The following is a 113,651-nucleotide window of genomic DNA, read 5'->3' as shown; positions in this document are numbered from 1 at the left end:
ATAGACACAGGCCTTGCTCCCAGGGAGCTTAGAGATCGGTGGGGAAAACGGGCATGTAGCAAGTAATCATATAAACAAACATAATTACAAAAGGATGGAGTCAAGGGTGAACAAACCACCCAGCACATACACATAGTTGTGAAATGAAATAAAAATAAAAGACTTTAGTTCAGGGAAGCATGATATTTAAGCCAAATTCTGAAGGAGGGTAGAAGGATTTAAGACAAAGACTGGCACTGTCCAATAGAAATGTGCGAACCAGGCTTGGCACCCATAGCACAGTGGTTACAGCACCAGCCATGTATACCAAAGTTGGCATGTTCGAACCCAGCCTGGGCCAGCTAACCAACAATGACAACTACAGCAACAACAAAAAAATAGGCAGGTGCCATGGCGGGCTCCTGTAGTCACAGCTACTTGGGAGGCTGCAACAAGAGAATCGCTTGAGCCCAAGAGTTTGAGGTTGCTGTGAGCTGTGACACTACAGCACTCTACCGAGGGCAACATAGTGAGACTCTGTCTCAAAAAAAAAAAAAGAAAGAAAAAAGAAAAAAATGTATGAACCACACATATAATTTAAATTTTTCTAGTAGCCACATTTTAAAAAGTAGAAAGAAAGCGGTGACGTTAACTTTAATTACATCTATCACTTAACAAATATATGCACAATATTATCTTTTTAAAATGGTATCAGTATAAAACTTATCAGTGAGATCTTATATGTTCCTCAAGCTAAATCTTCAGCATTCTGTATGATTTTTACATTTACAGCATATTTTCATTTGAATGCCGAATCTTCACCAGAAATTATCTGATCTGTATTTAGAGTTAATAAGAATTGAAGTTGAAAAAGAAGATTCCAATATTGAAATTGTTTTAAGAATATTCAGTTTTCGGTGGGTGCGGTGGCTCATGCCTGTAATCCCAGCACTCTGGAGGGCCGAGGTGGGTGGGTTGCTTGAGCTCACAGTTCCGCACCAGCCTGAGCAAGAGGGAGACCCTATCTCTAAAAACTAGCCGGGCCTGGTGGTGCTCACCTGTAGTCCCAGTTACTTGGAAGGCTGAGGCAAGAGGATCACTTGAGCCCAGGAGTTTGAGGTTGCTGTGAGCTATGATGCTACTGCCCTCTACCCAGTGTGACAAAGTAAAACTCACTCTCTCAAAAAAATTTTTTTTTCAGTTTTCCAGTAATTGAATGGAATATGTTTTTAAATTTTAGATTTAGTTAATTAAAATTTAATAACATTAGCAATTCAATTTTTCAGTTGCACTAGCCATGTTTCAAGTGCTCAATAGCCACACATGGTTAGCACCTACTGCATTGGGTAGCACATTTCTGCACAGCAGGAACAACACATGCAAATGTCCTGGGGCAGAAGGTAGCTGGGCCAAAGAACTGAAAGAAAGCCAGTATAACTGGAAGGCCCAGAGGGCAAGTGAGGGGAGATGATTCCAGAAGGGCCACCTGGAATTGGGGCATTTATTCTCAGGGCCAAGGGGGGTTGCTGAAGAGTGTTAAGCAACAAGCCAGCTTGCACTCTGTCTATAGAGTGGAAGACAGATTGGGGAGGGGCTGCTTAGGAGGCTGTCACTGTCATCTGGGTGAGAGATGCTGAAGGCTTGGATTTTGGGTGATGGTGGTGGAAAATGGAGAGAAGTAGACAAGTCAAAAGGCATCTGGACAATAAAGTTGACAGAGTTTGGGGATGCACTGGATGTGGAAGAGGGAGAGAAGGAGAGAAAGGTATCAAGACCAAAGTCCCCATTTCTGGCTGAAACAGCCAGACACATGACAGTGCTATGTACTGAGATGGGAAACCTGTGAGGAGGACCAGTTTGGGGAAAGAAGGAAGAATGTAAATTTGGTTTTGACTATGTTGAAGTTGCAGTACCTGTAAGACATCTTGGTGGAGGGGCTGAGATAACATTGCACAGATGTAAATACCAAGGACGGTTGAGGCTATGGGTTTGAAAGGGGTCAACTCAAAAGCCAGCACTGGGTGAAGAGAGGGCTCAGGACTCAGCTCTGTGTCCCTCCAAACATCAAGACCAAATGATGGAGAATGGGTTGGCAAAGTGAAGAGGGAGGGAGGAGGTAAGAGGAAGATCAGGGGGTATCGGGTCCCAGAAGCCAGCAAGAAGGAGGGAGAGATCAAGCAAAAGAGGACTGGGAGACAGCCCCTGGATTTAACCACACGTGTGCCAATAGCAACTTAGCAAGGGCTGTTTGGGGAGGGTGATGGAAACAGTTCCTTTGGGATGTTAAGCTGAGAAAAGGGGAGTAGAGATAGGACAAGGGCTAGAAAGAGATGTGAATCAAGAGAATTTTTTTTCTTAGGTAGAAAAAACTTGAACATGTTTGAAACCTCTGTGAAGGGTGCAGTTAAGAGAAAGAGGCTGAGTACATGGGATAGAGAAGTGGAAGTTGGCAGTGGAAGGTTCCAGGGGAAGTAACAGCTCTGCAGGATCGAGGAGCAGCTCATGCAGGTGTGGGAGGCTGGTAGGCAAGGAAGGCGGGGGCCTCGGGTCTGTGCACCCGCCTCTCTGTTGGCCTCACCCCACCTCCCTTCTGATCCCCGTCACTGATGCTTAGGATCTGGAGTCAGAGCCGGAGCCTGCGTGGCCACAGGCTGCTTATGGCCAGCATCAGCCCCTCTCTGCTTGTTCTTTACTTCGTCTCCTTTCCCTGACTTGGCCTCTAATTCTGCCGCCTTTTTGTTCCTTTTTTTTTTTTTTTGTAGACAGAGTCTCTGTCATCCTGGGTAGAGTGCTGTGGCGTCATAGCTCATAGCAACCTCAAACTCCTGGGCTCAAGTGATCCTCTTACCTCAGTCTCCGAAGTAGCTAGGACTACAGGCATGCACTACCGTGCACAGTTAATTTTTCTTTTTTCTTTCTTTTTTTTTTTTTGAGACAGAGTCTCAAGCTATCGCCCTGGCAGAGTGCCATGGCGTCACAGCTCACAGCAACCTCAGACTCTTGGGCTTAAGTGATTCTGTTGCCTCAGCCTCCCAGGTAGCTGGGACTACAGGTGCTCACCACAACACTCGACTATTTTTTGTTGTTGTTGCTGTTGTCATTGTTGTTTACCTGGCCTGGGCCAGGTTCAAACCCCCCAGCCTTGGTGTATGTGGCTGGTGCTTTAACCACTGTGCTACGGGCACCAAGGCTAATTTTTCTATTTTTAATAAAGATGCATCTTGCTCTTGCTCAGGCTGGTCCTGAACTCCTGAGCTCAAGGGTTCCTCCCATGCGGCCTCCAGGAGTGCTAGGATTACAGCATGAGCCACTGCACCTGGCCTTGGTCCTGCTCTTCGTTACTCTTTTTCTCTGTTCCCATCTTAGCCTCTGACTGTATTTGTGTGCACTTTTGTTTCTCTTTCTGTCTCTCACTTCTGAGTATCAATCCTCAATCCCTGTATGTCTCAGCTATCTCTCAAATCCTTAAGTCCTTGCTACTCAAAGTGTGGCTGTGGACCAGTAACCTTGGTTTCATCTTGGTGCTTGCCAAAAAATGCAGAATCTCAGGCCACACCCACACATGAGCATCTGAATCTGCCTTGTAATAAGATCCTGCAGGTAATTTGTATGTATATTCAATGTTTGAGAAGGACCGTGATGAGCTAGTCGAAAACAACATCAAAACAGAAATCCAGAACCTTGGCAACATCAAAGAATAAGCTGGATCCTCCTGTGTCACTTCAGTGATGCTCTGAGACATTCAGCTTCTCTGTGTCACCTCCCTGAAACCTCTAAAAAGCTGCTCCCAAAGCTCTAGGCCACTAAGGGAAGAAACATAATACAGGCCGAGCGCCGTGGTTCACACCTGTAATGCCAGCATTCTGGCAGGCTGAGGCTGGTGGATCGCCTGCACTCAAGAGTTCAAGACCGGGCAGCCCCTGTGGCTCAGTGGGTAGGGTGCCAGCACTATATACCCAGGGTGGCGGGTTCGAACCCGGTCCCGGCCGAACTGCGACAAAAGAACAGCCAGGCATTGTGGTGGGCGCCTGTGGTCCCAGCTACTCGGGAGGCTGAGGCAAGAGAATCACCTAAGCCAGTGCTTCTCAACCTTCCAAATGCCTCCTAATGCTGCAACCCTTTAATACAGTTCCTTATGCGTGGTGACCCCCAACCATAAAATCATTTTCATTGCTACTTCATAACTTTAATTTTGCTACTGTTATGAATGGCAATGTAAATATCTGATATACAGGATGTATTTTCATTGTTACAAAGGGGTCCTGACCCACAGGTTGAGAACCGCTGCCCTAAGCCCAAGAGCTGGAGGTTGCTGTGAGCCGTGATGCCATGACATTCTACCGAGCGCAACGAAGTGAGACTCTGTCTCGAAAAAAAAAATTGAATTCAAGACAAGCCTGAGCAACAGTGAGACCCGTGTCTCTACTAAAAATAGAAAAACTATCCAGGTATTGTGGTGGGCGCCTGTAATCCCAGCTACTCTGGAGGCTGAGGTAAGAGGATTGCTTGAGCCCAGAAGTTTGAGGTTGCTGTGAAGGAAGATGCCACAGCACTCTGCCCAGGGTGACTAAATGAGACTGTCTCAAAAAACAAACTAACAAAAAATACGGATTTCTGGCTCAGTGCCTGTAGCTCAGGCGGCTAGGGCACCAGCCACATACACTGGAGCTGGCGGGTTCACATCCAGCCTGGGCCTGCCAAACAACAATGACAGCTACAACCAAAAAATAGCCAGGGGTTGTGGCAGGCGCCTGTAGTCCCACCTACTTGGGAGGCTGAGGCAAGAGAATGGGTTAAGCCCAAGAGTTTGAAGTTGCTGACTCCAGGGCACTCTACCCAGGGCGACAGCTTGAGACTCTGCCTCAAAAAAACAAAAAAATAAAAAAACACAGGTTTCTGAAAATGCCGAGTCTACTGCTGTATGCCTCACACCTCAGCACTACTGGAGAGAGGATATTCTAATACTGATCTGCTGGGTGCTCTTGAATATGAAAGAATTAGCCCCACCCAGAGCTACTCCTGTCTGTCTCACTCTGTCCTTTTTGAGCTGGATGGGGGTATGGATTCCAAAATGGGCAGTTACCTGCTCACACCCTAGAAGCATCCCGCCTACAGCAGAGACAGTAAGGACCGAAAGCAGACCAGAGTTAGATTACAATTCACCCCTGGTACTTTTTGGGATGAACGAATGCTGGAGAGAGGCATCTGTGTCAAGATGTAACCCTAATGTAACCAATGCCCAACCCTACTCCCAGTTTTAGACAACAGCACATGAGTGTATGTGGTTCTTATCTGCCCACATTGTTATTTGGAAAATGTTAGCTTTTTCTTCTACAGGGTTGCAGACTTGCCCAAACTAACACATTTCTGGCCACCTTACCCAGTTCCTGCTCTGGTATGTTTCAGATCAAGTCTCCAGAGTATGGATGTGTTTTCCATTTCAGTATTTTGGGTGATGGGGTTATGTTTTCTGGATTTCCTTTTTAAGTGGGGATATTTTTCTTCTGGTTTGTTTGGTTTGGTGTAGGAAGACTGAGAGGGAATTTAGGAAAAGGGTCAGTTTCTTGGGCCTTGTCACAAGTCCCCCATGCAGGGCCAGCAACCCAGGTGCTGGCTTTTTGCCTTGTCGCTCCTCCAGCTGTGGTCCAGACCAGATTTAAATGGGCAACAGGCAGAAACCCTAGTGAACGGTATTAAGATAGGAGAAAAATAACCAAAGGGAACTTTGGAAGGACTAAGTGGATTTGTTGCAAAAGAGCTGGAGTACTGTCTAGTAGCGCTAGTAAAACTGAGCCAGAACAAAAGCCTAGTTATAGGGGAGTGGAGAAGATCATTAGACGCCTCAGGCACTGCTGAGCTGAGCATACCAGAGTCGGGTGCACCTGCTTTGGTGTGGCAAACATCCTGGCTCTCCCAAGGGGAAGAGCCAACACAGGGTGAAGAATAAACAGGTCTTGGGCTAGAGGCTTGCTTGAGGCTCCTTTGGTGTCAAGAGAGTGACTTGCATTCAGTAGAGGCTTGGATGACTGGGACTAATGGAGATGGTGGGAGACTTAGTGATTCTGAGGCCCTGTCTTTCTCTCGCACCACTAACTCACCACACTGGTGGTGATAAGAGACCCAGGCCAGTGGCTGGAAAAGGTGGTGTTCTGCCCTAGAGCCTTCCAGGACTTAAGTGGGAAATTGCGAAACGGCTACATTTTGAAAGAGAAAGTATGTGAAAAATGGTTCCTCCCTCACCCATTTGTTCTCCCGGAGCTCGGTGCAGGGAGGTGGGTGAGATGGATTCCTGGCTGAACTCAGTCTAGTGTGGGAAAGAGGGTAGTGCCAAGCCCCCAAGGGCCCATCGGGTCAGGCCACAGCAGCTGTCAGCCTTTGATTATTGACTATTGTTATTGGGATGCACTCTTTCCATCTGTTGAGTATCAGCCTGGTTCATGAAGGAGGCCAGCTCCTTCCTCTGGCTGACTTTTGTCTCCTGAAAGGGGTAGCTTCTGAGGGCTCCTTCTGCAACCCAATATGTACCATGAGCTGCTGATTAAATACTTGGAATAATAATGTCTTCAGGGTGAGCCAGTCCTGTCCATAAAATGGAGGCATTTTGGCAGTTCCAAGGCCCCTGGCACCCAGTCTTGGCCCTGGTCTGGCTGTCTTCTTCAAGGAGCTGGGGTGGGCCTCCCGCCAGTGTGCTTCCCTGGGAAACATCGAAGTGAGTTAAAGTCAACAATGAGTTCATCTCTAAAAGGAATAAGCCGGCAGCCTTTAGGGGAGGGAAACAGGAGAGGGGGGCAGGGACTGGGGGACAGAGGAGGGGTTGAGGTGATGCTGCAATGGCCAGACCAGATCCAAGCCTGTCCAACGAGCTAGCAGCTCAAGGAACAAAGAAAAGTGCTTTTCCAGGCCAGTCCTGGAAGGCTCACTTGGCAAAGGTGGTGACAGCAAGGGTGTCACAATCTCAGGGACCATGGGAAGTGTTCTCTTAAGGATTGAGAGCTAGAGCAAGGCACGGAAATGGAAAGAGGCGGGGACAGTGAGCTGCAGCTCTGCTGGCCCCAGGGTGGCCTCATGGGTCCATGGGGATGGACATCCAGGCAGTTAAACTCCACCATATCATCTGATGGGGGACCTGATGCCAAGGCCAAGTGACAAAGCAGGCCAATGACTGTAGAAGCCATCATTTTAATCTGAACATCGCTCCCATTAGATTTAGCTCTGAGAGCTTTCCACGTGGACCGTGGTTCCTGAAGTGAGCCAGTGTCTCACCTCTGCGCTCTTTGTGCTACCTCCAGCATGAGGAATCCACATCCTGAAGGGGCTTGGGCAGCTCCTGACTCACTTGGTCTGACAACCGTGAGCCTCAGGAGCCAATGGCATGACAAGCCCAAAGTGAATATCACTCTGGGGCAGGCTGAGGCTGGAGCCACCTCTCGGCAGGCACCAGAGTAGAATCCCGGGCTGCCCAGGCACCATGAGAGGCTGGGCTCAGAGCAGAGGAATCCTCCCTACTTTGGGCAAAAAAGCCTGATAAAGCTGCCTGTGCCAAGCTGAGCTATACATACCCACTTGGCTCAGACCTCAGATATGCCCCAGGGGGCTTACAGAATCTGGCAACAACTACCTTGAGTGTATACTTGGCCTTTCTCTGGAGAGCGGGGCCATCACTGATAGACTCTGCTTGATTTCTCTCCTGCCCTCACATCATTCTCACGAGGTATTCTATTGTACGAGGTATTCGCCTGCCATGCATAGTTATAATTCTTTTCCCACCACCAAACTAACAAAATGTCCATAGATATTGCATCTCAATTTCTCACAAACACATTTCATTGCGCGCCATGGTTTACCCTTCTTCCATTTCTCTCTCTCTCTTTTTTTTCTTTACTTTTCCCAGATCTCCTCCTGATCTTTCTAAACCCTCTCCATGCTGGCTGACTTCAGCTTTTCTGCTCCTGGAGAGTATCTACCCTCTTTCACCACCATCCTTTGTCTTCCTTCTTTTTTTTTTTTTGGTCCATATTTCTCCTCTATATCAGACCAATTACATTTGTCTCTTGATATCACAGGCTAGATGTTTGCTGAATAAATGAAAAAAAGTGAATAAATGAAAAAGTCCTTGAATTTTTTTTTCTAATCTGGAGAAGATGTCCTTTTTCCTTCTGGGAGGAAACAACATCAAAGTTCAATGGGACACTGAGTCAAAAGCAATGTGACCTCAGCTACTCCCAAAGTTGCCCAAGAAATGCCTTACAACCACTGTCCTTACTGTGTGTGCACCAGAGTCGTGCACAGGGAATGCCTTGGAATTCTCCTATGGCTGCCCACCCTGGGGGCAGCCCCGGAAGACCCCTGTGCAACCGAACAACTCAGGGCAAAGTGGGTGGTCTCCTTTATTTTGTGTTATACTTTGCTTCAAGATCAACAAAGCTGCAGTCACAAAGACTCTGAACCACACTCTGGGGTGCTGTTCAACTCAGCAGCCAAGGTAGATAGATGGCCTGAGCTCAGTAGTTTGAGATCAGCCTGAGCAAGAGTGAGACCCCATCTCTAAAAATAATCCGGGCATTGTGATGGTCACCTGTAATCCTAGCTACTTGGGAGGCTGAGGCAAGAAGATTGCTTGACCCCAAGAGTTTGAGGTTGCTGTGAGCTATAATGCCACAGCACTCTATCCAGGGTGGTAAGGTGAGACTCTGTCTCAAATAAATACATACATACATGACAAAGACTCTGAACAAAGGGGCTCTTTGGATTTCTTCCTGAAGCTCCCTTCTTCTTTGGATTCAGGGGAAAAAAAAAATTCCTGAAGAGTGACAGGTCAGTGCCACTGCCCGTAGGACCCCTTTCGTCCTCCAACACACTCTCTGAGACATTTAAACCTCTGCAGAGAGCCCCCTGCTGGCCCACTAAAGCAGCAGCTACACTCAGACAGAGTGGACCCCCTCATTTGAATCCCAAGGGCAGAAAAAAATGAAACTACGTCTGCTTTGGGATAAGCAACATTCACTCTCAGCAATGGAAAATGGACAGTCATTTAATAATCAGTTAACATGTCTAACCAAGGCTCAGAACACACACCAGTCCCCTAGGACAGAGGTTGTGGGCAGATTTTTTTTTTTTTTTGTCAAGGCCAAGGTGTCATAGGCTTTGCAGGCCATATGTTGTCTATCACAGCTACCCATCTCTGCCATTTGTTTACATATGGTGGCTTTTGCATTGGACTGTATTCCAATAAAACTTTATTTATGGTTCAGTGCCTGTAGCTCAAGTGCCTAAGGCTCCAGCCACATACACCAGAGCTGGCAGGTTCGAATCCAGCCCAGCCTGCCACACAACAATGACAACTACAACCAAAAAATAGCTGGGCATTGTGGCAGGCGCCTGTGGTCCCAGCTACTTGGGAGGCTGAGGCAAGAGAATTGCTTAAGCCCAGGAGTTGGAGGTTGCTGTGAGCTGTGGTGCCACGCACTCTACCCAGGGTGGCAGCTTGAGGCTCTGTCTCAAAAAAACAACAAAAAAATTATTCATGAGCCCTGACTTTTGAATTTCATATGAGTTTCATGTCACAAGATGTTACTCTTACCTTGAATTTTCTCAATCATTTAAAAACATAAAGACCATTCTCAGATTGTGGGCCATATAAAAACAGGCAGCTGGTGAGATTTGGCTGGGGGTCTGTAGTTTGCCTACCTCTGTGATGAGAGATAAGCTACTCGGTTTGACTCATGCCTCTTCCCGTGCACTGGGGATGTAGGGGACAGGGAAGGACAGAGGAGAAGCATGAGTCCCCAGATCCTGAACACAGTGGTTGTGCATCCTGGGGATTTTCCCAGCTCCAGCTAGAAGCAAAGCTGGCAACTCCAAAGTCTCTCTAATAGACATTTAAAGCATCTAGAAGATTCCTCCAACCTGGGGTACACAGTGAGTTGGAAGGATTGCCTTTTCCAAAGAAGAGAGAGTGATGGACTTATCTTTTTCTAATCAGGGCTCTAAAAAGTTACATAACTAAACATTTTGACCAGTAATTCTTCTGCTCCTTGAGGAGGTATTCACTCTGCCTTTCTTCTGCACTTTAGCCTAGATCTCTATTGTTCCCAGTCTAGACTGGATCAGACAAAAGAGCAAAAGGGATGAAGCAAGAAGGATTCTGTCTGGCTAGGCAGAGGCTGCCCTTAAGGTAAGAATGACCTTCTGACAGACAGAGCTTCCCCCGACCCACTGGTTTTAGGAGTTGACTTTTCAGCCTCTTTCACAGGACATGATTCTTCTGGAAACAATCCAAGGGACTGGGTCAAATTTTTTCAAAAGTGTTTTCTAAAGAAAAAGAGTGAGGAAGGTAGGAGATGAAGAGGTAAAGAATTATACAAAGATTTAGTCAAACGGCTTCAAAATCAGAAGGATCACTGGACAGATAGATATCCAGTATAATAGAAAACACATTGCTCTTGGGAAGGTGACTTAATATGGGCCCTCCAGCCTCCTTGGAGCTTAAACAATTATCTACAATTTGGGATTATACTTTAAATTCCCACATCAATGTGTGTTCTGGATTCATTTCTTAGGACACGGCCAGCAATCTTGAGTTATCTAAACCAGGCTGAAAATTAGAGGCCATTAATAGTATCTCAGAAAAGCGCTTCTCAGATTTTCTTACGCTGAATATGCTGAGGACCACAAGGATTCAGTGATAAGAGGGAGAAAAATGCTTCTAGTTACTTTGCCAATGCTTAATCTCAGGATCTTTTTGAAGAGCTCCTACCCAGCGATGAGAGGAATGCCAAAACTAACACAGACTATGTTTTTCTCACAAAGAAGTGGTGACCATGACGAGAAGTTTCTTGGGGTTCCCAGAGGTGAGTCTCTCAGCCATTTTTCATAACCCATCAGCCCATCAGCTTGCTATAAATCCTTGCCTAAGAATTTCCCAGGCATCGTAGGCTGAAAACTGAGGATCATTTGGCCCATGAAGCCGCACCTTATTTTTCTTATATTTGTAAACTGCTGAAGTGGTAAAATCAAGAACTCACCTTTCTGTTTTCTTTCTTTCTTTTTTTTTTTTACCTTTCTGTTTTCTACAAATGAAACAAGACAATGAAATCCTGAAAACATATGCTGAGTACTTCTCTGTTTTTCCAGGGTCCCAGAGCTTCCTGTTTGGGGACCAGGACTGTTTCACTTTGAGCAGCAGCCACTCCAGAGACCCAACTCTTGGGCCGAGGAGACAGGAGTCAGTGTATCATGGACTCACCAGAGGAGAGACACGAGGGGACTGGATAGAACAGACTCTGCGCACAGCTCAGCTGGGAAGCATAAAGCAACAAGCTGGCACTAATTAAGAGCTAATGGCCTTACAATGGAGCATTGCCAAAGGATAACGACCCCTCTGGCTGCAGCATAAATATCAAGGCATTTGGGGCAGAGCCAAGACATATATTTTCAGAGTGCGTTAGACACTGCTGCAGCCTTCTTCACCCTGCTGTGAAACACGAAGAGGATTTAAGATATAGATGGAAAGAAGCTGGACCTTCCAGAGCTGCTTTTGGTTAGTTGGACAGGGAGCTGCAAGGTGGCTTTTGTGAAAGACTATGCGCCCATGGCTCACAGAGGTAGAGCGCTGGCCCCATATACCAGAGGTGGTGGGTTCAAACCCAGCTCCAGCAAAAAAAATAAATAAATAAAAAGACTGCTTTTCAAATCTGAAACTTTTATGTATGCAAGACTCACTTGAGGAGCTTGCTAAAATGTACATTCTCTGGGCCCCAACTCCAAGGGTCTGATTTTGGAAGGTCTGAGATGAAGTCCAGGAGGCTTCATTTGTAACCAGATCCTCCAAGTGATTTTGATGCTGGTGGTCCTCAGACCACACTTTGAAAAATGATACTTGAGAAGTTTATGCTATTTACTCATTAGACCCCAATAACAAAGTCTTTTATGGCATGAAAGCGAAAGTGGGGTCAAGATTCTCTGCTTCCCAGGAAAGTACCAGTCTAGAACATGGCACAGGGCTGTTTCAGAATGGTGGCATTTCCAACCAGTCCATTTCATGGTCTTCTCATTCACACAAATCTGTGGTTACTAGGAGTAAGATTCCAGGAGATGAAGAGCTAACTGTGGGTCTACAAGAAAGAAAGCATCTCATCTACACCGTGTACCATATCCGCGATGTTTTCATATACTATAACTCATATGATCACATTGCAATCTTTCAAGGTAAATTGTTAAGTCTATTTCAAAGCTAAGGAACTATAGGCCTGTAGGTGTGTCTTGCCTCCCCTGGTCACCATAACATCAGAAAGGAGAGTGAAAAATCATCCTTGTATTATAATTGCAGTAAGCAGAACAAACCAAACCAGTAATTTAAGCTTCACTTACCTTGATCAGGCTTATTTTAATATCTGCTGATAGAACTGAAGTTGATTGTTGGGATCAGCAAATGGTGTTGTAAAAGGATTGATGGGTCAGATTGTAAAAATAGATGGAGAGTTTGTATGATAAACACAAGCAGAGTATGAGAACAGGAGAGAAACAACCCACCATATCATCTGGGAAAATGAAACTCTTTGGCAAGACTTCACAACAGCCTGATTCAAAATTTCATAATGAAATTATGTCTCTGATCAAAGCCTGAATGAGCTCATGCACTGATTTTTGCCATTCGTGTTTATTCTAGTTTGCACCAAGTTGAGGCATCAGAAACACATTAACCTAATCTTTCTGGGAAGAGGCAATTGCACCCTTGTTTTGGGGATCAAAGGGACAGTGTGGGGTGCAAGGGGACATCTGAGCATGAAGATTTTTCCAACTAGCTTTCAGATATTCCTTCAGGTACCTGTCAGCATCAGAGCCTACCTAGCTAAATTGTGCTTAAGCTCATGATACTTGCCCTTAGGGCAAGCTCAAGGGAAAGAAGGTATTTCCAGTGTCATCTGGGACATGGCCTGCTTTTGCTCTAGAAAGAATGTTTTTGGGTTTGTTTGTTCAAACTGAGAGAAATAAAGACTCAATTATCTCTCCGTCAATTAGAGTACTTATTTTATAACAAGTTATTCTTACTGAACGCGCTACAATGCCTGAACACACCCTTCCTGGTCTATCCAGTGATGGACACTTGTGACTGCTTGAGGTACCAAAAAAGAGGGAGGGCTTCTTGGTTGAAATACTAGCTTTTAGAGACATTATTTTAATAGGCTTTATTGCCATTCTTCACCCTCAGGGTAAGAAGAATTTCCATCTATTCATTCTTTAATTTGATGAATATTTGTTGAGTTCTTACTTTACTCAAGCCTTGAGGACACAGCAGCTCCTCTCCCTTCCCCCATTCTAAAAATGATAAGCCTTGGGCAGCGCCTGTGGCTCAAAGGGGTAGGGCGCTGGCCCCATATGCCAGAGGTGGCGGGTTCAAACCCAGCCCTGGCCAAAAAAACTTCAAAAAAAAAAAAATGATAAGCCTTTGAGGTTTTAAGGATGACACGCTCTGATTGATATTCGGCTGCAGTGTGATCGCTTTTGGAAGACCTTAGAGGACAAACTCAGAAGATAATTCAATGAAAGCCTGTGCCATTGGCCTGGGAAGAGGCTTCTTTTTTTTTTTGGTGGTGGACCCAAGTAGGAGCTCTGGGCTGCGCGTTCAGGGTAACTAGGCGGTTGCTATGGAGGGGCAGCTTGGCGGTTGCTAGGGCACGAGCGGGAGTGGTCTTGGCGTAGGGTGTGTCCAAGTGTCAGGGACGGGGAGGGGCCAGAAAGGGGGCGGTGCGCGCCGCCCGTTCGTAGGAAGTTGCGCAGGCGCAAACCTGGGCGCGAACGGAAGTGACGTAGTTCTTGCACACGTGGTACGGCGTGGTTCACGCGGGTCGCTTCAGCCCGGCCTGGGAAGTTTTGGGCTCGTTTGTCCGACGTTAGCCGGACCTAGCACTCCGGTGCCCGTCTCGTCGCCAAGATGGTGAAGCCCAAGTACAAGGGACGGAGCACGCTCAACCCCTCTAAGGCCAGCACAAACCCGGGTACGGGCGGCGGGGTTGGTCGCGGGTGGGAGCTCGGAGGGCGGAGCTCTGAGGAGACAAGAGGAGAGGGGCACCCAGTGGCCTTGCTTGGCGGGTGACCTCGAGAAAAGTCACTATTGGGGATGAGAAAGGGGAAGAAAATCTGTTTGTGGCGGTTTCCTCACTGGGGGGCACGACTGGCAGGCCGAGGTGTAGTCACTTGGTCACGTGAACACTCAGGCCCGGCAGCCGTAGGCCCTCCACGGTTGAGAGGTTCAGAGAACGATTAAAAGTGGTGTCCGGCCGAGCCAGTGGGCCTTTTACACTTAACTACCCTGTCTGGCACTTTAACTTTGACTATTTAAGTGAGAAAGGAACTGTAGATTTGGCTATTGAAATCATCCCATTCCTGTAAAGGGCATAGAACATTATTCAGATAAATCAGTATGAGCACGTCTGTGAAGGTATTTTTGGAGATATGTATAACTTCTGGCTAGGTTCCGCCTGCAGGTTGAACAAGTTAGCCTTTGGGGGAGTTCCTTCTATTCCGGCTTAGTTAATACAACTTTTGTTTTTAAACATGATTTTTAAACATTAGCTTTTTTGACGACTTTAATGCATGTTGAATGATTTCTCTGGGTTGATAATAAATCATTCAGTTTGGGTAGACTGGAATCTCAGAATGTTAGGCCCCCAAAGGCCCTTAGAGATCACGATTTTATAGGTGAAGAGAATGAATCAAAACAGGGGAGGTGGCTTGTCATAACTGGCACAATTAATGAGTAGTAGAACCTCCAATTCTGTGATTTTGGCCTCTCTTATACTGCATCCCTTTAGTTGTAGACAGATAGTTTGAAGGGCTCCTAAAATGAAAAGTTAGGCTAGTATTACCTTGCTCATTTGTCCCTCTTTGAGATGTAAAGCAAGAATTGCCACCTAGTTAGCTGTTGATTAAGCTAAAGTCAAACAAGTTAGTAGTTAACAAGTTAAGTTAGTTTCTTAACTTCCTAAAGTCAATTAGGAAGTTAAGAAACTAACACTTTCAGAATACTTGTGTGTACATATTTTGTGTGTATGATATCAAAGTTGTCTCACGTCTTCTATTTAGCAGGCACTCAGTATTTGTTAAACTGAGACACAGAGGCAGCTGTCTTCATGAGTTAAGAGTACAGATGGTGATCGAATGCTTGTGTTCAAATTCTCGCTGTGTCATTCTGTAGCTGTGTGACCACTGTGCCTCTGTTTCTCAGTCTGCAGCATTGGGAAAAGTTATCTCTATAGAATTATTGTATGACTTAAATGAGACAATGCCTGTAATGTGGCTAGCACAGTGCTGTTACATACAGTGTTCAAAATTATTAGTTATTATCATTCTTTTTTTTTTTTAAACATGATTCGTTTTTTCTTTTTTTTTTTTTTTTTGCAGTTTTTGGCTGGTGCCGGGTTTGAACCCGCCACCTCTTGTATATGGGGCCGGCGCCCTACTCCTTGAGCCACAGGTGCCAACCACCCAGTTATTATCATTGTTAAACACAGTCCTAGTGAAAATCAAAGATGGGGTCTACTTTGTCACATCATGTAGTTTTGAATAATAATTTTGTTGGAGCAACATAGGTAGAGATTTTGTGGTGAGGTGGCAGCTTGTCTAGCTTGGGTGAGCTACTTGGTGTATTGTAAGCAATGACCTTGCTTGTACTTCTTGTTTATCAAATAGTGTTCTGTCTCCTTCTGCCTTTTGTAGATCGAGTGCAGGGAGCAGGAGGCCAAAACATGAGGGACCGGGCCACAATCCGGCGCCTGAATATGTATAGGCAAAAGGAGCGCAGGTGAGCGCTGGGTGCTGTCATCCTCTCCCCTGTGTGTCATGCCCTTGACTTGTAGCTGAAACTAATTAAGCCTTTGATGTTCGCATCCCCACTTTCTCCAAATAGTAGTGTATTTTCAAATATCATCTTATATGAATGTTGCTATGATACACTGATCATTTTTGGCTAAGGGTATGAGTAGTGGGTGGTGCAATAGTGATTGTTTTACAGTACTTCACAAATAGAGGTTGTGTTCCCTACGTCTTCGACTTACATGAATGTGCCATTAGATTTTGCAGCTAAAGGTTTGTCAGGTGGGAATACAAAGCACTTAGGACTATAGTTAAAGCCACTAGAAAATTTATTTTATGATGCCAGACTTTAGATGACAACATTGTGGCACTCGGCCACTCATCACAACTCTGAGTTCTGAGGCAGCCTCTAGCACAGGAGCTTGCTTGGTGTGGCATTTTGCTTGCTGTTCTTAATTTGGATTCTTCATCTGTTCTAAAAGATGTGTATGAAACCAACCATCAGTAAACTTAATCTGCCTTAGTCACTTTGCAGTTTATTTTAGAATTTTGAGTTCCATCATAAATCACCCTCTCCTTAAAAATTCATGTAAACCATCCTTCAAATGATTACCAAAGAGACTCAAATATGCGATTTTTTTTAAAATATGCGATTTTTTAAAGAAGTAAACAAACAGTAAACGGATTTTTAAACATAGCATTATTTGTTATTCCTCTAGCAGAAATCATTACGTGCTCTGTTGCAAGAGGTTAAATGACTTTGGAGCAATCTGTTTCAAATGTAGAAATACTTTTTTGTTTACTGGAATCTGTATTTCATGATCATTAAAAACCAGAATACAGGCTCGGTGCCTGTGGCTCAAGTGTCTAAGGCACCAGCCACATACACCTGAGCTGGCAGGTTCGAATCCAGACCGGGCCCACCAAACAACAATGATGGCTGCAACCAAAAAAGAGCCGGGCATTGTGATTGTGGCAGGTGCCTGTGATCCCAGCTACTTGGGAGGCAGAGGCAGGAGAATCGCTTGAGTCCAGAGTTGGAGGTTGCTGTGAGCTGTGATGCCACGGCACTCTACCCAGGGCGACAACTTGAGGCTCTGTCTCAAAAAAAAAACAAGCAAACCAGAATAAAAGTCCTTTTGATGGAAAGTGTATTCTGTAAACCAAACTTTGCTGTTGCCTTTCTACTGTTGTCAACCAAAATGTTATTTCCTCAATTTAGGAACAGTCGTGGAAAAGTAATTAAGCCCCTGCAATATCAGTCAACCATGGCTTCTGGCACAGTGGCAAGAGTAGAGCCAAATATTAAATGGTTTGGTGAGTATTATCCCTTGTTACTTTGCTCTACAAAATGTATGCTATGTGAGAAAGGCTAAAATGTTTAAATGTCTAAAAGACAAGAGTTGGGGGGAGTGGAATTGTTAAGGATTCTATTGAAAACAGGATAAGAAATACTCTTAGTGGAAAAAGTGCTGAGAAAAGTAGTGGTGGTAGATGTCATAAAAAATTTCTTTTTTTCCCCCCCAAACTCATTTTGAAGTGCTAATAAATTACTTTTGTGTGAAGAGCGCTAATCATCAGTAGTTGTACAAGTGAACCCTTTTACTCAGGTAAAAGCATCCTTGATGACTAGCCTTCACAGATCTTGAGACTCTCATCTTAATCTCTGGTTGCCTGTAGAGATTACTGTTGGAGAGGTGGCCTTGCACGTGTTTGTGTGTTTAGCTTGCAGGGTAAGTGCATTCACCTGAAGTTCCTCTGAAATAACTTTTTCTTAATGGGGTTGTATTTGAACTTGAATAACAATGAAAGGATTATTGGTCCTTCTAGGAGTGAATAGAGCAGTGGTTCTCAACCTCTGGGTTGCGACCCATAGCAACTGTATTAAAGGACCATGGCATTAGGAAGGTTCAGAACCACTGGAATAAAGTATCTCTAATCACAGAGGGATCTGAGCTTCTTCCTTTGGATACTCCCTATTTTTTTCTGTTTGGCCACCAGTAGTTGTGTGGACACTTCAAATGGTCAGTCCCATTGTTTTTCCTTTGGCCACCAGTCCCATTGTCTTTCCTTTGGCCACCAGTAGTTGTGTAGACACTTCAAATGGTCAGTCCCATTGTTTGTCTGGTATTTGAACTCTGTTCATGGGGGCAGATGAGAACTACCATTGAGTATCTTATACCTTTTGGTAGGATAGTCCCTAAGAACTGTGCTGTGGAGAGGCATTTACCATGGTGGCTGGGTATTGTGATTGCAGACCAGACTGCCTTGGTTTGAATCCTAATTATGTAATTGGCAGTGGGCAGTTATTAAGTCTGTTTGTCTATTTTCTCATCTCTAATATGAGAATAAAAATAGAACATATCCCACGGGATGTTGTGTTAATCAATGAGAAAATGCATATAAATTGTGTTGAATAGTACCTAGCAAATAGTGAATGTAAACAGTAATTGCTACCCATCATCACCGCTTTGATGTTCTACATTTGTGCTGCAACATGCTGTTTAAATGATTGTTTTTTTCCAAAATCACTCACCTATAAGGTCTTGTGGTGGTGTAGGCCTTCATCTTGCATGATTCATCTGTTAATTTAACCCTCATAGTACTAAAAATGGTGACTATGACTTGAGTTTCTGTGCTTCGAGATTCTCTATTTGTACTGACTAATGAGCTGTGATTGGCTCCAAATTTCTCTACCAAATCTAGCAGGAAGTAGGACATTTGTCAGATCTCAGTTCCATTCCGTGCTGTTTATTTTTCAGTTGGGAAATTGTTGAAAACCTTTGTGTGTCTAGAGTCGTAGAATAATTCATAGTTTATGAGTGCAGAAGAGGCAATTTTGGTTTTTCCCTGTCTTAAGTTTGCAGATAGCTACAAGGGGTAGGTGTAGCAGGTGCTTGGGTGTGTGAGGTAATACAAAATCTTGTCTGTTGCTTGGTGCCCATAGGTCAACGGTGAAGGCACCGGCCACATGCACTGGGGCTGGTGGGTTCAAACCCAACCCGGGCCTGCTAAATAACAATGAGAACTATAATTACAAAATAGCCAGATGCTGTGGCAGGCACCTGTAGTCCCAGCTACTTGGGAGGCTGAGGCAAGAGAATCGCTTAAGCCCAAGAGTTTGAGGTTGCTGTGAGCTGTGACTCCATGACACTCTACCAAGGGTGACATAGACTCTGTCTCAAAAAATAAATAAGTAAATAAAATCTTTCATTTTGTCAGCAGAAGTATTTACTAAATGGTAACATTCTTTATTTATAAAACAGGAAACACACGTGTGGTTAAGCAGTCATCATTACAAAAATTTCAAGAGGAAATGCATGCAGTTATGAAGGATCCATACAAAGTTGTCATGAAACAAAGCAAATTACCAATGTCTCTTCTCCATGATCGAATCCGGCCTCATGTAAGATGTAGGATATCATTGGTGATAGAATTTCTTGAGCAAACTCCATGCAGATCCCTTTCTAACATATTTGTCTGTTGTTTTTCTTAGAAAATAGTGACTTTAATGTAGCCATGATGAACTCTGGGATGCCTGTATTCACCTTTGTTAGAGGCCTCACCTTTAATATGAATCACATTTTATCAGGGAGGTGCAGGAGTAGAGTGGATCAAAGCACAGATTTTGGAGTGTGACCTGAATTTTAATCCTTGCTTTACCCTTTCTTGCGCTGTTAGATAGGTTTCTCTATGAACTTTACCGGTATAGATAACCCACCTCCTTGAGTGATTGGATACAGATGAAATGTCTGTGAAGCAGTTGGCCCATAGTGAACACATAGCATAATAAGAGCTAAATCAGTAATAGCTATTAGTAATATTATTATTATTATTTTATTTTTATTTTTTATTTTTTGCAGTTTTGTCTGAGGCCGGGCTTGAACCTGCCATCCCTGGCATATGGGGCCGGCACCCTTCTTCTAGAGCCACAGGCGCCGCCCATAATTTTTATTATTTATTTTGGTAGGCAAACTTGTTTAAGTGGTAATTTCATCAGTGGTAATTTCTACATTTGGGGAAATGTAGAATTTGGATTGAATTGGTAGATCTTTGGTGTTAAGTACTTAAGCTTTTTGTTTGATCCTTGCAGATTTCTCGGCTAATGTAAAGGGTGCTCTTCACATTGGTTATTGGTTGCTGAAATTTGAAGTGCAGTAAGGATTCAGTCTGGCTTGAGTGGAATGAATTTCACACAGAACAAAGAAGTGGCCTAATGTTTGCCTGCACGCTTTTACTTGCATTGAATAATAATTCCCAGAAATGTAGCCAGGACATAAGCTTCAGTTCCAGTATGAGTGGGGGAGGGAAACACTGACATGTATACATGGATTAAGCAGTTCAAAGAAGCGTGTTTACTTGGAGAACAAAATAAAAACCAAGGCTTGCTTATTGCCTCAGGTTTTGTCAATTATGTTTTGTTTTGCGATGGACTAGAAGAATGGCACCTATTAGTGGAATGACTGTTTTCTTTCAGGGAAACACATGAGTGTAATTCATGAACCACAGACAAGTTGCTTATTTCCCTTGTTCTCTTTGTCAGTTCTCCCTAAAGCCATCTTTTAACCAACTATTGAATCCTGCTTATGAGAAGAACAGAGAGGTTCTATTATGGATTTATTGCTTTGTTGTCTGTTCTAGTTGTTCACTGCTTCTAAAATTCACTGTTTTAAGTATCTGATACATAGAATGAAGGATCTGGAGTTGCGGGCAGTCAGCTTCTATTTTCATGCAGAAAGATACTCAGAGCAATTGATTTTTCTGCTTTAGTCTTGAAAAACCTTATCATTTTATTTTATTGTGATAGCTACTACTTGTTAAAATCTAATTCTGAGATCATTCTCCATAGTGGAGTCAAATCATATATGCGTTTAACTTTTGCACATTCAGCTATGTATGTGTTTCTCACACATTCATATATCTCTCTAGCGATGCAGTAAAAATACTGTGACTTACTTTGCATGTACTTTATTATATACTGCATTATACTTACTATTAAGGTGTGGCTTTATAGACATAAAACCTAGTATACTCCACTTTATAGATTATTTGTGAGATTTTCAGGAGCAGTTTTGGTCACATTTGATTTTGGCTTTAGTTTTGACTAAAACTAAACTAAGTGATGGGTTAGAGAATCCGAGAAAATGGTATTAGTTTAAGGGTCTTTAGAAGTTGGAAGCAGGGATCTTTAGGGGGTTGCCCCACAGCTTTTAGTAGCTAGGACTTACTGGGAAGCTTGTACTGAGGGGAGAAGGAAGTTGTTTTGTTTTGTTTTTTAAGGATATTTCTGCTGCCTGTTAACATTCTTGTTAAGTGATAGATCCTAACTCAAGCTTTGACTTTTATCCTGCTTCAAAAATTCCTGACTATAACTCCTTTATAGGCACATCAAGTTCTAGTTAGTATCAGGTTCCTTTTTATCACATCTAAACTATTATTTTGGACTTTGCTAGATGTTTTTCATCTGAAGACTTTCCATGTGTGTTTAATAAAAATGTTACCTAAATTAGAGAAAATGTTATCTGAAACTAAAATGCATCTTACAAAACAAGCAATTCCTTTTAGCCATGAAAGAAATTAACTTCCAAGAAAAAGCTGGCATTTATAGTTGGTTTAAAACACACACACACAAATTTAAGTATGATTGTCCTTGACAAAATATGAATTTGGCGAATTTTTTGCACTTGTTTCAAAGCTCAAAAAAATGGCAGAAAAGATAAGTTAATTTTCATCATTGTAGCCTTAAATACATTTGACTAAAGGGTATGATAAAGAGTTTTTGGCAAGTCTTAACACAGCTATTCATATTTGCTTTGATTATTTGTATTACTTTTGTATTCTCCAAGGAAGCTTACAGAACTTCAGCATAGGGGAGCAAGTGCTTGTTGTGCTATTTAAACAAGCACTGCTCATTTGAAACCAGGCTGAATCCACGTTCTTATAGATCTTGGTGTGGGCTGAGCTTAAAATCAGGTCTTTCCCAGGTATATTTTTAACTGTGCTTTTTCTCTGTGCTTTCCTTAGTTTTACCTGTAATTTTCCTTTTTCTTTAGAACTCGAAGGTGCACATTCTTGACACTGAAAGTTTTGAAACTACATTCGGCCCTAAGTCACAGAGAAAGCGACCAAACTTATTTGCGAGTGATATGCAGTCTCTACTAGAAAATGCTGAAATGTCCACTGAGAGCTATGACTGTGGCAAAGATCGAGATTTGGTCACTGAAGACACTGGCGTGAGGTATAGTTTTGAGGTGCATGTAGATCTCATCATTTGCTCCTCTACAACACAACGTTGTCTTTAAACTTACTTTGCCTATATGAAGCTCAGTATCTTTTAATCATAGATGGAGAGTTATCTATCCTTTCAGCCTAGAAATGTTGATGAAATTGGGGCCAGACTGAAATTAGTTTAAGGTAACTTGATTGCCACAAGTCTCTCTCCAAACCCCAAGTAAAAATAAATGAGACGTTTCCTTCTTCAGTGTGATAGCGGTATATCCTATCAGAACATAGAATTTGTCATTTTCATAGACTAATTAAAAAATATAGTTAAGTTGGAAAATGCAACAAAAAGAAAATAACTCATCTCATGACATATGTGGTTTTTTCTTTCTTTTTTTTTTTTTTTTTTTTTATAGTAGTCTCACTGTGTCGCCCTCAGAGTGCCCTCGTGTCACAGCTCACAGCAACCTCTAACTCTTGGGCTTAAGTGATTCTCTTGCCTTAGCCTCCCAGGTAGCTGGAACTACAGGCACCTGCCACAATGCCAGCTATTTTTTGATTATAGTTGTCGTTTGGCAGGCCTGGGCTGGGTTCAAACCCGCCAGCTCTAGTGAATGTGGCTGACGCCCTAGCCACTAAGCTACAGGCGCTGAGCCCTGTGACATATGTTAAGCATTTTAATACCTCAGTGACTATCAGGGCTTCCTTAGCCAGATATCTCTGGACTACTGGGGAGTTCATTCATGGATGGCCTTTGAAGTTTCTGTGCCCCTCTGAGGATAATATGGGAAATTTCTGAACATGCATGAAGGTGGTGGGGTTTTGTTGCTCTCTTATTTTTGTTTGTGTGTTTTGTTTTAGGGAGGAAGAGAGAAAGAATGCTTAACTTTCATCCTATTCTCATAGAGATATAGCTCTAGATTTCTTTCTTTTTTTTAAGAGACAGAGCCTTGATCTTCTGCCTAGGCTAGAGTGTAGTGGTGCAATTACAGCTTGTGTAACCTGGAACTCCTGGGCTTAGGCATTCCTCCCCCCATCAGCCTCTGGAGCTAGGATGCCAGCATACTGGGCTAATTAAAAAAAAAAAAAATTATGGATATGAAGTCTTGCTATATTGCCACCACTTTAGGAGGGCAAGGTGAGAGGATCTTTTGAGGCCAGAAGTTCAAGACCAGTCTGGGCAATGTAGTAAGAGCCCTTCTCTACAAAAAATTTAAAAATAAGTAATTGAATCTGGTAGTGCATCCCTGTCGTCCCAGTTACTTGGGAGGCCGAGGCAAGAGGATTGCTTGAGCCCAGGAATTTGAGGCTTTAGTAAGCTGTGATCACTAAAGCCTCTGTCACTCTAGCCTGAGTGATAGAATGAGACCTTGTCTCCAAAAAAGATCTTCTAATTAAAAAGAAAAAGCCAGGGCCAGGCATGGTGGCTCACACCTGTAATCCTAACACTCTGTGAGCTGAGGTGAGTGGATCACTTGAGCTCAGGAGTTCGAGACCAGCCTGAGCAAGGATGACACCCTGTCTTTAAAACTAGCTGGGTGTTGTGGTGGGCGCCTTAGTCCCAGCTACTAAGGAGACTGAGGCAAGAGGATTGCTTGAGCCCGAGAGTTTGAGGTTGCTGTGAGCTGTGATGCCCAGAGTGACAAAATGAGACTGTATCTCGAAAAAAAAAAAAAAAGAAGCTGCCTTACCAGAAAACATCACTTGGCAGCGCCCATGCTCAGTGGGTAGGGCACTGGCCACATACACTGAGGCTGGCGGTTCGAACCAGGCTAGCTAAAACAACAGTGAAAACTGCAACACCAAAAAAATAGCCGGCATTGTTGGAGGCACCTGTAGTCCCAGCTGCTTGGGAGGCTGAGGCAAGAGAATCACTTAAGCCCAAGAGTTTGAGGTTGCTGTGAGCTGTGACAGTATGGCACTCTACTGAGGGTGACATAGTGAGACTCTTGTCTCTTTTAAAATAAAAAAAAAAAAAAAGATTAAGGACATCACTTACTTTATATGAGAGCTGTGGAGTGTAGATTGTAGTTCAGGTCCTAGCAATTCCATTTCATAATTCTGTGTGAAGATTGTCTAATTACAGTCATGCTTTAAAAAATTTTTTTTTATTTACATACATAAATTTACAATTGTAATTTTTTTTTTTTTGAGACAAAGAGTCTCACTTTGTCACCCTCAGTAGTGTGTCGTGGCATCACAGCTCACAGCAACCTTAAACTTTTGGGCCTAAGTGAGTCTCTTGCCTCAACCTCCTGAGTAGCTGGCACTACAGGTGCCTGCCACAATGCCTGGCTGTTTTCAGAGATATGGTCTCACTCTTGCTCAGGCTGGTCTCGAACCTGTGAACTCAAACAGTCCACTCATATCGGCCTCCAAGAGTGCTAGGATTATAGGCGCGAGCCACAACACTCGGCCGACTATAACCATTTTTAAGTGTACAGTTCAGTGGTACTAAGTGCATTTACATTGTTGTGCAACCATCACCACTATCCATCAGAACTTTTTCACCCCACACTGAAACTCTGCACCTGTTTAATACTAACCCTCCATTCCCCCTTTCCCCAGCCCCTGGTAACAACTATTCTACTTTATGTCTCTTATGGGTGTGACTGGTCTAGGTCCCTCACTTTAAGTGGAATCAAATAGTAATTGTCCTTTTGTGTCTGGTTATTCTACTTAGCATAATGTCCTTGGGTTCATCCATGTTATAGCATGTGTCAGAATTTCTTTATTTTTCCCTAAAGCAGCCTTGTCAGTGTTTCAGTTGCTCATTTTGGGTGCTTTCTTACTTAGAAATGAAGCCCAAGAAGAGATATATAAAAAGGGACAATCAAAAAGAATATGGGGTGAGCTCTATAAGGTAAGACTTTTAAATTCTCTCTCATTGAGTGGTTCTTTTGTCTTTCATGATTTTATTTAAGAATATTGGGGGGGTTTTGGAGACAAGAATCTCAGTTGCCCTGGGTGTAAAGCTGTGGCATCATAGCTCATAGCAACCTCACACTCTTGGGCTCAAGTAATTCTCTTGCCTCAGCCTCCCAGTAGCTGGGACTACAGGCGGCTGCCACAATGCCCAGCTAGTTTTTTTATTTTTAGTAGAGAAGGGGTTGAGCTCTTGCTCAGGCTGTTCTCAAGCTCCTGATCCCAAGCAACCACCTGCCTCAATATCCCTAGAATCCTAGGATTACAGGCATGAGCCACCATGCCCAGCCAAAAATACTGGTACTGGTTTTGGTATACTGAAGCTTTGTTGGGTAAAGTACAGACTCCCCTGCCCGTTTCATTTTCGTCCATTCCCCCCAATGAATTTGGGATAGATGTAGCCATGCATGATTGTTTCAGGTAACTGAATTTAAAAAATTACTTACATAAAAATAACACTACCTTTTATACACTTATACATTGCCTGTCAATATTTCCTTAGGTTGGCTCAGTGCCCGTAGCTCAGTGGTTGGGGTGCCGGCCACATACATTGAGGCTGGCCAGTTCAAACCTGGCCTGGGCCAGCTAAACAACAATGAAAACTGCAAAAAAAAAAAAAAAAAAAATAGCCAGCACTCTACTGAAGGCAACATAGTGAGACTCTGTCTCAAAAAAAATAAAAAAATAGCCAGGCGTTGTGGTGGGCGCCTGTAGTTCCAGCTACTTGGGAAGCTGAGGCAAGAGTATCGTTTAAGCCCAAGAGTTTGAGGTTGCTGTGAGCTGTGGCGTCATGGCACTCCCCTGAGGGTGAGGTAATGAGACTTTTTTTTTTTTTTTTTTTAGGTTACCTGCTAAAATGTTATTTCTATTTAGATTTATCAAACCTGGGTAGAGCCACAAGCGAAGTTTTTTTTTGCAGTTTTTGGCCAGGGCTGGGTTTGAACCCGCACCTTCGGCATATAGAGCTGGGCCCTACTCCTTTGAGCCACAGGCACCACCCAAAGTTATTTTTTTTTTTTTTAAAGAGCAGATATTTTATTTTATTTATTTATTCATTTTTTTTGCAGTTTCTGGCCGGGGCTGGGTTTGAACCTGCCACCTCCGGCATATGGGGCCGGCGCCCTACCCCTTTGAGCCACAGGTGTCGCCCCCTTTTTTTTTTTTTTTTTAAGACAGTGTCTCAGTATGTTGCCCTCAGTTGGGCTTAATTGATTCTCTTGCCTTACCCTCCCAGCCGGGACTACAGGTGCCTGCCTCAACGCCTGGCTATTTTTTGTTGCAGTTGTCATTGTTATTTAGTTGGCCCAGGCTGGGTTCTAACCCGCCACTTTCGGTGTATGTGGCTGGCACTATAACCACTGCTACAGTCGCCAAGCCCACATGTGAAGTTTTAAGTTATTTAGTCTACTCATGTCCTCTTTTAGGCGAGAACACATGTCTAGAAAGTTTTAATACCTTACCTAACTTACCCACCTCATTCATTAGTGAAAGAGGTTTTGCATACTCTGATTACTGATCCAGTGCTCTTTTAACTGGCCAGTTTTAGGTGCACATACTAATAATAATCTTGGGAAAAGAGACCTTCAAACCTAGTCACATAATCAGCAATAGAGCTGGAAATTCTACTATGAAGTAGTATGGTACTCTACCATGAAGTACCATGAAGGCAAGCTACATTTCTAAGTTTTCCATAAAATACACAAAATCTATAACAGTAGAAACTTAAGGAAATCTAATTCTGTTCAGTAATCCATGGTAGTCATGGAATAAAATGGGTTTCATCTAAACTACCTTTTCTGCTTAAAATTGGACAAATTCACATACTCAACTGGTTGATGAAAAATCTTTTCTATTCTGATCTCTGGGCATTGAGATTGATTACAGCCTACTCCACACACTGTTCTGAAGTCATCTCCAAGTATTTTTACTTTTCCCAAATTTCCTTTTTTTTGAGACACAGTCTCACTATGTCGCCCTTGGTAGAGTGCCATGGTGTCACAGCTCACAGCAATCTCAAACTCTTGGACTTACGTGATTCTCTTAGCCTCCCAAGTAGCTGGAACTACAGGCACCTGCCATAACACCTGGCTATTTTTTGGTTGTCAGTGTTGTTTGGCAGGTCCGGGCTCGGTCAAACCCGCCAGCTCTGGTGTATGTGGCTGGTGCCTTAGCTGCTGAGCTATAGGCACCGAGCCCCAAATTTCCTTAAATGTCGTCCCTCTTGTATTTGTCGTGTAGCAAATTATTTTTGCCTGTTTACATTTGCAGGTGATAGATTCATCAGATGTTGTAGTTCAAGTTCTTGATGCTAGAGATCCAATGGGTACTCGTTCCCCTCACATTGAGACTTACTTGAAAAAGGAAAAACCCTGGAAACACCTCATTTTTGTTCTTAACAAATGTGACCTTGTTCCAACCTGGGCAACAGTAAGTATAGCTATTAATCTAAAACAGTCTATGAAGGCCACTCAACTTGTGTAGACTTTGAAGTATCTGTTCACAAATCAGTTTTATGGGTTTTTGGATAAAGTTGCACTCTTGAGATTGTTGTCATCAGAGTGTTCTCATTGAAAACAAAACTAAATTGCTTTATTGCTGATGGGCAGAGGTACTTTTTATTCTCTGGCAGTTTGTAATCCTCTGATGGGACAGCTGCAGTGTCCCCACACAATGAAGATTACGTGCCCCTTCAGAAGGCGACAGTTGCCGCCACAACTGGCCTGCTTCATATTATGTTCCATTAACTGTGCTTAGTAGCAATGAAGGCATTTGGGGAATATTGTTTTGCACTTATAAGACATAAAAAGACAAAGCATTAACTGTCATACTTGAAAAAAACATTTCAAAGAAATGTAGCTAAAATTTTCCTAAGACAACAATGTATTTGGAACACAATCCTGTAATTCAAGCTCTGATTCTTCCATATATTGTAAATAAGCAAGGTACAATTTATGAGCATCTCTCTTCTTCCTTTAGAAACGATGGGTTGCGGTTCTCTCCCAGGAATATCCAACACTTGCTTTCCATGCAAGTCTTACAAACCCCTTTGGAAAAGGAGCATTCATTCAGCTTTTGCGGCAGTTTGGAAAGGTACTGAGACCTGATCATTTCTCCTGAAATTGTGTAACTGAGTTTGTGTAAGAATCTTACTTGCCACGGTATGGCAGAAAGTTACCAGCTTCACTTCTCTCATCTTGGTGTGTTTTACAGTGACATAACAGTCATAGGACCTGTGGATTATAGGGGATGCTGAAGTGTTTTCTTGCTCAAACTTTGCCCCCATCCCTGGCCAGTGTTACTTCCCTTTCTGCCACATCCCTGGCATCTTACAGTGCAGATTCTGCTTGAGGACCTCCTCCCACGTTCATTGTCCTCTACCCCGGGCTTTCAGGGCTTGCCCTGCTTCCTCGGTCTTCAGGGCCTGTGCAGTTTTTGTCTCCTCTGCAAAGGGCCTTGGCAAAACTCAAGCTTCAGATCCCTGGTCAGGTGTCAGTTCCTCAGGGAATCCCTGAAACCAGATCACCTTGTCAAACATTCTCCTGCAGCTTCATGCTCTGACCCTGTTATTTTGAATTTGTGTATTTGATTAATGCTACCTACCTTCTAACAAAAGACACACATCTTCTCTCCCACGTTTCCCCACCTCCCAGAAGCAAACACTTCCAATCATTAGCTGGTATTTCTGTTCTTTTCCTCCATGTTTTAGTATATGCTTATGATTTTACTTCTTGACCTGTTCCCCCCTACCCCAGTTTTATGTGCCTGTTTACTTCCTACTATGGAAAATGAGGATCTGGTTTCTTATGGCCATCCTCCCTTCCTCTGTTTTCCCTGTATTGTTAGATGACAGTGTTGGGTTATATTATTATTTATTCAGTGTTTACATTATTGTGACTGTAAAGTATTAATCACTGCTGGTCTGCATGGTGTGCTGTGACTATAATTCCTTTCTGACAGAAGCCTTTCTTTCTATTTTCTCTTGTGTTGCTTGTTTCTTTTCTTTCTCTTTCTTTTTTTTGAGACAGAATCTAACTTTGTTGCCCTTGGTAGAGTGCCGTGTTATCACAGCTCACAGCAACCTCCAACTCCTAGGCTTAAGCGATTCTCTTGCCTCAGCCTCCCAAGTAGCTGGGACTATAGGCGCCCGCTACGACGCCTGGCTAATTTTTAGGTGTAGTTTGGCAGGCTGGGGCTGGATTCAAACCTGCCAGTTCTGGTGTATGAGGCTGGCACCCTAGCTGCTGAGCTACAGGTGCCGAGCCTGCTTGCTTCTATCGCTAATGTGTCACCTGGTAGAGCCTATGGATGCACTGTCTTTGTCTCACTGGAACTTTCAGGATGTCCAGGCACAACAGGTCATTGCCTTCAGGGCTAGCTTTTTCCGTCCTGTCCTCCCAGCTGGGACTGACGGCTCTCTAGGCCTCCTGCAATGTCGTCTTTCTAGGATTTTCCTTTACCATCTTGAGAGTTCTAAGGGCTGTTTTCCTACATTGGAGTTCCTGTTTATTCTATTGTTTTTCTTCTTTTATTTTTTTTTCTAGTTTACTCCATTTATTTATTTATTTATGTATTTAGACAGAGTCTCGCTTTGTGGCCCTTGGTAGAGTGCCATGGCATCATAGCTTATAGCAACTTCCAACTCTTGGGCTCAAGCAATTCTCTTGCCTCAGCCTTCCCAGTAGCTGGAACTACCGGTGCCCACCACAATGCCGGGCTTTTTGATTGTTGTGGTAGAGACAGTCTCACTCTGGCTCAGGCTGGTCTCTAACTCCTGAGCTCAGGGCAATGCCCCTCGGCCTCCCAGAGTGTTAGGATTACAGGCTTGAGCCACCGTGCAGGCCGCCTCCTTTTTGATGGAAGATATTTTCCAAAAGTTTCTTGAGAAGGGATGCCTAGAATGTTTTTTGAGATACCTTGCAAAAATATCTTTATCCTACCCTCATACCTTTTCTTCTCAGAGTGTTGATGGTACCACTGCATTGTCTGCTGACTTCTGAGAGATCCGAGGCAATTCTGAGACCCCTCATTCTTTGCAGTTAGGATGTTTTGCTAAAATTCCTCATGTTCTAAATGTCACAGAGATGTGCGTGGGGTCTTTTATTGTTTAGCCAGGTAGGCCTTTCTTGGGACTTTTAGTCTGATAATTGTCTTTTATTTCTTTGGCATTTCCTATCCTCTTCTATTGTCTTCATTCTTATTTAAATATTTGCTTTTACCTCCTCCTTGAATTCTTGAATTTTCTTATCTTTATTTTGGTATACATGACATTTTGCTCTATTTTGGGGGGAGTTCCCTTGACTTGACCAACCAGTTGTTCTATCACAAAATTTATTTTGCCTATTACTTTAATTTTTAATTTCTGAGAACTCTTGTTTAACTCTTGATTTGCCCCACCATCTTTGATGTCTTACTTTACAGACACAATGTCTCTGTCTTTCTGAGAATGTTAATAATGGTGATGTCTCGGAATTTTCCTCTCTGCCTATGATAGTTCTGTTCCCTCCAAGTTTCTGTTAGAGACATGCTCAAATGTCTGGTTATTCTTGGTTCTCCATAGATAAAGCACTTAACAGCAATAGAATTTTTTGTTGCGTGGGACTTTTACCAGTAGTCTAACTTTCAAGGTCACTCTTTTTCATTCATTTATTTTTGGTAGTAAAAATGCAAAACACATTGTGGAAAGAAAAGGAGGGTTAGGACACAGAACTTGTTGGTTGGTGAATCTGTTAAAATTTTCTTTCCTGAAGACATTTTGTCAGTGAATTGTTCTAAATTGATGACTAATGTGCTACGTCATGTGCTTCTTCCATGTTTTTTGACATACTTACTTTTAACCCTAAAATCTTCAAGGATAATTTCACATAGATGACTGAGGAAATGACTCACCTCTGGTTTATTAATAAGCATATGTATCCACTTTGCTCAGATTGTGTAGGTTGGGTGGGAGTCTAGACTTCAGATCAAGTTGTATCAAGAGTTTTACTGTTACTTTCACAAAGTAGCACAGCCGGCCTGTCCAAAGTGATACTTAATGACTGCATGTATGTGTGTGTATTTTTTTGAACAGTTACACACTGACAAGAAACAGATCAGTGTGGGGTTCATTGGCTATCCAAATGTTGGCAAGAGCTCTGTGATAAACACATTAAGATCCAAGAAAGTTTGCAGTGTGGCTCCCATTGCAGGTGAAACAAAGGTATGTCTGGCTCAGGGGGTGTTGCTTCTGTGTATTTTATTTCCACCGAGGGTGATTGTTTAGGACATGGAGATTTCTGTCTGATGCTCTTGAATGCAGACCACCATTGAGAGTTTTAAGTCTTCACACAATAGTTTGGAATATACCAGAGTTGTTTTGCCCACTTTGATAAAGCTGAGAATACTTTGTATGCCACTGTATGGCTTTGGAGTGATTTGGGTAATGTGATTCATATGTAAGTGTTTTAAGTTGTCACTTCAGCCTTTTACTTTGATAAACAAAATTAACCCAATAGAATTTGAAGGCTGAGCTAAGAAGGAAAACTCAGGACTGACTTGGTGTCTCATGCCTGTAATCCTAGCACTCTGGGACCAGAGGAAGGAGGATCCCTGAGGTCAGGAGTTCAAGATCAACCTGAGCAAGAGCAAGACTCTGTCTCTACTAAAAGTAGAAAACTTAGCTGGGTATCGTGGTGTGCACCAGCAGTTCCAGTTGCTCAGGAGGCTAAGGCAGGAGGATTGCTTGAGCCCAGGAGTTGAGATTGCTATGAGCTTTGGCTGATACCACAGCATTCTAGCTTGGGCAGCAGAATGAGACTCTGTCTCAAAAAAAAAAAAATAAATAAATAAAGGGAGGCTTGGTGCCCATGGCTCAGTGGTTATGGCACCAGCCACATACACTAGGCGTGGTGGGTTTGAACTTGGCCTGGGCCTGCTAAACAACAGTGACAACTGCAACAACAAAAATAGGTGGGCATTGTGGCAGGTGCCTGTAGTCCCAGCTACTTGAGAGGCTGAGGCAAGAGAATCTTAAGCCAAATGTTTGAGGTTGCTGTGTGCTGTGACTCCATGGCACTTTACCAGCGGCCATTAAGTGAGACTCTGTCTCAAAAAAAAAAAGTGGGGGGGACTCAACCTTAGGGTAGATTCTGAGAGTTGGGGGTCATATCCTAGAATACAGAGGCTTTACGAAACAGCATGGTTCTGCTTAAAAGCAAAGAGGGTAAGCAGTACTAACTTTCCAGGAGTATGCAAGGAAAGGTTCCTTGGGTATTATTGCACAATTCTAGGTAGAAATCCTGTCTCCGCATTATTTTTAGAGTTTTAGGTTACTATAGTTTATATTTAGTGGAAGTGTCTGGTGCATGGCACAAATATTGGAGAGAGAAGCTTAATTACTCAGCAGGTTACTTTTCTTTGACTCCCCCTTTCCTGCTTTCTAACGTTATACATGAACATCAGAGGTTTATGAAATTAGATCCTGGTGTTTGATGTGGGATGTCTCTGACTTTTTTCTGTCTTCAGGTCTGGCAGTATATTACCTTGATGCGTCGGATATTCTTGATTGACTGTCCAGGTGTGGTTTACCCCTCTGAGGACTCGGAGACAGACATTGTGCTAAAAGGAGTTGTGAGTACTTAGTCCTGATAGGCTGTTTGTGTTTTCGGGAAAGCGTTCTCTAGGGAACCCTGGATACCTCTGCTTTTTACTCATTCAGAAGACAGTTTGAGGTCAGTCAGTGTGACCAGACTTTAGGAACATGATGCTAAACAGGGCATCCTCTCAGTGAAGGCTGTTTGAGGGGTTAGTGGAACCATGGGCAAATCTGGTCAATATCATCCCACAAAGGAGTTTGTAGTTTACACATAGGATCCAGAGGGAAGCAGAGCCTGTTTATGTTTAGTGATAATTCATCTTCGTGGGTTTATGAGTTGAGTCATTTTGGAACCCGGTCATTTCCTACTTACTTCTGAATGTGCCTAAGAACGCTAAATGGTTCCACTTAACCTTAACCATGCTGTGGGCTATACATCCTCTGCACATTCCTCTTCTCCTTTCTTAAGCTATTCCAGTCTTTTTGTGTCCTGGGATTGGCAGCCTTTTAACCTTTTCTGCAAGTGAGTAACATGAAGCAGTCCAAGTTTAAACTGTTTGTGGAAGCCACACAGTTCATTTGTGGTGAGCTGTGATTAAAGCTGAGTTCTGGGCTTCATGGCTGTGGTCAGCCTTCTCTGGTGCTTCTTGCAGCTGACCGTGTCTAGCCACCTTGGAGACAGGCTCCTGCCAGGCTCCACTTGCCTTGTGATGTTGAAATCTGTTTTCAAATAGCGTTATGTAGAACACAGGGAACTTCACTACTTCGGCAACAATCAAGTTTGTAAGCGGGAGATTTCCTATTAATATTTAGGTTCAAGTGGAAAAAATTAAGACTGCAGAAGACCACATTGGTGCTGTACTTGAACGAGCAAAAGCAGAATATATCAGCAAGACATACAAGATTGATTCTTGGGAGAATGCTGAGGACTTTCTTGAAAAGCTAGCTCTCCGGACTGGGAAGTTATTAAAGGTGAGCTAGAATTCGTGAGAATTTAGACTGGTACATATGGCAGGCATGTGTGTATATGATGGGGACTTTTTTTCTGTATATTGTGTGAGTGGTGTGAAACTTGGCTCATAGTGGGTGTGGAACCGGGTGGGACAAGTGAAATGCTCCCAAAGCGGTAAGTGGTTTTGTTCATTGAATTTAATTGGGACTCTTACTCTGATGTTTCAGGGTGGAGAGCCCGACTTGCAGACTGTGGGTAAGATGGTTCTCAATGACTGGCAGAGGGGCCGCATTCCCTTCTTTGTCAAGCCACCCACCGCAGAGCCACCTGCAGTTCCCCAGGTAAAAACAGAATGGACCCACCTTTTGGAAAGCATGGTTTCTCTAGATGTGGTGTAACTTTTGATTGTCTCCCCTTTTGAGCATCTTTTCCTAAGTGGTAGGTATTTTGACTATAGTGCCTCATTTCAGTGTGCCAGCGCCATGGCCTTGTATGTGTTTTCTTATGCTTCAGGGACAGAATCATTGCTGAAGTTAATAAACATTTATTGGCACCAGCCATGTGCCAAGCATAGGGAACTTAAAAGCCTTGTTCCTCAAGAAGCTCGTGATCCAGTGGGAGAGGAGAGTTATACGGTTGATACTCGGGGAAAGAAGTGCTAGGTTTGGGGCCTCTGGCTGTGTTAAGAAGCTTCCCTACCATGTGGTGTGGTTTCCCTGACCTCTGCAGTGGACTGCCACAAGGCTCAACATCTGTGCTTTGCTTTTATGTTTCTAGGGCCTTTTTCAGAACTCAGCCAATTATCTTGAAGTGGTAGCCTCACATTTTGCCTCTATGTTGATCTTGTTTGGTCCATACAGCTCTAGCTTCTTGTTACTTGTGCTCCATGCCCAGCGATGCCTTTGTAGCTCAGTATTCCCAGTTGAATACATTCTTCAGCATTTAAGTTAGCATGCCTGCCACTAACATTAACCAACCTTCTCCCCTCTCCCTGCTAAAACCACCAAACAACCAAACAGAACAGCTCCTCTCCCTCTTATTTATATTAATTTATTCATTTATTGATACATTCACATATTGAGTGCTGAACGAATTCACACTTCCTATGTGCCAGGTACTACTCTGGGTACAGGGTGCTTCAGTGAGAAGCAGACAAGGCCCTGCCTGCCACATGCATTTACATTCCAATGGGGGAGTGTGTTTTTTTTCTGACAGCAAATATGTGTCTTTTGCCCACACCATTTCTGTAACACTTTGACACCAATTGAGTGTCTTAACAATTATATTTGACCCTGACACTAACTCCAGACATAGTGCAGACCCTTCAGGTGAGGGCCTCAGTGCCACAAGACTGCCCTCATTTTTTTTTTTTTTTTTTGTAGAGACAGAGTCTCACTTTATGGCCCTTGGTAGAGTGCCGTGGCCTCACACAGCTCACAGCAACCTCCAACTCCTGGGCTTAAGCGATTCTCTTGCCTCAGCCTCCCGAGTAGCTGGGACTACAGGCACCCGCCACAACGCCCGGCTATTTTTTGGTTGCAGTTTGGCCGGGGCCGGGCTTGAACCCGCCACCCTCGGTATATGGGGCCGGCGCCCTACCGACCGAGCCACAGGCGCCGCCCTAGACTGCCCTCATTTTAGATACCAGCTGCAGGCTATCTTCACTGAGGCCCAGCAAGACAATAAATTTAGGAGTTCTGAGGTTTGATAATTTGCTGAAATGACTCATAGAACATGGGGAAGTACATTACTTGCAATTACAGCTTTTTAATTTTTTTTGTTTTTGACCCGGCTGGGCTTGAACTCACCACCTCCAGTATATGGGGCCGCCCTACTCCTTTGAGCCACAGGCGCCCCAATTATAGTTTTTTATAAAGGATAAAGCTCAGGAACAGTCAAAGGGAGAGATGCCCAGAGGCAGAGAGGTGGGTGCGGCTCACACCTGTAATCCTAGCACTTTGGGAGGCCAAGGCCAGTGGATTGCCTGAGCTCCGGAGTTTGCCTGAACAAAAGTAAGACCCTGTCTCTAAAATTTCTTGGCTGTTGTGGCTGGTGCCTGTAGTCCCATTTACTTGGGAGGCTGAGGCAAGAGGATTGCTTGAGCCCAAGAGTTTGAGCTTGCTGTGAGCTGTGATGTCACTGCACTCTACCTAGGGTGACTCTACCCAGAGCAACATAGTGAGACTGTCTCAAAGGAAAAAAAAAAAGAGAGAGAGAGAGGCACAGAGTTTCCATGCTTTCTTAGGGCACCCCACCCTCCCAGCACCTTGGTGGGTTTCCCAACTCAGAAGGTCTTGGAATGCCATCTTGCAGGGTTCTTACAGAGGTTTCATTACATAGGCATGACTTGACTGTGCTCACTTAAGCTCCTGGTGCCTCCCCAGAGGTCATAGTGGGGCTAAAAGCCCCAACTCTATAAACAAGTGCTTGGTCTTTGTGGTGACCCATCCTCTATCCTGAAGTTACCAGGGACTCCACCTTGAGCTGCTGTGAGTCACCACCTTAGCATAAACTATGGTGTGATGCTCAGGGCTTCTTATGTATAACAAAAGACATCCATCACTCAGGAAATTCCTAAGGTTTTAGGAGCTCTGCCAGGAACTGGGGGCAAAGACCAAATACAGGGGGTGCCCAAAAATGTATGTACAATTTAAGAAAGGAAAAAATAATTAGAATTGTGATAGTTTGACTTATGCAATTTCAAGAGATGCAAGATATAATATACAATGTAACAAACAGGTATATAGCGAGTATTACTACTTTAACACAGTTTTTTCCTTTCTTAAAACGTGTATTCTTGTTTTTGCACAGTGGGTCACTATCAGTAAGAAAAATAAAGATCAAAAATACGCCTTTCTGTAATTAATCATAGGGAAACATAATTATGTAATAACAGGGAGTATTGTGTGCTGTGAAGGAAACTGAAGCAGGTGAGGGGTTTGAGGCAGACACAGGGGTACCTACCTTTGCGTGAGAGGTGAACAAAGAAGGGCTCTGAGGAAGTGGCATTTTAGCAGAATGAAAGGAGGCAGGAGCCATAGAAGTGTCTTGGGAGAACATTCCAGGCAAAGGAGCAGCACATCCACATCCAAAGCACCTGAGGCAAGAGTGTGCTTGGCATGTGCAGAGGATGGGAGGAGGTATAGTGGCTTGAATGGGTGGGCAAGGGGAGGGTCGTGTGATGGGAAGCTGTTGGAGGGTTTTTCTTTGGAGAGCCATCTGTCCCGGAGGATCATTCTGGATGTTTGTATGTCTCTATCACTGCCATCTTGTGACCTTGTGTGAAAACACTTGAATTATCTTTACCCCTTCATCCATATCTAGTCGATATGTTTTTTTCTTTTTTGTTTTTATATGAGCAGTCTTTGTTCTGATCTGCTTAATAAGTTTAAATAATCAGTTCAGAAAATTCCCCAAAACTATTATGTCCCCTAAATCCTATGATTCTCTTTTTTCTTTCTTTTTTTTTTTTTTGTGAGAATCCTGAAAACTAAAAATTGCCTCACTAAACAAAATTTACAGATGTACATATAAATTTTGTGTACGGTTTCCTGAATTTTGTAGATCTCTGACATTATTTAGCACTTTGACTGACTACTGTTGACTTTGGAAAATCACTTAAGTTCTGTGAGTCTCATTTGCAGGGATAAAATGATACTATATATGTGAAGCAACAGTAGAAAGCTTGGCACATGCTTATCTTTGCACTGCTGCCTAAAACAGGCCAGTCATTTTAGATGTTAGTGTCCCCAAGCTCAGTACTTATTGTGAACTTTCCTCACTCACAAAATGCCCCTCCTTGAGTTATGGTATTTCTTCAAGTTGCCTCCCGTCTGAGTCTGCTTTGGGCTGCCACAACATTACCACAGACCGGGTAGTTTATAAGGAACAGAAATTTATTTGGCTCATAGTTATAGAGGCTGGGACATCCAAGAGTATGGCATCAGCATGTGACAGGGGCCTTCACACTGTGTCATCCCATGGCAGAGGGTGAAAGGGCTTGCTTTTTATAACACACTCACTCTTGCAGCAACTAACCCACTTCCAGATAGCATTAATCCATTCATGAGAGCTCACCATCTAATCTCCTCTTACTAGGCCCTACTTTCTAACATTGCATTGAAGATTAAGTTTCCAGCACATGAATTTTGGGGACATGTTCACACCATAAGACCTCAAATGCCTCTCCCGAGTACCTTACACCTTGTAAGCTAGTGCTGTTCTGGTACTTACCATTCAGCATGGCTTTCATTTTTCTGTTATGTGCGTTAATTTTATATGTGCTTGTCTCAACAGCTCCTATTCCTAACACTATTCAAGGAAGATTAGGGAATCTTACTTGTATGGTAAATTGTTGATTGGTTTTAGCAGTGAAATCCTTTTTAGTTGGCTCATCCTTTGGAACTACAGGTATATATTCTCTTGATCCTTTAATATTAGTTTCTGGGTTTAATGTATATTGGCTTAAAATAGTAATGATGTGATTCACATTTGGGTGTTTTTAGTACTTTGCTTAGTCCTGAAAGAGTGTTACCTCATTTGAGAGCAAGGTATAAGTTGAGAAATTCAGTTTTGTTTTCTTTTTTTTTTTTAGAGACAGAGTCTCACTTTATCACCCTTGGTAGAGTGCTGTGGTGTCACAGCTCACAGCAACCTCCCTCCCAAGTAGCTGGGACCACAGCCCAGATATTTTTTTTTGTTTTGCAATTTGGCCTGGGCCAGGTTCAAACCTGCCACTCTCGGTATATGGGGCCAGTGCCCTACCCACTGAGCCATAGGCGCTGCCCAGAAATTCAGTTTTCATTTTTCTTTTTTTTTTTTGTAGAGACAGTCTCTCACTTTATGGCCCTCGGTAGAGTGCCGTGGCATCACACGGCTCACAGCAACCTCTAACTCTTGGGCTTACGCGATTCTCTTGTCTCAGCCTCCTGAGTAGCTGGGACTACAGGCGCCCGCCACAACGCCCGGCTATTTTTTGGTTGCAGTTTGGCTGGGGCCGGGTTTGAACCTGCCACCCTCGGTATATGGGGCCGGCGCCTTACCGACTGAGCCACAGGCGCCGCCCCAGTTTTCATTTTTCTGATTCTTTTTTTCTCTCCTACTTCCACCTCTTTTGGTCTCAATAGCATCCACCCACTGCATCTTCAGAAGTTACCCCAGAAACAACCCAGAAAACTCCAGAAGAGGAAGTTGTGGACACTGTGGGTGAAGGGTCAGAATCTGTCATTGAGAAAGAAAAACAAGAAGACAGTCAATGTGATGCCAACTCCGAGATGCAGCAGATTATTGCGCGGGTTCGGCAGAACTTTGGCAAAATCAATGTGGTGCCTCAGTTCTCTGGGGATGACCTGGTTCCTGTGGAGATGTCAGATCTTGAGGAAGAGCTCGAAAGCTTTTCCGCTGAAGAGGAGGAGGAGGAACAAGGGCAACGGTTAGGAGATAGTGAGGAAGAGCCTTTCCAGGAGTCCCAGGAGGAGCATGTGGAGAACAACACCAAAGCAGTTATTAAAGTGCTGGATGAAAAGATTGCTAAATATCAGAAGTTTTTAGACAAAGCCAAAGCTAAAAGGTTTTCAGCAATCAGGTAATATTTTCATCTTCTAATGAATCGCATTATACTTTGTTTATTCCCAGAAACTTGCCGTGAGTGTTAGAGCCGTTTATTTACGGGCGATGAGGGGTGTTATTGCCATTTTATTGTGGGCTTATTCTGTTCTGTTCTGTATTGTTTTGTTTTGTTTTTCTTTGGTTTTTCTGAGATGGGGTCATTCTGTGTTGCCCAGGCTGGACTTAAACTCCAGGGCTTAAGTGATCCTGCCTAAGCTTGCTGCGTCCTGGACTACAGGCACACAACATCATACCCTATTGTTATTGCTGTTTTTAAAAAGTGATTTGTGAGGCCCAGCATGGTGGCTCATGCCTGTAATCCCAGCACTGTGGGAGGCTAAAGTGGGTGGATTGCCTAAGCTCACAGGTTTGAGACCTGCCTGTGCTAGGGTGAGACCCCATCTCTAAAAAAAAATAATAATAATAACTGGGTGTTGTGGTGGGTGCCTGTAGTTCCACCTACTTGGGAGGCTGAGGCAAGAGAATTGCTTCAGCCCGAGAGTCTGAGGTTGCTGTATCTATGATGCCACAGCACTCTACTGAGAGCAACAAAGTGAGACTCTGTCTGAAAAAAAAGACTTGTAAATTTTGTAAAATTCGGCTACTTAAAGCTTATTTGTCCAGTCTTTTAAAAATGTCAAGGGAGCTACAAAAACTTGGATGTTCACTGCTTCCCCTGGTGATAAGTAGATAAACAGGCGTGGGGGTTCTTTTAATCTGTGAGTTCGTTGCAGGTCTCTACGTCATGTGATCTGGACAGTTGAGAGGAATGTTGGACAGCTTCATTATTTTGTTTCAGAATTTCCAAGGGGCTGAGTGAAAAGGTATTTGCAGAATGTGAAGAACAAAGAAAAACATCTGAAGAAGATGTAGATGATACAGGTGAAGATAAATAATTTAAATCATTTAGATGGGATTTGCATCTTTAGAATTTTGGAAACCTAAGTTTAATTTCCACATTATCTCTCATATAGCCATCCACACAGGTATTCGTCATCTCTGGCATGTTACAGATTACCTTGCTACCACATACTATTTATCATACAGATTGGATTATCCACTTTGCATTCTGCACATCTTTTTATTTATTTATTTATTTTTTATTAAATCATAGCTGTGTACATTAATGCGATCATGGGGCACCATACACTGATTTTATAGACCGTTTGACACATTTTCATCACACTGGTTAACATAGCCTTCCTGGCATTTTCTTAGTAATTGTGTTAAGACATTTATATTCTACATTGAGTTTCACATGTACCCTTGTAAGATGCACCGCAGGTGTAATCCCACTATTCTGCACATTTCTTAGGATGAAATTGGCAATTCGGGAAACTGCTTCTTTAAAAGGGTACATAATTAACCTTAGAATCCAAGGAGCAGTCTGTAGACAGATGGGGGGTCAGTGTGGGTCACACACTTATTCTTTATTACTTTTTGCTGTCCACGTCTGTATTGAGTGTGTTTAGAGGCTTCTGAGGGCCTTCCTAACCTGGACCATCCTGCCTCTGCACTCTGCTCACCTGCTCCATCTACAGTAGCCTTTGCCCCCCTCCTTCCAACACATCAAGCTTGTTCCCATCATGTTGGGTTCACAAATTTTGAATAGAAAATTTCTGTTTTTCTGTATGTGTGTTTGTGTATTGTTTGTATCCAGCACCTGCCAAAAAGGGAAGAAAGCGGAAGGCACAGAGGGAAGAGGAGCATTCAGATAAAACCCCCAGGACGCTGACATCGAAGGAGGTAAGTGAGGGGGGGGTCTTAAATGTGACTCAGAGAAAGTAGAGAGCAGTCCATTTAACCTCCAAGACCCACTCTCTGAAACAAATGGTCTAGAGCCTAATGCCCCAGTCCTCAATGACCTAGTTGAGGTCAGAAATACAGAGAAGATAGGGCGGCGCCTGTGGCTCATCGGAGTAGGGCGCCAGCCCCATATGCCGGACATGGTGGGTTCAAACATAGCCCCAGCCAAAAACTGCAAAAAAAAAAAAAAAAAATGAAATATGGAGAAGATAGCTGGACATTGTGGTAGGCGCCTGTAGTCCCAGCTACTTGGGAGGCTGAGGCAAGAGAATCGCTTAACCCGAAGAGTTTGAGGTTGCTGTGACGCCACGGCACTCTACCCCGGGCAACAGCTTTGTCTCAAAAAAAAAAAAAAGTAAAAAAGAAATACCGTGAAGAGGTGGTGGCCTGTTTGGTCAAGGTCCATGAGTGCTTGATCACTGTCTTCAAGTCTATGGCTTATTAGAAGAGTGGCTTGTTTTATGTGGCCCTGGGATAGTGACACATGATAAGCAGAGCAGGTTAGGAAGATAGATCTCAGCCTCCGGGATGGATACTTTTGGAGCTGAGGTGTTCAGAGCTAGAGCGGGCCCTCTGGGCAGAGGCATAGTTATCAGCAGTGTTCAGCCTTACTGCAGGGGACCACTTGCACAGAAAGGATTCAGGGCACTGGATGAGAGTGGGCCCAAATGAGAATCTGTAAGTGGGAGTTACCAGAAGTCGATCTGTGAGATTAGCTGTCTTCCTCGATAACTGTGCTTCCAGTGGTTGTGGAGGTGGCTTGGGCAGTGGAGCACAGTGAAGCTCCTGTCATACGACTTTCAGCGACTGATTTCTTTTTTTTTATTATTTCTTTTTTTTTTTTTTATTAAATCATAACTGTATACATTGATATGATCATGGGGCATCATATACTCGCTTCATAAACCATTTGACACATTTTTATCACAGTGGTTAACATAGCCTTTCTGGCGTTATCTCAGTTACTGTGCCAAAACATTAACATTCTACATTTACCAAGTTTCGCAAATACCCCTGTAAGATGCACCACAGGTGTGATCCCACCGATCCTCCTCCCTCTACCCACCCCCCCCTTCCCCACTTCCCCCTAATGTTAAGTTGTAACTGGGTTATAGCTTTCATGTGAGAGTTCCAAATTAGTTTCATAGTAGGGCTGTGTACATTGGGTACTTTTTCTTCCATTCTTGGGATACTTTACTAAGAAGAATATGTTCCAGCTCCATCCATGTAAACATGAAAGAGGTAAAGTCTCCATCAGCGACTGATTTCATAGTCTCTCTCCCTCACCCCTTTTTTTTCCTGCCATCTTTTACAGCGGAGGCGAGCAGCACGGCAACAGCAATCCAAAAAAGTTGGTGTGCGTTACTACGAAACACACAATGTGAAGAATAGGAATAGGAACAAAAAGAAGACCAATGACTCAGAGGGACAGAAACACAAACACAAAAAGTTCAGACATAAGCAGTAACATTTAAAAAGTTTATTAAATTATACAAAAGTATGCAATTAAAAATTGTGTTTTCTTTGCTGAGTTTGCATTTCTCAGACCATTATGCGTTTGTTCTGAGGTTTGACAGTTGAAGCCATTCTCCAGTGCTAGTGAAAGTAGAGATCAAAGCTCCTCACCCTTAAAGATTTCACTGATTGAGTCCATTGGTACTTCAGGTGGTTGGATTAGCGCTCATAGTCCCTCCAGAGAGTAACCTTGTGAAAATATCTGACAAAAATAGGGGATGAAGTCTACAAAATGGAAAGTCGTATTTCTTCTGTGCTGGTAATTAGCAAATTGGAACAGAAGCATATAAAACTAAAAAGAAGAAATCTCAAGGGTGGTAGTATACATAGCCTGGGCTTTAAAATTTGAAGAAAAGGCAACAGCAGCTAATGTTGCTCATTGAGTCTGAAGTGGAGGACACAGGTGCTTTATTGTCTTAGAGTCCTGGAACTAGCAGATCTCAGTGGACAGAGTTCTCTCCCAAGGAAGTGGCAGCATGGACAGGTCATTTTAATGAAACTTAAAAATTCCTCAGGACACTAGCAGCATGAAAGCTGTGACTTCAGACTGGAGACTAGAGCATACAAGGCACATGTGGCTCTGGGAAACAGTGCTTCCTTGGCCACTAGTTCTTCCAGTGAGCCTCCAAGTCCTACCAGGGTGGACGGCAGGCCAAAGCTCTGCTAAGAAGTGAGTCTCTAATCACACCTCTTCAGGGGAATACTGAGCATGTTAGTGCCTTTAGGTAATTTTACTTCTGCACCTTCACTGAATGATGGAAGACACACATCATGCTACTTTAGCTAGGTTTATACCACTAACTCAATTTTCTGGACCTACAAAACCAGAAGAGTTTCATAAAAGAAATAGTAAACTGTAGTTCTCCACACTATAGTCTGATTATTAGTAATGAGAAGTACAAGTGAGATTTGGTTACCTCTCCAGTTGATAATTAAATATAACTAACAGATGGGAAGTAGACTCGGGGTAGAATAAAGTGAACAAATCACATCTGGCGGTGGTAGAGCTGAGTTGTAAGCTGACTTGTATTCTTTTCCAGCAAACATTACTTTCTGCAAAGCCATGGGTTTGACTCTGCCATTGTTTCCTAACCTAGGCAGTCTGACACTAAGGAGGAAGGGGTCCGGTTGACTTAGTAAGTGGGAATAAAACAGTATAAAACCAAAGCTCCAAAATGAGTAACTAGAAATCCGTTCTAGTAGAAATGAAGAATCATGAAATAGGGACTGAGGCCAGAGAAGCCCAAGTTAAGGTACAAGATGAATTGTGAATTAAAAGTTTGAGGGGCAGAGAAGCAGCTTCATTTGGCCAGAAAAAAGCGATGCAGAGTGATGATGAGAAAGCTGGTGCTTTCTCAGTTACTATTTGAGTTGGCGGATCCCAAGTTTGGCTAATAAGCCATGTACTGAGACTGTCAGGGCTCCACCACCTTCAGGAGCCTGAAGTCCACTGCACAGTCAGGAGCCTGACTGGCAGATCTTAAGTGTTGATGACACTGGGCAATAGTGTGACTTCTGGAAAACACATAGGTGGTGATGAGGGGAGGATATGGCTTGTTCACTCACGAAACTAGCGTTTTATTACAAAAGTCTTATGATGGGATAGTAGTATTTGCTGAGACCCATATGGAAATTATCACTTCTTTGGTGCAATAATGCCTTCCAGTTGGGCCTGAAAAACAAAAACAAAATTAATACTTGAAACTTGCAGCCTGACACAAATAGCTAAGAGGTGATAAAAGTCTCAGGGAAGAACAATACAAATGTGGCCACTCCAAGTGATCCCTTGTTCCTTCATTCCCAACTACGTATTTTCTAGATTAACTAGTTTCTGGCTCGGCATACAGTTGCTGCATTAGAAGAAACCAGAGCTGGGCGGCGCCTGTGGCTCAAGGAGTAGGGCGCCGATCCCATATGCCGGAGGTGGTGGGTTCAAACCCAGCCCTGGCCAAAAAATCACAAAAAAAAAAAAAAAGAAACCAGAGCTTTTGTGGTTTCCATATAATAATGGCTCAGTGTATAAAGCATTGAAAAGAAAATTGAATAAGTTGAAATAGTGGTTTTTCATGGCTCATTCCAGGCCTGAATATGTCTGTTAAGTTAAACATTTGGCTCTCTGGTTTAGGAGCTCTGCTGAGACTAGAGTTTGGTAAACAGCAAATATTTGGCTACCTAGACAACTTGACACTCAATTAGAGAAAATTGCTACTAGTGAATAGAAAGCTGTCCATCTTGAATGCAAAGCTTAAGATGCTTGGGAATTATTTACCATGTTCCTCTGACAGCCAGTAAATAATTTACTGTCATAGTGTATAGTTCTGTTCTCAGGAAGGCAAAGCTGTTTTATTTGCAGTGCAACTTTGAGCCAATAAAAATCTCACTTCTGTTCATGCTAGCTCACAGGTGATTACAAAAAACCCCCTTGCTTCTGGGCAGCGCCCGTAGCTTAGTGATTAGGGCGCCAGCCACATACAAGGGGGCTGGCAGGTTTGAACGCGGCCTGGGCCTGCTAAACAATAATGGCAACTGCAACAACAACAACAACAACAAAAAGCCAGGCATTGTGGTGGGTGCCTGTAGTCTCAGCTACTTGGGAGGCTAAGGCAAGAGAATTGCCTAAGCCCAAGAGTTTGAGGTTGCTGTAAGCTTGATGCCACTGCACCAAGGGCGACATAAAGAAACTGTCTCAAAAAAAAAAAAGGCTCAGCGCCTGTAGCACAGTGGTTATGGCACCAGCTACATACACTGAGGCTGGCAGGTTCAAACCTGGCCTGGGCCTGCTAAACAACAACTGCAACAACAAAAAAAACAGCTGGGCATTGTGGCAGGCGCCTATAGTCCCAGCTACTTGGGAGGCTAAGGCAAGATAATCACTTAAGCCCAAGGGTTTGAGCTTGCTGTGAGCTGTGATGCGACAGCACTCTACCAAGGGTGACATAGTGAGACTGTCTCAAAAAAAAAAAAAAGATGCTAAGGTATTTGGTTTCCTCTTATTGCTAATACTATGAGAAGAACTGAGGAACTCCAGCTTATGACAAAGGATATGGCAGATAAGGGAGGCAGCTAAGCATACAGATTCACCTTGAGCTATGAAAATTTCTAGCTTTTGAACTTTTTAGCAAGAAGAAATCTGTTACTCTTCCAGTAGTGGCTCCTGGAAAGCTGCCTTTATTACAAATGGCTGGTCTTTAGGTTTGTAGACCTAACGAGCCTGCCCATGTCAAGAACATAAGCTTTCAGGCTGGGTGAGGTGACTCACACCTGTAATCCTAGCACTCTGGGAGGCTGAGTCAGATGGATTGCCTGAGCTCACAGGTTGGAGACCAGCCTGAGCCACAGCGAGACCTCATCTCTAAAAAATAGCCCGGTGGGGAGGCGCCTGTGGCTCAAAGGAGTAGGGCGCCAGCCCCATATGCCAGAGGTGGCGGGTTCAAACTCAACCCCGGCCAAAAACAGAAAAAAAAAAAAGATTTAAAAAAAAGCCAGGTGTGTGGCAGGTGCCTGTAGTCCCAGCTACTCGGGAGGCTGAGGCAAGAGAATCGCTTGAGCCTAGGAATTTGAGGTTGCTGTGAGCTGTGATGCCATAGCACTCTACCAAGGACAACAAGGTGAGTCTCTGTCTAAATAAATAAATAAATGCAAGGGATTAGTGCAGTGGTTCTCAACCTGTGGGTCGCGATCCCTTTGTAACAACGAACATACATCGCAGCATTAGGAAGGTTGAGAACCACTGCATTAGTGGGAAGCCCCTCACATGTACCTTCAGTTGCTGGTTTGTCCGCTTTAGGAACTGAATCTCCTCGTTGTGCTTCTTCTCCTCCACCTGTCGCCTCTCATTCTCCCGCTTCTCTGTGGCCTCACATTTTGCTTTCTGCTCGTTCACTTGCCTCTCTAAGTCTCTCCTTTCCGTCTCCAATTCTGCAATCTGAGGACAGAATGCCCAGTCATCATGGGATGTTAACAGGTGGACGGGTGGTGGTAAAGTCTGGGAGGACGGGATGGGGGCCACAGCTGTTCATCTCAAGACATTGTCAGGGGGGTGGTGCCTGTGGCTCGGTGAGTAGGGCGCCAGCCCCATATACCGAGGGTGGCGGGTTCAAACCCAGCCCCGGCTGAACTGCAACCAAAAAATAGCCGGGCGTTGTGGCGGGCGCCTGTAATCCCAGCTGCATGGGAGGCTGAGGCAGGAGAATCGCGGAAGCCCAAGAGCTAAAGGTTGCTGTGAGTCCTGTGTACATCATGGCACTCTACTGAAGGCGGTAAGGTGAGACTCTGTCTCTACAAAAAAAAAAAAAAAAAAAAAAAGACATTGTCAGGGGGCGGCGCCTGTGGCTCAGTGAGTAGGGCGCCAGCCCCATATGCCGAGGGTGGCGGGTTCAAACCCGGCCCCGGCCAAACTGCAACCAAAAAATAGCCGGGCGTTGTGGCGGGCGCCTGTAGTCCCAGCTGCAGCTGCTCGGGAGGCTGAGGCAAGAGAATCGCGTAAGCCCAAGAGTTAAGAGGTTGCTGTGAGCCGTGTGACGCCACGGCACTCTACCTGAGGGCGGTACAGTGAGACTCGGTCTTTACAAAAAAAAAAAAAAAAGACATTGTCAGGGTGTGTACTGCCACCCAGTGGGAGGTCAGTGACCAGCATGGAACATCCACAGAGGAGATGATCCTGGCCGGGAATACCAGGCTGGCCGTTACACTCAACTAAGTAAGAGTCCTCTCTGAGATTACGCAGGTCCAGCAGTGGTGAATATTAGAAGAGTGCCTTAAGGGGCCAGAATTTAGTGCTGGAATGACAACCACGTGGCCCTGAGGTTGACAGATGAGTCACAAAGGGCCAAAGGTCATGGTAAACCCCACTCACTTTCCTCTCCATGTCTGACTTCCCCTGTTCAGCCTGCAGGGCCTTCCTCATGCCGAACGCCACACTGCTCTCGTACAGGGTCTGGTAGGCAGCGATAGTCATGCGGATCTCATCCCGGACTCGCAGCAACAACAGCCCCCTCTCTGCACAGTTGATGGTGACCTCCCGGATCAGCTCATCTTCCAATGCACACACACCAGGAGATCAGAGAAGGTGGGGAGGGGGATGCATGTCTATTGCAAACTACCTTTCCTCTTGGGAAAGACTCTAGCGTGTGCTCTCCTGAGACAAGCTCTCAGAGAAGGTAGTCAGGGAGGGTATCCTCAGTGGCCCACAGAGCCTTGCTATGCGGACACTACTTGGGACTTGGCCCTTTTGGAGTAGCACACAGTCAGTAAGCCTAGGTTAGCCAGGGCAGAGGGAGACAAGAACTTCCAGTTCGTTTACAGCAGGGGGCATCCCCCTTTCCATCCTCAGGCAGAAACTCGGTACCAACTATTCAAAGAAATATGACTTTTTCTGTTGACTGTTTTAATACATCTGGGAAATCTTGTGCACCCCCTTGGCTGGACTGGTTTGGGCTCTAAACAGCAGAGACGACTAGCCCACCTAACTCCTCCATAAATGCTGACCGGAAAGGAAAGCATAGTTACACTTAAGACAGGGGAATGTGCCAGACCCTGCAGCTGCCTGAGCATTTGGAGGTGGTTTGCAGATCAGAGTCCATGAGGGCCAGTGAGACTGGGCTGGGGGACAGCCATTTGACACCAGCACTCAAGGTAGATCTTAAATCTTTTCTGTCTGTTGGTTAACAACAAATTGCCCTGCAATATTTTTCTGGATCAAGGACTAAATGTTGATAGATGGATATAAATATAGAATAATAACTTTTTTGATTAAAAAAATTAGCATATGGCTGGGTGTAGTGTTTCATGCCTGTAATCCTAGTACTTTAGGAGGCCAAGGCAGGAGGATCATTTGAGGCCAGGAGTTTGAGACCAGCCTGTACAACATATCGAAACCCTGTCTCTACAAAAAAAATTAAAAAATTAGAAGTTGGGTGCAGTGGCTCATGCCTGTAATCCTAGCACTCTGGGAGGCCAAGGCAGGAGGATCACTTGAGGACAAGAGTGTGAGACCAGCTTGAGGAACAGCGTGACCCCCATCTCTACTAAAAATTGAAAAATTAGGGCGGCACCCCTAGCTCAGTGGGTAGGGCACCAGCCATATACACCGAGGCTGGTGGGTTCAAACCTGGCTTGGGCCAGCTAAAACAACAATGACAACTGCAACAACAACAACAAAAAAAAATAGCCCGGCGTTGTGGCAGGTGCCTATAGTTCCAGCTACTTGGGAGTCTGAGACAAGAGAATCACTTAGGTTGCTGTGAGCTGTGATGCCACGACACTCTACCCAGGGCAGCAGCTTGAGACTCTGTCTCAAAAAAAAAAAAGAAAGAAAGAAAAGAAAAATTAGCTGGGCGTGATGGTGTATGCCTGTAGTCCTAGCTACTTGGGAGGCTGAGGCAGGTGGCTCACCTGAGCCCAGGAGTTTGAGGTTGCTATGAGTTATGATGATACCACTACACTCCAGCCGGGCAGACAGAGTGAAATCTTATCTCCGAATAAATAACCATAAGGTTATTATAGAAATCTTTGAACAAGATTCCAAATGGATGTTCTTATCTTACTCCAAACATCTGCTAAAGGGATGAGGAGCCCAGGGTGTCAGGAACACAGTGACTAGCAGCCGTGGGACTGGCAAGGGGAGGATGGGACATTTAGCAAGTGCTAGGTGGGGCAGGCAGGGGGAGAAGAGATGATTCCAGCACAGGATGAGCTTCAGCTCAGGTGTGCTCAGGGCTTGGATCTGTGCTGGAGGGATGAGAAGAAGGCAGTAGCACCCACCCCCTGCCCAGCCCACTCACCAAAACACTGTGAGTAGAGCTCCCTGCGCACAGGACAGATGCCAGTCTCCCTGGCCTGTCGCTGCTGGAGCTTCAGGTCTAACTGCTCCTGCAGGTGCACCACGTCCATCCTGGTACTGGGGGTGCTGGACACCTGCTGGATCCATAGCTGCGTGTCTTCCACCCACTCCCTGCAGCACAGACACAGCCAGGCTGAGCAAAACCCCTTGACTTATGAGCAGAAGTAAGACAGCTTTGCCCAACCCACCAGAATCCTCCAGCCCTCCCTCGGAGTGTGAGGCTCCAAAGCCACACTGCTCTGCTGCCTCTAGGGGACCCTACTTTGGGACTGGGGAGGTGGGCAACTCCCAGTCTAAGGGTCCTCTGTGAAATCATCACCCACTGTTCCTTACCCTCCTACCAGCCTTACGACAGATTTATGGTCATTGTAGCTTGATCTGAACAGAAAGCCGAGTGGGAATTCCCCACTGGCTTATGGGGAGGGAGACACAGGAGAACATAAACCTTGTGCAAACCAAAAGAAGGTAAATGTATGTAATGGGGTTGGGGGAGTTCTTGAACGTGTATGCTTGTATGGGTCTCCCATAATGAACCTTGCACCAGAGGGGGCCAGGTTTTGGAGTTACAGGGAGATTGAGGGCAAACTCCACGCGGGAAAGGACCTCTATGCTGCTGGTGGGAGGGAATCAATTTAAAAATCACCTCCAGATGGAGGGAAGAGGGTGGGGCCTTGGTGTGTGTCACACTTTATGGGGGCAAGACATGATTGCAAGAGGGACTTTACCTAACAATTGCAATCAGTGTAACCTGGCTTATTGTACCCTCAATGAATCCCCAACAATAAAAAGAAAAGAAAAAAAAATAAATAAAAATCACCTCCCTCCCTTGACCTCCATCTAGGAGGAGATCACAGTCTGTCTTTGACTGTTACACCTTTTCATCATTGTTTTAATAACTGTGCTGTTAGCTTATTACATGGAAACAGTTGAAAAGACATGAAGGAAAAAGCAGAAGAAAAAAGCAGGGAAAGGGGATTGTGCTGGGGAGAGGTGCTCCTTTATACAGGACTCAAGTGAAGAAATGAGGGAACCAGGGAGCTATCCAGGGAAAAGCACCCTTGGCAGTGAAAACAGCCACTGCAAAGGTATCCAAGGTGGGAGAGTGATTGAGATGCTTCAGAAACAGCAAACCGGGTGGTGCCTGTGGCTCAAGGAGTAGGGCGCCGGTCCCATATGCCCGAGGTGGCAGGTTCAAACCCAGCCCCGGCCAAAAAAAAAAAAAAAAGAAACAGCAAACCAGGCCCCCGTGAGTTCAGCATAGTGAACAAAGAGGAGAATAAGAGAAGATAAGTTTGGAGATATATCATGGGCCAGATGATGCCACATCTTCCAGGCCATTGCAAAGACTTTGGGTTTGAGTCTGAGTCAGATGGGAAGCCATTAAAAGGTTTTTGGCAGGCCAGGTGCAGTGGCTCATGCCTGTAATCCTAGCACTTTGGAAGGCTGAGGTGGGTGGATTGCCTGAACTCAGTTTGAGACCAGCCTGAGCAATAACAAGACCCCATCTCTACTAAAAATAGAAAAATTAGCCAGGCATTGTGGTGGGTGCCCATAGTCCCAGCTACTCAGAAGGCTGAGGCAAGAAGATCCCTTGAGCAGGGGATCTGTGGATCCAGCAGGTGTCACGGCAACCCTTAAACCTTGGGTTTAAGTTATGATGGTGCCATGGCACTCTACTCAGGGCAATACAGTGAGAGTCTGTCTCAAAAAAAGGTTTTCTGTCAGAAGATTGCATGATCTGACTTATGATTTAGAGGCTCTGTGGAGAATAGATTGTAGGACCAGAGTGGAAGCAGGATTTTCTGCCAAGAGGCCACCATAAGTGTATAGTGGCCAACAGTGACTAGGAATGAGATGGTGGAAGTAAGAGTTGTGAAAAGTGGTTGGATTGGGGATTCAATTTAAAGGTAAAACCAAAAGAATTTGATGAAGAATAGACACATGATATGAGAGACCAAAGGCAAGGAAAAGTTGCTTGTGTCCCTAATAGAAAGGAGAAGACTGGGGATAAGCAGTTAGGGAAGGAAGAACTATGATTTTGTTTGGAGAGTTTGCCATATCTATTGGATATCTTCCTGGAAGGTAGTGAGGAATTAGAAGACTGGGGTTTAGGGGAGAAAATGCATACTTGGGAGCCATCAGCATAAGGGTGGTGTGTAAAGTCCTGAGATTAGGTAAGAACATCAGGAGATGAGGGTTTCCCATCACCTTCCCAGGATCCAGCTGTCACTAAGCTCTAGCTCTGTCTGGGATGCTGGGAGGAAACTTCAGCCAGGATTAGAGGCAGAGTGCCTCCCCCTACAGTCCCAATTCTGGAATGCAGAAGCCTAAGCCTTCTCCCAGCCACTCTTCTTCTTTTTTTTTTTTTTTTTTTTTGCATTTTTTTTTTGGCTGGGGCTGGGTTTGAACCCACCACCTCCAGCATATGGGGCCAGTGCCCTACTTCTTTGAGCCACAGGCGCTGCCCCCAGCCACTCTTCTTACTTTACCTTGGGGGTAGAATGGCATTCAAGATTTCTTCTGCCTGTTTTGTAGGATCTGTGACACAGGAAGTTGAGGGGAGCTTGGTTTTGGGTGGCTGTGGGACTGCACCTGAGGGTCCAGGCTGCTGGGGGCTGACTTTCAATGGCCGAGCCTGAGAAGAGACAGGCAAGGGCAGGGAATGATTCAGGCTCTCAGCCCAACACATCCTGCCCTTGGGGACTGCTTCAGGTCCCCTGTCCACCCAAACCTTCCCTATTCCCGGCTTACTTTCTCTGTTTTCTCGGCAGAAATCATGTCTCAGAGCTGAAGAAGGCCATGGCTCTAACTCAATGCTTGAACGGGAGTTTCTGGCACACGAGCTCAGGCCTCTGGTTTCCCATCTCTAGTGATGGAGAAATCACTACCTGATCTGTTCTTGGACCCAGCTACCATGAAGAAGAGGGAGTTCCATCCACTTCCCTGTGACTTCCTTTCTCCTAAATCTTTCCTCTTACATCTCCTTTTTTCCTCCTCCATCTGCTGTCTGGGATGACACCCCACATCTTGGGATTCTTGTACCCCTCTCCCACCCTCCTTTCCTGTTTCAGCTCCCTTACTCCTAGTAGCTGCAATCCCTGTCCCTTGAGATTCCCAGCCCTCAACGCAGGGATCTGTCTTTCCCTATTGAAGTTTCCAGGCTTCCTCAACTCTTGAGCTCCTTCCTCACCTTGGGGCTCCGTTTCTCCGTGTTCCGGCTCACTAGAACCGGGGTGTCGTACTTGAGCAGAGAGTCCGCAGGGGGGATCATGGCGGTGGCGGCAGGGGTAGCAGCCCAGCAGCTGCGGCCCCTCCAAGCTGGGCCTTGTTTACCGTCACCATGGAAACGTCCCCCCCCATCCTCATGGCCTGGGCGGGGCTTCAGAGTGGGGGCGGGGCTCCGTCCATAGCACCCGAGTTTCCTTCTTAGGCATCGGCTTCCGGGAAAGCGCTTATGTTCAGCTTCTTAGGCCGCTGGACTTCACCAACCTTCCCCGGTCCTTGGGTAAGCAGAGAAATCGGGGGTTCGAGTTGTAGTGTGCAGATCATCTTTGGTGAGCCCCAATTTTATCATCTGAAAAACAGGAATCATCAGACTCCTCAAAGAAAAGTTGGAGATGATTCTCAGAGGATGGCATCTGGAGTTCCCAGGGGATATTTTGGCAGGGAAGAACCAGGTTTGGTGGCTCAGCCTTGTAATCCTAGCACTCTGGGAGGCCGAAGGGGAGGATAGCTTGAGCTCAGGAGTCCTAGATTAGCCTGAGCGAGACCCTATCTCTACTAAAAATAGAAAAATTAGCCGGGCATTGTATCGGGCTCCGGTAGTCCCAACTACTTGGGAGGCTGAGGCTGCTGGATCGCTTGAGTGAGCTCAGGAGTTTGAGGTTGCAGTGACCTAGGCTGAAGCCACTGCACTCCAGTCTGGCAAAACAGTGACACTCTGTCTCACTTTGTCGCCCTTGGGAGAGTGCCACGGCATCATAGTCACAGGAACCTCAAACTCTTGGGCTCCAGCGATTCTCTTGCCTCAACCTCCCAAGTAGCTGGGACTACAGGCACCTGTCACAATACTGGCTATTTTTTATTGTTGTTGTTGTTGTTGCAGTTGTCATTGTTGGTTAGCTGGCCCGGGCTGGGTTCGAACCTGCCAACTTTCGATGTATATGGCTGGCGCTGTAACCACTGTGCTACTGACTCAGAGCCAGGATTTTTTTTTTAATTGTTAAATGACAATGTAGCAGAAAGTTCAGGAAATAGCAGGAGAAATACTAACGATTTGCCCAAGGTTTTCTTTTCTTTTCTTTTTTGAGACAGTCTCACTGTGTCACCCTTGGTAGTGCCGTGGCGTCACAACTCACAGCAACCTCAAACTCTTGGGCTTAAGCGATTCACTTGCTCAGCCTCCCAAGTAGCTGGTGCCCGCCACAACGCCCAGCTATTTTTTTGTTGCAGTTGTCATTGTTGTTTAGTCGTCCCTGGCTGGGTTTGAAGCTGCCAGCCTGGTGTGGCTAGAGCCCTACCCACTAAGCACGGGTGCCTCCTGCCCATGGTTTTCTATCTCTGATTGCATTTCCGTCTCTTCCCTTTGTACTTTATATATATAAATAATATATAATTATTATATAATTATATTATATAACTATAATCACAGTTTGGGGTACAAGTTTAGTTACTAAGTTGGGTTTTTTTCCATTCGCCATAGAGATTTTGTTAATAGCTTTACTAATGACCATTTAATACTGCTAACTGGCTAAACAGTCCCCTACTGCTAGGCATACAGGTCATCTTATGTTTTTCTTATTACTAATAACTGGCGTAGGAACCAATGGAAACCCCTTTCATCCTCTGAAGGATTGCTGAAAAATCAACTCACAAATGGCAAATTGGAGAAAAGGCATACAAATTTATTTAACGCAGAGACACGGAAAGAATCACAGTGATTGCCCAGCTCCCAAAGGAAAGCCATACTCCATCTTTTCTTTTCTTTTTCTTTTTTTTTTTTGACTGGAGCCAGGTTTGAACCTGCTACCCCCAGTGTATGGGGCTGGTGCCCTACTCTTTGAGCCACAGGCGCCATATTCCATCTTGGCAAAACAGGTTATAGAAGGGAAAAGAGGCTCAGCACCTGTGGCTCAAGCGGCTAAGGCACCAGCCACATACACCTGAGCTGGCGGGTTTGAATCCAGCCCGAGCCCACCAAACAACAATGACGGCTGCAAACAAACAAACAAACAAACAAAAAAATAGCCAGGCATTGTGGTGGGCACCTGTGGTCCCAGCTACTTGGGAGGCGGAGGCAGGAGAATTGCTTGAGCCCAGGAGTTGGAGATTGCTGTGAGCTGTGATGCTACAGCACTCTACCCAGGGCGACAGCTTGAGGCTCTGTCTCAGGAAAAAAAAAAAAAGAAGGGAAAAGAGGAATTCTGTTGAGGGGCAGTCAAGGATCACTGGGGAAAATGATTGGATCAGGGAAGAGGTTTAACTTGTAAATTAGTTTTCTCTGATAGTGAAAGGGTCTGTTCACTGGCGTTTAGGTTCTTGGTCTTACAGGGAAGGGAAGAAAAAAAATTGTTTCTTTTGGTGGGGCTGAATCTAGGCAAATAAGGAACTTTAGCTTCATCCTGTACTTTGAGAGAGCTGGTGTGTGTGTAGTGGGGGAGGGCAAGAGAGACCTTCAGGCTTCTTCAGGTCAGAATGTCAAGCCACCTTAATTTGGTTCCAGCAATGGCAATAAACAACCTTGAGAGGTGGTGGTTTATTGTTTTGTTTGGTTTTGCTGAAAAATTATCTTTATTATAAGGAAAATACACAGAAAAACAGAGGTAGAAGATGGTAGGCAGATAGGGACAATATAATCACAGAGAGGCGGCCCCAAATCTGGCTTCTTATTATAGAGAATTATTAGGCCCTTACCTTATCTGTCATTCATGATTGAAAGAAACTTGCCCTAGCAGGACTGGAGTCCCCTTTTCCAATCTCTTCTCTTCCTGGAAGCTTGATAAAGGTTGTATAGCTCTCAGGCTATCAAGATACAGAAGTATGGAGAAGTATGTTATAGCCCCTTATTCCAGTGCTTTCCTCATGCCTCTGGAACCATCCCCAGCCCCATCCCTCAATATTTGTTCATAGCAAAGGCACGAACCACAATGGAATTGAGGCAACTTAGGCAGTAGTACACTGAGCAATGAGACTGTGTTGATGAGGAAGCGAGTAGCATCATACTTGGTGTAAAGCTACTGTGTAGAGCACAATAGGAGAGATGCTGAAGAACTTGAGGGAAGAAGTAAACTAGAGCCTGTAGTCCATCTGCTCCCAATGTGACACAACCCAGTCCTTGGTGAGGGGTCTGAAAAGGCGTCCCTTTTGCCGTATGTAAGAAGATATACATTGGTAAGTTATGGATGACGGTGGTCAGGATACAGACAAAAGGAATGCTGAAGAAGGGGATCCTGAGTAGGACCACATGCAGCAGTCCCACCAAGATGATGTAGGCCAGCCAGATGCCCCGACTAGTCATCACTTGAGTGTTGAGGTTTACTTCGCTGTGTGCCACCCACATTCATCCGAAAGCCGGCTGCAGAAGCCGGTCCGGCTAGGGGCGTGGAGCTCGCTTCTACTGAACGGCTTGCTTTTCCCCAGAAGTTTGCCTTCTGAAACTCAAAACTCCCGCCACCTGAGCTGCTCACTGCGGCCCCGCCCACTACAGAGTCGTCACGTAGTCAATTCCTCGCCGCAAGGATTTCTGGGAGAGCAAGCACCCCGGAAGCGGAAGTCCAGCAGTCAAATCGTCATTTCCTTCGGCGATAGGCGCTCAACGGACCTCTTTTCTCTTACTCAGACGTATCGCGGAATGGAGGCGGTGAAGAAGGAGCGGGGGAGCCGGCGAAGGCACCGGAACGAGGACGTGGTGGTGGCGGCGGCGGCGGTGGTGGTGAAGCAGGAGCGTCTCAGCCCAGAAGCCGCGCCTCCCGCCCACCGCCGTTCCGACTTCTCTGGTAGCTCGTCCTCGCCGGCCGGAGAGTCGGGCCGCCTCAGCCACCGCGGGAGCCGAGCCCGGGGAGTTAGCCGGTGAGTCGGAAACGTCCCAGTGTGGACTTTGGGTCAGGTTCATCCGAAAGGAGGTCAGGATCAGCGTCAGAAGCAGGTTTTGAATACCGAGCGCAGCGTCTCGGACTCAATACTGAACTGGTGGGGCTGACCCCGTTGTGCTTATGATAAAAGAATGTTTACTCCGGTACCCGCCACTTGCTTTTATATCTGGATGTTAAGAGCCTTGTGTCCCCAGCACTTTGCACAGTGTGGCCCAGCAGATAGCGCTGATCATCTGTTAAGTTAGAATGAGATTTTCCCTGTCTGCCTACAAATGGAGTGCGGGTGTTGTCTTTACAGTTATCTGCCCCAAGGGTTTCCACATCGAGGTCTAGGCGAGATACATGTTAGAAACTCTGGGGAAAAATTTTTTTGTTTCTTGCTAGACTTACTTATGCATTCATTCAGCATAGTTTTATAGAGTGCTGTTACATGCTAAAGACTGTCCCAGGTACTGTGGCTGTAAGAGTGAACAACGTAGACGGTCTTTACCTTATGATCGATAAGAAATCGGTCATACTCTTATCCCCGAGACAAACAATAACAAACATAAATAAGTGATAGGGATTAGGAGAAGTGGGTGAAGGCCTGTATAAAGAGGCATCATTTGAGCCGAGACCTGAATGATAGGATTCAACTTTTATTTATTTATTTTTTTTGAGACAGAGTCTCACTCAGTCTCTCTGCGGTTGAGTGCTGTGTTATCATAGCTCACAGCAACCTCAAATTCTTGGGCTCAAGTGATTCTCTTGCCTCAGCCTTCCGAGTAGCTGGGACTACAGGCGCCTGCCACAGCACCAGGCTATCTTTAGAGACTGGGTCTGGCTGTTGCTCAGGCTGGTCTGGAACTCCTGAGCTCAAGCAATCCACCCCCGACTCCTGCCTCAGCCTCCTACAGTGCTGGCACTACAGGCATGAGCTACCGTGCCTGGCATTAAGTTTCCACTTTTGAGAGTAAGAGGCTGAATGACCTAGCTTTTTAAAGATCCAGGCAGAGGAAATGTGCAAAGAATGTGAAATAGAGGGCGGCGCCTGTGGCTCAGTGGGTAGGGCAGTGGACCCATATACTGAGGGTGGTGGGTTCAAACCTGGCCCTAGCCAAACTGCAACAAAAAAATAGCCAGGTGTTCTGGCGGGCGCCTGTAGTCCCAGCTACTTGGGAGGCTGAGGCAAGAGAATCGCCTAAGCCCAGGAGTTGGAGGTTGCTGTGAGCTGTGACTTCACAACACTCTACTGAGGGCATTAAAGTGAGACTCTGTCTCTACAAAAAAAAAAAAAAAAAAAAAAGAATGTGAAATAGAATTAAGTGTGATTGAAATTGGAAAAAACAACAGTGTAGTGGTAGGAATGAGATGGGATAGAGAGGAAGTAGAGCCATAGGATGAAAGGATTAGGGTGAGGGGTTGGTGGTGGTAACTTCTGGGTGGTGGTGTCAGTTAGCAAGATGTCATGGGAGAGGAAGGGTTTTTTTTTTTTTGCAGTTTTTGGCCGGGGCTGGGTTTGAACCCGCCACCTCTGGTATATGGGCCCTGAGAGGAAGGGTTGTTGAGGGGTTGGGAATCAAGAGTTATCTAAGAAAGAAAGTGCAATAGGCAGTTGTATATGTGGGTCTGGGACTTAAGGGAGACTTCAAGGGTAGGAAAGTAAGCTCCTGCCAATAGAAAGACTGCTCCTGGTCAGTAGACATCTTCACAATTGTGATTTTTGAGTTAGTTAGTAAGCCTGATACTTGAAGCTGATTTATATGGGGGAAGGGAAATTGAGATAAAAATCCTGTGTGTACCATGCTCTGAATAAGGTCCCCAGCCAAAAAGAAAAACAAGTCCTCAGGGAGAAGAAGCAAGTCTCCTCGGAGTAAGAGAAGCCGAAGTCCTCATCACTCGACAGTCAAAGTGAAGCAGGTAAATGGAATTTGGATGTTTTGATGCTGGGTACAAATAGAGAGGCACTTCCCATCATAGTTGAAGAGCATAAGTGAGTGTGTGTATGTGTATGTTGACCTGTATCTGAAATGGTTCCTAAAAACTGAGTGCATCTTTTTTATGCTTGTTTGCTTTTTTGGGGGGGGGAGGGGGGAAGGGGCAGAGTCTCATTTTGTCGCCCTTGGTAGAGTGCCATGGCACATAGCTCACAGCAATCTCAAACTCTTGGGCTCAAGCAATTCTCTTGCTTCAGCCTCCCAAGTAGCTGGGCTATAGGAGCCTACCACAATGCCTGGCTATTTTTAGAGGCAGGGTCTCACTTTAGCTCAGGCTGGTCTCCAACCCGTGAGCTCAGGCAATCCACCTGCCTAGGCCTCTCAGAGTGCTTGGATTATAGGTGTGAGCCACAGCCCCCCCCCCGCCCCCCCTCCCCCGCTTGTTTTCTTAAATTTTTATTTTGAGATAATTAGGGATTCACATGCAGTCACAGATAATAAAGGGAGGCATCTTGTACCCAGTTTCTTCCAATGGCATCATCTTAACAGAATTACAGTACAATATCATAATCAGAATATTGACTTCAATACAGTGAAGATATAAAACATTTCCATCACCCAAAGATACTTCATGTCCTTTTATACCCATGCCCACTTCTCTCCCACCTCTAATCCTCCCTAATTCTTGGAAACGTCTAATCTGTTCTATGTTCCCATAATTTTGTCATTTCAACAATGTCACATAAATGAAATCATGCAGTAGGTGATCTTTGGGATTGTCTTTTCACGTAGTAGAATTCTTTGGAGATTCTTTCACGTTGTTGTATCTGTCAGCAGTTCATTCCTTTCTGTTGCTGAATGGTAGTCCATGCTATGGATGTAGCCATTCACCCTTTAAAGAACATCTGGGTTGTTTTTAGGTTTTGGCTGTTACACATAAAGCTACTGTACAAATGTTTGTGTACAGATTTTGTGTGAACATTAGAAGTGGAAGGTTAAGGTGTCACCAGGTTTGATTTCTCCTGAAGAACCCTCTCTCTTGGGCTTCTGGATGAATACCTTCTCACTGTGTCCCTATCTGATCCTGATCTTTCTTCTGTACAGGTAGCCACAAGTCTTTTTCTCTTGTTGTAAGGACACCAGCCCTATCGGACCAGTGCCTCTGCCGTAATTTTAATTTAATCAACCTTTTATAAACCTACCTTACATTTTGAGGTACTTGGGTTTGGTACTTCAAGATACTAGTTTTGACAGTACAGTTTAGTCTGTGATAGTAACTGTACTTTAAGTTTGCCACCAGCAATGTATGAGTGGTATAGTGTCTCTGTATCTTTACTAGGATTTAGTGTTACCACTTTATTTTAGCTATTCTGAGAGGTATATAGTGAATGATGTATCATTGTGATTTTTTTTTCTTGAGACAGAGTCTTACTATGTTGCCCTCCATAGAGTGGGTAGAGTGTCGAGGCATCACAGCTCACAGCAACCTCAACCTCTTGGGCTTAGGTGATTCTCTTGCCTCAGCCTCTGAAATAGCTGGGACTAAGGCGCCCACCACAATGCCCAGCTATTTGTTGTTGTTGTTGTAGTTGTCATCGTTGTTTGGCAGGTCCAGGCTGGGTTCAAACCTGCCAGCTCCAGTGTATGTGGCTGGTGCCCTAGCCACTGAGCTACAGGCACTGAGCCTATCATTGTGATTTTAATTTGCATTTTCTTAGGGCTAATGATGTTGAACATATTTTCAATAGTTTAGTTCTTATCTGTATATAACCTCTCAAGCGAAATCTCTCTTTATATCTATTTTCTAATTAGATTATTTGCTTTTTTTACTGTGCAGTTTTTAGGAACTCTTTGTGTATTTTAGATACTAGTCCTTTTGAATCTGTGGTTTACAAGTATTTTCTCCCAGTCTGTAACTTGTCTTTTTTTTTTTGAGACAGAGTCTCAAGCTGTTGCCCTGGGTAGAGTGCTGTGGCATCACAGCTCACAGCAACCTCAACCTCTTGGGCTTAAGCGATTCTCTTGCCTCAGCCTCCCAAGTAGGTGGGACTACAGGTGCCCACCACAACACACGGCTATTTTTTCGTTGTCACTGTTGTTTGGCAGGCCCAAGTTGGATTTGAACCCCCCAGCTCTGGTGTATAGGGTTGGTGCCCTAACTGCTGAGTTATAAGCTTTGAGCCTCATTCTCTTAACAGAGGTAAGTTTGCCACTTAAGTGCAAGATCTTTCAGTTTCTTGTAATATAAGGTTTGAGAGTTAAGTCAAAGTTCTTTTTTTTGGCCTATCAGGTGTCTACTTGCATCAGCATTTGTTGAAAAGCTGTCTTTCTCTTCCTCCTTAGTATGTAAAATACAAACTGAGAGACTGATAGGTTCTTTTTATACAGAATAGTCTTGTCTATATAAAATTTTTTGCTGGGATTTTGATAGAATTAATGGTATTTCAGGGCAAGAATTGACTTTTTTATTTTAAGTCCTTAGATTGATGAATACTGTGTGTCTCTGTAGGATTTGATTCTTTTTTTTTTTTTTAACCTCCTCTTCCCTCCCCTTTGTAGGATTTGATTTCTAAAAAATTAATTTTTTTATTTTATTTTTAGAGACGGAGTGTCACTTTGTCACCCTGGGTAGAGTGCTGTGGTGTCATAGCTCACAGCAACCTCAAACTCTTGGACTCAAGCAATCCTCTTGCCTCAGCCTCCCAAGTAGCTGGGACTACAGGTGCCCGCCATAGCACCTGGCTATTTTTAGAGACAAGGTCTCTCTGGCTCAGGCCAGTCTCAAAGCTGTGAGTTCAGGCAATCCACTGGCTTTGGTCTCCCAAGTGTTGGGATTATAGGCGTGAGCCATGGTGCCCGGTCCTTTCTTTTTTGTTGTTGTTGTTGTTAAGACAGGCTTTCACTTTTACCCAGGCTGAGAGTTCAGTGGTGTGATCACTGCAGCCTCTGTGTAGCTCCTGGACTCAGGTGATCCTCCTCTGTAGCCTCCAGAGTAGCTAAGACTATAGGCATGTGCCACTATGCCAAGCTAAATTTTTTTTTTTTTAATTTTTAGTAGAGATGGTGTGTCATTATGTTGCCAAGGCTGATCTCAAACTTCTCACCCCAAGCCATCCTCCCACCTCAGCCTTTCAATGTAGTAGGATTATAGTGTGAGCCACCGCATCCAGCCTATAAATGGTATATTAAATTTCAGTGTCCACATGTTCATAACTAGTATGTAGAAATATAATTGTTTATCTTAATCCTGCATCCTTGCTGTGGGATTTTCTACACAGACAATCATATCTACAAATAGGGATAGTTTTATTTCTTCCTTTACAGTCTGTATGCATTTTATTACCTCTTGTTATTATACTAGCTTGAACTTCAAGCTCTGTGTTGAGTAAGAGTAGTGAGAGCAGATAAAAATCTTAAGGAAACTGCTGCAGAATGCAAGTAGAGACATGGGCATTAAGCAAATGGATTTTTCTGTGAATTTCAGAGACTGATCAACTTCCTACTATCTTAATTGGAGAAAAGGCATGCAGTTATATATAAGGAATTTGAATTTTTTTTGTCTTCTGGGGATCCTGGAGCCTATTTCCCGAGGGTACTAAGAGATCGTTATATTCTCTTCTCTACCTCGGAATCACCATTTTCTTTTTTTTTTTTTTTTTTTTTGTAGAGACAGAGTCTCACTTTATGGCCCTCGGTAGAGTGCCGTGGCCTCACACAGCTCATAGCAACCTCCAACTCCTGGGCTTAAGCGATTCTCTTGCCTCAGCCTCCCGAGTAGCTGGGAGGAATCACCATTTTCAAAGTATATATATTGGGCTAGGTGTGGGGAGCTTATGTCTGTAATCCTAGAATTTTGGGAGGCAGAAGTGGGAGGATGGCTTGAGGCCAGGAGTTCAAAACCAGCCTGGGCAATATAACAACACCCTCTCTACTAAAAATTTTTTAAAACTTATCAGGGCTTGGTGGTGGGTATCCGTAGTCTCAGCTACTTTGGAGGTTGAGGCAGGAGGATCACTTGAGCCTAGGAGTTTGAGATTGCAGTGTGCTAGGCTGATACTACTGCACTCTAACCCAGGAGAACAGAGCAAGACTGCCTTAAAAAAAAAAATAAAAGAGAAAATATAAAAGGGCCTGGCATGGTGGCTCATATCTATAATTCTGTCATTTCTAGTGCTTTGGGGGGGACAAGGCAGGAGGATTTCCAAAGGTCAGGAGTTTAAAACCGGCCTAAGCCAGAGTAAGATTCCATTTCTACAAAAAAAATTAGAAAAATTGGCTAGGCATGGTGGTGTGCACCTGCAGTCACAACTGCTCGGGAGGCTGAGGCAGGATTGCGTAAACCTGGGAGTTTGATGTTGTGGTGAACTTTGATGATGCCATTGCACTCTAGCCCAGGCAACAGTGAGGCCCTGTCCCAGGAAACAGATGTATTGCTTGCATGTTCATTGTAATAACAAAGAAGTACATAAAATAGAAGCTGAAAGTATGGTGTTCCTATTGTATGGTTGGTTACTCGTGTCATTCTCAACAAAAGTCCTTCACTTGCCAGAGGAGATTGCTGTAATAGAATTTGTGCCTATGTTATTGTGTGGCTTTGTCCCCAGGAGTTTCTCTCTGTGTCTGTTCTCTCATTAAGGACATCAGTTACACGGGATTAATGGCCCACACTATATAGTATGACCTTATCTTAGCTAATTACATCCACAAATGACCCTATTTTCTTTTTTTTCTTCTTGAGAAAGAAAAAAGAGAGCCCAGAGCTTGAGACCTCACCTGGTCTCATAGCACCCTCAAACTCTTGGGTACAAGCAATTGATTCTCTTATCTTAGCCTCCTGAGTAGCTGGGACTATAGGCAACTGCCACAATGCCTGGCTGTTTTTAGGGACGGGGTCTCATTCTGTCTCAGGCTGGTCTTGAACTCCTGAGCTCCAGCAATCCACCCACCTCAGCCTCCCAGAGTGCTAGCAGTACAGGCATGAGCCACTGTACCTGGCACAAGCCTATTTTCAAATAAAGTCACATTCTGAAGTTCCAGGAAGGACATGAGTTTTAGGTAGCACTGTTCAACCTTGTACAGATGTGTTGTGTTTGAGATATCTGTTAGACATCCAGATGGAAATGTTGAGTGGACAGTGGAATTAAAGAGAGACATCTGCACTAGAGATAAACATTTTGGAGGCATCGGCATATAGATGTATATAAAGTATTAGGGTTTGAGAATTGTCTATTGCATTTAGCAATGTGAAGGCCATTAATCTGGACCACCCATTTCAGTGGAAATAGTAAGGGTGAAACCAGATTGGAGGGATTTAAGAGAAGACAAAAGAGAGGAATTGGGAACTGATTTTTAGAAAAACAACACTTTTTTTTTTTTTTTTTTTAAGGCAGAGCCTCAAGCTGTTGTCCTGGGTAGAGTGCTGTGGATCATAGCTCACAGCAACCTCAAACTCCTGGGCTCAAGCGAGTCTCCTGTCTTCACCTCCCAAGTAGCTGGGACTACAGGCGCCCGCCACAACGCCCGGCTATTTTTTGGTTGCAGCCGTTATTGTTGTTTGGCGGACCCAGGCTGGATTTGAACCTACCAGCTCAGGTGTATGTGGCTGGCGCCTTAGCCTTGTTTTTTTTTTTTTAGAGACAGTCTCATTTTATCACCCTTGGTAGAGTGCCGTGGTGTCACAGCTTATAGCAACCTCCTGGGCTTAAGCGATTCTCTTGCCTCAGCCTCCCAAATAGCTGGGACTACAGGCACCCGCCACAACACCTGGCTATTTTTTGTTGCAGTTCGGCCTGGGACAGGTTCAAACCTGTCACCCTCGGTATATGGGACCAGCGCCCTAGCCACTGAGCCACAGTGCCACCCCAACACTTTTTTTGAGACAGGATCTGTTGCATAAGCTAGAGCACAGTGATGTGGTCAAAGCTCTCTGCAGCTTTGAATTCCTGGGCTCAAGCTGTCTTCCTGCCTCAGCCCACTGAGTCACTGGAACTCACATGCTACTACCTGGTTAATTTTTTTAATATTTTGTAGAGATGGAGGTCTTCCCTATGTTGCCCAGGATGGTCTTGAATTCCTGGACTCAAGTAATCCTCCTACCTCAGCCTCCCAGTATGCTAGGATTACAAGCATGAGCCACCACACCTGGCCAGCCACTTATGAGGAGAATACACAGAGAAATGAAGAAATGGGGTAGGAAGGTGGCACCTGTAGCTCAGTGGGTAGGGCACTGGCCACATACACCAAGGCTGGTGGGTTTGAACCTGGCCTAGGCCAGCTAAAACAACAATGACAACTGCAACAACAACAAAAAAATAGCCAGGCAATTGTGGCAGGCACCTGTAGTCCCAGCTATGTGGGAGGCTGAGGCAAGATAATTGCTTAAGCCCAGGGATATGAGGTTGCTGTGAGCTGACACAGCACTCTACCCAGGGCGACAGCTTGAGACTGTCTCAAAAAAGAAACGGGGTGGGAATGGAGTCTGGAGAAGAGCGTGTTCCTGTGCTAATGGTATGATTCAGTAGAGGGGAAAGTGCAGCTGAAGCAACATTCTTTTCTTTTTCCTCAGAGATAGACTCTTATTGTCAGCCTGGGTAGAATGCCATGGTGTCATCATAGCTCACACCAACCTCAAACTCTTGGGCTTGAAGAATCCTCTTGCCTCAGCCTCCCAAGTAGCTGGAACTACTGGCGCCCACCACAACACCTGGCTGGTTTTTCTTTTCTTTTCTTTTTTGGAGATAGAGCCTCAAGCTGTCGCCCTGGGTAGAATGCTGTGGCATCACAGCTCACAGCAACTTCCAACTCCTAGGCTCAAGTGATTCTCCTGCCTCTGCCTCCCAAGTAGCTGGGACTACAGGTGCCTACCACAACGCCCGGCTGTTTTTTGGTTGCAGCCGTCATTGTTGTTTGGCAGGCCCGGGCTGGATTCGAACCCACCAGCTCAGGTGTATGTGGCTGGTGCCCTAGTTGCTTGAGCCACAGGTACCAAGCCAGGAATTAACTTTAGATAGCAGCTCAAGTAGTTGGTTTAAGGCCTCAAGAAAAGAAGGCAGGGTATATGGTATAGATACTGATAGGTGGGTAGACGTGGAAGATTGTTTCTGATGGAGGAAGAGTATTTTGGAGATTGAGGAGAAAGGAGGAGTGAAACAATCATCAGGGAGAGCAAATGAATCAAACCACTGTAGGATGGCCCCTGAGTGTCTCTGAGGAGTTACAGGCTCATGAATCTAAGTCAGAATGGTTTGTGTCTTTTCTATCCATATTTATCTGTTGGTGCTGGTTGTGGTTTTGCCAGGAGAGTGCAGCATAATGGCACAGGGACAGGATTTGAGTATGTATGCAGGATACTGGATATTCAGAGCCTGCTTAACTATGGAACTTAAGCTAGACAAGAAGTGGCAAGAGGCTGTCACGGTGAGGGACTGTGCAAAGGTGGTAGGATCAAAGGAGCATCTGTCTTATTGGGATGAGGATTATTGGATTTGGGGTAGAATGTGGGCTGGAAAGATGAATGGTAGCCAGAAAGAGGATTTTTTTTGAACCTGCAGTTATAAGTGAGGTTAGTTATTAGAAATGAAAAGAAATGTATAACCAAGGGAGTGGGTAGTACCAAGGTGAAGGGAAGACAAATAAAAGCATTGGAAGAATGGAACTCAAAAAACAGAGAGGCTAGCGTGTTGAAAAACTTGTGTGTGGGCAGCGCCTGTGGCTCAGAGGAGTAGGGCACTGGCCCCATATCCTGGAGGTGGTGGGTTCAAACCCAGCCCCGGCAAAAAAAAAAAAAAAAAAACTTGTGTGTGTGTTATGCAATAATCACCAAGAGTGCTGTTGAAAATGACTTGAGCGAGAAGTGAAATGGGTAAGAAACCAGGGAAAATGATTTAGAGTTAATAGGTGGCAGCAACATGAGAGTAGTGATGATAATGGTCTCGTGTGAGATTCTGAGCTGAAGGGTTTTGGATAGAAAGGAGGAAAGGTTGGGGGGATGTTCTAGGATAGACAAGAAGGAATGAACATTTGCTTTATATCCATGGCTAGAGAATGGGAGGTGGCGGGGTTTGGGGGAAAGAACCATTTGAGAGAGCTTTGGAGAAGCACTGTCCTCAAGGGAGAGGTGGGGTTCTGTTAGAGCAATAAGGGAAGGGAACTATCAGAGGAAACGTTGAAGGTGTAGATTTTGCTGAGTTTTCAGTTGAAGAAGGCTGGGATTTGGGGGGATAGATACTGGATGTTCAGAACCTTAACGGGGATTAGAATTCAAGGGAAGTAGTGATGACCAGGAGTCTGTGGCTTCTTATAGTGACTCTTAATCAGGGATAAAGGGCATAATGAGATTAGTCCTGGTGAGCTCGAGGCAGATAGTGACAAGCTTGTGTTTGGGTTTAGGAGGGGTGGGTGTCTGAGGTTCTCTCTTGATCCTTGCTTTTGAAGGTTAGGAAGTTGAGAGAAATTGAGTCTCACTGTGAGCTCGCAGGCCCCTGCTTGACCCTTGTTTATGGCATGGAGGAGGCTTTAGGATGATGTCTGAGTCTCAGTGCTCCCACTGCCAGGCTGTGCGAATGCTGCTGTGGACAGGGGTGGTAGGGAGACACATATGTCTTGGAGATACTGCTTTCATTTCTTTTGGATATAGATCCAGAAAAGGAATTGCAGAATCATATGCTAATTCAATTTTTTAATTTTTTGAGGTACCACAATACTGTTTCCCACATTAGCTGTACTATTTTACATTTCCATCAACAGTGTACAAGGGTTCCAATTTCTCCACATCTGTACTAAAACTTTCTTTTTTTTCTTCCTTTTTCTTTTTTTTTGAGACAGAGTCTCACTCTGTCACCCTGGGTAGAGTGCTGTGGTGTCATAGCTCACAGCAACCTCAAACTCTTAGGCTTGAGCAATCCTCTTGCCATAGCCTCCTGAGTAGCTGGGACTACAGGTGTCCACCATGAGGCCTGGCAAGTTTTTCTGTTTTTAGTAGAGATGGGGTCTCACTCTTGCTCAGGCTGGTCTCAAACTCCTGAGCTCAGGCTATCCACCTGCCTTAGCCTCCCAGAGTGTTAGAATTACAGGCATGAGCCACTCCTGCCCAGCCTAAAACTTGTTATTTTCTGTTTTTTGGTAGTAGCCATCCTAATCGGTATGAGGTCACCTAAAATTTTAAATAATTCCATAACATCATTAAATACCTAGTCAGTATTCATATTTATTTTATGTGATTGGCTTATAATTTTTATATACATTTATCTGTTCAAATCAGGATCAAAATAAGATGTACACATTGGTCAGTGCTTCTTTTAAGCCTCTTTTTTCTGTAGATTCCTGTTTCCCCTTTTTCCTTTGTAATTTATTTGTAATTTACATCCCATGCAGTCATTTTAAGAGACAGAGTATTGCCTTGTCAGCCAGGCTGGAGTACGGTGATGTGAAAATAGCTCACTGCAGTCTCGAACTCCTAGACTTAAGGGATCCTTCTGTCTCAGCCTCCTGAAAGCTGGGAATGCAAGCATCCACCACCGTGCCTGGTTAATTATTTTTATTTTTATAGTCGTGTCTTGCTGTGTTGCCCAGTCTGGTTTTGAACTCCTGGCCTTAAGCAATCCTCTCTGCCCCAGCCTCCCAAAGTGCTGAGATTACAGGTGTGAACCACTGTGTCCCCCCAGCTAAAAGCCCAAGTAGGATCTGTTTTTTCTTTTTTGAGACAAGAGTGCTACTGTTATCCCAGGCAAGAATGTGCTGGTGTCAGCCTAGCTCATAGCAACCTCACACTCCTGGGTTCAAATGATCCACCTGCGTCAGCTTCTGGACTATAGCTAGGACTCAGCTGGGACTGTAGGTGCCGGCTCCAATACCTGGCTAATTTTTTTCTATTTTTAGTAGAAATGAGGTCTTGCTTTTGCTTAGGCTGATCTTGAACTCCTGAGCTCAAGGGATCCTCCTGCCATACCTCCCAGAGGGCTAGGATTATAGGCATGAGCCACTGTGACCAGCCTGAAATAGGATCTTTTAAAATTAGTATCATATTTCCATTTTTGAGTAAGAGAAAGCTAGCTTTTTTTCTCTACCTATTCTTTTTATTTATTTATTTATTTATTTATTTATTTTTTTTTTTTGTAGAGACAGAGTCTCACTTTATGACCTTCAGTAGAGTGCCGTGGCCTCACACAGCTCACAGCAACCTCCAACTCCTGGGCTTAAGTGATTCTCTTGCCTCAGCCTCCCGAGTAGCTGGGACTACAGGCGCCCGCCACAACGCCCGGCTATTTTTTGGTTGCAGTTTGGCCGGGGCTGGGTTTGAACCCGCCACCCTCGGTATATGGGGCCGGCGTCCTACCGACTGAGCCACAGGCGCCGCCCTTCTCTACCTATTCTATACATGACTACTTAACGAGCTCTCTTTGTTTTTTTTTTTTTTGGTAGAGACAGAGTCTCACTGTACCGCCCTTGGTAGAGTGCCGTGGCATCACACAGCTCACAGCAACCTCTGACTCTTGGGCTTAAGCGATTCTCCTGCCTCAGCCTCCCAAGCAGCTGGGACTACAGGCGCCCGCCACAAGGCCCGGCTATTTTTCTGTTGCAGTTTGGCCGGGGCTGGGTCCGAACCCGCCACCCTCGGCATATGGGGCCGGTGCCCTACTCACTGAGCCACAGGCGCCGCCCACTAGCTCTCTTTGTTAACTCTATCTTCTGTACACTCTTCCCTGTAAATTGGCATTTTTCTTGAAAGGGAAAGAATTTTTTTTTTCTCCTTTCTTTTTTTTTTTTTTTTTGAGAGTCTCACTGTGTCACCCCCAGTGGAGTGCTGTGGCATCACAGCAACCTCATACTCTTGAGCTTAAACAATTCTCTTGCCTGAGCCTCCCACGTAGCTGCTATTATAGGCACCTGTCACAACACCCGGCTGTTTTTTTTGTTGTTGCAGTTGTCATTGTTGATTTTAGCTGGCCCAGGCTGGGTTTGAACCCACCAGCCTCAGTGTATGTGGCCAGCGCCCTACTCACTGAGCTATGGGCACCGCCCTGTTTTCTCCTTTCTATACCAAATAATCTTTTATGTTTAGGGCTCCGGACTTGGGCTTCTGCTGATGGGGCTATAGTTGAGTAACAGTATGGGATTATTGTCTCTGTGTCCTTGCAAGGGAATATAACTACCACAGATAGATCTATTTGTGGGGGACATTTTATTTTATTTATTTATTTTTATTTATTTTTGAGACAAAGTCTTACTTTGTCACCCTGATTAAAGTGCTATGGCATCATAGCTCACAGCAACCTCAAACTCTTGGGCTCAAGCAATTCTCTTGCCTCAGCCTCCCAAGTAGCTGGGACTACTACGGCCACAACACCCGGCTGTGTTTTTGTTGTAGTTGCCTTTGTTGTTTGGCAGACCCAGGCTGGGTTCGAACCTGCCAGCCTTGTATGTGGCTGGCACCATAACCACTGTGCTATGGGCACCGAGCCTGTGTGGGACATTTTAAATGCCGAAGTGCAAATTACAAATGACTCTTTGAATGCAGCTACCCTGTTTCCTCGAAACAGTGTCTTATTTTAAGGTGTGCTCCCAAAGATGCGCTAGGTCTTATTTTCAGGGGACATCTTATCTTTCCTGTAAGTAGGTCTTATTTTCGGAGGATGTCTTATTTTCTGGGAAACAGGGTAGTTCAGATTGTGGACTGCTTTTAATTTACTGAGTCTGTACGGATTTCAGGAACGTGATGATCATCCCCGGAGAGGACGGGAGGATCGGCAGCACCGGGAACCTTCAGAGCAGGAACACAAGAGATCTAGGAACAGTGACCGAGACAGACACCGGAGCTATTCCCACCAAAGGAGAACCTCTAATGAGAGGCCTGGGAGTGGTCAGGCTCAGGGACGGGATCGGGACATTCAGAAGCTTCAGGGTCAAGAAGAAGAGCGGGAGTTTTATAATGCCAGACGCCGGGAGCATCGCCAGAAGAATGAAGTTAGTGGCAGTGGTAATGAGTCTCAGGAGGTGGTTCCTCGGCCTGGTGGCAACGACAAAGAAAAAGAGGTGCCTGTTAAAGAAAAACCAAGTTTTGAACTCTCTGGGGCCCTTCTTGAGGATACCAACACCTTCCGAGGTGTAGTCATTAAATATAGTGAGCCCCCAGAAGCACGTATCCCCAAAAAACGGTGGCGTCTCTATCCATTTAAAAATGATGAGGTCCTTCCAGTCATGTACATACATCGACAAAGTGCATACCTCCTGGGTCGACACCGCCGCATTGCGGACATTCCAATTGATCATCCGTCTTGTTCAAAGCAGCATGCGGTCTTTCAGTATCGGTACGTATACATATGGAGAAAGCAACTACAATGTGAGCAGAAGCTGAATTTCTCAGGGTTACCAGGATTTGTGTACATGTTTATGTAGAGGAATCCCAGGCCCCTCATAGCTAATAGTTTTTATTTTATTTTATTTTATTTATTTGTTGTTGTAGTTGTCATTGTTGCCTTAGCTGACCTGGGCCGGGTTCAAACCTGCCAGCCCCAGTGTGTGTGGTCAGCGCCCTATCCATTGAGCTACTGGCATGCCCTCCCACCCCCATAGCTAATGTTAGTCCTTAAGAATATTGTTACTGGGCGGCGCCTGTGGCTCAGTCGGTAGGGCGCCGGCCCCATATACCGAGGGCAGCGGGTTCAAACCCGGCCCCGGCCAAACTGCAACCAAAAAAAAAAAAATAGCCGGGCGTTGTGGCGGGCGCCTGTAGTCCCAGCTGCTCGGGAGGCTGAGGCAAGAGAATCGCTTAAGCCCTGGAGTTGGAGGTTGCTGTGAGCTGTGTGAGGCCACGGCACTCTACTGAGGGCCATAAAGTGAGACTCTGTCTCTACAAAAAAAAAAAAAAAAGAATATTGTTACTTAAGAATATTGTTACTTTGAGGCCAGGAAGTATATTGTTACTTTGAGGCCAGGTGCAGTGGGCCTATAATTCTAGCACTCTGGGAGGCCGAGGCAGCCTGAGCTCTCAGGTTCGAGACCAGCCTGAGCCGAGCGAGAACCCGTCTCTAAAAATAACTGGGCATTGTGGTGAGCCCCCAGAAGCACGTATCCCCAAAAAATGGTGGCATCTCTATCCATTTAAAAATGATGAGGTCCTTCTAGTCATGTACATACATCGACAAAGTGCATACCTCCTGGGTCAAGTGGAAGTATGACTAAAAATGCCTGGCATTTGTGTTAGCTGAATCTGCATCTTGATAGCTTATACAAATCAATGGTATATCCGTTACCATTTGATTTTCTTTTTTTTTTTTTTTTTTTTTTTTTGAGATAGTCGCCCTCGGTAGAGTGCTATGGTGTCGCAGCTCACAGCCATCTCAAACTCTACGGCTTAAACGATTCTCTTGCCTCAGCCTCCCAAGTAGCTGTAACTACAGGCACCCGCTACAACAACCGGCTATTTTTTTGTTGCAGTTGTTTAGCTGGCCTAGGTTGGATATGAACCTGCCACCCTCAGTGTATGTGGCTGGTGCCGTAAACACTGTGCTACGGGTGCCAAGTCAGCCATTTGATTTTCATTAACAATCCAGTGAAGAGGATAGAACAGGTATTAATATCTCCATTTGATGGCTCGGCGCCTGTGGCTCAAGTGGCTAAGGCGCCAGCTACATACACCTGAGCTGGCGGGTTCAAATCCAGCCTGGGCCTGCCAAACAACAATGATGGCTGCAACCAAAAAATAGCCAGGCCTTGTGGCTGGTGCCTGTAGTCCCCTCCCCACTTGAGAGGTGGAGGCAAGAGAATAGCTTGAGCCCAGGCATTGGAGGTTGCTGTGAGCTGTGATGCCACATCACTCTACCCACTCTTTCTAAGGCACCACTTAGAAAGAAAGAAAGAAAAAAAATCCCCATTTGACAGAAAACTGAAGCTCTGCAACACCAAATGCCTCAAATATAGCTTCCTTGACTCTGAGTTCCATGTCTACTTTTTTTTTACCCATTTGGAAGAGCTGAGATACATTGAAAGATGCATTGGATTGATTAGAAACAACAGAAAAGGTGCCTGTGGCTCAGTGGGTAGGGCACTGGCCCCACATACCGAGGGTAGCAGGTTCAAACCCGGCCCCAGCCAGCTAAAACAGCAGTGGCAACTGCAACAAAAAATAGCCAGGTGTTGTGGCGGGCACCTGTACACTTGTAGTCCCAGCTATTCAGGAGGCTTGAGGCAGGACAATTGCTTAAGCCCAAGAGTTAGAGGTTGCTGTGAGCTGTGACATCCCAGTACTCTACCGAGGGTGACAAAGCAAGACTCTGTCTCAAAAAAAAAAAAAAAGAAACAATAGGGAAAAAAATGTATGTATCTTCTTAACTACAGCATGAGGCTTTGGATTCTGCATTTCAACCTTTTGATCTACCTTGGCTTCCCCCCAGTCCCCAGCAACCAGTTCTCACCTTTTCTACTAAATTGTACATAAACTCCCAATTTCCCTACCCAAGACCATCCCTTCCCCTTTGATTTCTTACAATTTTAAGTTGAGGCTCTGCGCCTGTGGCTCAAGCGGCTAAGGCGCCAACCACATACACCTGACCTGGCGGGTTTGACTCTAGCCTGAGCCTGCCAAACAACAATGATGGCTGCAACCAAAAAATAGCCAGGTGTTGTGGCGGGCGCCTGTGGTCCCAACTACTTGGGAGGCGGAGACAGGAGACTCACTTGAGCCCAGGAGTTGGAGGTTGCTGTGAGCTGTGATGCCTTGGCATTCTACCCAGGGCGACAGCTTGAGGCTCTATCTCTAAATAAATAAATAAGGCTCAGTGCCTATGGCTCAAGTGGCTAAGGCACCAGCCACATACACCTGAGCTGGCGGGTTCGAATCCAGCCCTGGCCCGCCAAACAACGATGGCTGCAACCAAAAAATAACCAGGCGTTGTGGCAGGCGCCTGTGGTCCCAGCTACTTGGGAGGCGGAGACAGGAGACTCACTTGAGCCTAGGAGTTGGAGGTTGCTGTGAGCTGTGATGCTATGGCATTCTACCCAGGGCGACAACTTGAGGCTTGTCTCAAAAAAGAAAAAAAACAAAAAACAATTTTAAGTTGAACTGTGTTCTTAGCTTTAGAGAAGCTAGGTGGTCTGAGGCAGAATTTTGCTTATAGGTTTCTTCTCTCTCTTTCTCTGTTAGGCTTGTGGAATATACTCGTGCTGATGGTACAGTTGGTCGAAGAGTGAAGCCCTACATCATTGACCTTGGCTCAGGCAATGGCACCTTCTTAAACAACAAACGTATTGAGCCACAGAGATACTATGAACTTAAAGAAAAGGATGTACTCAAGTTTGGGTTCAGTAGCAGAGAATATGTCTTGCTCCATGAGTCGTCAGATACTTCTGAAATAGACAGGAAAGAAGATGAGGATGATGACGAGGAGGAGGAAGTGTCTGACAGCTAGCAAACTAAGAACCCAGATTATTGACATACCTTTTCCTTCTTGGAAGGCTTTGATTCTGAGAGCACTGTAGTGTTCTCTGTAATGCCTCTTATTGCCTTAAGTCTTTCCTCTGTTGCTGACCAGCTTATGTTACAATTTATGAACACTGACATATGTTTTGTTGAACTTTCTATGGCACATCAGTCACATGCCTGGGGGCATTTGTTTTCAGAACAGTCTCACCAATTGTACAACACATCGTGTTTTGGTAGAAGTGTTGTGGCTTTAGTTGGTGCTTTCAGAACTGCTGCCTAGGAAACTGTAAATCCTCAATTAAGGGGGGATTGTGGCTTGTTCTCATTTGTACAGTTACTTTATTTATATACATAGTTGTTAAGCTTTGTGACCAGGTGTTTTTGTTTTGGGGCAAACCCCTGAGCAGAGAATCTTATAAGCTTTGGTTATCACCAAAACAGCCTCCAGTATATACCAAAGCTTTGACCTGGTTGAGCTCTTGAGTCACAGAAGTTGATTTTGCACTTAGTTTTTTTGGGGTGGGAATTTATTGCAGCCAATAAACATTATTGACTGTTTAACTTAAACAGATGCTTTATAGCACCTGCTTAAGCCTACAGACTGTACAGAAGGATCATGGCTACCACCAAGGGGTGCCAATTTAATATCACAAGGGACTGAAATGGGTGCGAATCTGTTCTCCATGAGAGAATTCCAAATTTCTCCAGGGAGCATGTACATAACAATTTTGATCATATTAACTGTTCTTCAGTTTTTCATTTTTCTTCAGATGTCATCTCCTTTATTCTAACAACATGTGTGTATGTCTAAAGGAAGTTGTTTTGTTTACATATTTCTACATGTTTTATCTTTAAAAACATCGTTCAGAGAGGTTGTTGTATTTACCTTCCCAAGGCTGGAAAGCAGGGGAATCCCCCAGTTTCCTAATTTTCCACCACAGGAATATGTGTGAGTAGAAAAGTATTAACTACTTACATACAGTGTGTATGTATGTACATATATAAATTGTGTGTTAAAAGAGCTGATACTGGTTTTCATATGACAATGTTAGGCAAAGGCCTCCCTGCATTTGAAGAGCAGGTTTTCATTTATATGTATTTTTGGGATAGAAAATAAAATTTGTAAATATAGCCCCATTTCAAAGAGTAATACTTTCCTAGCATAGAAGACCTTGTGTCATAGGTCTGTTTGCTGCTAAAGGAGACTTTGTACCAGTATTTTTAAGATTAAAGAGGTAATTGTGTAGGGTGTTATGGGACTGGTTATATGTAGTTGGCCTTCACCTAGGTGAACTACTAGTCCCTGCTATTTTATCCTCAGGGGGTGGGTTGGGGAGAAGGAAAATGATGCAACTCACTGCTGCTACTAACTGTTGAAACTTATGATGCCACTAAGACAGTTTGCCCTCTTTGCAGTTGTTTTTACGTTAGGTCTCAACATACGTGTGTGTGTTCAGGGGTGAAGGTTAGCTGCTGTGGGGAGAGGCAGCTAATTTTCATCCAAAAGATGTTAAAAGATCCCATTTGGAGACTGAATACTTAATAGAGTCATTAAGTGAAAGGTAAGATAAAGGGTGTGTTCTACATGGTCCACTGTAACTGCTGTTGATACATGCAAATGTGGAAAAGTTTTATTTTGATGAATTGTTCTCTTGATCCAGACTGCTGGTTTTCACTCTTCTGGGATTAGACACTAGTCTGCTGTCTCATTCCAGGTCCTCCAATATTTCAGTTTGTGCTGCTAGTGCTTCCTGGTAGCCTTGGGCTTTGCTTCAGACACCATCCCGCTGGGCACTGTGACAGAGGTCCCAAAGCTATAATTAACTTAGTGGAGGAATAGCTTCCTGGGTTAAGAGATTCTTCATGCCACACATCTGGGAGAGATGTTCTTTTGTTTTCGTTTTCCCCTTCTCACTCCCTTTTGGAAGAAAGGACATCAAAGAAAAGGCACTACTCGGGGCAGCGCCTGTGTCTCAATGAGTAGGGTGCTGGCCCCATATACTGAGGGTGGCGGGTTCAAACCTGGCCCTGGCCAAACTGCAACAAAAAATAGCTGGGCGTTGTGGTGGGTGCCTGTGACGCCATGGCACTCTACGGAGGGCCACAACGTGAGACTTTGTCTCTCTCTCTTTTCTTTTTTTTTGTAGAGACAGAGTCTCACTGTACCGCCCGCAGGTAGAGTGCCGTGGTGTCACACGGCTCACAGCAACCTCTAACTCTTGGGCTTACATGATTCTCTTGCCTCAGCCTCTCGAGCAGCTGGGACTACAGGCGCCTGCCACAACGCCCGGCTATTTTTTTGTTGCAGTTTGGCCGGGGCTGGGTTTGAACCCGCCACCCTTGGCATATGGGGCCGGCGCCCTACTCACTGAGCCACAGGCACCGCCCGAGACTGTCTCTTAAAAAGAAAAAAAAAAAAAGCACTAATCTCCACAGCAAGATATCAGCAGCAGATATCTCGATGTAAAGTTGATATCCTAAAGCTTTCTTCTTGAATTAATGTATTCTGATTAGAAACTCATTCTCATCTTCCCTGTTTGCACCTTCTTTATTCTATACTTTTACCATGGCTTATTTGCAAATCATTGTTGTCAAAATCAAACTGTTTTCGAAATAGTCCTTTGCTTCTGATCCCCACCCCTTGGTCCTCTGTGTGGTCCATGGTTCTGTGGAGATATGGGATAGAATCTTCAGATTTTCCCCTTTGAATCTTTTTCTAAACATACCCTGGTTCCCTCATTCTAACATTGACAAAGGACGGCTCACTAGGAGCAACTGGTGATATAACTTTCAAAATACCGTTGTTGTATCCTGGTAATAAGGTAAAGCAGAAATAATCGAGATACTAGAAGATTTTTAAACAATTTTTTAACTTGTATTGAATATGCCAGTATACAATACAGATTGGTTTTAAAAAGCTTAGAACTTAAATATATATTTCAGGTTGATTATCATTTGATACATTACACAGATGGTTATATTTTTTAACATCCTTCCTGTTACGGAAATTAGTTGTGCATCTGAGGAACAAAATTATGTCATGTTATTGGAGCCTAAATATGACACAGAGACAACATGCCAGCAATGCTTGCTTGTGAAATAACATTCTGAGCCCACATGTTCCTGGGTATGTGAGTTTATATCAAGTGAAAAGATTCCTTAATTCAAATTAAAGTGTTGGAATTTAAAGATTTATTTGGTCTCTTGGGTAAAGCTTTCCGTATATTTATCAAATGGGAAACAGTTTTAAAAGACAGTTTTTTTTTGCATTTACTCTAAAGCAGCGGTCTCGACCCACAGGAACTATATTAAAGGGTGGTGGCATTAGGAAGGTTGAGAACCACTGCTCTAAAGTGAATTAATCCAATCAACAGTTGCATAAAGCTTATGCAGTTAATTACAGCTGTCAATTAAAAATGGAGTTTATAACCTGGCAAGGTGGCCACAGACCCAGCTACTTGGGAGGCTTGAGTCAGGAGAATCACTTGAATGCAGGAGTTTTAAGACCAGCCTGGCCTAGGTGCAGTGGCTCACACCTATAATCCTAGCACCTTGGGAGGCCAAAGTGGGAGGACTGTTTGCGGCCAGCAGATCGAGATCAGCCTGAGCAATATAGTGAGACTCCATCTCTACAAAACGTAGACAAATTAGGGTGGCACCTGTAGCTCAGTGGGTAGGGCGCTAGCCACATACACGGGGGCTGGTGGGTTCAAACCTGGCCCAGGCTAGCTACAATAACGACGACAATTGCAACAACAACAACAAAATAAAAATAGCCAGGTGTTGTGGTGGGCACCTGTAGTCCCAGGCACTTGGGAGGCTGAGGCAAGAGAATCCCTTACGCCCAAGAGTTTGAGGTTGCTGTGAGGTGTGATGCCATGGCACTCTACTTGGGCAACAAAGACTCTTTGTCTCAAAAAAAAAACAAAAAAAAAAAAACTAGAAAAATTAGCTGGGCAGGGTGGAACTCCCCTGTAGTTCCAGCGACTCAGGAGACTGAGGCAGGAAGATGACTTGAGCTTGGTATTTGAGGCTGCAATTGAGCTATGATCATGCCTCTGCACTCCAGCCTGGGTGGCAGAATGAGACTGTTTTTTTAAGAAAAAATTCCTGAAGAAATGAAGCTACCAGTCTAAATGTAAAAGACAGCATTTCCAATCTGAAACTATAAATTAAGTTCTAAAGAATAAATAGAAACTAGAAGATGGCTGTTAAAGAACCAGATTTCAGAATTAATAATTGTGTGTTGGGTGTGGTGGCATTCTGGGAGGCTGAGGCCAGAGGACCACTCAAGGTCAGGAATTTGAGGTTGCCATGAGCTATGATGATGCCACTGCACTGTAGCCAGAGTGATAAATTCTATCCAGGGGATAGGGAAAGCCAGACTCTGGGACGGGGTGTGGGGGCAGTCTGCAGTCCCAGCTATTCCAGAGGCTGACGCTGGAGAATCCCTTGAGTCCAGGAGTTCTGGGCTGTAGTGCACTATGCCCATAGGGTGTCTTCACAAAATTTGCCAAAAATGGGCGGTGCCCATAGCTCAGTGGGTAGGGCACCGGCCACATACACCAAGGCTGGTAGGTTTGAACCTGGCCTGAGTCTGCTAAACAACAACAACAAAAGCTGGGCGGTTGTGTTGGGTGCCTGTAGTCCCAGCTACTTGGGAGGCTGAGGCAAGAGAATCACTTAAACCCAAGACTTTGAGGTTGCTGTGAACTGTGATGCCACTACCCAGGGCAATAGCTTGAGACTATCTCAAAAAAAAAGAAATCTGTGACCTCCACAGGGCTGGGGGCCACCAGGTTACCTAAGGAGAGGCAAACTGGCTCAGGTTAGAAACAGCAGGTCAAAATTCTGCTGCTGGTAGCTACTTCATTCCAGCCTGGGTAACATAGCATGACCCCGTCTCAAAAAAATGAAAAGGCAGTTTTAATCCCAGCACTTTGGGAGGCTGAGGTAGGAGGATTACTTGAGCCCAGTATTTGGAGACCAGCCTGGGCAATACAGCAAGATCCCATCTCTACAAAACAATAACAAACAATTAGCTGGGTGTGGTATAACCCACCTGTAGTCCCAGCTACTCAGGAGGCTGAGCCAAGAGTATTAGCTTGAGCCTAAGAATTGGAGATTGCAGTCAGCTGTGATCACACTACTGCATTCTAGCCTAGGCAACAGAGCTAGACCTTTTCTAAAAACACACAAAAAATCAATACTTATAAGAAAAACTTGTTCTAACATAGGGGATCAAGTATTTTTAGTTTTGTATTAATGTTTTGTGTTCTTTTTTTTTGAGACAGAGTCTCACTATGTTGCCCTTGGTTGAGTGCCATGGCATTACAGCTCACAGCAACCTCCAACTCTTGGGTTTAAGTGATTCTCTTGCCTCAGCCTCCCAAGTAGCTGGGACTACAGGTGCCCGCCACACGCCCAGCTATTTTTGTTGTTGTTGTTGTAGTTGTCATTGTTTAGCAGGCCTGGGTTTGAACTTGCCAGCCCTAACCACTGAGCTCTGGGCACCAAAACTATTAATTTTTTTTTTTTTTTTCAGAGATAGAGTCTCGTTTTGTCACTCTTGGTAGAGTGCCGTGGCGTCACAGCTCACGGCAACCTCCAACTCCCGGGCTCAGGCAATTTTCTTGCCTCAGCCTCCTGAGTAGCTGGGACTACAGGCGCCCACCACAAAGCCCGGCTATTTTGTTGTTGTTGTTGCAGTTCTGCCAAGGCTGGGTTTGAACTCACCACCCTTGGTATGTGGGGCTGGCACCCTACTCACTGAGCCATAGGTGCCATCCCTATTAATGTTTTTTTTTTTTTTTTTTTTGTAGAGACAGGGTCTCACTTCATGGCCCTCGGTAGAGTGCCGTGGCCTCACACGGCTCACAGCAACCTCCAACTCCTGGGCTTAAGCAATTCTCTTGCCTCAGCCTCCCGAGTAGCTGGGACTACAGGCGCCCGCCACAACACCCGGCTATTTTTTGGTTGCAGTTTGGCCAGGGCTGGGTTTGAACCCGTCACCCTCGGTATATGGGGCCGGCGCCTTACCGACTGAGCCACAGGCGCCGCCCCTATTAATGTATTTTTAATATCAAAGCTCAATCTCTTTTTGAGTTGAGGTCTTGCTATATTTTCCAGTGGGTCTTGAACCTCTGGCCTCAAGTGATCCTAACTGCCTCACTCTCTTGAGTAGCTGGGATTACAGACATGCACCATGGCACCCAACTCAAAACTCAATTTTTAGAAAACTTAGAAATACGCTAGATGTGGTGGCTCACATCTAGTAATCCTAGAACTCTGGAAGGCTGATGCAGGTGGATTGCTTGAGCAAAAATGAGACCCTGTCTCTAAAAATAGCCAGGCATTGTGGCAGGCATCTATAGTCCCAGCTACTTGGGAAGCTGAGGCAAGAGGATCACTTGAGCCCAAGAGTTTGAGGTTGCTGTGAGTTGTGATGCCATAGCACTCTATCCAGAGTGATAGTGAAACTCTGTCAAAAAGGAAAGAAAACTTGCAAATAATTTTCTTCTAATAATAGCTAACTTAATCACATGCAAAATTCCTTTAATATTTTTTCCCATAAACTTTGTCACAACTTCTTCAGACCACTGACAACGTTCTTGAACTTTCTGCTTTGTTTTCTATTTTTTCTTTCTTTCCTCTTTTTTTTTTTTTTTTATGAGACAGTGTCTCAAGCTATCACCCTGGTTAGCATCCTAGCTCACAACAACCTCCAACTCAGGCTCAAGTGATCCTCTTGCCTCAGTTTTTTCTGTTTTTAGTAGAGACAGGGGTCTCGCTATTGCTCAGGCTGGTCTCAAACTTGTGAGCTCAAGCAATCCATCCACCTCAGCCTCCCAGAGTGCTAGAATTATAGGTGTGAGCCACCACACCCAGCTATTTTTTCCACCCTCAGTCATTTTATATTTATGAAAGTTTACGACACAAGTTTTTTTCTCATAAATTTTTTCCTTTTTCTTTTTGCCCTTCCTAACCAAAAATATATCTTTTTTTTTTTTTTTTTTGCAGTTTTTGGCCAGGGCTGGGTTTGAACCTGCCACCTCTGGCATATGGGGCCAGCACCCTAACCCTTTGAGCCACAGGCGCTGCCCTCAAAAATATATCTTTATACCCATAACTTTCACTTCTCTCTCCTACTTATGTTGGTTCCTATCTTCTTCCATGTTTTGAAACAACCTTTAAATAACTTCCAAATTAGACAAAACAATAATAATTTTTTTTTTTTTTTTTGAGACAGAGTCTCACTCTGTTGCTCAGGGTAGAGTATGGTAGGGCATCAGCCCAGCTCATAGCAACTCAAAATCCCAGATTTGAGCAATCTTCCTGCCGCAGTCCTCTAATTATCTGAGACTATAGGCGCTGACCACAATATCTGGCTATTTTTAGAGACGGGGTCTTGCTCTTGCTCAGGCTGCTCGAAGTAATCCACTTGCCTCAGGCTCCCAGAGTGCTAGAATTACAGGTGTGAGTCACCCCACCTGGCCAAATTGTATACTTTTTTAAAATCATGTTTCCTCATAATTTTTTTATGTATATTAATAGACTCAAGTATATTTAGTTTTTCTGTGAAATTTTAAGAAGCCAAGAACAAACTTTTACTTATGTTCAGCAGTTTGGTTTAGTTTATTTTTAAATCTTATTTGGAAATTATCCAGACATTTAATGAGAATTTTTGTTTTTGTTTTTTTTTTTAGACATGATCTCACACTGTTGCCTGGACTAAATTGCAGTGTGGAGCTCATAGCTTACTGCTATCTCAGATTCCTAGGATCCACTCTGGATGGCAGAGGCAGATGGATTGCTTGAGGTCAGGAGTTCAAGACCAGCCTAAGCAGCCTAAGCAACAGCGAGACCCCTACTCTACTAAAACTAGAAAACCTGAGGCAAGAGGATCGCTTGAGCCCATTTCTGTGAGCTATGATGACACCATGGCCTTCTACCCAAGGCGACAGAGTAAGACTCTGTCTCCAAAAAACAAAAATTCTTGAGATCAATCCTGCCTCTTGCTTAGCCTCTGAAGGGACTGTAGGCAAACAGCACCACGCCTAACATGACTTTAAGATTTGAAATTACATAACAAGTTCATGTATATATGCCTATCCCATTTACATTTACCTAATTTATTTTATTAATTAATTATTTATTTATTTAGAGACAGAGTCTCACTTTATTGCCCTTGGTACAGTGCTGTGGCGTCACACAGCTCACAGCAACCTCCAATTCCTGGGCTTAGGCAATTCTCTAGCCTCAGCCTCCTGAGTAGCTGGGACTACAGGCACCCGCCACAACACCCGGCTATTTTTTTATTGTTGTTGCAGTTTAGCCGGGGCCGGGTTTGAACCTGCCACTGTGGATATATGGGGCTGGCACCCTACCCACTGAGCCACAGGCACCACCCACCTAATTTATTTTTTAACAGATTACTTATGCTGAGAGATTAGACAAAGCCAGTCATTTCAAATTAGTTTTCTGTTAACCATTTTTATACTCTGTAAATAGAAGGTGTTCACCTAAGAACTGTAAAGTTAAATACATGGGTATTTGGGCTCAGTGTCCATAGCTCAGTGGTTAGGGCGCTGGCCAGGTGAGTCCTAACCCGGCCCCGGCCCCAGCCTGCTAAACAACAATGACAACTACAACAACAAAAAAATAGCCGAGGGAGGCACCTGTGGCTCAAAGGGGTAGCAGCTGGAGGTGGTGGGTTCAAACCCAGCACTGGCCAAAAATTGCAAAAAAAAAGAATAGCCTGGCGTTGTTGCAGGTGCCTGTAGTCTCAGCTATTTGGGAGGCTGAGGCAAGAGAATCACTTAAGCCCAAGAGTTTGAGGTTGCTGTGAACTGTGATGCCATGGCACTGTACCCAGGGCGACATAGTGAGACTGTCTTGGGAAAAAAAAAAATAAATACATGGGTACTTGGCTAGTAACTCAGAAGATGCAGCTGTTTTTCATTAAACCAACAACATTAGTTTCATCAAAAAATTATACAAAGATCATTCTGTTTTAGTCTAGGTTTATAGTTTTACAACCTTCATGTCAAACCCTGGCATCTTAAACTAGATAGCAGAGACAAATATAAAACTGACCAGTATATCCAGGCAAACATGTATGCTGACAGTTCTGAAGATATTTCTATTTTTATTTTAACAATTTTAAAACCAGGTTATTTATTTGTTACTTAAACTCAAGTCATGTGAACTAAAGGCATTTGGGTTAATTAATTACCAAATGCCATTATTTTATATGAGCACCATCTATCTAAATAAAATTTAAGAGATTTTTGGCTCTATAATCCTAGTACTCTGGGAGGTTGAGGCTGGGGAGTGCATTGCTTGAGCTTAAGAGGTCCAGATCAGCCTGAGCCAGAGCTAGACCTCATCTCTAAAAATAGCCAGGCATTGTGGCAGGCACCTGTAGTCCCAGCTACTGGGGAGGCTGAAGTAAGAGGATCATTTCAGCCCAAGATTTTGAGGTTGCTGTGAGCTATGATGCCATAGCACTCTACTGAGGGTGACAAAGTGAGACTCTGTCCCTCCCCCCCAAATATTCTGGCTGATTTTGCTAGATTTTACCATGTAGACACAATATGTAATACATAAACATCTAAACATATACACATATTAATGAAAATCTTTCTTATAGGTTTCATTTTAGAAATATTTAAGTCTGGGCGGCACCTGTGGCTCAGTGAGTAGGGCGCCAGCCCCATATACCGGGGGTGGTGGGTTCAAACCCAGCCCCGGCCAAACTGTAACAAAAAATAGCCAGGCGTTGTGGCAGGCGCCTGTAGTCCTACCTACTCAGGAGGCTGAGGCAAGAGAATCGCCTAAGCCCAGGAGTTGGAAGTTACTGTGAGCTGTGACATCAGAGCACTCTACTGAGGGCAATAAAGTGAGACTCTACCTCTAAAAAAGAAAAAAACTAAGTCGTTTCCAAATAAAACACCAGTAATACCCTAGTTTATAAAGGACATTTGGATCCAAATTATTATTTCTGACAAAACTGGAATTAGTTCACAAGACTAAACTGTATTTTCCCTAACAGGTAATCTACAGGTAATCTAAGCCTACTCGGGATTTTTTCCTTTGATCCACGGTTCATTACAGGGTGTCCCAAAGTCACCCCTAAAGTCGCCATACATACATTTTACAGATATTTACAAAATATTCTCTATGTGTTGGCCATCTCTTTGTAAAACTTTTTAATTTAATACACTTTGTAAATAAGTGTATAGTTAGCTACAATTTCCCCTCTTCCCTATGTATGGTGACTTTAGGGGCGACTTTGGGACACCGTAGTGAAGGCTGTGGATCAAAAGAAAAAAAAAAACCCTGGCTCGGTGCCTGTAGCTCAGCGGAAGGGCGCCAGCCACAAACACTGGAGGTGGAGGGTTTGAACCCGGCCCAGGCCTGCTAAACAACAACTACAACACAAAAATAGCTGAGCGTTGTGGCGGGCGTCTGTAGTCCCAGCTGAGGCAAGAGAGGAGACTGAGGTAAGAGAATCACTTAAACCCAAGAGTCAGAGGTTGCTGTGAGCTGTGACGCCACGGCACTCCCCGCGGGTGACATAGTGAGACTGTCTCCAAAAAAAAAAAAAAAAGAAAGAAAAGAAAAGAAAAAAATCCCACGTAGGTTTATGATAGGGAAATTGCAGAACACTGAAAATTGGAGAGCTGAGGCTGAAGAAGTAAGCAGAAGCCTAATGAAAACAACGTTCACATATCGGATTTAGAGATAACAGTTATGTACTTACATAGTCATTATCATTTTTCAAGCCCCTTACGTGCATTCTGCAATTTACTCCTCACAGCAACCTATTAGGTAGATTGTATTATTACTCTCACTTTACAACTGAGGGAGTTTAGACAAGTGAAATTTAGTTACTTGCCCCAGGTGATACATTTTATCAACGTAGAGGTAGGATTTTGAACAGGTGGTTCTGGCTCCAGTTTGTGCCCTTAACCCTTACACATACTTGCGTCTCTAATGGGTAATGAGAAACCACTGAAAGGCCATAAGCCAGGGCGTGATGTCGGATTTGTTTGTGGAAGATCATCCTAGCACCATTGTGGGTAATGGATTAAATGAGACTAAGGGGGGAAATAGGAGGCTGTTGGAATAATGTAGTCAAAATTAGGAAGGGCCTGAATAAACTAGGGAGGCGGCGGAGAGAACGGACACAAGCAAATGCATTTGTGAGTTCTTCCGGAGTTAGTCCGCAGGAGCTGGTCGGATTTGAATCTGGGCGGAGGGTGAGGATAACCAGGTTTCTGACTCCCGCAATTGCGTGGATAGGAAAAGTCATTCACCGACGTAGGCTGAAGCGGGGCATACAGGAGATTTTGGAGGCTTAAGGACGAGCTTGGCTTTGGACACAGTCAACGTGTGGTGACCATAAAGCTCAGCTGCCAACTCAGGGGCAGATAAGACTTAACCACCGAGAGCAGCAGCCCCTTCCCCAGGGTCCTCGGGTCAGGCGTCTAGGGCACCGCGCCGGGCGCGTCTCCGGACGCCGCGCGCGCAAGCGCAGTGCGGAGAGGCGCCCTCTGGCGGGCGGCGGCGCGCAGAGACCGCCCCCAGCTTCGCGCCGCCGCCCGCCGGAGCCCAACATGGCGATGCACAACAAGGCGGCCCCACCGCAGATCCCGGACACCCGGCGGGAGCTGGCGGAGCTCGTGAAGCGGAAACAGGAGCTGGCGGTGAGGGGCTGGGGCCGGGGGCGGCCGGCGTGGGGCCCCGAGGCCGCCCCGCTTCCAGGCCCCCGTCCGGCCGCGCCAGGCCAGTCGTTGCTCCGGGGGCGCAGCGCGGCGGGCCGGGAGGCCGGCGGCTCGGCTTCCCGGCTGTGAGAATCCGGAGCCGGGGGCCGGTAGACGGAGGGGGAGGGGCGGGGGCTGCGGCAGGAGGGGCGTGGGGGGAGCAGGGCGCCGGGGGCGGAGGCCGGGGGCTGTGAGGAATGGAAGGGGCGAGCGTCTGTGAGCCTTGGAGGTGGGTGAGGGCGCGCGAGTCCGTGATCTTTGACGGATGGGGGGCGGGCATGGCCGTGGGCTGTGGGGAAGGAGGTGACTGTGGGAGGGAGACCCATTCACCCAGTCGGAGGATGGTGGGGAGTGTGTCATTTTTGGCATTGGGAGTCGTTGAATTGGATTTTTGATAGGTAGGGATGCGATTTGTTTGGGACCATCTAGAAGGTGACTGGCGAGGGCAGAGGACTTAAATCTAGAGAATTCAGAATTGTGACCTGTGCCCTGGAGGTAGAGCCCATCCTGCCCCCGCGTTTTGGTTAGAGCGCCCGGGAGGTTCATCTCACCTGAAGCTGCCCTTCCAGGTTTCCATGGCAACTGGCAGTCCAGTGCCAGTGGCCTGAGCCCGCGGGGAGGGAGCGAGTTGATGCTGAAAGACTGGCTGCTCGCTCTTCCCTCTCCTGATGGCGGTACCTTTTGTGCATAGGAGTGGAGATTGCCCCACGTTCCACCTTAGCCTGGTTTCTTTTTTTGTTTTTGTTTTTTTGAAACAGAGTCTCACTGTGTTGCTCTAGGCTAGAGTGTTGTGGAGTCATAGCTAGTAGCAAACTCAAACTCCTCGGTTCAGGCGAGGAGGCAGGATTCTCCTGCCTCAGCCTCACAAATAGCTGGGATCAGGCGCCCACCACAGCGGCCCAGCTATGTTTGCTATTTTTAGTAGAGAGGGTGTCTCACTCTTGCCCAAGCTGGTCTCCAACTCTCCAGCTCAAACAATTCACCCGCCTCAGCCTCCCAGAGTGCCAGGATTATAGGCGTGAGCCACCTGCCTGGCCTTAGTCTGGATTCTTGCTAATGGATTTCCATGAACTCTCTGAACTGTATGTAAAAGTTTCGCATGTGTGTGCATTTTTATGGGGATAGGTTTTATGTATTCCATTTTATTCTCAAGGGGGCCATCACTTCCCAGTACCCCCTCCCCATATCATCCATTATCTCCTTTGCAAAGGTGCTTTCCTGTGGGCCACCTGGAGTTTACAAGTCTATTATCAGGATTTCAATTTGCTCAAACTTAAATGTTTGCATTTACAAGCATTATTCATGTTATTGTCATCTTGCAGGAAACATTGGCAAACTTGGAGAGGCAGATCTATGCTTTTGAAGGAAGCTACCTGGAAGACACTCAGATGTATGGCAATATTATTCGTGGCTGGGACCGGTATCTGACCAACCAAAAGTGAGTGTTGGAAGCCTGTAGTGTTCCTTTTATGCTTAGTAACATTTCTTTGCAGGACTGTATGCTCTTGGTAGCACCTTTGCAGGAGGCAGTAGTAATAAAGTGGGGGATGTAGAAAGAAATCTGGACTTGAGCTTGGACTCTGTAAAGCCCACATCTATAAAAGAGGGAAAGTTTGATCTGTGGCATAGAATTGTGTGAGGCTTAAAATGAAATGCAGCAAACAGCATATGATGATACATTACACAATAGTGCTCTATTAGTGTTTTCCACATTTTAATCAGTCATGACTTACACCTTTATAATTTTTGCCATATTTCTGTGCCAAATGTACCATTATTTACTTAGTAATAATATTCTTTCAACATTTCTAGGGCTTGGCACCTGTAGCTCAGTGGGTAGAGCTCTGGCCACATATACTGAAGGTGGCGGGTTCGAGCCCAGCCCGGCCTGCTAAAAAACAACAATGACAACTGCAACCAAAAAATGGCCAGGCATTGTGGCAGGCGCCTATGGTCCCAGTACTCAGAAGGCTAAGGCAAGAGAATCTCTTGAGCCCAAGAGTTTGAGGTTGCTGTGAGCTGTGATGCCATGGTACTCTACCAAGGGTGACATAGTGAGAGACTGTGTCTCAAAAAAAAAAAAAAAAAATCATTTCTAAACTTTTGGAGACTTTTCAAATCTCTAGAAAAATTGAAAGAATAGTTAGTACATGAACACTTGATACTGTCTCCCTATATTCACAAATTGTTAATGTGTTGTGATGTTTGCTTTCTCTTTCTTTCTCTATCATACATATAAACCCATTTGTATCTGTACTTAGTTTTTTTTTTTTTGAAATAATTATAGATTCATAGGAAGTTGCAAAAATAGTACAGAGCTAGGCATGATGACTCACACCTATAACCTAGCACTTTGGGAAGCTGAGGAGGGAGGATTGCTTGAACTCAGGAGTTTGAGTCCAACATAGCCAATACTGAGACCCTCATCTCTACAAAAAAAAAAAAAAAAATCAACTGGGCATGGCAGTGCATACTTGAAGTCCCAGTTACTCTGCAGGCTGGGGTGAAAGGATCACTTGAGCTTGGGAATTTGGTTTCACTTAGCAATGATGTGTGCTCTAGTTCAGGGGACATAGTGAAACCCTGTGTCAAAAAGAAAGAAATAGCTAGGCACAGTGGCTCACGCCTGTAGTCCCAGCACTCTGGGAGGCTAACGTGGGTGGATTGCTTGAGCTCATGAGTTTGAGACCAGCCTAAGCAAAAGTGAGACCCTGTCTCTACTTAAAATAGAAAAACTGAGGCAAGAGGATCCCTTGAGCCCGATTTGGAGGTTACTGTGAGCTATGACGCCACAGCACTCTACCCAGGGTGATAGCTTGAGACTCTCAAAAAAAAAAACCCAGAAATAAACAAAATAAATATATTTAAAAAATATGTAGTACAGGCAGTACCTTATACCCTTCACTGGGTTTCCCCTGATGGTTGTGTTTTACCTATCTATAATAAAGTATCAAAACCTGGAAATTGACATTGGTACAATGTATCCAAGGTCTGACAGTTAAGTTCATGACCTTGCCATTGGCAGCACTATACAAATAATTCTATAAGGGTTCATAACCTTATATCAATATTTCACAACTGTGTTCATGTCAACATGTGGCATTGTCTTGCTGACTAGTATTCATTATTGTTGCGTGTTTTTGTGTGCTATTATGAGGATGTAGGAGCTTGAATTAGAGCAATGAACAAACATTACATTTTTTTGTTTGTTTTTGGTCACCCTCTGTAGAGTGCTGTGACATCAAAGCTCACAGCAACCTCAAACTTTTGGGCTTAAGTGGTTCTCTTGCCTCAGCCTCCCGAGTAGCTAGTACTATAGGTGACCGCCGCAACACCTGGGTAGTTTTTTTCTATTTTTGGTAGATACAGGGTCTTGCTCTTGCTCAGGCTGTTCTTGAACTCTTGAGCTCAAGCAGTTCACCTGCCTCAGCCTACAAGACTGCTAAGGTATGAGCCACCATGCCTGGCCTGCAAATTACTTTGAAGGGTGGACTAGGTGCTGGTGTCGGTGCAATAGCTTCCTAAGGGGAGTTCTTCAAAGGTGACTACAGTGATATTCAGCAATGAGGTATCTTAGCACTTTTCTAGGACAGGTTCTTGAATTTTTTTTTTTGTAGAGACAGAGTCTCACTTTATGGCCCTCGGTAGAGTGCCGTGGCCTCACACAGCTCACAGCAACCTCCAACTCCTGGGCTTAAGCGATTCTCTTGCCTCAGCCTCCCAAGTAGCTGGGACTACAGGCGCCCGCCACAACGCTCGGCTATTTTTTGGTTGCAGTTTGGCCGGGGCCGGGTTTGAACCCGCCACCCTCGGTATATGGGGCCGGCACCCTACCGACTGAGCCACAGGCGCCGCCCCAGGTTCTTGAATTTAATTGTCAGACCTCATGTGTATAGTTCTATGTGATTTTATAACATGCATAGATTCATGTAACCATAATCAAGGTATGGAGCTATTTTTTAATCACAAAGATCTTCATGCTTTTATAGCAGCAGTTCTCAACCTGTGGGTCGCAAACCACAGGAAGTGTGGGGCTGCGGCACTTAGGGCTGAGGCATTAGGAAGGGGGCATTAGGAAGGTTGAGAACCACTGCTTTATAGTTAATGACCCTCATCTCCCTGTACTTCTTTTTCCTGCTAAAGCATTTGAAAGTTTGATGCAGATATCCTGACGCTTTGTGTCTAAATATGTCAGCAGTTACCTCCTTGGAATAAGGACCTTTCTTCTACTTAACCATAGCTATTATACTTAGAAAATTAGCAGTACAGGTGGCGCCTGTGGCTCAAGGAGTAGGGCGCCAGTCCCATATGCCAGAGGTGGCGGGTTCAAACCCAGCCCTGGCCAAAAACCACAAATAAATAAATAAATAAATAAAAAGAAAATTAGCAGTACATAAATAGTATCATTTAATACACAGTCTTTATTATAATTTCCTTAATTGTCCCACAAATGCTTTGCTACTTTGTTTTTATCCAGGATCCAGTAAGCATTCATGCTTCACATTTGACTGTTAGGTTTACAGAGAGTCTGCATTTTGGTGGTGATTGTAGTGGTGTTTACAACATTGCCTTGTAGAATGTCACAACTTCAGATTTTTTTTTGAGACAGTCTAACTATGTCACCTTCGGTAGAGTGCTATGACGTCATAGCTCACAGCAACCTCCAACTCTTGGGCTTAGGCGACTCTTGCCTCAGCCTCCCAAGTAGCTGGGACTACAGGTGCCTGCCACAATGCCCGGCTGGCTAGTTTTTAGAAATGGGGTTTTGCTCTGAGTCAGGCTTGTCTCGAACCTGTGAGCTCAAGCAATCTACCCCCCTTGATCTCCCAATTGCAGGGATTATAGACATGAGCCATGGCACCCATTTTTAAAATTTTTTTAAGATAGAGTCTTATTCTGTTGGCCGGGCTAGAGTACAGTGGCATGATTATAGCTCACTGCAGCCTTAAACTCCTAGGCTTAAGTGATCCTGTTGCCTTATGCTCCCAAGTAGTTGGGACTACCAGTTCTAACATGATTGGCTAATTTTTCTATTTTTTTTTTTTTTTTTTTGAGACAGAGTCTCACTATGTCACCCTCAGTAGAGTGCTGTGGCGTCACAGCTCATAGCAACCTCAAACTCCTGGGCTTAAGCGATTGTTTTGCCTCAGCCTCCCAAGTATCTGGGACTATAGGACTCTATTTTTTTGTTGAAGTTGTCATTGTTGTTTAGCTGGCCCAGGCTGGACTCAAGCCCGCCACCCTCTGTGCATGTGGTCAGTGCCATAACCACTGTGCTTCGGGTGCCGAGCCAATTTTTCTATTTTTTATAGAGATGGGGGTCTTGCTGTGTTGGTCAGGCTGGTCTTAAACTCCTGGCCTCAAGCCATCCCCCTGCCTCCGCCTCCCAAAGTGCTAAGATTATAGATGTGAGCTATGACTGGCTATGTTATACTTTTAGAAAATGTGACTATACTGTTCCCTCCTAAATTTTTATTTGTTTTAACATCCATTGTTGATTCTTATCTGATTCAGTTATGTGAGATGTTGCAAAATGGTGATTCTCTAGTTTTATTATTCCCTTTATATTTATTACTGACATTCTTTTTTTTTTTTGTAGAGGCAGAGTCTCGCTTTATTCCCCTTGGTAGAGTGCCATGGTGTCACAGCTCACAGCAACCTCCAATTCCTAGGCTTAGGCCATTCTCTTGCCTCAGCCTCCCGAGTAGCTGGGACTACAGGCACCTGCCAGAATGCCTGGCTATTTTTGGTTGCAGTTTGGCCGGGGCCAGGTTTGAACCTACCACCCTTGGTATATGGGGCCGGTGCCCTACTCATTGAGCCACAGGCGCCACCCCAGAACCTTTCTTTTTTTATCTTCTCTCCCTTTAATTCTCCCACATTTGTCTCAAATGTGGTCAGAGGGAGCCTCCTCAAGCTGATTCCTTTGTCTTTTAGACATGACACTGTCAGTTGTTAGAGCACTGTGTTGCTTTCTGGCTGAAAAGGTGTGCTATTCTCACCTTGTCCTTCCCACCCGCCCAAGACTTAGTATTAGCCATTTCTCTAATGAACCCTGGTTCTTTATTTGAAAATTAAGTTTATTTAAAAGACTTCATATCCCTAGTCTTTGCTAGTCATTTTTAATAATTAGCGTTTAAGAATACATATTAGGGGCGGTGCCTGTGGCTCAGTGAGTAGGGCACTGGCCCCATATAACAAGGGTGGTGGGTTCAAACCCAGCCCTGGCCAAACTGCAACATAAAATAGCTGGGCGTTGTGGCGGGCGCCTGTAGTCCCAGCTACTTGGGAGGCTGAGGCAAGAGAATCGCCTAAGCCCAGAAGCTGGAGGTTGCTGTGAGCTGTGTGACACCATAGCACACTACTGAGGGCGATAAAGTGAGACTCTGCCTCTAAAAAAAAAAAAAAAGAGAATACATATTAAAGTGAAAATGTTTGTGAAGCAACAAATCTCCTGTCCTATCTGCCATACAATAGAAAATATTGATTTCTGTGTAGGCATTCAGTATGAAGGTCTTTTGGTCAAGCCAAGTGATATGGGGGCTTCCTGCATGGAACTTGGTTTTAAAAAAAATCTTTACATTGGGCAGCGCCTGTGGCTCAAAAAGGTAGGGCGCCGGCTCCATATGCCGGAGGTGGTGGGTTCAAACCCAGCCCTGGCCAGAAACTGCAAAAAAAAGAAAAATCTTTATATTACCTAAGTCCAGGGTCATCCCCAGCTTTAGCTATAGACATAGCTTGAAACTTACAGTGAGTTTCTTCTATGTATTTTAGAAACTCCAATAGCAAAAATGATCGAAGGAACCGGAAATTTAAGGAAGCTGAACGGCTCTTCAGTAAATCTTCAGTTACATCAGCAGCTGTAAGTGGTGGTCTGGGAAGGAGGGACCTTTCTGTGGCCTATTGTTGGGGAATGTGAGTTCTCTCTTTCCATGGGAGTGCTCTCCTGAGGTCTGTGGTCACTTTTCTAGTAATTGGTGCATTTTTTTTTTTTTTTTTAAGGCAGTAAGTGCATTGGCAGGAGTTCAGGACCAGCTCATTGAAAAGAGTAAGTTCATGTCTTTACTTTTTTTGTCCGTTTATTTTATTTTATTTTATTTTTATTTTAGGTATTTTTGAGACAGAGTCTCACTTTGTCGCCCTCAACAGAGTGCTGTGGCATCACAGCTCACAGCAACCTCAAACTCTTGGGCTTAAGCAGTTCTCTTGCCTCTGCTTCCCAAGTAGCTAGGAGTATAGGCACCGGCCACAACGCCCGCTATTTTTTGTTGCAGTTCTTGTTGTTTACCTGGCCCAGGCTGGATTCGAACCTGCCAGCCTGGGTGTATGTGGCCAGTGTCATAACCACTGTACTACAGGTGCCAAACCTATATTTTATTTTATTTTATTTATTTATTTATTTTTTTGTAGAGACAGAGTCTCACCTTATTGCCCTTGGTAGAGTGCCATGGCGTCACAGCTCACAGCAACCTCCAACTCCAGGGCCCAGGCGATTCTCCTGCCTCAGCCTCCCGAGTAGCTGGAACCACAGGCACCTGCCACAACGCCGGCTATTTTTTTGTTGCAGTTTGGCCGGGGCCGGGTTTGAACCCGCCACCCTTGGTATATGGGTCCGGCGCCCTACCCACTGAGCCACAGGCGCCGCTCTATATTTTATTTTTTTGAGACAGAGTCTAACTTTGTTTCCCTCTATAGAATGCTGTGGTGTCATAGCTCACAGCAACCTCAAACTCTTGGGCTCAAGTGATTCTCTTGCCCTAGCCTCCCAAGTAGCTGGGACAACAGGTGCCCACCAGAATGCCCAGTTATTTTTAGAGATGGGGTCTTGTGCTGGATAAGGCTGGTCTTAAACCCTGAGCTCAGGCAATCCACCTGCCCCAGCCTCCCAGAGTGTTAGGATTACAGGTGTGAGCCACTGCATCCAGCCATTGTCAGTTTATTTTTAAGCTGCCATGGCCCTTATATTTAGCTCATATCCAGTTGTGTATCTGAGGACTGCATCTTTTTTTTTTTTTTTTTTTTGTGGTTTTTGGCCAGGGCTGGGTTTGAACCCATCACCTCTGGCATATGGGGCTGGTGCCCTACCCCTTTGAGCCACAGGCACCACCCAGAGGACTGCATCTTGAACTCTTTCCTTTTCTTTCTGTGGTTGAGAAACCTTTGGGATAGACTTAATCATATTTTTCTTTCAAGACAGAAATGACCATGCCCTTCCTGCCTCTTCTGTCACATGAGATTGACAAAGGTGTCTTTATTCCTTTTTTTAATTTTTTTTTTTTATTATTAAATCATACCTGTGTACATTAATGCGATCATGGGGTACCACTGATTTTATAAACCATTTGACATATTTTCATCACACTGGTGATGACTTTATTCCTGATAAATCTTATCAATTCTTAAGGAATTTTAGAAAAAATAGTAATTATATTGGAAAATTTCAAACATACCTAATAAATCCCCACATGCCAAATTTATAAATTATTAGAATATCTTCATCCTGTAAGTAGAATATATTGTGTATTCTTAAATATAAAATGGAGAGTAGGTACCATTTATAGTAAACTCTAATTTCTAGAACTCAAGCAATCAGCACTCTTAAGCAACCAGCATGTGACCTGGTCCCTCCCTCCAAAATACAAGTTTAAACTTGGTGCACTGTGCCTTATCAGTAGGCTGTTGCTTCCTGTATCCCTCCTGTGATTCCCAGGTGTTCTCTGTAGCAGTTTTAAGGGTTAATGTGTGTTACTTGGCGTTAAAAGAATATGGCAATGGCGGCATCTGTGGCTCAGTGAGTAGGGCGCCGGCCCCATATGCCGAGGGTGGTGGGTTCAAACCCAGCCCTGGCCAAACTGCAACAAAAACATAGCCGGGCGTTGTGGCGGGTGCCTGTAGGCCCAGCTACTCAGGAGGCTGAGGCAAGAGAATCGCTTAAGCCCAGGAGTTGGAGGTTGCTGTGAGCTGTGTGAGGCCACGGCACTCTACCCGAGGGCGGTACAGTGAGACTCTGTCTCTCAAAAAAAAAAAAAAAAAAAAAGAATATGGCAATGGGCCAGGCACAGTGGCGCATGCCTGTAATACTAGCACTCTGGGAGGCCGAGGCAGGTAGATTGCCTGAACTCACAGGTTTGAGACCAGCCTGAGTTAGAGTGAGGCTTTGTCTCTAAAAAATAACTGGGCATTGTGGCAAATAACTGTAGTTCCATCTACTTGGGAGGCTGAGGCAAGAGAATTGCTAGAGCCCAAGAGTTTGAGGTTGCTGTGAGGTATGATGCCATGGCACTCTACTGAGGGCAACAAAGTGAAACTCTGTCTTAAAAAAAAAAAAAATATATATATATATATATGGTAATGAAGTTAAAAAGTATATTGACATTCATTTAACTCAAGTTGTATACTGCATTTACAAAGCTGTTTCATAATGCAGTAAATCTATTAAAGTGTATCTTTATTTCTTGATTTACTTTTAATTAGTGTATTTCAATATTAATATCAAGTGAATACCACAGTTGATGGTACAGTATGATATAGTATGGAGTGTAGAATTAGACCTGTTTTTAATTATAACTCTCAAGTAATCAGAAACTACATTTGTCCAGAACCTACCAATCCCCATGGGTGCCAGATAATGGGGAGACTACTGTACTTTGTAAACAAGTTACGTATCATTTTCTGTTCATAAGCTAGTTCATAGTCTAATTCTCTTCTAATTAGTGCTGGGATATAGATCTGTACATTTATCTTCCTGAGTCAGACTCTGTCGCTGTTTGAAAGTTCTCTCTGTATTGAATCATTTTGAAATATAGCCTGTTTGTTTTGTTTTGTTTTTTGTATTGCTGTGTACTTCTTTCTGGTGTTAGATCTTGTGAGATCTAGTTCTTTTGTTTGCCTTGGGGCAGTGAAAAGGGATTTTGGTAGTTTGGAAATTAGAACTACTCAATTATTATCTGTCTATACAGATTCCTATGTTTATAGCTCTATCCTTAACTTCTTTCCTGAGCTTTAGGCCTGCATTTCCTTGCAGACGTTTCCACTCAGATCTCCAAAATTTTGTCTAAAACAGAAATGTTCTATTTCCTTCCAAATTGGTCCACCCTGTTTTTTTGTTATGGTACTTCTCTTCGGCCTCATTCAGAAATCTAAGACATCTTTGACTCTTTTCTGCAAAAGTAATCATCTGCACCAAATCTTTTTGATTTTACTTTCACTGTAATTCTCAGCCAAATCTTATTTGTTCTCAATACCACTTCCAGAATTTAGTGCTGTGTCATGTTCTTTGAAGAGTAACAAGACCGGTTAAGGAATATCCTTTACCTCACTCCTGTTAAATTGAGATGGAATGATGTCTGGCTCTGTTTTCATAAGAGCCTGTAATCCCACCCTGGATTAGCTGATAATTCTGCATATAGGTCTGTACCTGTCCACTCACAGAATGGCTACATCTAGGTTCTTGTCAGGAAAAGATGCTTAAAGGTACTGCTCACAGAAGCTTAACTGAGACAAACACATATTAAAGATTTTTAAATCTTTGTCCTGTATTGAACCACACCTCTGGAATGCATCATACTGGTATTCTTTGGTTTTCCCTGTGAAGTTATTTTTGCTGAATTATATTTTGGTCCTGTAAAATATGTATATTGTAAGAGGATGTTGCAGATGTTTATTATAATGACTAATTATCTCCTTTAGAAATAACTTTCCCTGAACAAAGTTGGCTTTTTTTAACTGAAAATCTAGTAATTGACTTTTATTTTTCATGTAGGTGCTAACATGCTTAAAGCCAAATTTGTGATTCCCTGCTAGTAAGCAAATAGGAATTTATAGCATACATTTTAGGAGTGAATCTTATAACTGGATCTAGCTTATTTTCCTCTTCTAGTTCTTTTTGCCTTACTTGTCTCATTTATTTATTGGATTTCATTATAAAATCGTGATAAACTGCCTTAAATTCTTTTTGTAATAAAGTCGAATATAGAAAATAACATAAACATGGGAGTTCATGAATTCAGGTAGTCAGAGGCCCTTTACAATAATTCTATTATATTCTATCCTACCATCTCCATCATGATTGCTCCTCACTGATTTTTTTTTTTTGATCTTTTTCTAAGATTTCATTTTTGTCTTGATTTTCGACAGCTAACTACAGTGCATCTAAGTATGAATTGCTTTTTATTTATCTGGCGTGGGTTTTGTTGGACTTGTTGACTTCTCAGCCATTACGTTCTTAGATATTGCATTTGCCCCATGTTCTGTTCTTCTCCTTTTGGTACTTTGGTTAAATGTATTTGAATCTTCTCAATTTGTCCTTCTCAATTTTATGTTTTTTTTCTTTCTTTCTCTTTTTTTTTTTTTTTTTTTGAGACAGAGTCCCAAGCTATTGCCCTGGGTAGAGTGCTGGGGCGTCATAGCTCACAGCAATCTCCCACTCTTGGACTCAAGCGATCCTCTTGTTTCAGTCTCCCAAATACTTGGGACTACAGTCATTCGCCACCATGCCTGGCTAATTTTTCTGTTTTTAGTAGAGGTGGGGTCTTGTTTTTGCTCAGATTGGTCTTGAACCCCTGAGCTCAGGCAGTCCACCTGCCTTGGCCTCTTAAGAGTGCTAACATAACAGGTGTGAGCCACCATGCCCGGGCCCTGTATGTTTTTTAATGTCTCTTTTTATCTCTGTGTTGCATTATAAGGGCATTTTTCCCCCCTAACCTATCTACCAGTCCCCTAATTCTCTTTTTAGCTGCATCTGCTATATGGTTAATCCTTCTCTTGAATTTTAAATCTTTTGTTTTTTGCATTTTTCAGAAAATCCATTTAATTATTTAAAAAATCTCCTATTTAATTTTTTAACAGCTTTCTTTCCAGTTCTGTTTTCAAACTTGTCTTTTACTCTTAGTAAGCATTGTTGTTCTATCATCTGTGCTTTATTTCAATCACCAAAGGCTTTCAGGGCTTATTTCTGTTGTCTGTTGTTTCTGCTGTTTATTACTCATGAAGCCTAATTTCCTTGTGTGCTAGGTTATCTTTGACTGTGTCCTGCTTGTTGTAATTAAAAAGTATTCAGTAAAATAACCTGAGGGAAAGGATGAAGGTACTGTCTTCTAGATAAGAAGTTTGCTTCTGCTAGGTGCTTTGACTTCTTTAAATCAGGTTCAAGGCTTGAGGATCCCCCATGATTCAAACCAGACTTTAATTCCACGAGAGGAACAGTTTACTTTGCTTTTTACTTTTCCTTTGTAAAGAGTTGTTCTAATGTTTCAGAATTTCTATAGGACAAATTTTGTGGAATGAGTTTTGTTTATAATGCCACTGGGCAATGCCTGTGGCTGGGGCAGTGCGTAGGGGACCGGCCCCATATACCAAGGGTGGCAGGTTCGAACGTGGACCTGGCCAAACTGCAATTAAAAAAAAAATAGCTGGGCATTGTGGCAGACACTGGTAGTCCCAGCTACTCGGGAGGCTGAGGCAAGAGAATCGCCTAAGCCCAAGAATTGGAGGTTGCTGTGAGCTGGTTGCTGTGAGCTGTGATGCCACGGCACTCTACCAAGGGCAACAAAGTGAGACTCTGTCTCTAAAAGTAAAAATAAATATATAATACCTTTGATCTTTAGTGGCAATGAAACAAACATTCTTTTCTCTTAGAATTTTTACTTGAGTATGAGATTTAAAGGATTTTGGAGTTTTGCACTTTCAGTATTCTGATTTATTTTTCCTCAAAAAATGCATTACTTGGGCAGCGCTGGTAGTTCAGTGGGTAGGGCGCCAGCCACATGCACCAAGGCTGACAGGTTCAAACCTGGCTTAGGCCGGCTAAAACAACAATGACAGCTACGCCTAGCCAGGTGTTATGGCGGGTGCCTGTAGTCCTAGCTGCTGGAAGGGTGAGGCAAGAAAATCGCTTAAGCTCAAGAGTTTGAGGTTGCCGTGAGCTGTGATGCCACAACACTCTACTGAGGGCAACATACTGAGACTCTGTCTCAAAAAAAAAAAAAAAAAAAGGCACTACTTTCTGCTTCTTTTGGCTTTATATGTACCCAGACTAAAATGACAGAGTAGATTTGCGTGTGCTTTTTTTTTTGCAACAGAGTCTCACTATGTTACCCTTGGTAGAGTGTTGTGGCATCACAGCTCACAGCAACCTCCAACTCTTGGGCTTAAGCGATTCTCTTGCCTCAGCCTCCCAAGTAGCTGGGACTAATGGTGTCTGCCACAATACCCAGCTATTTTTTTGTTGCAGTTATCATTGTTGTTTAGCTTGCCTGGGCTGGGTTTGAACCTGCCACCCTTGGTGCATGTGACTGGCACCATAACCACTGTACTATGGGCACTGAGCCAATTTGCATGTTCTTTAAAGGGGAATTTTGTGCAAATGTATAAAACATTGTATATTTTTGTAAAAAAAAAAAAAAATAAAAGAAATGGAAAAGAGAGACTAGATTTTATCTAGTCTCCTTTAAAGGATCATCAGCACAGTCTCTGTTTTACCAAATTTCTCTGAAGCTTTCATCAAACCAGATTTCTCTTCAGCATTTACATCATTCCAGTGGGTAAGTAAGCATTGTTCTGGATATCTTCTCTTTTTCCTTTAAACCTTCTGTGTTAGGGGCGGCGCCTATGGCTCAAAGGAGTAGGGCACTGGCCCCATATGCTGGAGGTGGCGGGTTTAAACCCAGCCCCCACCAAAACAAAACAAACAAAATAAACCTTCTGTGTTGATCAGAAGTTATTGGCTTTGGTTAGGCACCTGTAATCTTAGCACTTTGGGAGTCTGAGGGGGAGGATTGCTTGAGATTAGGAGTTCAAGACCAGCCTGAGCAAGAGCAAAACCCCATCTCTACAAAAAAATAGAAAAAAATTAGCCAGGCCTCGTAGCGTGTGCCTATAGTCCCAGCTACTTGGGAGGCTGAGGCAGGACAATTGCTTGAGCCCAGGAGTATCCGGCTGTAGTGAGCTATGATGATGCCACTGCACTCTAGCTGGAGTGGCATTGTGAGTACTCTGTCTTTTGTTTTTTTTGTTTTTTTTTTTGAGACAGAGCCTCACTATGTTGCCCTCGGTAGAGTGCCCTGGCATCACAGCTCATATCAACCTCAAACTCTTGGGCTTAACCGGTTCTCTTGCCTCAGCCTCCCAAGTAGCTGGGACTACAGGCGCCCACCACAACACCTGGCTATTTTTTTGTTGTAGTTGTCACTGTTTAGCAGGCCCTGGCCAGGTTCGAACCCACCAGCCCCAGTGCATGTGGCCGGCACCCTAACCACAGAGCCTCTTATTTTGTATTTTAATAGTGTTTAATCTAGTCATCCTGACTCCCACTTCCTCTTACAAAACACTTCTAGCCCATGGGTTTTTGAGAGAACTCAGAAAATATTCCTTGTTTTTTATGTTGTTCCTCTGTTCTGAAATTCTTTCTTGTGGCTTTCCCTTGTGATGTCTTGCGCACAACTGTGTTGCTACAAATAATCTTTACTATTTGTTTAGAACTTTACTGGATATGAGAAGTAAAGCGTTCCCAAAAAGCAGAAAAGAGAAACAACCAGATATCAAGAATACTAAACACTTTTACTTGCATTATCACCTTTAATCCTTAAAGCTTCTCTTTCGGTGTAAAATTGTAAGTTTTATGAAAGTAGGAGACATTGTTGTGGTTCCATTGTCTACTCTTCATACATATTTGACACATGAGAGAAAGAATTGCTATTTTACAGATGAGGAAACAGACTCAGAAGGTTAAGTGACAAATCAGTTTTTTTTTTTTTTAATTATTATTTCATCATACTGGTTAACATAGCCTTCCTGGCATTTTCTTAGTTATTGTGTTAAGACATTTATATTCTACACTTATTACGTTTCACATGTACCCTTGTACATGCACCGTAGGTGTAATCCCACCAATCACCCCAAATCAGTTTTTTTAATCATCTCTTAATTAACGCCTCCCACTGTTTCCCTAGATGAAATTTTTTACTTGGTATTTATGACCCACATTAACCTGTCATTGCATTTTAACTTTCATTTTTCAAGCCTTTTGTTTCAAGAGGTATTGTTTGATTCATTTATACCAAATATACCTATGTTTCTACACAGCTGTACCTTTACTTGTGCTGTTTTCTGTACTTATCTTGGCTTCTCATTTTTCAAAGTCCAGTTTAAACCCTTCTTAATGAAGCTTTTCCTGAATAATCTTCTCTTTGTTTTCTGATTCTCATGGCACTAATGTCCATATCAGTCCTTTGGGGCATCAGTTACTCCCTGGTATATTACCTCTTCAGACAGATAACGTTGGTGAATTTTTCATTTATAGGGCTTTGATTCAGTTTATGCTGTTTAATTTTTTAATTGTTTTTCATTTTTGAGACAGAGTCTCACTATGGCACCCTTGGTAGAGTGCCATGGCATCACAGCTCATAGCAACCTCAAACTTTTAAGGCTTAAGCAATTCTCTTGCCTCAGCCTCCCAAGTAGGGAGGTGCTTCCCAAGGCACCTGCCACAACACCAGGCTTTTTTGGGGGGGTGGGGAGGGGGTTGTAGTTTTCATTGTTGTTTGGCAGGCTCCGGCTGGGTTCGAATCCGTCAGCTCCCGGTGTATGTGGCTGGTGCCCTAGCCACTGCACAGGCTACAGGCACCCAGCCCTGTTTACACTGTTTTTTTTTGTTTGTTTGTTTGTTTTTTGTAGGGACAGTCTTACTTCATTGCCCTCGGTAGAGTGCTGTGGTGTCACACAGCTCACAGCAACCTCCAACTCCTGGGCTTAGGCGATTCTCTTGCCTCAGCCTCCTGAACAGCTGGGACTACAGGCACCCGCCACAATGCCCGGCTATTTTTTTGTTGCAGTTTGGCCGGGGCTGGGTTTGAACCTGCCACCCTTGGTATATGGGGCCGGTGCCCTACTCACTGAGCCACAGGCGCCGCCCTGTTTACGCTGTTTTATATGTGTTTGTACGTGTGTGTACATTTGTACTTGCAAAATGACCAACTTACCCATTTACTTAATACTCCTATAGCAGCTGGCCCTGAAAGAGTTAATAGTTGGTTTTGCCTAGCAGCATCTTTTAGTAGAATTGCAACATAAACAAAATTTGCAGGGTGACACTGTGGCTCAGTGAGTAGGGTGCTGGCCCCATATACCGAGGATGGCGGGTTTGAACCTGGCCCTGGCCAAACTACAACAGCAAAAAAAAAAATAGCCGGGCATTGTGGCAGGCGCCTGTAGTCCCAGCTACTCGGGAGACTGAGGCAAGAGGATCGCCTAAGCCCAAGAGCTGGAGGTTGCTGTGAGCTATGATGCCAAGGCCCTATACCGAGAGTGACAAAGTGAGACTCTGTCTCTAAAAAGAAAGAAATAAAAAAAAAATAAAAATTTGCAGCATCTAACTTGCCTTTCTTATCCATCCCCCACCTTTTAGTTTTCTTGTCTCCCTTCTCCCTGTGCCTAGCCCCTGCTTAGTTCTTCTGGAATCCTGTCTGTGATCCAAAGCTTTTGTGGCCTCATGCCCCATCCAACTATTCTCCATTTGCCTTCTTAGAAATGATTTTTTTTTTCCTACATCAAAGTAGGAATGACTGGATGTGAGAGAGGAGGGCTGGTTGTCCTGACCATACTTTTCCCTTTCAGACTTACCTTTTTTTGTTTTTTTTTTGAGACAGTGTCTCACTATGCCACCTTCCATAGAGTGCTGTGGCGTTACAGCTCACAGGAACCTCCAACTCTTGGGCTCAAGCAATCCTCTTGCCTCAGTTTTTCTATTTGTAGTAGAGATGGGTCTCACTCTTGCTCAGGCTGGTCTTGAACTCGTGAGCTCAAGCAATTCACCTGTCTTGCCCTCTGAGAGTGCTAGGATTACAGGTGTGAGCCACTGTGCCTGGTTGGGTATTAATTCGTTTTAAAAAGATCATTCTTAAGATTTAACAGTAATTCAAGAATGGGCTGTTCTTCCTCTTGGGCCCTTTTTCTTGATAGAAAGATAGAATTCCTATATGGTTTGGTAAAGGAACTATGGCCAGCTATAGGTAGTTTTCCCCAGATCATGCCTCATCCCCCTGGAGTCCTGACATTTTCAGTAAATGCTTTTTGTATAATTATTAATCCCATTAGTGTAGTCTATGTTTAAATAACCTTTATGCAGTAAGGTTATCCTGGTTATGTGTTCCCATCTCCCAGCAGTCCTTAGATCTGTTGCCTCTGGTTACACTGTTTCAGATTACATATTTTTCAAGAACTCTGGTAACTTTGATGCTTTGTATGTATCTTCTCTGTCAACATGTATTTTTCTCTGTCAGTTAGAATGTATAGTCTTTGAAGATAGAGAATGTTTCTTTTCTGCATGTTAGATCTCAAAAAATCTTTCCTTATTATGGACAGATTGCCTGAGGAGTACTGATAATGTATTTGGGGACTTGTGTTTTATTACCTCCAGGGGAACCAGGAAGTGGGACGGAAAGTGATACTTCTCCAGACTTCCACAATCAGGAAAATGAGCCCAGCCAGGAGGACCCTGAGGATCTGGATGGATCTGTGCAGGGAGTGAAACCTCAGAAGGCTGCTTCTTCCACTTCCTCAGGGAGTCATCACAGCAGCCATAAAAAACGAAAGAATAAAAACCGGCACAGGTCAGTGGCAGGGATCCCACTCCCCAGAGGCTCCATGACCATTGCTGGAAAAGGACTTTCCTAGAACAAAACTCTTTAAGATTGTTGCACAGCCTTTCTGTTGCTGATGGAAGGAAGGGCCTTTGGTCCAGATGAAACTAATTTTCTCAAAGGCTAATTTGCTCAAAGGGAGGAATTGGTGGGCATTAGAGTAACTCTGAAAGAGGACTCTGGACATTTTTCTCACTGTTTCTAGTGCAGAAGAATTTTGTTGTATAAAAGCTTTGTTTCATATGGTGAAGTTGGAAACATTTTAGAAGAAAAAAAGGAGAAATAGAAGTGGAATCTGCAAATAGTATTTGAAAAATGCCACTAGTACATATCAGGATAAAGTCTTTTGCTCTTAATCCTGATCTCTGCCTACTCTTACTTCTTTGTGAACAGAGAGAACTGATTTGACATACCTTTTTTCTTTTTAAATATAAATTTTTTAAAAAAATATGTTTTTTTGATTGTTTATGATTTTTCCGTTTTTGTATTTCTCAGCAATATGCTGACTTCAGATATCAAAGGAAAAATGTAAAGCCTATAAAACATGAGAGTGTCTTCCTAGGTAATGTTGGCCCACACTGTTTTCTTGCAGTGCATAATGAGATAGAAATGACATCCTAAACAGAGAGGTTAGATAGCTCCCAGAGAGAATTTCATCATTGACTCTTGCCTCTCAGGTTTACATGATAATGCTGGGGCTTGTAATGGGAAATGATGCACTTAACTGAGAGAGGGTCATGAGTAGTTCTAGAGCAGGCGTCCTCTAACTGCGGCCCGTGGGCCACATGAAGTGGTGTGAATTGTATTTGTTCCCGTGTTGTTTTTGACTTCAAAATAAGATAAGTGCAGTGTGCATAGGAATTTGTTCATAGTTTTTTGTTTTAAACTATAGTCCGGCCCTCCAATGGTCTGAGGGACAGTGAATTGGCCCCCTGTTTAAAAAGTTTGAGGTGGGTGGCGCCTGTGGCTCAAAGGAGTAGGGCGCTGGCCCCATATGCCAGAGGTGGCAGGTTCAAACCCAGCCCCAGCCAAAAACTGAAAAAAAAAAAAAACAAAAACCAAAAACTCCTAAGCCTGGTATTTTGGGTGGCGCCTGTGGCTAAAGGAGTAGGGCCCCGGTCCCATATGCCGGAGGTGGCAGGTTCAAACCCAGCCCCGGCCAAAAAACCACAAAAAAAAAAAAAGTTTGAGGACGCCTGTTAGAGTAAGGAATCTTGCCCTGGCTTCAAACCTTCTGAGAGGCATGGAAATTAGGTATGCACAGGGTTTTCATGCCTCCAAGAATATTCAAGGCTAGGGCAAGATTCCTTGCTCGAGAAGCTATGCATTTGTCCACTCCTTTTGGGAGCCTGCATGCTGAGGAGGTGAAAGGGGGTATGCAGGGAGTGAGTGGGGTTCCCTGTGTTGTAGTTTGCTTCTAGGTTTGCTTTACAAACCTGTAGGCTTTTCCTTCATGTACACAAGGTATCATTAGCTTCATGGAAATGGATATAGGTAGTCTCTGAGTTATAAATGTCTGCCTGACATACAACTCACACTTACGAACAGAGGCTATTACAGGTAATAGGTAAATGTAACTGTTCCAACTTACATACAAATTCAACTTAAGAAACGTATAGAACTGATCTTGTTCGTGACCCAGGGACTGCCCATATAGGGATAATTAGAATTAACTCTGATTTCAACCTCTTTCACATCAGCTGATTTTTCAGTTCTTTTAAGGGTTTTTCTTATTGATGGTAGTAAAATTTTTAGGCTGCAGAAACAGTATTTCCTTCAAATAGTGACTAAGGACTGCTGCTTAACATTTTTCTGCAAACCTAAAGTCACCATGCTAACCTGGTAACTGTAGTAAGAAATAGCAAAAGTTACGTACATATACTTATTTTTTTCATAAGGCTACAGATTATTTGACCATTGTAATAGGACTGGTGCTGGTTTATCATAAGCAGCAGAGAAACATACTCTTGAAAATAATATTTTTTAAATTGTCAACATAATTAAATGTCATACTCTGCATTGCTTTTTTTTTTTTTTTTTTTTTTTTTTTTGAGACAGAGCCTCAAGCTGTCACCCTAGGTAGAGTGCTGTGGTATCACAGCTCACAGCAACCTCCAACTGGTGGGCTCAAGAGATTCTCCTGCCTCCACCTTGCAAGTAGCTGAGACTACAGGTGCCCACCACAACGCCCGGCTATTTTTTGGTTGCAGCTCTCGTTGTTTGGCAGGCCCAGGCTGGATTCGAACCCGCCAGCTCAGGTGTATGTGGCTGGCGCTTTAGCTGCTTGAGTCGCAGGAGACGAGCCTGCATTGCTTTTTTAAATTTACTACAGTGTCATGTTAAAGTAATGATTTTTTTTTTAATTGTTAAATCATAGCTGTGTACATTAGTGCCATCAAGGGGTACAATGTGCTGGTTTCATATACAATCTGAAATATTCTCATAATGATTCTTTAAAAAATTTTTTTATTGTTTGGGATTCATTGAGGGTACAAATTAGGTTACGCTGGTTGCTTTTGTTAGATAAAATCCTCTTACAGTAATGATTCTTTTCTTATTTCATAGTATTTAGGGAGGAAATTCCTTGTAGTTTCTGGGACCTTTTTTCCCAATACTGATCAATAGACTTTCTAGATGGATTTTTATTTCAAGTACTCATTTTACTCACTTCCATTAGTAGCATAATCAGCTGATGATTGATTAAAAAAACAGAGAAACTTGGGCGGCACCTGAGGCTCAGTGGGTAGGGCGCCATATACTGAGGGTAGTGGGTTCAAACCTGGACCTGGCCAAATTGCAACAAAAAATAGCCGGGCGTTGAGGCAGGCACCTGTAGTCCCAGCTATTCGGGAGGCTGAGTCAAGAGAATCACCTAAGCCCAGGGGTTGGAGGTTGCTGTGAGCTGTGATGCCATGGCACTCTACTAAGGGTGACAAAGTGAAACTCTGTCTCAAAAAAAAAAAAAAAAAAAAAAAAAAACAGAGAAGCATTAAACTTTACTTCTTTTTGCAATTTTCTAGTAAATTTTCATAGGAACACTTCTTCCTGTCCTTTTTTCTCCCAGCCCTAGGAGATAACTCATTCCAGAAGAAATCCTAATTGTTTTTCTTTTTTTTTTTTTTTTGCCCGGGGCTGGGTTTGAACCCACCACCACCGGCATATGGGACCGCCGCCCTACTTCTTGAGCCACAGGCGCCACCCAGAAATCCTAATTGTTACAAAGATCTTTGATGTTAGTTCCTGCATTCACAAATGGTATTTTCTACTCTGGTTTTTTTTTTTTTTTTTTTTTTTTTTTTTATTGTTGGGGATTCATTGAGGGTACAATAAGCCAGTTACACTGATTGCAATTGTTAGGTAAAGTCCCTCTTGCAATCATGTCTTGCCCCCATAAAATGTGACACACACTAAGGCCCCATCTACTCTGGTTTTTATCATTGTCCTTTGTCTTTCCTCTGATTTCATATCTGGTTGATTTTCTCCACTGGCCTTAGGTACTCATCTGCCCCTAGAGAGGAGAGTAGGGCTGATTTGCTTCCTTTTGGGGGCAGACAGATTCAGTGGCCAGTTAAGGTTCTTGGATTCCTGCCATCTTAGGTCAGGAATTTTGTCTAGTCCAAGTCTTTAACCCATGACTAATGTCTTAATGGGGCTGGCAGATAGGGGTGGGGATGGGGAACATTGTCTATGCACATTGGTAAGTTTGTACCTAGTACGGTATGTGTAGCTCCTCCAACGTGCCATACTCCATAGAGGCAGAATCAGGAGTAAATTATTTGAACAAATATTTGAGTATTTAACTATGTTCCAAGCATGTTCAGTGGTGAACAAAGCAAATTTGAAATACATGTGGCACTTTAGCAAAAGGAAATAACTTTTGAATTTGGTATATATGAAAATATATCAAATAATATTTAGTACTAAGTGATCACAGTGTCCTGAATTCTTATATTTTGTATAATACCTGAACAGTAAGTCAGTCCCATTGTCTTTGAAGAAAGAAGTTGAGGCTCAGCACCTGTGGCTCAAGCGACTAAGGCACCAGCCACATACACCTGAGCTGGCGGGTTCGAACCCAGCCCGGGCCCGCCAAACAACAACAGCTACAATCAAAAATAGCCGGGTGTTGTGGTGGGCGCCTGTAGTCTCAGCTATGTGGGAGGCTGAGGCAAGAGAATCACCTAAGCCCAGGAGTTGGAGATTGCTATGAGTTATGACGTCACGGCACTCTACTGCGGGTGATAAAGTGAGACTCTTGTCTCTAAAAATAAATAAATAAACAAAATCAGAATTACATAAATAATGCTAAAAATTTAAATTTAATTAAAAACACTTAATTCAGGCTTGTTAAATAATTTTTGCAAATAAAGCTATTCTCTATGCTAGTATTTATTGTCTGTCTATTTAAAATGTAAATGTTGGTCTTGGTGCCTGTGGCTAAAGTGGCTAAGGCACAAGCCACATACACCTAAACTGGTGGGTTCAAATGGGGCCGGGGCCTGCCAAACAACAATGACAGCTGCAACCAAAAAATAGCCAGGCGCCTGTAGTCCCAGTTGCTTGGGAGGCGGAGTCAGGAGAATCGCTTGAGTCCAGGAGTTGGAGGTTGCTGTGAGCTGTGATGTCACGGCACTCTACCCAGGGCGACAGCTTGAGGCTCTGTCTCTAAATAAATAAATAAGGCTCAGTGCCTATGGCTCAAGTGGCTAAGGCACCAGCCACATACACCTGACCTGGCGGGTTCGAATCCAGCCCTGGCCTGCCAAACAACAATGATGGCTGCAACCAAAAAATAGCCAGGAATTGTGGCGGGGCCTATAGTCCCAGCTACTTGAGAGGAGGCAGGTGACTCGCTTGAGCCCAGGAGTTGGAGGTTGCTGTGAGCTGTGACACTACAGCATTCTACCCAGGGTGACAGCTTGAGGCTCTGTCTCAAAAAAATAAAATAAAATAAAAATAAAGAAGTTGAAATAATAACATATAGTGGCTCTTACAGGTTTCTGCTACTATCCTAAACCCTAAAATTCTTCTAGGTCAGTGGTTCTCAACGTTCCTAATGCCGCGATGTATTTTCATTGTTACAAAGGGGTTGTGACCCACAGGTTGAGAACTGCTGTGGTTTTTCAGTTTTTGGCTGAGTCTGGGTTTGAACCCACCACCTCCAATATATGGGGTCAGTGCCCTACTCCTTTGAGCCACAGGTGCCACCCAGTTTGTAAAGTTTTGATTAACTAGGTACAGATGGGGCATGGTGGCTCACGTCTGTAATCTTAGCACTCTGGGAGGCTGAGACAGGAGGATTGCTTGAGCTCAGGAGTTTGAGATAAGCCTGAGCAACAAGAAGACCCCATCTATACTAAAAATGGAAAACTTAGCCGGACATTGTGGTGGATGCCTGTAGTCCCAGCTATTTGGGAGGCTGAGGCAACAGGATTGATTGCTTGAGCCTAGGAGTTTGAAGTTGCAGTGAGGCACTGTACTCTATCCAGGGTGACAGTGGGACTCTGTCTCAAACAACAAAGCAAAACAAAAATCTAGGTACAGTCTATTTTAATTTGTGAACAAAGTTAAGTCAGGCTGCAAGTGAAATATTTGGTAATTCCTGGGTTGTACACTTACTGTATGTATACTCTGCCAAATGTCTTAAGTGAAACTGTGATGTAAGGGATATTGACATTAAGCTTTCTTTCAGCTTCATTCTTACAAACATTATCTAGGACAGTGGTTCTCAACCTTCTTAATGCTGCAAACCTTCAATACAGGTCCTGGGGGTGGCTACCCACAGGTTGAGAACTGCTGGTCTAGGAGGTAAATGTAGCCATTTGCATATTGTTTTACCACTTGCCTAGTCTGAAAGGCATTGGGGCCAGCTAAGAAGCAGATGTCTTGCTCTGGGTTAATGCTCGCTTTGGAGTCTGTCCAGGTCATGGTCTCTTAGCAGTGATGGCACAAAATGGCCTCCTCTCCTGTCCTGCTCCCATCCAGGTCCCTGAGGCATGGGTGCTTGTGAATGTCAGCCTACCTTTATTTTAATAGGAGCACTGGAGACTTTGGTGTACCTTAATTGTAGCCCTAGCATAAATGGCTAACCATCATCACCAACTCTGTGCTGAGTAATATTGCTCTGAAGTTTTTGGAAAAAGACTCTCCCACCATATTCATTCAACCCTTGGCTTCTAGGATGAATTGAGTAGAAAACATGTTCCCTGGACATGTTTAGTACATACTATAACATGAGTAAACAGTTGCAAAATGTTCCTTTTTTAAAGTTTAGAATGTTTTTGTCATCTTTTATTTTAGTGAAAATATATTATGCTGATTTGTTAGTGTGTCTTCAAAGTGCCTTTCATTGTATGACTAAACCTTTCTTTCTCTGTTTCTTCTAATGCCCTAATTATATTTTTTAGTACAATTAAATATCGTTAAAGTTCTAACTCTGAATCTGGCAGCTAATAAAAAGGCTCCAGGTATCTGTCATTTTCTAATGAAATAACTTTTCCTTTCATGGTCTATGTTCTTCTGATAGGAGATCCACTGAGCAAAGGGAATCTCCTGGTCACAAAATCTTTGGTGCTTTAATGTTCGAAACTTTATAGCTTAAGATTCTTAAAGCTGATTTTGTTTCTACAATTCTTGCTAGGGTGGCTAATCGACTAATTTATTCAATTAGTGTATTAATTTCTATTGCTTTCTTCCTTTCAAATGCTGCCCCTCAGCCCGTCTGGCATGTTTGATTATGACTTTGAGTAAGTTTGATTTGAATTAGTATTTGTGCTGTGTTGTTTAGTGTGTAGACTCCAGTATGCCTTTTTGAGACCTTTCTAACCCATAGTTTATCTGTTTAATTGTAGGTATGTATATTAGGTTAGGCTGGGAAGTTTTTTTTAAAAACAGAAAAACGTGATGGAGGTAACATTTTATTTAATAACTTAAGCAAAATTAAGTAAACTTCACTTTTATGCATTTTAATTTCTTTTAAAATGGATAACCTTTAATTCATATTTAAATTGATTTTCTGGCTTTGCTTCATAAGGAGATTAATAGTTTAAGATCTTGATATTTTGCTTTGGAAAAATTAAAAAATCGAAATTTGTTTAATTTCTTGTGTTTCATGTTCAGAAATACAAACTCCTAGTCTCTTTCCTGTTCCTAATCACCATGTGTCTCAGTAATTTTCAGTGATGTAGTTACAGAGCTAACATATTAATATAGAGCATGCCCTCTTAATTCAATCTCTTTAACATGTAATTTTGGAATAATTTTGAAAAATTATATGGCTATCGTAACATACATTTCTTTCTAGAGTCCTCTAAGTTTGCCTGTGGCAAAAATATCTGCTCTTAATTTTTAATACTTGCTTAATAATATCTGGGTAAACAACTAAATATGACATAGCCTAATGAAGAATGTGGGTTTTACTTAACCAAATAGTCTTTGTTATAGCTTGTGCCCTATGCAGTAGCTGATTGTTGGACCATTTTCTATAGATTAAAATGCAGATATCTTTTATCTTTCCTATCACAGGATCGATCTGAAGTTAAACAAAAAACCACGAGCTGTAAGTATCAACCAGACCACTTCAGAGAGGCTGGAAATTTTGTAAATGATTAGAAAAATGTACTCCTCTTTAGAGCTTGGGTATTCCTAACCTGGGGTCACAATTCTTGTTTTAAAGTCTGGGGTATCCTTCTGGATATACGTCACCTCTCAGCTGTTATTTACCTTTTTAATATTTGGAAAGAGAAGGAGATCACATACATTTTTATTGAAATTCCCTTTGATTAATAAATTTGGGGTGTTTTTGAGACAGAGTCTCACTTTGTCACCCTGAATAAAGTGCCATGGCATTATAGCTCACAGCAACTTCAAACTCTTGGGCTCAAGTGATCCTCTTGCCTCAGCCTCCCGCGTAGTAGCTATAGGCACCCGCCACAACGCCCGGCTATTTTTTTTTTTTTTCTTTTAAGAGATGGGATATCTCTCTTGCTCAGGCTGGTCTTGAACTCCTGAGTTCAAGCAATTCACCTGCCTCAGCCTCCCAGAGTGCTAGGATTGCAGGCGTGAGCCACTTCACCTGGTCTAAATAATAAATTGTTAATACTAGCTCTTTTTCTTAACTAGTTCAGAACAGAATTGATATTCCTTCATGGACTCAGAAGACATACCCTTTTCAGGTGCCAAATATTGTACATTTTTCAAAATTATTGTTACATTTGAATTAGAATCTTTATTTACAGACCAATCTCCTAGCAGAGTTTTTCTTTTTTTTTATTTTTGAGACAGAGCCTCAAGCTGTTGCCCTGGGTAGAGTGCCGTGGCATCAGAGCTCACAGCAACCTCCAACTCCTGGGCTTAAGCGATTCTCTTGCCTCAGTCTCCCAAGTAGCTGGTACTACAGGTGCCTGCCACAATGCCTGGCCATTTTTTGGTTGTAGTTGTCATTGTTGTTTTGCAGGCCCCGGCTGTATTCGAACCCTCCAGCTCAGGTGTATGTGGCTGGCACCTTAGCCACTTGAGCTACAGGTGCCGAGCCTCCTAGCAGAGTTTTTTATGAGGTTTTTTTTCCCCTGTTAGGTCAAACCAGTGTTCTACTGAGAATAAGTTGGGACTTTTATTTTTCTTTCTTTAGGACTATTAGAAGACGCAATTTGTGCAGAAGCTCCAGGCTATAGAGCCCTGCTTTCCTTCTCCGACCTCACAAAGATGAACATCCCTCACCTGAGTGTGTGGCCATCCACCTCGCTCTCGCAGACCCAGTGCCTGTGACTCTTGAGTAGTTTGTTCTAAATGTGGTGATGAGTCATTTCTGTAAGACATTGGATCATTTAATTTGTGTCATTTTTAGTAACAGAAATGCAGGAAGACGAAGACCGGTTATAATTCCAGCAAATTGCTAACTGTGCATTTCTCCCTTCTTAGAATGAATGTCTTTCCCCAAACTGGCTGGCACCAGCTTTATGTGTGATACCCATCAAGAAATGTTCTCTAGTTTTATCTCATGCTGAAAGTAGAACACAAGTCACATTTCAGACAGAGGCTGTAAATATCTGGCATTTTCCTGTTTGGTTTGTGTTTTATTCTTTTTCTATTGTTGTTTTTACCATTGTATTTTCTTCTGGGCCTTTTTTGTAATGCCTTTGTTATAGCTCATACCTTCCTGCTGGCATATTTGATAATCTGTTTCATGCAGTTGCCAATATTCTTAATGGAAAAGAATCTGGTTTGTTGTTAAGTAAAATGGGAAACTTGGCTCTTTGGTTTTTTGCAAGAGGAGGTAAAGAGTGTTTATTTAGTAATTACCTATCTTAAATCTTTCTGAGTTGGAAGCAGATTCCTATTCAAGGAATAGGAAAAATGGAAAAACCTAAGTTTGAATCAGTCCTTTCTAAATATTTTTATTCTTTTGTATAAATAAAATTTCACAGGCTTTGACTTCTCATGTTTTACTTTTAAGCCTGTGATTGTTTTTTCACTTATTTATTCATATCATGCCTTATGGAAATTTCTTTCTTTTTCTATAATTTTCTCTCTGCTGGTATTCGCCTAATTAAATAATTGCTCTAAAAATCACTGTGGCATATCGAAAGACTAAACATTATAGCAGAAGCTGATAGAGTTTTGAGCAGAGTGAAAGATAGTGTCAGTGAAAATCAGTGTTGCCCAAATGATTCCCCCTTCCTTGCTTCCTTATTGATGGACTTAGGGACTTGCTGATAATAGTTAACCTGCCTTTAGTGCCTGGTGATCGGCTGCACATTGGAATCATCTAGGGAGCTTTAAAAAATACTCAGGCTGGGGTCCCACCTCCAGAGACTCTGGGGCACAGCCTGGTTGTTGGGATTTTCTTTCAAAGAGTTCCTGGGATTCTGATAAGAAGCCAAGTTGAGAACTACTACATTAAGAGACTCTAATGGTTTGACTTAAATCCTGTGTTATGATCAGTCTAATGAATAAGATTTGGGGCCTGACCTTTTCTTTGACTCTAGTTTTCACAATCCTTTACTTAAGCCCTTATCTTTGTAAGAAACAGTTGTTCCATTTGTGATAATATGGTAGAGCTGAATATGGAGGGCATCTACGGTCATAACGAGTCTGCCTTGTTAGATGTGCAAAAGCTTTCACTCTTGTTCTCAAATAAACTTTTTTTTGACTCTGTGACTATTTAGATGTCTACGGCTGTGTCTTTGGTAGCAGAACTTCAATGTTAGGGTTTTTAAGGAAATAGTTTCTCCTAGTGAGATTATTCCTTAAAAAAACCCAAACCCCAGAACCATTCTATATCCTTTGTCTACTTGTCTCTTTTTCTGGGAGGGAGAGCTGGGCTGCCTACAGTTTCCTTAACTCTGAAGAAAGTGTCTAGCAGATGTTAAAACATTTTGACTCTTATAATTCAACATTGTTAGAGATAGAATAGTACTGCTCTGCTCTTTATTATTAACTTTTTTACTTGTGTTTTTCTGGAATAATATAGCTCTTAAAAAGATACATTCATGTGTAGGGACAGTGGCTCACATCTGTGACCCCAGCACTTCCAGAGGCCCAAGTGGAAGGATCATTTGAGGCCAAGAGTTGGTGACCAGTCTGGGCAACAT

General features: G+C 43.9%; 4 protein-coding genes and 1 pseudogene across 8 annotated transcripts; 3 read left to right on the top strand and 2 right to left on the bottom strand.

Annotated features, from left to right (window-relative positions):
- The first annotated feature begins 13,772 nt into the window (after positions 1-13,772).
- Positions 13,773-42,372, top strand: GNL2 (G protein nucleolar 2). Of its 3 annotated transcripts, XM_053575832.1 has the most exons (16): positions 13,773-13,976; positions 15,697-15,781; positions 17,015-17,109; positions 19,059-19,198; positions 21,846-22,030; positions 24,811-24,877; positions 27,208-27,366; positions 27,916-28,029; positions 31,007-31,135; positions 32,440-32,544; positions 33,323-33,481; positions 33,689-33,802; positions 38,588-39,045; positions 39,868-39,950; positions 40,729-40,814; positions 42,190-42,372. In XM_053575832.1, the coding sequence occupies exons 1-16, from the start codon at positions 13,913-13,915 to the stop codon at positions 42,340-42,342; spliced, it is 2,196 nt and encodes a 731-aa protein (XP_053431807.1). In that variant the 5' UTR covers positions 13,773-13,912; the 3' UTR covers positions 42,343-42,372. The 3 variants fall into 3 exon arrangements, with proteins under 3 accessions (XP_053431807.1, XP_053431808.1, XP_053431809.1); XM_053575833.1 differs by lacking the exons at positions 31,007-31,135; positions 32,440-32,544 and having other exon boundaries at positions 13,787-13,976; XM_053575834.1 differs by lacking the exons at positions 13,773-13,976; positions 15,697-15,781; positions 19,059-19,198.
- A 128-nt stretch (positions 42,373-42,500) lies between these two features.
- Positions 42,501-52,572, bottom strand: DNALI1 (dynein axonemal light intermediate chain 1). The gene is made up of 6 exons (XM_053575835.1): positions 52,421-52,572; positions 51,720-51,865; positions 49,172-49,341; positions 47,245-47,423; positions 46,150-46,314; positions 42,501-44,061 (listed from the first exon to the last, which is right to left on the bottom strand). The coding sequence occupies exons 1-6, from the start codon at positions 52,499-52,501 to the stop codon at positions 44,026-44,028; spliced, it is 777 nt and encodes a 258-aa protein (XP_053431810.1). The 5' UTR covers positions 52,502-52,572; the 3' UTR covers positions 42,501-44,025.
- Positions 52,573-52,692: 120 nt separating this feature from the next.
- SNIP1 (Smad nuclear interacting protein 1) lies at positions 52,693-74,787 on the top strand. Its single transcript, XM_053576887.1, has 5 exons — positions 52,693-52,735; positions 56,069-56,298; positions 58,118-58,220; positions 69,944-70,542; positions 73,377-74,787. The coding sequence occupies exons 2-5, from the start codon at positions 56,081-56,083 to the stop codon at positions 73,639-73,641; spliced, it is 1,185 nt and encodes a 394-aa protein (XP_053432862.1). The 5' UTR covers positions 52,693-52,735; positions 56,069-56,080; the 3' UTR covers positions 73,642-74,787.
- On the bottom strand, positions 55,343-55,789 carry LOC128574684 (ORM1-like protein 2; annotated as a pseudogene).
- Positions 74,788-85,204: 10,417 nt separating the features above from the next.
- On the top strand, positions 85,205-112,629 carry MEAF6 (MYST/Esa1 associated factor 6). Of its 3 annotated transcripts, XM_053576414.1 has the most exons (8): positions 85,207-85,366; positions 86,746-86,861; positions 92,198-92,285; positions 92,426-92,471; positions 102,837-103,029; positions 109,776-109,805; positions 110,584-110,617; positions 111,689-112,629. In XM_053576414.1, exons 1-8 carry the CDS (start codon positions 85,277-85,279, stop codon positions 111,695-111,697), a joined length of 606 nt encoding a protein of 201 aa, XP_053432389.1. In that variant the 5' UTR covers positions 85,207-85,276; the 3' UTR covers positions 111,698-112,629. The 3 variants fall into 3 exon arrangements, with proteins under 3 accessions (XP_053432390.1, XP_053432389.1, XP_053432391.1); XM_053576415.1 differs by lacking the exon at positions 109,776-109,805 and having other exon boundaries at positions 85,205-85,366; XM_053576416.1 differs by lacking the exons at positions 109,776-109,805; positions 111,689-112,629 and adding an exon at positions 109,911-109,968 and having other exon boundaries at positions 85,210-85,366; positions 110,584-110,622.
- Positions 112,630-113,651: the final 1,022 nt, after the last annotated feature.

Source organism: Nycticebus coucang, chromosome 22 (assembly GCF_027406575.1).
Source record: "Nycticebus coucang isolate mNycCou1 chromosome 22, mNycCou1.pri, whole genome shotgun sequence".
NCBI classification, from domain to species: Eukaryota; Metazoa; Chordata; class Mammalia; order Primates; family Lorisidae; genus Nycticebus; species Nycticebus coucang.
Note: the sequence above shows the minus strand (reverse complement) of the source record. Positions and strands in the feature narration are given on the sequence as shown.

What these genes read in the sequence shown, in the direction of transcription:
- GNL2 (XM_053575832.1), top strand. Translation starts at nt 13,913, where the DNA reads ATGGTGAAGCCCAAGTACAAGGGACGGAGCACGCTCAACCCCTCTAAG. An exon ending in TATGGGGTGAGCTCTATAAG is followed by an intron (nt 24,878 to 27,207) that starts GTAAGACTTTTA and finishes TTACATTTGCAG; the next exon opens with GTGATAGATTCATCAGATGT. An exon ending in AAAAGGTTTTCAGCAATCAG is followed by an intron (nt 39,046 to 39,867) that starts GTAATATTTTCA and finishes ATTTTGTTTCAG; the next exon opens with AATTTCCAAGGGGCTGAGTG.
- DNALI1 (XM_053575835.1), bottom strand. Translation starts at nt 52,501, where the DNA reads ATGATCCCCCCTGCGGACTCTCTGCTCAAGTACGACACCCCGGTTCTA. An exon ending in GCTCTACTCACAGTGTTTTG is followed by an intron (nt 47,424 to 49,171) that starts GTGAGTGGGCTG and finishes GTGCATTGGAAG; the next exon opens with ATGAGCTGATCCGGGAGGTC. An exon ending in AGTCAGACATGGAGAGGAAA is followed by an intron (nt 46,315 to 47,244) that starts GTGAGTGGGGTT and finishes TTCTGTCCTCAG; the next exon opens with ATTGCAGAATTGGAGACGGA.
- SNIP1 (XM_053576887.1), top strand. Translation starts at nt 56,081, where the DNA reads ATGGAGGCGGTGAAGAAGGAGCGGGGGAGCCGGCGAAGGCACCGGAAC. An exon ending in CGACAGTCAAAGTGAAGCAG is followed by an intron (nt 58,221 to 69,943) that starts GTAAATGGAATT and finishes TACGGATTTCAG; the next exon opens with GAACGTGATGATCATCCCCG. An exon ending in CATGCGGTCTTTCAGTATCG is followed by an intron (nt 70,543 to 73,376) that starts GTACGTATACAT and finishes TTTCTCTGTTAG; the next exon opens with GCTTGTGGAATATACTCGTG.
- MEAF6 (XM_053576414.1), top strand. Translation starts at nt 85,277, where the DNA reads ATGGCGATGCACAACAAGGCGGCCCCACCGCAGATCCCGGACACCCGG. An exon ending in CGGTATCTGACCAACCAAAA is followed by an intron (nt 86,862 to 92,197) that starts GTGAGTGTTGGA and finishes TATGTATTTTAG; the next exon opens with AAACTCCAATAGCAAAAATG. An exon ending in CTTCAGTTACATCAGCAGCT is followed by an intron (nt 92,286 to 92,425) that starts GTAAGTGGTGGT and finishes TTTTTTTTTAAG; the next exon opens with GCAGTAAGTGCATTGGCAGG.